The 121,896-nt window shown below is 46.9% G+C and overlaps 1 protein-coding gene and 1 long non-coding RNA gene across 3 annotated transcripts; one reads left to right on the top strand and one right to left on the bottom strand.

Moving 5' to 3' along the window:
• The first annotated feature begins 30,668 nt into the window (after positions 1-30,668).
• On the top strand, positions 30,669-116,175 carry Svp (COUP transcription factor 2). Of its 2 annotated transcripts, XM_076444948.1 has the most exons (4): positions 30,669-31,258; positions 45,061-45,210; positions 65,570-66,121; positions 113,290-116,175. In XM_076444948.1, exons 1-4 carry the CDS (start codon positions 31,027-31,029, stop codon positions 113,562-113,564), a joined length of 1,209 nt encoding a protein of 402 aa, XP_076301063.1. In that variant the 5' UTR covers positions 30,669-31,026; the 3' UTR covers positions 113,565-116,175. The 2 variants fall into 2 exon arrangements, with proteins under 2 accessions (XP_076301063.1, XP_076301055.1); XM_076444940.1 differs by lacking the exon at positions 45,061-45,210 and having other exon boundaries at positions 31,054-31,258.
• LOC143219154 (uncharacterized) lies at positions 113,667-120,893 on the bottom strand. Its single transcript, XR_013011249.1, has 2 exons — positions 120,305-120,893; positions 113,667-118,131 (listed from the first exon to the last, which is right to left on the bottom strand). It is a non-coding gene; the product is annotated as an uncharacterized LOC143219154 (long non-coding RNA).
• Between the last annotated feature and the right edge of the window lie 1,003 nt (positions 120,894-121,896).

Here is a 121,896-nt window from a genome sequence, read left to right on the forward strand (position 1 = left end):
AACTGTAACGACGCGACGATTCGATATCTGTTATTATGTTTATCGATTTCGTTAATCATATTTGTAATATGCGATTTCTTTGTCATTCTGGTTCGACGTACCAAAACGAAAAGACGTGTTAACGGGATAATTTTATTAATTGTATTCGTTACATTTCAAATTACATATAAAATATTTCGTGTTTACGATCGTATTATTCAATTGACGACTTAAATCCTAGAAATATATTGTACCTTTTGGGTCACTGAACAAATGTATATCAGGCAAAATGTCAAAAAATGGACAGTTTCGTTGTTTCAACCCTTCAAACCACTGAGGTCAGACCAGCAAAGATACATATCACTTTCGAATCAATGCGGTTACCATTATAAGGGAACAATATGAATTTTTAGTATTGTTTAAACAATTTGAAAATGTTATTATTTGCAAGAACTGATTGATTTTCATATTGATCCCTTACAATGGTAACCGCATTGATCCGAAATTGATATCTTTGCTGATCTGACCTCAGGCTTTTGAAGGGTTGAAACAACGAAACTGTCCATTTTTTGACATTTTGCCTGACATACATTTGTTCAGTGAACCCAAAAGGTGCAACATATTTCAAATTCAGCCATTTCACGTGGTTTAATGCGGAGTCCTTTATTGAGTACAAACGAAATTTCGAGACAGAGTAATCGGGAAGTACTCGATTATTAATCTTCGATATTGAAAAATCATCGGAGGACGGACGAGGGTTAAAATAAAAGAAGAAGGAAGGCAGGAAGGAAGCAGGGAAGCCATCGAGGTTCAACGAGAACGAGGGAGAGGGAAAATCTGATTTCCATCGGGAAGAAATTTATTAGGTATGTGGTCGGATATGGGAAGATCGGTGGGTTCTTTCCACCCTACCTCGCCAGCCTGTTCTTGCGTCGCCGGATCTTGTTGTCCGGCTGCGCAAACTTAGGGCCGGTGGCTATGTCTGTGTCTGTGCTGGTACACCTCTCGTGGGATCGAGGCGAGCACCCTCGGACACGGATCATAAACGTTTTAAACGAAATTCGGGAAAATTTAAATTCGAAGGAAGAGGGAACCCTGAGAGCGAGCCGAGCAGGGTAGGGGGTTGCGGTTGCGAGCGAACAGAGACAACCTGCGGTTCACCGGGGGTAGTTGTCGATTTTAATTCCGGACGCAGTGACCGAGCCAGCTCGCCGACCCTATTCTTTCCGATGCACTTTATATGGACTACCGGTGCATCGATGCGAGACGAAGCGCAGCCGAAGCTTCCCTATCGAACAGCTTGCCGCTCGTTCGTCCTAATCTCGTTTCCGAATTCGATGATTTTCCCGCGGCGTTTCATCTTTTCGAGGAAACGAAACGCACACTACCCTGTGGATAGATAGATCTACGTTCAACCCTTGGGATGATTGCAATTCCTATCGATACATCGATAGCTTTGAATCTAATTTCATTTTTAGGCACAATGTGGCAAAAGTTTTTTCTCTGTTTTTTCTTGTTTCTGACAATGTTATTAGCGTTCTTGTTATTCACTACAGTCTGTATACAATGTACATTATTAACATTTTCATTCAATCCACACACTTAGATTACTATACAGGGTGTCTCAGCTGAAGGAGGCCACCTAAATACCTCCTTTATTTTTAATGGCACAAAAGATATTTATGGCATAATTTAAATGGTATCGAAGGAGGAATATCATAGAAGAACGTCAAAGTCATTAACAAGATGGAATAAAAACAAGTATTCCCGATAAAAAATAATGACGACTGAAAAATCTGTGAAAAAATAACCGGACAAATAAAAATTGTTCTTCTATGATATTCCTCCTTCGATACCATTTAAATTATACCATAAATATTTTTTTGTGCCATTGAAAATAAAGGAAACATTTAGGTGGCCTCCTTCAGCTGAGACACTCTGTATATTACCCTTGTCCGTCCCCTGTTAGAATATGCTTCAATTATATGGTCTCCGAAAAGCTTTAATTACGAAATCATGCTTGAGAGAGTGCAGCATTAGTTTCTCAGGTTTTGTTCATATAAAATAAATAATCCTATGTCAATCTTTGATCATGATTACTCTAGAATATTTAACACAGTCAATCTCTCTCCTTACGCAAATCAATTTCTATGTACCTGAACGTGTTTTGAGATCTAGAGCAGGATTCCAAACACTTAAATCCAAATCCACCTATGTATTAATAAATCCTATAAATCGCATTATTGCAAACTCTCTAACACACTATATAATAGTATTGATTTTTTTCATGGGTCGTTACACATATTCAAAAGAAAACTACGCAAGATTATCTGATAATATCATACCTGTATTCTTAGTTAAATTACGTTAATTCTTTTTCTTATTTTATTGTAAACATTTGCGTAAAAGGACTTCGGTCCGTTTAAAATAACTATGATAATAATAATTATCAAAAATATCTACAGCGAAAGTACCACGAAGAAAGTCGAATCTTTTGCAATTGATACAAATTTTTCTACACCCGCAAAAAGAGTCGGGTTATAGAGGATCGACCTGAAAAATTGCTATGGATTTAACGCGTGCACGTTCGCCGAACGCCGAAGAGAAGATCCCCGGGAGAACGTTGGCAAGCGATCTCGCGTCCCATAAAATAGTCCAGGCCGTTCGTCCTTCGGATAACATTAATAAAACAATGGCCCGTCATCGAGCGACTCGAACGGAACGAGCGGCGAGAATATCAATTCGTCGAATCGCCGGAAATCTTACGGGGTTCCGTCGCGCGAATAAATTTTATTTCGTTCTCGATGGCAATCACTGGAGTATTCACAAGAACCGAACAATCGAATTACAATCTCTGGCTCTGGAATCGTCGTCTCCGCGGTGCTAGTACGTCCTGCTCTCTTCGTTAACATCTTTGTTCGCGGCTTGTCCGTTCGCTTTTGCATCGGGAACCCGTCGAAAATCGTCTGTCGTCCTGTTTCTCGCACGTTTGTTCTCGCGTAACGACTTTGCGCGTAATCCTGATCCGTGGAAGAATCTTTATGGTGCGCACAAAAATTTAAAATACAAGGAAACGTGGTTAACGGTGCCTTCACAATTGTTCCCAAAAAAAGTTCGTGGTTTCAAAATACGTAGCTATTCGAATGAAATTGAAAGTGAAAAGTTGACATTTCATCGGGAGCGTGTAAAAGACGTGCCCCGAGCTAATCTAAAGCGATAAAGCGTAATTGTTTCGCTTTTACTGATGGATAGTTTGGAAGCCAGCTTCGAGATCTCGCGAGAACGTGGCGTCGGAACGGTCGGCTTCGCGAAGCCGATTCCCGATTCCGGCTGGGGAGGGTTACCCGTTACAAAGTACCCGTTCGACTCTTAATAATGCACTTTGGAGCGCGTTGGGAGATTTCGAGCGAGAGCAGCCCCGATCGCTCGAGAATGGAGTCGAATGGTTTTCGTCGTCGTGTCGCGTCGCTTTTCGTCGTTTCGCGTTGGTTCTCTCATCGCCGTAGCAACCACAACCACCGCAACCGGGCGTGTACTCTCCTCGCGGCGTGGCTCGACATAGCTCGCAGTGGCACGGGGCGGATAGATGGGGGAGGAGAGGGAGACCGGGCATTATGTCGGATCTCGCGGCATCCCGCGAGAGAGCAGAATACGCTACGTTTCGAGTGGCTCGCATCCTTGTCGAGAGGCGACCGACCGAGCCCGCCGCAAACTCGCATCGAACTTGACGCCCCACTGTAAACGAGCCGAAGAGCTTCGTGGCTTCACGAGCACGGGGGGTAGGCAGACAGAGCGCGCTCCATTCCGCTCCATTCCTCTTCAATCCTCTCCATTCCGCTCCGCTCGGCGATCCGCAACCGCGCGAGACTCGGGACGCGAGGGGTCACAGACAGAGTTTCGAAACTGTTATAATATCGATCTCTGGTCTCGAAATCAAGTAACCGTTACGAAGCACCGAAATTTTCAACTATAACGAGAACCTCTAATCCGGTTGATTCTTAACGATACATTAATGTCATTCTTTGATCATAATTACTCAATCATATTAAACACAGTCAACCTTGAAACATTATCCGATCGTAGAACAGTTTCCGACCAGAGCTCTATCTTCAATCTAATTAATAACAATATAGATTGTCCCGCACTCCTTAGGCAAATCAATTTCTGCGTAGCTGAACGTGTTTTGAGAACGAGAGCAGGATTTCAAACAATGAAATCCAAATCCTCATATGGAATAAGAAATCTATTAAATCGCATTATTGCTTGCTCTAACATATTTTATAACAATATCGATCTTTTTAATGGCACGTTACAGGCATTCAAAACAAAATTGCGCAATACTATATGTTAATCGTACCTGTATTTGTTTGGTTTCGCACGGTCCATTTTTATGTAAATTTTAGTTAAGACTTAGGTTAAGATTTTATGTCAAGATTTTTTGTCATATCTTCTTTTTGTTATATCAGTTATACTGTCAAAACTGTACACATTTGTATAAAAGGACCTCGGTCCGTATATAATAATAATGATAAATAATAATAATAATAATTAAACATTTTTACAGAACAGTAAGATAAGCTTATTTTAACTCTTCGCACGACTCTATATTTCAAAATGTTCCGGCCGAGCCGGTGCGCTCGACTTCGTCGTCGTGTTTTAAATGTATACGTGTTTGAATCCGAACACCCTAGCGACCACCGTTAGCGCTAACGAAGATGTCTATCGAAGGTGACAAATAATGCGTGCGTTAGTCCGAAAAGTAGAGCGTCGCGCCGCGCGAACGAGAAGTAGACGAAAAGTGTCTAAAACTGCGTGCGAGAGCCCGTGCTCCAATTAATTAATAAATCTAGTCGAACAAATTCGGTGTTCATTTAATACGGTATTTTTCCGTTTCTCAATTCAACCCGGTGTACTTCCCTCCTCACTTGAACCGGCAATAAATAAATATTTAGAGTGTTCCGACAAAATGGAAGGTGTCGCGAACACAAAATAATATAATTTCACAGCGAGCAAATGACCCGTAAAAATTGTTCCCCGTCATTTGAACGCCTCGTATATTCTTGGCTGGTACACGGTGATTGGAAATAACGGTTTTCCACGACTGTTTTACTCGGAACCTTTACGCAGCAGTTTTAAACAGGTACTTTCGGAGCCGCGTTTCGAGTCCTGGTCAAAGAGCGTCGGAGCAGAAAGAGGCAAAGTATATGCGAGAGGGAGAGAGAGAGAGAGACAGAGAGAGAGAGTGGAAGAGGACATCTCGGACCAAGGAGAACGCAGGATCGTGGAGACGGAGGGTGAAGGGTGAACGCTCGAGGATGGAGGGAGGTTAGAGGGGTTGTGCTCGGGAATCGGGGACCGCGGAGAATCAAGGGCCGAACCTGTACGTGTTTCGCCGGTCTCCCGGCGCTTCATGAACGACGACACATTGATGGAGAGCAACCGACCGAGCCGGATTAATTCTGCCGGATTAGCGGCTTTGCGGCGAATTAGGCACCGTTACCGGCTAATACGATCGCCGAGCCGTGCTCGCTCGCCGCCCACAGCTCGACGCACGGCTCTCCTTGCTTCGCGGAGCCAAGCCGACAACAGCGAATTCGGTTCGACGCTCGCGCATCTCGACACACAAAGAAATCGACGCGACGCATTACGTTCGCGTTCGCATTCTCTACAACCCGCCATCAATGATCCATCGGAAACATTGAGCCAATTCTCCTAGGAGCCGACCGACCGATTACGCGACGGATCGAAGAACCCTCTCTAGCCGTTACCCGAACCACGGTTTTTTTTCCAACGAATCTCCCCGAGCGTGACACTGCGAAACCTAAACGACGTCCACTACGGTTTTTGCCGTGGCCCCGACCAATTTTCCACTGGATGCTTCCACGGGCCGTGTAGACTTCATTACTCGAAGCCCGCACCACGCTCGTCGCGATACCGAAAAACCGTCCTCCGCACAGGACGCTTGGCGAAAACGCGCGCTCGATCGTCCACGCAACGCCTAGCTACTTTTCTCGCAAATTTGGTCGCGATATCCTAAAATATGGCGCACTATTCAAAGTGGAGAGGAGGTCGGAAGCTGCTTGGCACAGCAAAGATTTGGAAAACATTATTTTTGCTAGTAAAAGGACAGTGTGGACAGTGGCGCGTTACCCTATGGGCAGCTTGGGCAAATGCTCGGGGCTCCAAAGCAAAAGGAGACCCCGAACACAAACCAAGATCCAAACTCTACGTTTTTCACCGCGGTCCACGAAATTCTACTTTGCCCAAGGCCACAACTATTGTAGTTATAACGCGCTCCTGACAAGGGAAGGACCCCAAGTGTCAAACTTTGATTTTGATAATTTTTTGTGCGATGATGGTATATGGATCCCTAATTATGTATGCAAAATATTAGGTGTAGTTACTCAATAGTTTTAAAGATATAAACAATTAAAGTCTGTAGTTCTCGAAGTTTCATTAGCCGTGTAAGCAGGTTACGTGAAAGTTCAATTGTTTATATCTTTAAAACTATTGAGTAACTACACGTAATTTTTTGCATACATAATTAGGGATTCATATACCACCATCTCACAAAAAATCATCAAAATCGAAGTCGGACAAAAATGTATTGCAAACCGAACTTGTGTCAGCGAGCAAGCCATTTGCTACTCGGATCTTGCTAGTATGGAATACGTGTATATCATGCCACTCTCAATTCCATTGCAAACAAATCCCATACCGTTTCTTACCATTAAAATCATCAATATACAATTGATCGATATAGAGAGGTAGCAAAAAATCTGCAACGGGAGATTTACCTTCTGGTATAAACCGTGCCCTTTTGGAGTTATTGTCATTGATACTCGTGTCTGCCTCGTGCTGGTCCATTGATACAGCTCTGCTTCTGATTGGTGACAAAACTAGTTTATCCATTTTGCTACCAACGATAGTTGTGAACCGACGAATAAGATGCTCTTGCGGACGGTGCGGTTCGAGAAAGTGTACGTTTTTTTCGGAACGTCAGAAAAATCTTCGATCCGGGCCATCGCACGGTGAATCTGCGGGGACACAGGGGCGAGCGGAGAAAGGACGGAAGATGATGTCGACGAGAAACGCGAGAGGAAAGATGAGGGGTGTGGGACGAGGAGAAGGGCAGGGGGCAAGGGGCAAGGGGGAGAAGAGAGCTTCGTTTTTCATTTCTTTCCGCGAGCGCGACGGACAAAGGCCATTGTAGAGGATCCCATTGTGGAGGATTAACGTATGCGCGCATACTGGGTCGCTAGCGTTTAGCCTGCGAGATCTATTCGAACGCGTGCGAGCCGATATGTCGGTGTCGGATTTTCACGTCGTGTATCGAACGCATATTTATTCTAATGAAAACGACGCGTTTCTATTAGTCTGTATGCCTATCGGCAGCCACGAATTACCAGCTCGATCTCCGCAATTTTGATGAATTTTGATGAATTCGATCTGGAAAAAAATTCTGTGATTCCCGAGAGTTTAATGGAATCGCGATTAGGGATTGCAATCCCGCGTCATTAGTCCAGTCAACGAAAAGTCGTAGAGGGAAATGGAAGGAACACAATTTTTAATTTTTGGACTTTGTTTGGACTTGTTAGGAGGTAAACATACTAAAAGTCCCCACTCCTAGGAGGTGAGCGGGGTGCAGGGGCACGTAGAAGATTCCCTTTTCCGGTTTTCCGCTTATATCTCGGAAACTATGCGTCCTAGCGATAAGACCATTGCATACAAAATTAAAGCTGACAACATGTGCCACAGGATTGATTCGATTCAGTTTTTCGCTATCTCGCATAGTTTCCGAGATATTCGCGCTCAAAGTTCACTAATTGTGAAAAAGAAATTTTTGCCTTATTTGTGAAGTGAACTTTGAGCGCGGATATCTCGGAAACTATGCGAGATAGCGAAAAACTGAATCGAATCAATCCTGTGGCACATTTTGTCAGATTTAATTTTGTATCCGATGGTCTTATCGCTAGGACGCATAGTTTCCGAGATATAAGCGGAAAACCGAAAAAGGGATCTTCTACGTGCCCCCTGCACCCCGCTCACCTCCTAGGAGTGGGGACTTTTAGTATGTTTACCTCCTAACTAGTCCAAACAAAGTCCCAAAGTTGAAAATTGTGTTCCTTCCATTTCCCTCTACGACTTTTCGTTGACTGGACTAATGACGCGGGATCCCGCATCGCGGGATTGCAATCCCTAATCGCGATCCGTTGTTTAGCAGCGTCATCGCGGTTTTCCATAGGAATGCCATGCATCCTATGCGCCAGTGTCGGATTTTCACGTCGTGGATCGAACGCATATTTATTCTAATGAAAACGACGCGTTTCTATTAGTCTGTATGCCTATCGGCAGCCACGAATTACCAGCTCGATCTCCGCAATTTTGATGAATTTTGATGAATTCGATCTGGAAAAAAATCCTGCGATTCCCGAGCGTTTAATGGAATCGCGATCCGTTGTTTAGCAGCGTCATCGCGGTTTTCCATAGGAATGCCATGCATCCTATGCGCCAGTGTCGGATTTTCACGTCGTGGATCGAACGCATATTTATTCTAATGAAAACGACGCGTTTCTATTAGTCTGTATGCCTACCGGCAGCCACGTATCACCAACTCGAACTCCGAAACTTTGATGAATTCGATCGGGAAGGAAATCTAGTGATTCCCGAGCGTTTAATAGAATCGCGATCCGTCGTTTAGCAGCGGTAACGCGGTTTTCCATAGGAATGCCATGCATCGGCCGTAATCGCTGATGTAATACTAGGAAAGATTACGCGCGTGATGCTGCGCGAAAGACGAGATTGCGAGTCTGGTTTTGCGGCAAGCCATGCATTCAACTATTCGGTCGAGTCTCGAAACGCTAGCGAGCCACCGCTATCCGACAACCACCGAGCGAACGAGTAAACGAACGAGCGGATGGATGGACGGACAGGAGTGCAGGACGCGCGGAGAACAGCGTGCCACGGCGTATGCCATATGGCTAATGGCTTCCGCGTTGCTAACCATCATTGATAGCACCAACGCGGCATGAAGCGGCATGAAGCACGGCACACCGGTACAGTGTCAAGGATCGCATTCGTGGTTCTCGTTACCACACCGGTACCGTGTCCGAGGCGAGCGATCGCTCGAGTTGCACAAGGACCGATGTTCCAACGAAATTCTTCGATCGAACGAACCTTGCGCGTCTCGAGGTCGAGTCGAGCAACCATTTTCTCGTTTGCCAGCAGCAATTTCAATCTATCCGTTCGCACCGATAAACGAACGCGAAGAACGGTACTACTATCGCGAGTCGAGAAGATGGCACTTGTCTGTGATTGGCTGTAGTCGAATAGGACAATCTTCCGTTGAGTAGGAAATGCTGTATCGCTTTCAATCTTAGCACCAACTGCGCGCCTGCACACGCGATAGAAATCATGCGAACCATCGGAAAGCGCTGTAATAGTTAGTCTGCGTTGGTATTTTGATAAATACGTTTAGCGTACGTTATAATACGTTATAGGGTAACTGCACCAGTGAATAAATGGGCACCAGTAAATTAACGCTTTTGTATATTTCAACAAATTTTAAGCCGCACGGCATACTAGCGATAATGACTCTTGGGCCAATTGAATATATGTATGACTCTTTTTCGTAGCTGTATTCCTATTGGTACAATAGAAAGAATATAGTAAGAATATATTGGTACTAGAATATACTGTTCATTGACTGGTATTTTTTATACTTTTTATTTAACGTTTAATAAAGAAAAATAATAATAATTTCATTTTATTTGTGTTCATTTATTTTTGACAAACGAAGTATAGGGAGCCGTTTGGCATATATGAGATTCCTTTAATTCACATTTTTTTTTTTAAATAAAACATCTTCCTGAACAATTTCTTAAATGTTCATTCACTGGTGCAGTTACCCTAAATGACGTCTGTTGGCAATTACGATATCGCAGTTTTCTCAGAGCATAGTCGAATTTAATCTATGTATAGATGAGGATGCACAAAAGATTTTGCGAGGAAAATGAACCTGATCGTTCGAGCTGTTTGGACGATAAATACAGTAATCGCACGTCCACTGTCCAACAGCCGTGTTCTGCACCGACAGTGATCGCGCAGTGACATTATTTTTTTATGACTGCGTCTAAAAGCCGAACATAGAGAAGGACAGAATGACGAAGCCGAGAAGGCCGAAGCGTGACGCCGTCGCCGGCACAGTTTAAAAACCCGCGTGTTTTCACAATGTAATGCCAATTAGAAATGCTTTATTTTTCATTATATATTTTTTATGAGACTTTCACTAACTTATTTCTGGCATTTTTCTGATTAAAATAAGACCAAAAATGATATAATTTCAACTGTATTTACTGGTTTAATCAACGATAAAAGTGTCGGGCACGAGGTAGGACAGCGTATGGGAGAGAAAGAGACACGGAGAGTCGCTATTGCCGGCACAGTTCAAAGAAACTTCCCATAAAAAACTAATGAAAATTAAGAAGTTTGAACATTCGATTCATTCAAGTCAATGCTGTGGTGTTCACACCGATATACCAGAGCCGAGATCAATCATCGCCACCCTGCGGCGCGGCGTTGGCCGGTAGTGGAATGGGTAGACACTTGACAGTGATCGCACAGACGACCCAGGACAGTAAACGCGCGACTATTGTAATATCAAGTCGACCCTCCTCTAATACCAAGTCGAACTCTGAATTAGTAGAAACCATATTAATTAATTTCCGCATTTAGAAGGAAATTCTCTGAAATTGATAAAATTAATTTCAACCATAACAGTGGAAATAATATATACCATAAGTAGAAAAATAATACACGTATAACATAAGTATATTTGCTCAGCCGGGATCGCCATGAAGAACCACTGCAGGGCGGAGCGAATGGCGAGATTTGCCGATTGCCAACTTTTCAACTGTTAATAGTAGCTGGACGCAAAATCGCGAGACCGCTAGAGCTAGATTAGCCATCGCCGGGTCAAGGAACGTCGCGTCGAGGTTGATCCGGAACGAAACTAGGATAGCCGGCAAGGGAAAGGAATGCCAGGGTAGGGATGGAACGGGAGAGAAGCGTACGGGCTCGGGGGAGGAGGGGAGACGACGGGACAGCCCGGCGAGGAAGAGGGAGCGGGAGATTAATCCTCTGGCATTAATCCGCGTTTCAATTAATTATCCCGGTATGACGCGGGGGCTTGGCTTCCCCTAATTAGCCGTGTCCGCCAGTCTCGCGCGCTCTAGTGTCGAAACCTTGCACCGTTTTCGTACTCGTCGTGGCTGGTACTCGTTGCCGGATCTCGCAACGATACTAGAAACTCGCCAATTTGCTAACGCGACACCGCCAGCCGCGCCGGGGCTCGCATTTATAATGCTAATGTTTCAGAACCGCTCCGTCCGCGTCCGCGCCCGGCCCGCGAAACATCTTCGAGACGGAGTCTTGTGATCCCCAGTGCGTAGATCTTTTCGTCGCAACGATCCCATCTGTCGATGGATCTCAACTACCGTCGTCGGCCGACACTTATTAGCGTAGACGTACCCTATCGGATGAACATTTTAAAAATTTCAGAGTTATACAAAACCATTTTATTTATAATAATTTCAGGACAACGCGAATATAAAGTTTGTCCATTTTATTTATGGAATGACTTAAGGTAAAATTTGAATTTCATCGCTGTCAGAATCATGACGCGTAAGATGTCATCGGACCAACAAATAGAGGCAATCCTTCGTTATCGTTAAATCGAGTAAAGGATTTTTAACCTCCTCAAAAATCACCGGATGCAGCAGATATACATCCGTATCGGTGGAAGGGCTGGAGAAGAAAGCGTCGGAGAGTTCGAGGAGGTACATAAAGAAGACGCTGAAGATCGGTAGAGTTTCGAGCGACTGCGACGCTGCGGACTATTTATGGTAATCCAGTCGATGCGTTTTATCGGCGATAACGGGACGATACCGCAAGTATTAAAAGCCTCCTCTCTTTCAACCCTTTCTCGGAGCCCTCGGTCTCGGTCTCGGGGGATGCACCCTATCATCGGTATACTCTCGGTCGTTCCCGGGGGAGAGAACGATGCCCTTCGTCTCCCTCGTCTCCCTGTTGTCCCTCGGCGCTCCCATCCTCGTTTCTTCGTTCACCGCCACTCCCTTGGCCGCTCTCTCGGATCTCAATCGCTCGCAAAAAATCTCATTTATCCATTGTGCGTCGCGTTACCCGTCGCGCGAGAACGGTAAGTAGCGGAGAGAGGAGTCGAGGAGAGTAAGTGGAAAGAGCAGGGAGTCCGGAGAGAACGGATCTACCTGTTTTTCTGCCTGCATCCGTGCTCGTACACGTATCCGTATCCGTATCCTCGTCAGCTATTCTTCTACGGGATAGGTCGACCCGGTCGGTGCCGGCTCGTGCGGCTTTGCCAGTTCTTCGGCGTTGTGAAACGTGTTTATTAAGGTGTCGCCTTTCATCCTTTATTTTGGCCGGGGCGCGTCGCATCGCCTCATGTCGGTCCAGAGATCTCGCGAGACAAAACGACTCGCGTGCCCTCGACCTAACAAGGGAGAGGGAGAAAACCCGCCACTGAACCATACCGAACTGGATCTACAGAGGTACAAGCACATCGTTGTCGCGACACGTAAACACAGATGCTATCGGGTTGGATACGACAGTAGCAATTAGATTGTGGACCAAAAGAATTGAAAATTATTATTACCACGCTTATATTAGCTTGCCGAGTTGCCGATGTTGTTAGGGTTGCCAAATCTTCTATGTTTGATATGAGTCTTCTATGTTTGAACTTGATCGCCTATATCATATTTGAATTTTCAAAAATTTTTGTTTGAATAAAAAAGTTTAAAATGTGCTGTGTACCTCTTTTACTTGAATTCGTATACTTTGAGCCTATCTCATATGTACATAATTGCAGGTTTCACTACTTCTTCTATATTTGGATAAAACATTTCTGACAACCCTAGATGTTGTTGTCGTTGTATGCGTCAAATCTTGTAATCGAATTTTAAATCACTTCCCGATGTACTAGAGACTTGAAGCTTTAAATATAGCTCAGAACTGGATGACAATGCAATAGTAAAAAAAAAACAATTTTAAATTAATTTTAATATTAATCGTCACATCTTGCCGCGCAACGCTCCGTAGTACGTCATCGCGTTCAGCGATCCCCACTCCGTGCGCCAGCGCTCCCTACTCCACTACGCGTTCCCACTCCGACTCATCCCCACTCTACTTCGCACCGAAGGAGCTCAGTGTGGTGTTCCGTTCATTCAGTTCCATTTCGTACAATTTCAGACTCCATGAAGAGACTCATTCTATCTCGCGTATTTCCATATCTTGCGTTTCTACATATATCTTACTATATCTTGCGGTCCATTTAAAAAAGACTAAAAAGTAGAAATATATTATATTAAAGTGCACTAAAAAGAAGAAAATAATTTTTTTAGCCATTATAGTGACTATAAATAAAAGCGTGGAGGGCCCACGAAGATTACGTCAATATAGAGTTTAGCGCTCCACGCTTTTATTTATAGTCACTATAATGCCTAAAAAAATGATTTTCTCCTTTTTAGTGCATTTTAATATAAGCGTGGTTTAAAAACATTTTTTTCGTATCATTGCTTCTGTTCTATACTTGATACAAAAATCTTCGCTACATAATAATCTTCTGGAGCGCTAAGTTCCAGTAAGCAGCGACACGTCGTGGCGAAGTTTCCGAAAGGTCACAGAAAATGAACAAGTATATTTAAGTTGCCGAGCAGACGGGAGAAGGTCGTAGCTCGAAACAGCGCACAGATCGTTGATTGGGTAAGCTCCGTGAAGAAGTAGTGCACAGCAACACATTCCTGTTAAGAAATGCGAACGGACTTGTTACCGAGCCTAATATTCCGGGCACGATGGTTTACTCGTTTGCGGTCTCGCGTATCGAGCGCAGACGGGGGCTAGTTGCGAAAGACGGGATACCGCTGTCGCGCGGTTGCGAGACAAAAAGAAACGGCGGAACGGGTTAGCCGTGGGGGCGGGGGTTGCGGATGAGGATGAGAACGAGGATGAGGATGAGGACAGTGTCGGAGAAGAGGGGCGGGGGGCGGGGGGACAGTCGGGACAACGAGAGAGGAAAACGGGGGACGAAGGCTCGAGAGCGCGTCGAGGGTTCCAGTACGGCGCGTTGCGACGAGGCGACCAAAGGGGCAGCGGAAAGGGGAAAGGTGGTAGGGAGTTGCGAGGTGGTTGTAGCAGGTGGGGGAGTTTTGGCACGGGGTGCGAGTTTCGAAATCACTCGGTCGTAGCGCGCCGTCTCTGTTCGCGCGGGTGGGCCGATGCGAGAGAGCCGCAGGGATGCGAATGAACAGATTAAGGGATGATCCTTTGCCGCGGGAGGGCGCCCTGTCGGCGCCGCTAACAGGATTGACGATTAACGTGTGGGTGGTTAGTATGCAACCGTTTTCCATCGTTCCCATTCATCGGGGAGAAAATCCACGCGGGATGGGAACCTGCCGATGGTCCGTGAATATTTAACGACGCTCCAGTCGCCTCCACTCGCGCACAAAGAAGAAACTCTGGCGGGCGTCAACGTTTTGTTACGCCTAGTCCTACATAAGTCCCAAGATTCTCCTGTTCCTCCCTTAACACGTCAGACGGTGCGCGAAACGCGTAACGGATAAACATATTCAAGATTAAGTCAGAATTAAAGATTAAATTCAAGAATAGAAAAGACAAAGTTGTTCGTAAGAATAATTTTTGTAACTTCGTAGATTGTACTGAACATTGATTTTCAAGTTTCGTGTAAAGATCGTGTGGATCATATACGACCGACGGGACGCGCAAAGCATTTAATTTTTTAATCTCGAAGCCCGATTGTGAGAAGGAGATATAGATTTAACGATAGTCTTTTACACGAGGTGAACAGACAACTGATTACTTGAGGGCAGAACCGTTTATTTTGACGGTGAGAATTATTATACTGACTCGACTGAGAACAATACAGAGAGAGAGAACATACAAGAGATAAATCGAAATGTAGATTTAAATAGAGCGAGCTCAGGTGACGAGCAAACATAACACATGAAGAGCATAGCGCGAACGCAGAAGTTATATAGGGTTATCCAAAATAGACTGCAGGAAGTTTTTTTTAAAATAGAAAACATACTATTCTTAATCTTATTGTTTTTTTAATTTAATTATCAGGTATCATCTATGACAATTATGTGTGAAAGACGATATCTGTCAAATGACCACCACGACCACGTTTACAGACATCAAATCGAAGAAATGCTCAATTCTTGAGAACGACTTGATGTTGATGGGTCATTAGCAACACTTTCACGAACAGCATCAATGTTTTCATTCGAACGAGCTGTTTTTGGTCTGCCAGACTTTGGTTTGTCATGAACAGATCCAGTTTCATCAAGTTTTTTAACCAAATTTCTTATTGTTTGCTATGAATGGATGTATGCCGAAAAAATCACGTAATCTACGATGGGTATTTTGTATTGAACACGCTCTTCAATAGTATACGACTCCATTGTTAAAATTGTTTATCATTGTAGGTTAGAAATACAAGAAAGTGACAAGAAACAAGCACGGCGTTTGACAGATATTTTCATTCAACATCCTAAAGGTACATTTGGATAACCCCTTACCACCGTGTACGAGAAGATCATCGAATTGTTCGCGAATGTAGTCAAGATCCAATGACGCGTCATCGAGGAACGTTGTATGGTAGAAACAGTCAGCGATGCCTCTGACTGGGCCGTGCGTCGCGTCGCTCCGTTGATTAATGCTTATGTAATTCATTGGGTAAGACGTTAAAGGCATAATCTCCGTAGACCGAGTAGGCTCCGGTGAGTCCCCTGGCAGGACAGGTATACGAGAAACAGGCCGGTATACGAACCAGCCAACGGGCGGTTTTTGTTTCTCACGCGGAGCAAAGGGTACGCTACCTATTGTCTGCGTCTAGCATCAAGTAATTACCTTTCGGAATGCTCGTCTCGAACGACCATACCGTTGCCGTTTTCCACGTCGTCGCCGTTGTCACCCGTACACTCGGAAGAGAGTCGAGAGGATTCCGTCTCCCTTCCTCGTTCTACCTAAACTGGTTCTGCCCGTGATCTTCCGTCGAATCCGGCCATTTTACTAGATATTAAAATCGTTGTTTCCTTTACAACATCTTCGACAATTTTCTCCACTTTTTTCAATACGTGCTTTTGTTCTTGCATCGGGTCTAACACTTTCTTCGATGTTGTAACTTGTAGGTGGTATATTTTAATGTCGCAAACACGAATTCGTTTATAACTAGTTTAGGCAAAATATGCTTTCATAAACACATAATGCCGGTATGCCAACCTGCAATTAACGCTAAACCTACCGAGGCTTAAAAGTAACTGGATGTTCCCTTATGATAATGACAAGATTGATTTCATGCAGACTTTGTGCGGCTTCTATTACAAAATCATTTTTATTACTTCAATAATTATAAAATAAAAAATCTGGAGGGTGGTAGTGTTAAATCGTTGCTGTGTCGTAACTATGAACCAACATGCCCATTATGTGCGTAAGTTATAATCGTTTGGTGTATCTCTAGTAAAAACTATGAATTAATAATCTAAGATGTTTCTGTAATAATGGCATTGAATATTCAAGCTAAGTCTTATGGTAATGGCGTTTATACGGTGCCGAACGAATCGAACTACGACGGGCATCGACTTACGAGGCGTTCGAGAGAAAATCTCAAGTATTTGCGCGACGGAAGAGAGTCTCAGAGCTTCGATGGAACGACCGCAATCCATTCGACGCGAACGCAGAACCAAGAGGAAGAGGGAGAGTGAGAGATGGTCGGTATAGGGGTGGGGGGAAGAGAGAAAGAGCACGTACACGTACACGTAGAAGCGAGCAGAGGTCACGGTAGCGGATTTTCGGCGTGGAAGGTCATCGTATTGCCGGCTCTTCCTTTGAGAGTGGCGCGCGTTAATCAGTCGAGTCGGAGTGGAGCCTCGGAGGATTAATTAAGCCGTAATTACTGGACAGCCTCTCTAGTCGCTAATGGGCAACCTGATATCCGTGAAAGGCTGCGTAACGCCGCGTGAATAGGCCCTCGAATCGCTGACCGTCCGTCTCTCCGATGATTATCGAGTCTAACTCGATGCACCGGCGCGGCGTACACGTACCTACACGTGTATACGTACGTATACATATTCCTAAAGCTAGCATCCCTCGGCTCGCCCGTAACACGGATCCCTCTCAAACTAAATGGCCCCGCCTCTGCCCTGCCCGATATTTCGTTATGAAAAAGACGTTGGTGCGCGGGCTGCTCTCTCAAAGCCTCGCGAACATCATCTCGGACGCGAACGTGTTCCAATCGGCGCGGCGCGGCGGCGCACAGTGGTCTGAGAGCGGCGAAAACCCCATATTTTCAAGTTTCTTAAAAAACCAAATTTTTTATATTTTTGACTAGTAAGGGAGTAAATTCAAACATTTCTAGAGGATGAATCAGTTCAAAATCCAAATTCACTTTGTTGTAGAACGTCATAAAGTTGGTCATGCTAAGCATACCTAGTTTTCAGCATAAATTCAAGCGCATGTTTGAAGAAACCGTATGCGCCTGTAAAAATAGTGATGTAAATAATGTTTCCTTTTCTGGCTTCCTTCAAGGATGAAGGAAGTTCAGTTTTGCAGATAATGCTATTAAACGGGGAAAAGAGCAACGTTAATGAAGTTTGAAAGACGATATCTCTCTTGCGCCAAACTGCGCCAACGTGCCAATGGCAAAATAACGTTTGTAGATACCTAAGTAAACAATAAATGCAAAGTTCAGCTGCGGTAACCTGCGGCTTTGGGTTTTATCTCACGAAATGTCGGCGAGAACGCGTCGAAGAACGCTCCGCTTTCTGGAACACTTGACGTTCCGATAGTTCCGAACATTGACAAAACTATTGTAACGTTATTTCAAGGTTTAATGTTATATTATTATAGGTCGTTGGATTCGTCTTGAGTTAAAATATTATGAAGTAAAAAATATATGTTAATATTTAAAAAATTGAGATGACCTTCGTTTTTTATACAACAAGAGATTTTTCTTTAATTTTTTGTATTGAAGTTTGTAGAAAAGTGAACACTGATAAACTTTCGTTTGAAAAATTTTTTGTCAGATCATCGGAAATATTTGAAAAATCGTGTTAACAATTCTCACAATGCATACTATTGAAAGAACCTGTGCGAACCCGTTACCCACTGTATGTAAAAACAAGTGTAAAATGTATTATTTATTATGATTTTATTATTTATTTTTTAATTTATTTATTATTTTTCGTGACCAAAATGTAAATAAACCTTACCTGTATACTGTACATAATAAATTATTTCATTTTATTTTAATTGACATGAAATTATTGTTTTTTAAATTAAGTAGTTATTTTATATGGAGAGGAATCATTTTTTATTATCTTTAATTTAAATTGAATTATATTTCATTTTAAATTTATTTTATATTCAATTTAAGTGTAAAATTTATTATTTATTATTAATTTATTACTTATTTTTTAATGTATTCATTATTTTTCGTGATCAAGAACGGTTACAAACAGTTTTTGTCGAGATTTTCCCCGAAATAAAGCTTTCCTAGGGTTTTTGCCGTTTTCTGCCGCTCTCAGACCACTGTGCGGCGCGCCCGTCATTGAAGGAGCAGAGAGTTTCGTCGTTGGCACGCGCGAAGCGTTTGAAGTTAAACACGATTGAAGTTGGATGCAACTGGTTGCGATACGATTGGAGTTGGATGCGATTGGAGTTGGTTGTAATGGAAGTTGTACGCGATTGAACTCGATAGGATTTGAATCGATACGATTAGAGGTGGATGAGTCGTCGGTACGCCGTTGCTTGCCGGTTCCTCTCGACGAAGCTCCCCTTTGTCCCTGTGACACTCGCGTGCTCGAGAAAACGTACAGGTGAACAGGTAGATGACAAACAACTGTATCCGCTTACCGTTTTTCACGCGAGGGGCTTCCCTCGACGAACCAACCGTACCAGGTTAAAAGATTCATGGACCAGAAAAACAGTCGTTCGCCCTCTCGCTCGACGAACAAGGCGAACGAGACGAACGAGATGAACCAGACGAACGAGGAGAGCAGGGCGAACAGGGTGAAAACGAAAGGAGGGTGGTGGCCGCGCTTGTGGCACAGCGTTATCACCGCTGCTGCTAATTACGTCGCCGAGTGGCTTTTAGCGTCTCCGACTAACCACCGAAATCCTCCTTTCCTCTCCCACTCCCCCATCGGTCGCGTGTTTCGTGAATTTCCTGTTCGCTAACTTTTGCTTCTTCTTCTCTCGGCGAACAACGAAGATCCCGGCGTAGTAAAACAAGTTGTAATATCGCGCAGCATCGAAAACACGAGAAAATAGAAAAGAGATTCTCCGTTCCCTCGGCTCGTCCTGGTATGTATTCGTTCCGGATTCGTCCCGACTCGTAAACGGATCGCGGTGTACGCACGATATCGCATAGTACTCTCAAATTTCAGGTTCGAACGACTTTCTAAAGCGCGTAACCAGGGAATGGGTTTTTAATCAGGGTATTCCGGACAATGGAGCCCCCCAGGGGACTCCTGCCACCCTCGTCGTATCTTTCTTTGCCTTCCCTGCGAGTAGGTGCTTTCGATCGCCCTCCCCTCGCGATGCGTTTTCAACTTCGAGTACATCGTACGTCGCTTCTAGTATTCGGTATTTCCTTTCCACGCAATTAATTCGCTCCTTCCGATGCTACACGCGCACGCAAACACATCTCTACGTATATCGATACGTTTCGAAAAATTGCCTGACCCGCGAGAAACCAGCCATTTAAACGTATATTACCAAACTGCAGACTTTTCTGCGAAATAAAACAATTAACTCGAGCTGAAAACAAAATTTCTTTCCTCTTTTAATCATTTTGACAAGCTGGGATTAACCCTTTGCACTCGGTTGTCCCCTCTGATGAAAATATTGTTTCCATTATTAAATATATATATCGGTATTTAATCAATTACTAAACATTTAATAATAAAATTTCAAAAATCATAGGGAATGGAAATATTTTAGATCGAAAGAAATGTTTAATTTTTTCCAGATAAATAGCTCCGAGTGCAAAGGGTTAACACAACGAAGTTCAAATTCTTTTAATTTATCTCCTGCTCTAAATTGAATCGATTCATTTTTACCATAAATGCATAAAAAAAGTGCATTTATTACATTCGTCAGTTGTATAAAAACGAATCTGTCTCTATTGCTTGAACAACGCGTTTTAAACCATATTGTGATCGAATATAAAAGCTGTTAACAATGAAATGTTTATCAAAGCGGTTGTGCACCCTCTCGTTTACGGTACCGAATTAAATCGAAATTCGAAAAGTTCATATAAATCCCCTTCTTCCTTTCAATTTTAAATTCAAATTAAATTAAAAACATTCTATACATATAGAGAAGATCTGTTCAGTGTAATGACTAGACTGCGACTTTTTATGCAAAATAAAAAATGTTTGCATTGTTTGCAAGACACAGGAGCCAAATAGAAATTTCTTTCTTCTTTTAATTGTCTTATTCAGCTGAAATTAATACACTGATGTCCTTAAACCTTCTTAATTCGTCCACTGCTTTAAATTGTACGTGCCCATTTTTGTCATAAATGCATAAAATCCGCTGGTCTAGTAATGACATTGCTAATAAATCCGCAGGTCATCGAAATCGGCAAACACGGCCCCGAATAATTACCAAACGCGGATATCGTTGCGCCATTGTGTACGTAGGTGCGCCGCAAGATTCAAACCTTCGGCAATTGGTATCGGCGGCCATATGTCGAGCGCGCAAAGCTAGGGGAAAGCAATCCTCGACTCCTTTTCTGTCGTTCCATGCAATTGCGCCGCGCCGTATTCGTCCCTCGTGACTACCATCTCCGAAAGACTCGCGTCGCGTCGTGTCGATCGAGCTCCCTCGAGGAATAACGAGAAAAGTAGCGCGCAAATTGATTTGAAGTTCTCCGGATTCGGGCAAGTAACTTGAACGTATAGATCCGGTTGTTTCTCGAGCGGGATCGGATCGAAACATCTGCGCGATAATGGAAAACGGAAATCGGATCAGCGAGACGTTAACGATTGACCCGAGAACGGACGCTCCGCATCTGCGACTGACGCGGCCGTTCCTCGATCGCCGCGCGAAACCGAGCTTTCCGTGAAATTTCGCAATTTCGTGGGTTCGCAGGGTGAGAGAATCGAACGAGCTGTCAATAAAGCTGTTTACACACGAGAAAATTTCACGGGAGATTAATGAAACGACAGAAAAGCTGGACGAGCCTTTAAACGGTTGGCCGATGTTTGACGCGGAACCATTAGCGTCCCACCTGCGCCACGCTGCGTTTCTCGCCGTGTACTGTGCCATAGCTTTTTCCTTCTTTCTCTCTCTCTCTCTCTCTCTTTTCTCTTTCTCTGTTCCCGGTCGACGCGATGGAATTACGAAACTCGGCCCGACTCCGTGTCGTTAATGATCCTACGAGCATTGTTCGTCTCGGGCCGTTCGAACCGTTTCAATGGGACTCGGGACGCAGGCTTTGTCCGCGCTTCCGAGCCACCGTGCATCGTTTTCCCGGTCAGTTTCGGAAATTCACATACTACTCCTTTTTAAGCCGATCCGACGATCCAGCTGGTCAAAGTTTCGCGAGATCGTCCGTTCGACGAAATCCAGACGCACTTTGGACGATGTGTCGACGCGTCGCTACCAGAGTCGGCCAACAATTTTATTGAAGTAAAAATTTCGAATAAAGTGGGTTTTTTCCAAGTGGGCTTTAAGTCCACTTTATTCACAATTTTTATTAGGTGTGCAAATAAGTTCCTTCCCCCTTTTCTCTACGATCATAACTTCTGACTGCTTTCGAATAACTTTCCGATTTTTGTGTCATCTGATAGAGCGTCCTTTTAGTTGTAAGAAGAGTCGTGATGAGCGCTCTAACAAGGGGAGGACCCCAAGTGTCCGACTTCGACTTTGATCATTTTTTGTGAGATGATGGTTTATGGATCCCTAATTACGTGTGCAAAATATTAGGTGTAGTTACTCAATAGTTTTAAAGATATAAACAATTAAAGTTTCACGCAACCTGCTTATACGGCTAATGGAACTTCGAAAACTACAGACTTTAATTGTTTATATCTTTAGACGTATTGAGTAACTACACCTAATATTTTGCATACATAATTAGGGATCCATATACCATCATCTCACAAAAAATTTCAAGTAATATTAATAAATTTGCGTCACTGCTTACTCTTTGCATTCCAGCTTAGGAAATCAGCTGTAGAAGCTACTGAAATGGTTTGCGCGGCACAGAGAGAACGCTGTATCTTACAGAACACGCAAAAAGTGATACCAAAGATTTAAAGCCGGAAATTTTAATGTGGTAGACGACGATCGTTCAGGTGCACCGAGAAAGTTTGACGACGGTCAGTTAGAGGAATTGCTCAACGAAATTTTACGTACACAAAATGTAATAAAATCTTGAATTTGGAAGAAAAGGGAAAGAACTTATTTGCACACCTAATATTTAAATAAAATGTTTGCCCAACTCTGGTCGCAACCCAGTAGTTTACCATGCGGTTCTCGCTGAGCAAAATGATTTTGGTAGCCATTTTCGAAGGGCTACTCCCCACCTGATCTTAATGATCATTTGCCAGTTCGCTAGAGCATAATTTAAATATATCGCAGGATCGATACGAGACAATGACCGTTTCGATTTTTGTCGACAGGCGCCGGTTGCGCGCGCACCTTGTCCGGCCAGTGTCGTTCGCAAAGGAGGCCGACACAATGCCAACGACCATAAATAATTAGAGGACAGTTGGCGATTTGAATTTTCGCGTGAGACCGGCCACGGACTAGGCTGACCCTCGGAAAACCATTAATTTATCGTAAACTCGGACGTCGAGGAGACGTTGCTGCTAGGGGGCCCGTTCCCGAAAGTCCCTCTCGCAATCTTGACCCCGGATAATCGTGGGACAGGTGATCCCGAACCGGCCGACTGACCATCCCGTCCTGTCCTATCCTGTCCTGTCCGACCGGCCGAGTTGCGAGAAGAAACCTCGATCGGTCCCCTATGCAAATCCACCGCTCCCTTCCCGGAGGGGTTACACCCCTCGAACCGCCCGAATAGTTTGATATATCGCTCGATCTCGTAGCCCGGCCCATCGCGTCGGTACGTTCCTTTCCAAATATTAGGTCATCCCGTGAGCAATGTCGCTTTTTTTCTCCACAAATTAATTACGTTCATCTTTGATCGTTGATGCTCGTCCGAGCGAAGTCTGAATGTCGCTAGCTTTGTTAACCACTTAATTAACACTAAACCTACCGAGCTTTAAACGTAGCCAGTGCAAGTTGCCTTATAAAAATAACAAGATTATATTTATTTGAATTTTGTGCGGTTTATATATATTATAATATCTGCGCTATTCTCTGTATAATCTTTATAATTTCAATAATTGTAAAATAAAAATTCTGGAACCGGTCATTCGACCGGTGGTGGTAGGTTTAGTGTTAAAAGAACGTGAGGCCCTTATACAGGATTACTTCAACGCAATCTAGGGTGGCCCTATAACGATTTCATAGGTATTTTCAATAATTTGACAAAAGCGTTTTTAACAGGTTAAAGTTTTGCTCGCTCGCTACTGATTTTCATCTTTCACTTAGTAAACACTCGGCAATATTATCACTATGTAAAAGATATAGACTTCAGAAAATGTCTAAGGTGACCCCGTTCCCCTGATACCCTAACACGTGGTTGCTTTGCTTCCTGGTTAATCCACCACTGGTTATTTTACCCTTTTATACTCTTCATCTACTCTTGACGTATACTCTTTACGCGAAGTAAAATGGGCTCCATTACTTACGGGACGACGCAGTATTTTCAGGAAACCGACTCTCCTCGAGCCCAGGATAGTCTTCCCGTGGACAACGTTTTAATCGGGGGTTGTTCGGAAACGGAAGAGATCGAAGATCGCGCGGAGGGTCGGCCAGTGGTCACCCTTTTCGCAGGGTAGTTTCTTTGCTGGACGATAAAGCGGAGAGGCAATAAAGGAGGAAGCGTTATTAGGGCCGCGTCTTTCGCTCGAGGAAGATCAGCCGACGCGAGGCTGTACGATGGTGTACGACGGTGTACGACGGTGTAAGAACGCCGCGGCGCGCCGGGCGAGGCGAGGAGAAGCGACGACCACCGCGACAAGGGGTTGAACCGTTGAACCTCCAGAGACAAATCTCCTACCGGGACGATTTCATTCTTTCTCCCGTTTCCTTCCCTTTTCTTTTCTTTCCGTTCTTCTCTTTTCCCGACCTCGGCCCACCCCAACCAATTTCATTTCACCCCGCGCGTCCCTCGGCCCCTCCACTGTCTCTCTCTCTCTCTTTCTGTTCAGTGTGCCGTTGTTCCTTGTCCCACGGTTTCTTTCTCTCCCTCCCGTAATACCGGGCCGACGTCGCGCTGCGACGGTTCATAAATAAATTAATTAAGCGGTAGTCGAGTAACAGATAATGTTAAAATAATACACCGACGGCACAATGAAGATCGCCTTCGGGTAGCTCTTTGGACGAGAAACCGGGAGTACGTATATACCTTGTAGCGGTTCTTAAACTCGCTCCTGCCGGAGTTAATTTCGCGGCATTAACAGTCGAAAGAGTGCGAACAAAAGGGCTCCGAGGGTAGAGAAGACAGATAAGGGAAGGAAGGAGGCTACGCAGGAAATATGAACACACTCATAATGTAGCTGCCTCCGCCCCCGCCCTGTGTTCGCCTGTGTCTGTGTCTATGCCTGTGCCCGTGCCACTGCCAGTGTCAGTAACCACCGCTTCGAGCGCACACTGATTCTCCCCTTTGCCGCGCTTTTGCTTTAGTTCCTGTTCGCCTGTTCGCGTTCCCACCCCCGCAACCGCTAACAACGCGTCCCTGTTTCCGGTCTCGGATTCCCCCCAATCTGATTTTTAAGCCCGCCGTATTGGCCACCGCCGATAACGTTCGCGGCGAAACCGCGTCGCTCGGATACACCGTATACATATATCCGCGAGAAATTGGAAATCGCGCGGGCCGGTTCGTACCGCGGATATTTCGCAACGATTCTTTGAACGACGTGCTCGAGCCACTCCCATTCGCCCCCGACTTATTCTTGGTTCGTCGGGATGCTCGCGACCGTGCAACCCGTACTTTTCCAAACGGGACTCGGTGCACAGGGTCGCCGATTTAGCCGGCTCAAATCCGAGAGTCGTGCGATTTTATTACATTTATCGGTTGTCATACGAACCGCTCGCCTGCTCGTCAAATCGGTAGACTCCGCGAAATAAAAAATAGAGGAATCGATGAAATGCAATACAGTCACTTTTAAAAGCTTCAACAGCGGTTTGCAGTATTTGAATAATTCGGGAACTGACAAACAAAAAAATATGGTTTCTTCACAGAGGCGGTATAGCTTTAGTTTTTAATTATAATTTGGTTCTTGTATTTTCAAAAGGATTCACAAGAAAACCCCGTAAAGGGGATTGGGAACGGCAGCAGGCTGGGGAACTGTTCGCGAGGAGAATCGAAAATCGTTCGAGAGTGGAAAGCATGAGGCTTCCTGGGGGACGAAGACGCACGAGTTCGACGCGAACCGTTCGGAGGAGACGTCGCGACGTGTGCCGGGAACAGCCGGTGGAATCGAAGAAGGCGATGCCCGCGTTTCGATAAATCATCTCGGGTGCCGCGGGAACGTTGGTTGGCACTTTAAAAGCATCGCGCGTGTCAGGTTGAAACGCGGAGGAGGCCGTTGGCTCTCGTCGCAGTCGTGACGCGACGCAAGGCGAAACGCGAGTGTTTTAAGGGCGGCCGCGAGACCAGAGCGAGAGAAAGAGACGGCAGAGAGAGAGGGAGAGGGAGAGAGCCGGCAGGGGGCAACAGAAGGAACAACGAGGACGGTAGGCCGCCGCGCCGCGCCGGTGGTTTTAACGGTGGAAAGAATCGGGGGTAAGAGCGGAGGGAGGGGAAACACGATGGGGCTCGGTACGTTTTCGACGTACAAAAAGTAATTATGGGATGGTTTCCGGTAATCATATCTAGAGCGCATTGAACGAGCGCATTGTTCGGCCACCCCTTCACCGATATGCACTTGTACGCGGCGCCAACCCCCTTTGCTCCCCTCCTTCGAGCCCCGTCCTTGTCCCCCCGTTCCCTCTTCTGACCCTCTGCTCTCTCTCTCTCTCTCTCTCTCTCTCTCTCTCTCTCTTGCCCCCGTCCACGCTACCAGGTTTACCACCCTCGACTCCTCCTCGCGTTATGCGCACCACAGACTCGCCGACCATCCTGTAGACCCGACACGACCATTAGGCACTCTCGTTCACTCTGTCTCTCTTCCTCTGCTTGTCTCTCTCTCTCTCACTCGTTGCCAGTGGTACGCGTACTCGGCCGTTCTCGAGCATTCCTGCTTCGACCAACGATCAAACGCGATTACCCGGAGCCTTTCCTCTCGCGTCGTCTTCTCGCGCTGCCTCTGCAATCCACGATCCACAATCGAGGCGAGTATCTTTCCTCAGCCGATCGCTATGGTTTTCGCGGCACGTGCCAACAATCACGCGTTTCCTTTATCTTCCAGCGCGACCACGATTATCTGGGCCCCACGGCACGATCCTACAGTTTCATTTATTTATTTACTCGCTCACCCGAAAACGATCACGCCACGACAATCTCACCGATACGACCGCGACGCGTCTCGCTGAAAAGGCAACAGCCAGCAAGAAGTTTTCTGTCGAGACGCTCTATTGCAAAACTCTCGGCGTCGCGCGTTCCGCTCGTTCAGCTGTTCGGAGTTCGATTCGCAATCGCTTGTTCGAAGCGGCGAAGCTCGTTAACAATGTGGTTACCGAAGCCTATTAGCAGCCGTTTCAACGACTCCGCCGTGTCCAATGCATGCTAGAATAATTTGCCTTGAATTCCTAACTCGTCGTGGATGTTTCAAGCAGAATCTAAATATCAACTTTTTCGAAATTGGTTATTGAATTTTATCACCAAAGTCAACCTGTTTACGAATAAAATTGATAGCGTCATTGCGCAATCTATTAGAAAACTCGCTGTCTGTCTTTGATTTATAAGGAACGATTATGTAAGTAGCAGTTGATGAAGCGTTAGGATCTCGACTGCTGCTCGACCGTACTGATGTTCGTGCTGTTGCGCGAAACGTTTTGACCGTGGTTGGAAGCAACCTAAAGTTGACCCTCGCCGGCTACCACGGTGTTTACCGGTTCGATCAGTCGAAGATCGCGTTACCGTTAACTGCCTCGCTACGGGAACACAAATTCGAAGCCGTTTCCTTGTGCTAGGTACTCTCGCAGGAGAAACGATCTATCGCTCGTTCTCGCCCGTCCTATCGTTGGGAATTAGATGTCTCGCAACTTCATTAGAATACATCGGAAGCGATTTGTCTCGGCGAGACCGGTACCGCGGGGCTTTATGCAAATATCTATGACCAAGAGGCTCGTTTCTTCGGCCAATTACAAGGTTCCTTGCGCCTTTGTGTTTCACGTATTCGCATATGGCATAGATAGATGAACGAAGATTCTAGCATCGCGAAACGAGTAAACATAGCTGTTGCAAAAGTCCATGGAATTGCGAAATTTAATGGTAGTTCTGAACAATCGTAAGAAATCGGCATATAAGTTCGGCTATCGAATTCTTCGTACCGATGCTCAGCCTCCTAGATGCTAGAACAACGTTAACCATTTCTCTAGGGTATCGATAAATCGTCATACGCGTGCAGTAACGTCGAAACGATTTGGAGAATGTAAAATGGATGAAATCGAGCGAGGGTATCGTTAACGGCAAATGTAAGGTAACAAGATCACGACGTTAGACCCGGCGCACTCCTAAATTGAGCGCGATGTCGGCGGAAACCGGTGAAACGGAGAATGCAGGAGAGATAGCGAGGGAGAGATTAGAGGGCAAAAGTGAAAGAGCACGAGAGCACGAAAGCGCAAAGGCGCAGAAACGCAGAGGTTCAGGCCTGCGACCCGACTGACCCTGCGACGACGGCCCGGTCGTCTTCGAGGCTGTCGGCTTACCCTACTCCGGTGCTCTCTCGCGGCCACCCTTACCCTCACCCTTAGCCTCGGGGGTGGATGGAAGCGGCCCGGCCCATTTTTCGCGCCCCACTTGACTCCACGTCCCCATTGGTCGCCGCCCTCTCGCCCTCTCTCGCCCTCTTACCCTCTCACCCTCTCGCCCCGTAACCTGTCTTCCTCCACCGTTTCCCGGATGGCATCGCGCGATCCACCTAGAATACTGCTCCCGTAAAAGTATCCAAGGAAACCTAAGAAAATCCACGAAAGACGAGCAACGATTCCCTTATCGTCCCACTAACGTCGTATTTCACCGAGACGTTCGACGCTATTCTATATACGAGCTCCTGCTCCAACCCCCCCACCAATCTCCTCGACCGGATTTGCTTCGGTCTCGTTTCGATCGAACCAGCTACGTTTTGATCGGTTGCGACAAATTCGAGTCTGTTGGTCGACTGTTTTGTTTCACAAAGATTTCATCGAGTTCGACCTTGTAACGGAAACACCTGACAGAATTTTCAACGGTATGCCAACGTTTCAACTCTTGGTGGAAGTGTGTCGGACCTGTGATAGTTGAAAAATTGTTGTTCTTAAATTCTCCTTGATTCGACTGCGATATCTAAACAGGAAGGTGTAGTAGGAAAAGTTCTCGTTCTCGTCAGGTCAAAGGACAGGATGCTGCAGGTGTCCGCCGCGAAAAGATGACCGACCGATGATAACGATTATTTGATAACCACGACTCAAACAGTCGAGACATTCTGCTCGTCGATGCGTATGCTTCGCTCCTCGGAGAAAAAAAAAACACGCGAATCCTTTGGCCGGGTACGCGATAAAGAGCTTGAACGAGACGAGAAGGCATCGACAAAGGTCCGAGCAATTCGGTGCGTTCGCGAAACTGGTTCGATTTCAGCGGGTGTATCGAAAAATCGGTAAATCGGGTAACCCGGTACACGAGGAAAAAGAAGTCGAAAAAAAGCAAAGGAGTCTCCCGATTGAACGGAATACGAGTGGAATAGTAGAGAATAGAAGGAAAGGAAAGAGAGAAGAGAGAAAAGAAGAGTAGAGGAGATCGGTTGGGTAGAGAGAGGAGAAGGGGGGAGAAGGAGAAGGGAAGGAGGAGAGGAAAGAGCGTATGCTATGCTCTTCGGCGGCAAAGTGGACGCTCGGCTAGATCGGTGCGGCAAGGAGAGCGGCCGGAGGGCGCGAGGGTAGGGCAGGTTCGCAGCCAATGAGAGTCGCATCGGGGCGCGCCCGGGACTCGACCCCACCTTCGGTAGTCATGGCAACCGGCGAAAACCCGCGAGAAACCCGCGAGAGAGTTCGAGCTGGTGGGGGGCAGGTCGGTGTCAGGGGTCGTCTTAGTCGGCAGTCGGTCTCTGGTCGGCCCCAAGAATAGTCGTATCGAGGCGGTAGTCGAGTATCACATCTCTTCTCCTCCTCCTACTTGTGACGGCACGAGCGCGCAAAGGGAACATAGAGGCACACGCGCAGCTTATCGACTGGGTCGCGCGCGCGCGCGCGCTCCTTCTCTCTCTCTTTCTCTCTTGTTCTCTCCTCCTCTCTCTTGGACGTTCGCGGCCTCTCGCTCGCTCTCGTTCCTCCTCGATCCTTCTGGTCCCACCTTCCGTCACCGGCATCCTTTCGGCCACTGTTTCTCCTCTCTCTCTCTCTTTCTCTCTTTTTCACTCTGTTCTCCGGTCCCTCTGTCCCGAGCCACGGTGTCTCTCTCCCTCCCCCATCACCCCCGCCGCCCACACACCGACCCGTCTGTCCCGCGGTGCGCGTACCGCGCGCACACACCCTCTCCGCCTCGTGTCTCGGTGGCTCGCGCCACCGCGCATCCGCCCAGCGTCGATACACCACGATACCTCGGCTACACCGACAAGGGGATACGCGGTTGATCTACCGCGTGCGCGCGATCGCGATATCTCGATCCCGATCCCGGTCCCGGTCCCGAATCCCGATTCCCGTTGAAACGCGAGTTCCCGACCTCCGTTTCGAAACTGTGCGATCGAGTCGACCGTACCGGTACGGGCCAAGTGCAGTTCAGTGGTGAACATCAGCGGCAGGCAGCTGCGGAATATCGTTCGGGAGAGTGAATAAGTGCTGTCGCGCGGGATCTCGAATCGGCCGGTCGTGGGAGCCGGCAGGCGATCGCGTGAGCGGTTGAGCGCTGAGCGCGCGATCGAAACGATACCGGCGCGCCGGTCGCGGGTGCATCGGTGACCGGACAAACCCGGCCGAGCGTTCCTGTTCCCGTTCAAGTTCTTTGACGTTCGGGGACCAGCCGGGTCGAGGGAACGACGATGCCGCTCGTTGCGGCGAACCAACTACGCGAACTTTGCACAGTGCGCGAGTGAGTGCGGATACCAAGTGACCCCGTGTCTGTCGCGTTGGATTGCGTGGACTCGCGATCGAGTTCGGTGGTGCGCGAGAAACGAGCTGAAATTTCTGAGACAGCTTCATTCGGACCGTGAACAGAGATATCTCGAAAGCGAGAGGAAGTGCTGCAAGGACGTATATCGATATAAATCGAAGGGTGCAGAGACAGCGGGTGTAGACTGGTGTTGCGGTCGAAAGAAGAAAGTAGGCAGAGAGAAGAAGAAAAGAAGAAAGAGAGAATAACGTGAAGCCTCGAGGATCCTTCGCTCACGCGAAGAGGAAGCCGGCAGGGTGGTTCGAGGCGGGACAAGAGGAGCTGACGCCCTGGCGACTGCCGGGGTGGTTTACCCGGCCACGACAGCGACGTTGTTCCCTGGCCGGGTGTCGACGGGACACCACCACCCCGAGTTCACCACCACGTTGGAGGTGGGGTTCCCGCCGCGCGGCACCACCGCCTCCGTGGCGTTGGTAGCCGCGCCGCCCTCGTGGCCCTCGCGGGACCCCGGGGCCAGCCTGGCCGCGACCGGTACCGCGGCCGCGGGTGCCTCCTCCGCCGGTCCCGTACCAGGCCCGGGACCCATACAAATCGCCCCGCCGCCCCCGATGCCGCCGACCCACCTGACACCCTCCGCGACGCCCGAGGACATCACCTGCCTGGTGCCCGCCGGAGCCGTTCTCACGCCCAGAGATCCGCTGCCACCCAGCACCACTCCCGGAAGCCAAGCGAACAGCTCCCAATCGGGCAGCTCGCAAACCGACAAATCCCCCAACATTGAATGCGTCGTCTGCGGGGACAAGAGCAGCGGCAAACACTACGGACAGTTCACCTGCGAGGGTAAGTGCCGCTCTCCCTCTTTTTTCACTTCCGATTCTTCATCGCGAAAAAATCCTCCCGAATTCCATCCAATCGGAGACTCCGATTCACCGCGAGCAGACCCGTTGCGGAGGCTCGGGAGGCGAATGCTCCGAACTCCGAGCAGCCAGCAAGAAAGACAAAAATCCACCATTAATAACACAGCGGGGTGCTCCCTGAAACGTTTACGCATCCGTTACGAGCCTAATAACGATGTAATGGACCCGAGAATTGCGGGGAGATAGACGCGGCGGCAGAGCTAGGGGTGCGTATCCGTCCGACGCGACGACGAGAGTAAAACCATCGAGAGTTGCTCTCGAGAGGGAAATTTTTCTCTGTACGTGAACCGTATTCTCGCAAAACCGAGAGTTCCCGATACAAGCCGGTTTTCTGCGACAAGTTGTCGTCGCGATCGCGGTCCGCTCGTTAAGAGGACATTAAAAAGAACGCTTATGGAGCATAAAATCATGGAGATTACGGAAATCGCAATAAAATTGATACTATTTCAAACGAGAGTGTTTCTCGAAATTCCGAACTGTATTCCGCAATTTCTAGTCCGGTCGGACTAGTCGAGAGTCGCGTGTCTTTCGTTCGTCGTAATTGTGTGCTGCTTGCTCAATGGGTAACGCGCGTTTAAGCAATCGTCGCATAAAAAAACCCATAAATATTATTTCACTACATTTATTACGGTAAACGAAGTATCATTTTCTATGTTCTCATAATCGTGGATTATTAGCCAACGTTAAACATACCGTGGCCGAGCATAACTCGTATTACCACCGCAAAGAGATAAATGTGCACGTAGTATTGCGGTCGATTCGTTCTTCGAGCATGTTCTCGAGCGACTGCGAAGAATGCGCCGGTTTTAATACGTCGTCTTATCCGTGGCTCGATCTGGCATTTTCTTCTTCCCTTATCATGCGTATACCGAACACCTGGTGGTGCTCTATGATAGTGAACTCGCGCGCTCCTCTGGGTGATCAGAAAATTTTGGAGTAGGTACTCTCGAATAAAACTCTCTTCTGTCGGGACAGTAAGCGGGGATTCATTAGATAGCTTCTTTGAAATGACGATCGGACATTTGGATTTTATGATTCATCGTAACACGTCGAATCTTGTGACTCATACATTTCAATTAATGAATTCTGTTGAATTGTATCCGCGTTTTGAATCGTTGACGTCGTTTCGGACGTCAATACGCGTCCTAGCGGAAGCGTATTCACACGACTTCTACAAACAATCTCTTCCCGAAAAAATCGGCTAGTGTAGCGGAACCGACTTCCAGATAAACGATTTAAATTCTGATTGTCGTTGAAAAACGTTCTTGACTGTGAGTCGCAGAGTTAAAAAAAAAATACAAAGCAGGGGTACATATCTACCGATAGTTAAGAACGCGCGTAACTTATCGGAAGGTGACGCCGAAACCGCGGTAACGAAGAAAAATCTCGCGGCTAGTTCGAGCATGTGGATCGACACGGTTAATCGAAATCTATAGGGGTTCCTGGGAAATGAAGACTTATGGATCCTCCCACGGGCCTAGCATCGACGGGCGAGAGCCGTTCTCCCCTCCTCGTCGGCGTTCCTTCCTATTATCCCGAATTACGTCTTATCGATATCGGATCGCCGACGGTAATTTATATCTCGCGAGTGATTTAGCGCGGCCGATCGCCTTGATTACCGACGCGTCGTCTCGCGTCGGCCCGTCCGGTCCGCTTCGTTGCGATCCGTCCGAAGGAAGTCGTATCGAACGCGACGATTACAGGAGAGAACGTTTCATCGTGAATGATGCATCGTCCGCGGGACAAGTGCTCGACACCTGATCGCGATAAAATCGGAAGCTGTGCGGGACGCGGTGACACGCACGGGACACGCGACACACTATACTACACGGTACACAGGACATGGAACACGGGACACGCACCAGTGTGCCTGTTCACCCCTTTGAGTTTCGGGACAGCCGACACCGGAGATTCCGTGCCCCGTTCATCTTCCCCTTTTCATCGCGCTATCCCCCTTTAACCCCTCGGGATCCTGCGTCGGGACCAGTTCGTACCAGTCTTATGTCTGAAACTCTTCAATTTTTATGAACGCAGTGCCTATAAATTCATTTCACGGAGCCTAAGAACCGTGGTATCTGTACAATGTTGACCGATCACTCGACGTCGCATGTCGTTTCAGCTGGTCTTGCGTAAAACTCGGCTGGGCATCAAATTTTTCCGTGCTCCTAGTCGGCGTTGCAGTTTCCTCGGATTCCCCTTACTTGCAATGTGTCAAATGTAAACAGAAAAAGAGCAGTGGCCGCGAATAACAACGTTTCTATTTTAGCGCGCAGTGAGACTTTAAGATAGCGCTGGTGAACGGATAGGAATATTAGTGCTCGACTAATATTGATGAAAAATTATGAAAGTGTTAGGTGGACCATCGGGTATTGTACTCGAATGGTCGAGCAAGTGCGAAGAGTGCCATGGGTACTCCGATCCCGATATTTACATAAGGCTGAGAATAACCGCAACCGTTACGCTAATCCTTCTCTTTCGACAAGTAGACGACGACGCTTTCTGCAAACTCTTTGCGCTGCGCTGGTTCGCGTATCGCACGCCAATGGGTCGCCCCGGTGATCCGACTAGCAAACTCCCATTAAAATTCATGAGTGCTGGTCTGTTTCTGTATCTTCCTCTTTCGTTCCCTGCCCTTCGTGTCTTCCTTCCTTCGTGCCACAGTCCCTTCCGAAACCTACGCTACATATGTAGTTCAGGCTTCGGTGTATGTACATATAGCTTCAACTTCCGAACAATTCGTGCAAGAATTTGTCGAAACTAGTGTCGCGGTGCAACGTGTATTAGCGTAAGATTTCCCATAGAATTTATTATCGTGTCCAAGGTTTACGAAGCTGTCTTTGCTTCCACGGGATCCGTTCGCTTCCGCGTTCGAAAGCGATGTGTCTTGTTCAACGAAATTCGCTCGCATCGGACATTCTCGACGCACCCGTGACCACAATCGTGCGCGGTCACCTATTTACCAACGCGTAATTGTACGGTAAAGAATCTTCCAGACACGTTCGTTGCCTGTCATCCGTCCCGATTAAAGCTCGTCCATTCTCAATTTCAAGTTTTATCAGAGACATAAGACTGCTTTTGCGAAAATTGATTAACTTGCAGGTCCATTAAAATCATTTCCGTAACTTCTGCAACAAAATCTAAAGTTCGCTAGACCGGATTGTGACAACTATCTACATAACAAGTAGACTGCGGATTTTACGCACTTCTGGTACAAATGGATAGGTAAAATGTGGAACAGATAAAAGATTAAAAGTATTTAATAGTGTCGTTATATCACCATTAACTTATTAAAATTGTTAACCTTCACTCTGCGTACATATATTCTACTGTTAACCCTATACCGGGGTGTAATAACACCCCCTGCATGTTTCTAGTGGAAAATGTAAATTTTATTGATTTTCATGATGGTATCTGTAGATTAAAAAATTTAGTTCAATAAAAACAATTCTCTGTACATAGAAAGGTTAAAGGAAGAAGTAGATTCTTTATTTTGCAAAGTATCCGCACAGTCTAGTAACAAGCAATAAGTACCTCTAGCGTTAAATCACTAAATTATTGTAGAATCGGTTGCGATTCCTTTCTCACACTATTTTCTACGAGGTACCTATTTCTCGGCGATTCGAAAACCGTGGGATCGCGGTAATCGATCGAAATCTAGACCGAGGAACGAATCGCACGCGAATCGATCACGAAACCTCTCGTTCGAGTGGACGAAGGACCGATGACGTTATCGTTTAGAACGCCGCTAAAAATAATACGCGGCGAACAAGCATAAACGGTGGCATCTGAGAGATCGGCCCCTTTTGCCCCCTTCCTCGTTGTTCGTTGGCCCTTGCCCCCTTCCCCCTCGCGGTTCGTTAATTTCCAACAATTTGTGCCGGCTCGGACTGCACGAAGATTCGACGCGTGGAAACGTACGATTCGAGCGGGTTAAGAGTCTGTCTCTTAATTGAACGCTCGAGTTACAGCGGCGACTCCTCTCCCTGGTGTTCCAATTACAGTCGCGCTAACGATATTTACCATTGTTAAGCCGTGGCACTCTCTCGGTCTACCCGCTGTTAGCGGTACCGCGATAACGCGCTTAATCCGACGATAATTTCTATTCGTGGTAATCTTAATTACTCGCCACCCCTTGATTTTCCCTAGACGATCTCGCGACGGTAGGACCTCGACAAACCTCTCGTCACCTCTTCCCATTCCAGTACATTCCATTCCATTCCGTTCCATTTCCTTCCATTCTGTCACGCGTTCCTCGAGCTTCTTGAAATTCGCGAAAAATTTGCAACCACTGCTCGTCTGCTTCCGTGAAATTGTCGTGACCGATTTCTTGAAGTGCCGTTTCCCAAGATACAATCTACCCGGAAAGAATCGTGTCTCTATATTCCCGACTTTCAATTATTTTGTACACTTGTACTTTTTACAAAGTCTTTCTAGTTCATTCTAAGGGTTGACAGAATATCCCAAGGCAAAACCGGGTTCTCTGAACGGATCAGTGAGAGATTGATCAATCATTTAAACGATTCAAAGTTTCGTAATCTTCTGCATTCCCGGGTTCGTAATTCTCCCTTGTTAACCTATTGGAAAATGTGCGTGCTCCGTTGGAAACATTGTGCGGCTGCTTCTCTCCTGTCAGTCGTCGGGATCATTAGCGATTTTCCACGAGTCGCTTTGGCAAAGCGTGACACGATGCAGTTGTTGTGTACATTTTTCAAGCTGTTCTATCGCTTCTCCTTCAATATGATATTCGAACAGTCAACAAAATGTTAACTGCTTTTCGTAGAAACGTTGAGATCCCTTAGAGTCTGTTTATGATATATTCCGAACTGACATATCCGACCAGACAGATATTTTTCGATGCATTTTAATGGAAGTATGTAGATCTACGGTAGGTCTACATAATCTACTTCAATTATTGGGTTGGCAAATATTAGTTCATTCGGTTTTGCGTCTTATTCCACTCTAAAAAGCCGAACGAACTTATTTGCCAATCCAATATAATCTAGTTAATAGGCTCTACAAGCGAAGCTTTATTAGGCAATATTCGTCCTTCAAAGTTTTACGCATAAAATGCTGTTCGGTATCGTCGGCTAGTTCAATGACAGAGTTGATATTACCCTTCCAGGTAGGCAGCAAAGGACACACGCTGGTACCTAACCCAGTTTCCTTGTCTACGACACAGTCTCGAAAAGGGCTAATTTGTGACATCTAATTTATGACATATTATTATTATTATTATTATTATTATTTATTATGCACGGACCGAGGTCCATTTACATTAGAATAAAGACTTACTATAGAATAAAGACTTAACAAAAATTACTAAGAAAGGACATGCATAAAAGAAAAAAGAAAAAAAACTATGGGTATAAAGGTACTGATATTATGAGTTAATCCTGAGTAATTTTTTTTTGAAAGTTTGTAACGACCCATTAAAATAGTCAATACTATTATATAGAGTTAAAGGAGGTATTTTTCGCGATCGCACTATTTTGAAAGAATGGTAATTATTTTTCTCACAAGTTACTAAACTGACACCAATTAGTATATTAAGAACTTTCCTCATGACATTTGTTGTCTAAGGCAGGGTCCGCTAGATAGCCTTACTGATGAGTCCTCTAGCGGGCCTGGGACGAAACACTCCACCTTTGTTTTCCTCCAATAAAATAGCATTTGGCATCTTGCTGATTCAAACCCGAATCGGAAGCGTTATTTGGTTCGAACTCGGACTATAACGTTTCATGCCCCTCAAGCTATATTCATTTAGTGTAGAAATTGATCGAACCTGTGCGCCGAGAAAAATAATTACCATTCTATTATATAGAGTGTTGGAATTCGCAATAATTCGATTTATAGGATTTGTTAATCCATATGTGGATTTGCATTTACGTGTTTGAAAACCTGAAAACATCTACGTCGCTCTCATTTCCTGGGTCTCAAGCCAAACTGTCGTGGAAACCGTGTGAAAGTGTGCTTTTTGAAAAAAAAGCGTCTCGCGAGGGCGAAGTGGTCGGTCCTCGGAAGCGTCGCGGCGGCGTCGCGACGGATCGCAACGTCCAGCGTGGTTACGTAAGACGCGGTTCGAATCACGTATCCCCGAATCGAAGCAGTCGAGCATGGACAGAGAGCGCCGACGTCAGCGACAGACGCGAACGTCGAAGCGCTTTATTGAGAATCATAGAAACATCGATGGGTCGGTGGTCCGCGCGGCGTGTTACGGCGTGTTACCGCATACCGCATACGCCTTCCACATTGGACGTTCATTGGCGTAATCGGGCCGATTGTCGGCGATCGCTTTATTACGACGAATTGATTTCGATGTCAACCGATGTCAAACGGTCGCGAATTATCGTCAATTTGTCAGGACTGACTTTCGATGGGTTCGATCGACGAGATCGCGAGCCGAAGGAGCTCTCGGCGCTCGTGACCGATCAAAATTCTGTCGTTCGTCACCGAAGCCAATCTTGGCTAAACCCATTCCCTCGAAACTTGTTGATATTCCACGCTGTCACCCTAGCATCCCCCCCCCCCCTCTATCTTTAAGGTTATCGGACCGAGGAGCGAGCTTTATTTCTCGGCTCGTAAATCGGCGAAACCGACGATCGAAGCGCAAGCTAGACGTTGTTCCGGACGAATCCGGAACCGTCCGGTCGACTTGCCCGAGATTAGGTTCGAGAAACGAACATTAATCTGCCGATTACAGCGACTCGGGAACCTCCCATTCGCGGTACCACGTCTGGAACAAGGTTCTTCGTCTTTGGTTATTGCGCAATAGTCGTTCGCGGTTCGACCTCGACTACCCCCGTGATCGTCTTTTTCTCTTTCCGCTCGTTCTTCCGAGACCGATCGATTCGCGTCCCCGAACCGACTCGGACCGACTTGGCTCGCGATCGAATCCTGGAAATCCTTTGATACGCGCGTGGCGAAATGCCATTTCCTTCGGATCCACGATTTCCACGATCGTGGATTGCCGAGAACGAGAAACGTTCAAAGAAATTCGTAGCTCCGTCGCAATATTCGTCGTTTCGATACGTGTATATTTATTTAGAAATACAGCGAGAAAACTTGATCTAAGAAAGCGGAAACCCGTAGGATCTACGCAAAACGAATATCCCTTTGACTGTGGGACATACGTAGCAAGTCACGTAATCCCCGATACGGCGTCGGGTACATCGATGTGAACCATTACTACTCCAGTTACAAAACTAGTTTATTTTTCATATACGACAGATTGTTTTCGATCGCGAAAGCGACGCACAGTGATCGATTCCTCGATTCTAGGTGGACAAAATTCAAATTTTTGTGTTCTCTCGTAGTAATAACGCTTTATTTCTCAGAAATCATGACAAGTGTATAAAAACTACATGAATTTAAACGAATTATATATCATTTATTTAAAATGGACAAATATAACAGTTAATTGTAAAGTTTGTGAAAATAACATAAATTAAATATTTTATAGGTTTTGTTTAAATACGTGAATAAACAATACACAAAATGGAAAGAATTAATCTTAACTCATATTTAAAAATTAGATAAAGTTCTACAAAAATATAATACAAAAGTACAAAATTATAATAAGGAATGTGCATGACACAAAGGTGGATATTCTAAATTATTATAAATTATAATTGTCATATGTAATTTTCGCAGTCTGAAGTGCATATTCTGTAAACTTTCTATCGTCAATTTCAATACCACATGAAACAGTGGCATACTCCATGTCTTTTCTAAAAAATGATATGAATGACTAACGGGTCAAAACGGGTGAACGGTATTTAGTATCATTGTTTTGAAATAAGTATTCTTCAAAACTATGAAAGAGCCAAGTCCGGCCGAGTCCGGCAAAAGAAGTTATACAATTTGACCTCTTCTTAAATAATATTATTAGTTAACCTGTTGTATATGAGATTTATACGGCAAAATAAAATTATACCGATATGTAAAAATGAAATACTTACCTTCGCTTACACGCTCCATTTTTTAGATAATAATTTAAACAACAAACAAACAAGTTATACGATGAAGAAGAATTAGCATATTTATAATATTTCGCACAGGCAAAACTTTAGCACCGTATTATTGTCGTAATAACCACGTGCAATGGAAATATTACGTTATATATCGAATAAATTGATGTTCGTGAACAAAATAGAACATTTTGTCCACCTAGAATCGACGAATCGATCACTGTGCGACGATGCCGTTCTAAATCCTGGATAGAATCATCATAAATTCAATGATACATTGTACGCGTAGCCGGGGATGTGCGCATGTAATTACGCTCACATGCACGGACGCGCGCACTATGTACACGTACGTTCGCTTGTGTATGTTTTTTCCACGCGTCACGATGATAACGAATTCCTCGCGTAGACTTCGAGCTCTTTTCGATCGAGTCACTTCCTTTACGTAACCGAGCGATTTTAACGAACGAGCGCGTCTCGAAGCATTTTATGGCGCGTTTTTTTTTCACGTAGCCACGTACGTAAATCGGCGCCACACACACAACGCTATAGTATAGCAAATCCGTTCTCGTCGTTCCGGTTCTCGAGCGAAACGCGGTCTTTCTAGGAATGCCTTCTGCTCGTTCGCCGTCTGACGCTCTTCGAAGTATGTACCAATATTTGTAATATTTAGCAACAGTGAACTTTGTTTGCTATCTTGGAAAAAATCATACAATTTTTGGACACTTCTAAGGCTTTAGTTATGTTTCCAGTGCGACCCGGACAATTTTTTTTTTTGCAAAACGTTGATCATTTATCTAACTTTAATGTTAAAAAATAGGAAAGTTGCAACTTTTTTTCTGTTCTCGTAATGGCAAAGAATCTTGACCATGACGCCTCAATGTTTAATTTGTAGACTACGGGTTTTTATGCGAAATAAAAATGTGGTGCATCATTTGCGGGAAGCAGGAGCTAAATGAAAGTTAATTTCATCACTTAATCGTTTGGTATGTTGATAGAAATATAACAATATGCTTCAACCCTTTACTGTTTCATGTTGAACCCAGCCAATTTCTTCAGAACTACGTAAAAATCCACAGTCTATTAATTAGGTATCTCGTTGTGTCTTTCTGGGAAGGTGGGAAGAAGCTGCGAAACAGGGGGCTGGGTGATTATATTTCTGATAAAATGGTGATAACAGAAGGTTTAGGTGGATAGGGGTACGACTTTCTGCATTGGGGAAGAGCTAGTTTTGCGAGAAAACGGTGGGGAATCGGTATCGGTGGGATCGAGGCGAAAAAAGTGTTGACCGAGAGAAGAAGGCACGCGTGCTCGCAGTCGTTTCGCGGATAAAAGAAGAAAAGGAAATTTAATTCCGGTCTCGCGGTCTGTGGTACACCCGCGCAGCGCGTAGTACGACGGAAAGGGCTTCCTGTTCGGGGTCTCTGGTTCTCCCTCCGAGTCTTACGGTTACTTACGGACTTACCGACTTATGCCTGGCGTACCCCACCGCGCGCGCGCTCACGAAGAAGCCAGACATTCTGCAGGCTGCTCCTAGCAGCGAGCTAATCGCTCTAACGAGATCATATTATATTATTCCAACTTTGCTAATCTTTATTAATCTCATTTCTCCTCGAGGCGCGTGCGTCGCGATTCACTTCGGTCGTATTGTTTCCCGAAACAACCGGGAACGCTTCTCACCGTCTCCGAAACGATCCGCCTACCGGAGCCTACCGAAGCCTACCGAAGCCTACCGGAGCCTTACCGAAAGGATCAGCATCCTTTCGCGACGTCGACGTACCTTTTATACGACGTACCACTTATTAGAAGGCCGTGTTATTATTAAATTCTTAGATTTAATAGAACGCCAGTCTAACAATATTTGATGATTGATGAAAAATGAACAGACGTATCCCAGTGAATGATAATTATTACACGATGGATTTTGTTAGACGACTACAATATTTACCATGAATACGTAGAATCATGTTCGAACGACTTCTAAATTTTAGATCCGTTTAGAGAGACATCCGCGGCGTTACAATAAAGTTTCATTTAACACGAATTATGTTAATTCAGTGGGAGGTGTTCATTTAGTGAACAGGTCACCGCACGGTCTTTTCTTCGAGCATGTATCCGTGACAAACGCGAATCGGAGCTGTTGGAATACAATGGTGTGCATATCGGTATATACGAGTCAACGCTCTACCTTCCGGAAGTTTGCTAATAGGCGGCCGAATGACGGCATTACGTTAAAAAGTCGTTTCAACCATATTGAAAGAGATCTCTATTAAACAGCGTCACTGCGGCGACTTCCTGGTAGCTACACAGTAGAATTTGTTATCGAACTTGGGAAAATTTATTCATCGGTCGTCGGTTGTGAATAAAGGTTAAAGTATCATGAGACGTTTTCTCGGCGTTCGAACAGCAAAAGTCAATATGTAGCGCTCTATACGGAAGCGTCGTTTCGGTCGAAGGATTCGCCGCGCGACCTTGAAACTTGATCCGGACATAAGCGAGACTCCCATCAGCTCTTCTCTATCCTTAAAATTACCGCGGCATTGTCCACGCGATAGAAGAAAGTGGATTCGAAGAGAAGTTTTTGTGTTCGCGTACAATTTCTCGCTTCGCGGTGTGGCGCGGTGTGGACGCGATGTACCGCGGTGTATAACGCTATAACGAATCGTCGCACGGCGAAGGTTCGCAACCGGTCAAAATTCCTAGTCACGCGACCACTGGGGCAAGGTGGGAATGCATCGCGAGTGCATCGTCCGGCGATGGAAAGAAGGAGGAGAAGGAAGAGGAACGCGGCTTGGTCGGGCTCGCGTCGTTCTCGTTAGTTTCGCTTCCTACGAGTCTGCGAGGGGCAAGACGTCGGCTAACGGCAACAGGATCTTGGAAGCAAAAGCGCGTTACGCGACTGCACACGCCGGCACTCGTGTCCTGTGCGTGTGCGCCCGCATCCGCGTCTGTCGGGATAGGTGCCGACCGCTCGACCAAACTGTTCGACCACCTCGACCGCCCGACCGCTCTCGAGGTGTGTACCTTGACGGTTGCGGCTGTAGCGCAAGCATCGATCATAGAATTACGAAGCGCGACGCATCCCGAACGCATCCTCTGTGACCAATTATCTCGCTAACGAAGCCCCCGCTATCTACCAGCCGCGCCGCTCCGAACGAACAACGCGCGTCTCTCCACCTCTCTTCACCGCTCCGTCTCTCCGCCTCTCCGCGCCGGCCTGCTAATTAATTATAACAATGTCGTTAATTCTACGCGGCCAACTCGAAATGTTACCAACCGAATCGAATCGTCCCGCCGCTTCCTCTATTCCTCTCTTCCGCTCGTCCTGCCCCTTCGATTTCCTTCCCTTCGACCTCCTCCTTTTTCTTCGTTCTCGCGGACATTTTCCCGGACAAATTCAAATTTTCTTCCTCCGCGACTCCTTGTTCCACCACTTTGTTCGCAGATACTTTCATTCACACTTCATTCATCGTTCCCTGCGAGAAACAGGAAACGTATGCTCAGTTTGACTAAACACAAGATTTGTAACTTCGAACAATAACAAGATTAACCCTCATCCACACGGGTAATTTTTTATACGGTTCTGCATGAATTTGAAATAGGTGCCCGGGTACCACGTCGTGTGGATGAGGGTTAAAGGAACTAGAGAATGTCGAGAAATTACTTGCAATTTGTCGGGACTGTTGGAGGGAGTAATTGCTGATTGGTTAATTAGAAAATAAGTCTGATAAATAGAGTGCGGATTTGATGCAATTATGACAAAAATGAGTATATTAAAAAAGCGGTAGGCAGATTAAAAGAAATTAAGCACATCAATGTGTTAGTCTCACCTTATTGAAATCACTGAAGCGAGAAATAAATTATTCTGCGTAAAGATCCGCGGTCTACTAATAATAAGTTCGGCACGAGAGTCTTCCGTTACACTTTACTTAACTCTCGTATCGAAGATGGAGAATCGTAGCGGTTGATAAAAGTTGTATGGGTTTAAGGCTGTGGGAAGATGGTCTCTCGGTGATGGCGAGTTGGACCGAATCACGACAGGCGAACTGCGAACAGCAATGAGCTCGCGCGGCCATCGCACCGTGCGCTTTTCTGCTCGACACTGGTTGCACCCATCCTCGAGTTTGTCTCGATGCTCGTCGTGGTCTTTCTCGTCTTTGCGTCGTCTTCTCCGTCGCAGTGGTCGCCTCAGCCGTTCGCATCCTCTTCGTGGTCGTAATCGTTGTCGTCGTCCATGTTACGAAAGAGTCTCTGGGGTCGCCGTAACTACAAATTGCGTCGTTACACGCAAATTACGCGATTATAGTACGCGAGCCAACCTCCGGGGGACACCGTATACGTGCATCGAGGTGCCGCGAGAGAAATCGGAGAAATGGACCCGGGGAAAAGGGAGAAACGGAGGAAGGTTTTCTGCGAAGGAAGAAACAGAGAGAGAGAGAGAGAGAGAGAGAGAGAGAGAGAGAGAGAGAGAGAGAGGGAGAAAGAAACGTAGGGAGAGCAATGGGGACGCAAAGAGAGTGGAAGAGAGCGAGTGAGAGAAAGGGAACTCAAACAACTACTGTTTATACTTTCAGATTGCAGCTTGCACGGCCCTCGAGAGCTCAAATTGCTCGCGTCATTGAATTTTCATTGCTCCGGCTCGTTCGCAGCCATTCCATTCCGAGAAGTAACTCGAAACAACGTTTCCTCGTTCGCTTTGGAAGCACGGTAGCCGCGTCGACCGCGAGACCTATTCATTCGATAACGATTCGACTCGACGTCTATTGCGGCGACGCGACGCGACCGGACAAGATGATAGTAAGTCGTCGCAGATATCCCCGATGCACCCGATTCAGTTTCACATACGAACAACATCCGCGTTTACTAAATTCTTTCAGGATAGGAATCAGAGAATAGAGTAGCATCAGAGATATGTAATTAAGAATCGATCTAGCTGATACACGAAGTCTTTAGTCGTCTGTCCACACCTTGTCTCAATCGAATTCGTACCAACGATGTTTCGTTTCGTGAATAACGCTCGCTACTACCAGAAGAATGCCAGCGATCGTCATTGACCGCGATCACGATGGTTCTCGATCGTGGTTCTGGCATCGAGGGGATCTTGTTTATCAGGATCCTAAAGGTTCCCATACAGAGAACGCTTTGTTGTCACGGTCACGATATGAATTGGCTCTGAATTCGTTCCGTGAAACTCGTCTTGAATCGCGTTGCGTTGTCCCGTATCGTTTCGTATCGTTTCTCGGTGCTGGATGCGTTAGGGTATCGGTGACCGAACGGTCGGCTTCTCGCGTTCCGCGCGCTCGGAAGTGTAACGCGAGCATCCATCGAGCAGGAAATGCTATCTTTCAAGGTATGACTCGACGAAGCAGTGGGAAGAGACGCTACGCGAGAAGTATCGTTCGATTCCTCCTCGCTGATCATTGAATTTCGAGTCAAAGGTCGAACGACAGTTTAGCAGTTAGGGTCCTTCTCTCCGAATTAGAATGAACGGGTTCGTTGAATAGCTTCGATAAAACTATTCGTATAGATCGGCCTCTGCCGGTTCAAAGTCCTGTCTATAATTATCACTCGCGTTCGTTGTTTATCAACATTTTGTGCTCGTCCTCGCTCGCTTATCTCATTGGCAGTTGGTTTCGTGATTTCTATCGAAAAATAGCTAGTGAGAGAAAGAACGACCGAGAGAGAAAGAGAGAGAGGGAGAAAGGAGTAATTTGGAAAAAAAAGAGAGGAGATATCTAACTGTAACTTTCCCTGTTTCTAGGGTGCAAAAGCTTCTTCAAGAGAAGCGTCAGGAGAAACCTAACGTACTCGTGTCGAGGGAGTAGGAACTGTCCCATCGACCAACACCATAGGAATCAGTGCCAGTTTTGTCGGTTGAAAAAGTGCCTGAAGATGGGCATGCGACGGGAAGGTACGTACTCCGAACTACATACATCGCTCGCAATAGACCGCCATCGCGTTCCATCGAATCGCGAACGGACGCGGGATTCCGTCGCGCCGGGAGGAACGCGCCTCGAAAATAGAAGGACGACTCGGCCGCGAATCGCGCGCCGAAGTTCGTAAGGTTAAAGTTCGTCGAGGCGGAAACGCGTTTCGATTTGCTCTCGGTGGAAGCGTATCTTTGGAACTTGTCGAACCGAAGACAACACACCGCGTGCATCTACAGCGCTGACCATGCAAATCGTACCTCTGCAAAGACTCGCTTAATTAATTAGTTACTAGCCGAAAATTAAGAAAATACTATGATCTTAACGACGATGCTTTCGGCATGTACACAACCTCTTGCACTAAGATTTCTTTTACGATTAGAATGATTAATAGACTGCGGATTTTTATGCATTTGTGCAGAAATTAACTGGGTGAAATATAAAACAGTGAGAAATATAAAAAATCTGTTCCTCACCGTAAACAGACTATGCATAAAGATCCGCAGTCTAATGATTAAAACTTCGTCGATCTTTATAATCTATCACACGATATCATTATATCCAATGGCTAAGTATTCACTACAACGTAATAGAATTAGTAACATACATATGTTAGTCTTCATCATGAATAATACAAGCGGTTAATAAAACGCAGTTTCGAGAAAGTAATTCGGATCGAACGGTGTTCGATCGACCAAGAGCCTCGTTGATAAACGAAGGTCGAACCCTCTTCGAAACAACCTTGGTACAAAACATCTTTGTTCGCTGCAATAATCTGACCGCCAGCGTATGCATACATGCAGTGTATCGACTCGAGTTCTTCGACGTCTCTTCTCGATCAGGAGGTCGGTGCATCGATACTCTGGATCTTGAAAGGATCGATGGATCGTCGACACGGAAACCGAAGGTCGCGGCAGCGTTTCTTCCGGTAATCGCGGTTCGTTCGCCGCGAAAGGCAAAAGGCGAAAGGGGAATGGCGAAAGTCGAGCGAGGCTCGCCGGCCTAGGGTTCTTCGGCGGGACACGCAGCCGCGAAAACTTGCGAGAGGTTCCCACGCCACTCCCCTTCCGAGATTCGTTCCTTTTTCTCCTGGTGAACTTGGCTGCTCGCGGCACGATACCATCTGACCTTGTTGGAGCACGCACGAGCTGGTCACCGACGCTCGGCCCAGGTGTACTCGTTTACTTGTTTCCGTCCGAGGTTTCGCAGCGGTTCCTCGACACCCTGTTTCCTCTCCCCCACCCCTGCTTCTCGTTCTCGGTTCGAGTCGATCGTTTCTGACCGTTGTGCCGATTTTCGAATTTTCTCCGATTTTCCCACGTGGGGTAGAGAGTCCTTGCATATATCGCCATTCGTCCCGAGTTTCGTCTTCCGCGCTCTCTCCCGTTCCCATTCCGCGCTTCTCTCGGTTGCTCTTCCTCTCCCTACCTATCGCGCGGCTAGATAGCATCTGACCTTGTTCGAGGCGAACGCTAGCGAGACGGTCATCGACACGAACGGTCAAGGAGCGCAGGCGAACAGAGAGACTTGGCGCACGTACGACTCAGGACGCGAGAGACGACAAGACGCAGGACATTGCGGACCGAACTTAGAATTCGACCGACCCGCGACCGTCGTCTTCAGAGGAATTCGATATACGCGCACTACGCCGACGATCCCTTTCGTTTCCACGCGTGGCGACCTCGCGTCGCGTTTTTCCCACGAGAAGACCGCCGCGCGCATTTTCTGCCCCGTCGCGGCGGCGACGTCCGCTTATTATATGAGACGATGTCTCGACTTTTGAAAATAATTCGATGCGTTACCGGGGCACGCAACTCAGACTTCCCACTGGCTGCGCGAGCTCAAACCGGCCCGCGGTGTGCGACCCGGGATGAAAACGAGTACCGAGAAACGAGGGGAAAGTTGACTCTCGAGGAAATTTAATATGCTCGAAAAGTAGCATATTGTTTTAATGCAACGGGAAAACAAATTGTTCGAAAATCGATGGGGTACGATTTCGGCGGGCGGCACGCACTACGCAGCTTCCCTCTAACAGGATAGGGAACGAATAGGGAAAGAGAAGGCTTTCGACGCGGGCAGGAACGGATCGAGGTAGGAATCGAGAGAGCGATAAGCGGCGGATAACAGAGCCGATCTGACCAGCCGTGGAAAGCGCGTTCGCGAGGAGGGTTAACCGCCGTGCCGTCGAAGAGCACCGGTATCGACAATGTCAGGAAGGGCGGGGAGCCTCGACGGAAGATGAGAGAACGAGAGACTCGAGCGAAGGCGAGAATCTAAAGTCAAAGCCGAAGTCAGAGCCAAAGCTGTTGTCGATGCCGATGCCTGGTCGAAGATGAGAGGACGAGAAGGATGAGCGAGACTAGAAGGAAACGAAACTAAAAGAGAAGGAGCAACGAGGAGGAGCGTTAAACGTAAGAAGGACGCTCGCCGGAGGATCGCTGGAGGATCGTTGGAGGATCGCTGGAGGATCGCGAACCGCGCGGTGAGGGATGAGGAGCGGGGTGAAGAGGAGCGGAGCGGAGCGAGGTGAACCGTATGTTGGTAGGGGGCTAGAAGAGAGCATCGGGGGAAGGGGTTACGCGGGGAGGGGGAGGAAGGGGGGGGACGAGTCGGTGGTCCGAGGTCAGCGGGGTGCATGACCTTACCTCGGGGGCCCCTTCCTTCCGTGGGGCCCCTCGGGCAGACAGGATGCGCTCAAGATTACCCCGTAGATACTGTCCGCGATGATTACAGAAATCTAGGAAGCCGCTCAATTTAATTAACCCTTAATTACGAGTGCTCGGCTACGATGAAGTCGAAGACGAAGACGACGACGACGTTTCGGCTTTCCTCTATTCCGCTTTTCACATTTCGCTGAATTCTTGGGAAATGACCGCGGGACCCGGAGAGTCGGTCGGCCGGCTTTCTCGCAACGCGCGAGAAGTCGTTGCCGTTGAAACAGAATATCGGACCTTGTCGGGCATTCGTATCGCGGAGATAGATGCGGCTCGAGTTTCCAGCTGGATTCCGCTTTATCATCGGCGGAACGTCGTCGGCGTCCGCGCGTCGGTTGCGGCACGACGCGGTACGACGCGACGAGGCAACCATAATGGCCATTACGGGCGCATTAACTGAAATTAGACATTGTTTCCCTTGCGGGGTTGGAGCGATGCAACAATGGGAGGACGACGAAGGCGGATAGAGGCCGGTCCACTCCGCTCGAACGTAAGTACGTTCGGCCCGGCCGAACCAAACCAAACCAAAACGACCAACAACGGTACGCGACCGGGAGAATATAAAAAGGGACGAGAGAGGGACCGAGAGGCGAGCAAGATGGTAAAAATTACGCGAGGTCAACATACCGGGGGGCAGGGAGGGAGGGAGGTATGGAAGCAGAGAGACCGAACGAGGAGGAAGGAGAGCGTGCATCTACTCTTTTGTCTCTTTCCTGGTTTATCCGGCGTGCCTTCTCTCTATCCCTGGCGCATCTCTCTCCGTTTCTCTTCGTTTCTCTCTGGCGCAAGCGTTTTTCCCGGTCCCCGATGACTGCCTTTCTCCCCAGCGTGCGCCAACAAGAGATTGCCGATATTACGCCGGGGTCGGGATCGTGACTTTAATCAATTAGCGGGGTTTCTCGGACCTGGGAAATGATTAGTAATCCGGCCGGTGGTCGATTCTCGCTTCTCGCTTCCTCCTACCCGACGGAACTATCTCGTGTCCCTATACGCCACCCTGAGCCCTGAGGCTTGAGCTCCTTCTGCGACCCCTACGCGATATCTCGGTCGGATCGCTCCGCTCAAACTTAGCGACGAAAGACGTTCCAAGTTGTCTCGTAACGGCTGAACGAACCCGCGCTCTTCTCCGGTTCAATTCGAGAGACAGGCAAAAGCGGGGAGCGACCTTGTTCCATCGATACGAAAAATGATTCAGAAAGAACGAGATTCTCGCTGAAAGGTAACGCGGCAGAACTGTGTATACGGTGTCTGTCCGTGAATGCGTGGAATCTTCGAGAGCGACCTTGCGACAGGCTCTCTTTCACAGATCGCGGAAAGAACGTAAACGACGAGTAGCGTTCCGTTACGCGAGAGCACCGACACGACAGATCGATTCACGTGATCCCCCGCGGCGACGCAGCGACAAATCCGAGGTGAGACCATTCCGCGGAGAGTCGGACGACTTTGAGGGGATTCCAAGGTGACGCGCGGATTACGATTAAATATGTACTCGTCTAACACCGAAGCGTTGCGAGCTGACACGAGCCACACGATGATCCCAAACGTCGACATCGCATTTATCCTTTTGATTTCGATCGTTTCGACGCGCGGAGCCACTGTTTTTCCCGCGTATTCCAGATCGACGGCTACGAACGAAAAATCAGCCCGCACGGCCGACGAGGAATCGTTAACGCGCAGCACGGCGCGGCGGTCTCCGGACCGTGTTTACTTCGCATAATCTCTTTCCGACCATTAAAATACAAAGTAGACGCATTACCATGACAAAACTGTCGTCGGGTCAAGAGTACCTGACACCGTTCGTGGGGGATTGCGATCGGAACTCAGGCTCGTTATGCATATTCAGAGCGGTGCAAGGTCCACCGTTGCCCGTATTACCCTTTGTTCGTTCCCCCTGCTCGACATCTAGGTAAACTTTCCTTTCGGCTCGCGTTTCGAGCACGCGTTCCCCTATCTGTGCCTGCTTGCCTGCCTTCCTGCCTGGCCAGCCTGCCAGCTTGCCTGCCTACTTGCCTAGTGCCTACCTAACGCTGGGATTTACTATGCGATCGGTCGCATGCACCGCGGATCATAGTTTCGTCGAGCGTGAAAGACGCGCGTTCATTAGACATACGTGTAATCATTTGTCGAACGAGAAGGCCGAGACGAATCGGAACTTTTTACCTTCACCGTTATTGGAACAAGAAAAAGAGGACGAGGAAGTTTTTCTAGGAGTTCTTGCGAGAATGTCACGTTAGTATCTTGGGAATGACGTCGATTCTAACCGAGCTGTTAGAGGAGGAAACTTCTCGATTAAATTTGAAAAATTGATCAACCGAAACTGTGGGACCACCAGGTCTCGAAGCGTTAGACGTTGGGTCGCGGACGATTCGAGGATCTCGAGCGGCTCTCTCTGGTCTCCCAGATGCAAGTGGTCGTCTCCTCGGTGTATTATGAGGTGGAAGAAGCTAGAAACGCGCGCAGACCTATGCGCCCGATCGAATCGTATTCGATTCGGAGCAACCGGAGGCGACCTTCGAGGCTGTCGGAGCTCTCGCGCGATCAGAATGTGAAAGTTCATTCGGAAAAGGCGGTCAGCGCCGCGACTTTGGTCGACAAGCGGCGATCTATCGACGCGTTTATTCTCCGTAGTTCGCGCGCGTCTCTCTTCTCCGTTCTCGTCGACCGCTCTATCGAAACTTTGCTTCTCTTTTTCTCCGGAGCTACTGGCGGAACGTTGCAGCTAGCTTCGTTGCCGCGAAATTAACCTTCTCTCTGTGTACGGGGTGCAGATGCAAATTGACGAACGGAAAATTTCCAAAAATTTTCTACGAATGCTATCTGTGATATGTTCGAAATTTTTTACGTATTGTATACTTATCGTTAGAATGCGGATCTTCGTGCAGAATAAAAATTTTCAACGTCACTTAAGAGATGCATGAACCATATAAAAATGTCTTCCTGTCCTTAACAATAAATTGAAAATAATATGTGGATGTCCTTAAATCGGCTTAGTGTTTTTACTGTTTTAAATTGCATAAAATCCGCAGTTGACTTATCGTTTAAAAATCAATAAAATATCATGAATAGTTACAGACCAATTTTTTCTTTCATTTTGCTCCAAAAATGTATGGACTCGAATTAATAGCTCCTTGTACACGGTTAACATTAGAATAGCAGTACAGTAAAGTCGCGTTTACTGTCCAACAGCCTGTGTTCTGCACGGACAGTGATCGCATACCGACATCATTTTTTTTATGACTCTGTCTACCGCGCCGACAGCGCCGAGAGATCAAAAGAAAGCAGAACGTAGAGAAGGACAGCATATGACAGTGGAGTGGGTAGGCACTAGACAGTGATCGCGGACAGTAAACGCGACTTTACTGCACACAGAGAGAAGATTGAACCGCGGTCGAAATACTACGGTAGCAATGAAAAAAAAAAGAATACTCGTTCGCAAGAAGTAGGGAGCAATTATAATCGAAGAGATGCACGACGCGAATGTCGGCGCGGCGCGGTGACCGCCAACCGAGAGAACTCACCTGCCACGCATCGCGAACCAGTCCCCGATAGACGCGAACGTGGGCAGATAACACGGCCACGCGAGGATCCAGTGCTTTAATATGCGGATCCAGCCGAGCAAAGTTAGTTTCATCTCTACTCATTTATGCTTGTTTTTCTTAGCGCAGGCAAGCAAGAAGAATTAGTTGTATCGAGGAAGACAGTTAATAGGATTGGAATATTTCTGTCGCTCGGAATATTTCAACAATAGAGTTTCATTGTTCTCTTCCGACCTCGAAACAATCCCAGCCACTCGATTTATTCGAAATATATACTGGACTTTCTTTTTACATTCGTTCATTCGTAGATCAAATATCTTCTTTAAATACAGGGTGTCCCAAAATTCGTGAAAATCCCGAAAGGGGGTGGTTCCTGAGACCATTCTAAGAGACATTTTCCTTTGCACCAATGTCAACTGCGGCTTTGTTTAGGAGTTATTAACGAAAAACACGGACCAATCAGAGCGCGCCCTGGCCCGGCGCGCCACGCCGCGCCGGCAAGCGAGTGTCGGTGGTACGCCGCGACATCGCAACGAACAAGAGTTTCTCGATAATGTGAACCCTCTCCGATTTTGATGAGCTTTGGATATGTTGTCAAGACCATGATTCTGAACAACATTTCTCTTTAGACTTTTTGGCGATCGGCTTTAGTTTACGAGATAAGTAACTTGTAATTGTAAATCGATCGATGTACTATCTGAACTATCTCCTCTCCGATTTCGATGCGCTTTGGATACGTTGTCAAGACCATGATTCTGAACAACATTTCTCTTTAGACTTTTTGGCAATCGGCTTTAGTTTACGAGATAATCGTAAAAAAAGAGAAGAAGCAGAAACTGATTGAATTAAAAACTCACGTATTCAGCCGTAAATCCATTTGCTGCTTCGAAATGTGTGTCACTGGGTCACTCGGTGACGAACTGCACAGATGTCTTCAGGTACACGGCAGTACCGAAAGCCAAGGGACGTACGGCCAGGTCGACGAACTGCACAGCCGGTGGTAGAAGGCCTAAGGGATGCGCGGTCAAGTCGACGATCCAGAATTTAACTTTCACTTTCGAATCGATAAATAATTCGTATGTTTATTTTACACAGATGCCTTGAAATTTTTCCACACTCACAATCACTGTTCACATTTGTCAACACATAGTTATGCACTAATAATAATTGCCATATCCCTTGTACTGCTGCACAAATCACAACAATCAGGTAATGCAATCACTAGACTGCGGATTTCATGCATTTGTAGCAAACATGAGTAGGTGCATTTTAATACAGTAGAGAGATTAAAATAATTTCAAAACACCAATGTATTATTTTCAAATTCTTAAAATGATCACAGTAAGAATCAAATATCTGTCTGGCTCCTGTCCCTTGTAATAGCGGCAGCCAACATTCATTTTGCATAAAGATTCGCAGTCTAGTGATTAGTTTAAATATCACAGTCAAAAAAACAGCTAATACATAGCAACCGTTAGCTTTGAATTTACAAGTCTTTGGAGATGTTCTCTCTACCGCGGCTCGAACGACACTGATTTTCCGCAAGATCTTTCTAAAGAATTTAGGAAGGGCATTTAGAGTGTCGAAATTCGAAATGCACGCTGTAGCACGAGAACGACGGGACGGTTGGACGAAAAACAGGATACGAGAAGGACCGCTTTAAGACTTATGGCAATCACATGTTTAGGTTTTCCTGTAGATTGGTACGCAGAGTCGATGGGTAACCGTTCGAAAACGTCGTCTGTCCTTCTTTTAGAAAGTTTCTTAAGGAAGGTATAGGACAATAGGGATGCTACGCTGACCTGACATTTTTACCCCTTGCTGGGTAAAAGGACGGATGACGTTTTCGAACAGTTACCCATCGACTCTACGTACCAACCTGCAGGAAAAACTAAACATGTGTTTGCCACAAAGCTTACAGCGGTCCTTCTCGCATTCTGTTTTTCGTCTAACCGTCCCGTCGTTCTCGTGCTACAGCGTGCATTTCGAATTTCGACACTCTAAATGCCCTTCCTAAATTCTTTAGAAAGATCTTGCGGAAAATCAGTGTCGTTCGAGCCGCGGTAGAGAGAACATCTCCAAAGACTTGTAAATTCAAAGCTAACGGTTGCTATGTATTAGCTGTTTTTTTGACTGTGATATTTAAACTAATCACTAGACTGCGAATCTTTATGCAAAATGAATGTTGGCTGCCGCTATTACAAGGGACAGGAGCCAGACAGATATTTGATTCTTACTGTGATCATTTTAAGAATTTGAAAATAATACATTGGTGTTTTGAAATTATTTTAATCTCTCTACTGTATTAAAATGCACCTACTCATGTTTGCTACAAATGCATGAAATCCGCAGTCTAGTGATTGCATTACCTGATTGTTGTGATTTGTGCAGCAGTACAAGGGATATGGCAATTATTATTAGTGCATAACTATGTGTTGACAAATGTGAACAGTGATTGTGAGTGTGGAAAAATTTCAAGGCATCTGTGTAAAATAAACATACGAATTATTTATCGATTCGAAAGTGAAAGTTAAATTCTGGATCGTCGACTTGACCGCGCATCCCTTAGGCCTTCTACCACCGGCTGTGCAGTTCGTCGACCTGGCCGTACGTCCCTTGGCTTTCGGTACTGCCGTGTACCTGAAGACATCTGTGTAGTTCGTCACCGAGTGACCCAGTGACACACATTTCGAAGCAGCAAATGGATTTACGGCTGAATACGTGAGTTTTTAATTCAATCAGTTTCTGCTTCTTCTCTTTTTTTACGATTATCTCGTAAACTAAAGCCGATCGCCAAAAAGTCTAAAGAGAAATGTTGTTCAGAATCATGGTCTGGACAACGTATCCAAAGCTCATCGAAATCGGAGAGGGTTCACATTATCGAGAAACTCTTGTTCGTTGCGATGTCGCGGCGTACCACCGACACTCGCTTGCCGGCGCGGCGTGGCACGCCGGGCCAGGGCGCGCTCTGATTGGTCCGTGTTTTTCGTTAATAACTCCTAAACAAAGCCGCAGTTGACATTGGTGCAAAGGAAAATGTCTCTTAGAATGGTCTCAGGGACCACCCCCTTTCGGGATTTTCACGAATTTTGGGACACCCTGTATACTGTACCATGACCGATGTAAACATGTTTCTTTTCCCTCGTGAATGTATAAATGGCTAAATCAGACTCAAAGCGTAATTTATATTCGATTAATGGTATTAATCATGCCGGAGGATTTTTCCAAGAATCTAGGAGCAGCCTCTACTATACATAATAAATTGCTCGACAATAATCCAGAAATAAACTACTCCGGCTATCTTCGAAGGAAATATGAACACGATTCCGAATACTGCAATTTTGTACAACTAGAACCACATCGTTTCTTTTCAAGGTTCCCAAAATGAACGCGTTGTACGGAGATATAACGAGGCGACGCACAGTGCGGACAAACGTGACATATCTCACTACATGTGTATATCACGATGTACGATAAATTCCTTTGGCAAAACGTTTTATTAGGTGGCAATTGATATTATTAATCATATAACAATAATTTGTATGCATAAATATTGTTAATTTTTTTTTTTTTTGATTTATCAATTTTATTGTTACATTTTTTTTTGTGAATAATTACTATTGCATTTACATTAGTAACCGAATTTAGATTTTTATAAAAAATTTTACCATGTGTCGCACTCTCTAGAGTCCCAAAAATCAAATAATATTACATTAATTGTAAATCAGTGTTGCAATAACAATTCTGTATAATGGAAAATGCTCACCAAGGTATATGCATTCTTTTTACATTTAATAAAGTAGATTTATTTTTTGTATAAATTTTCAACGGTGGTTTTATTTATTACTTGCATATAAAACTTCCAATTAACATATCTCGAGAAAGGCAAAAAATATCCTGAGATTTTGACATATTCGGATATATTATTTGTTGTAGTTTAAGAATTTCATAGTTTAGCCTGCAACGAACTGCTACTCTTAATTTTATAAACTTTTTAATAAGTGCCCGTACCTTGCCTTTATGTTGTATCGTGGAAAATTCGTTAATTTCTTTTTAAATTTATTAGTTATGTCGTTAAATTTCATTTTCTGCGAATAATTACCAATACATATGCATTCATAACAAATTTGGATTTTTGTACAAAATTTTGCCATTTGTCCGCCACAGAAAAATTCAATATATGTGTATATCACTATACGAAATACATTTCTTTTGCAAAAAATGCGTATTAGGATGGAAATTGTTATTAATAATCATATAATAATCATTTTTATGCATAATACAATTTTGCAATAATTATACAGGGTGGACGATTTATCTGAAGAGATTGAAATATCTCGAGAAACGACAACAAAAAGCAAATCTTGCGATTTTACTGAAATTGTTCAATATTTAATCAGAAATGTGCAAGATCACGGGATTGAATGATTCGTTTTGGATCACATTCAAAGTATACCGAGGATGACTCGGATAGCGAATAGCGTTTTGTTAAGTTTGTTAATTTGGTTTATACTATTATAATTTGTCTAAGTTTATTATTATATTAATATTAAATATGGTACATTTATTATTAATTTCGTTTTAAATTTGTTAGTTTTTAAAAATATATTTTTGTTTAAATAAAAATTGTTAATTTCTTAATAAATTTATTAATTATATTGGTAAATATCATTTTCTGTAAAAAAAAATTACCTATATATACATTAATAACCAAATTTAGAGAAAAGTGCCGAATATTAGGCCATTTGTCCGCACTGTGCGACGTTTTCTACGGGTAACGACTTGGAGTCGTCCTTCCCGCTTGAGATTCGAAGGTTTCGGATCGACTCCTCGAGGGTCTCGAAAGGAGCGAAGGACGGCGAATTGGACGTCCGAGTGAATCACGCTCCGAAAGTATTCTCGTGGAGTGTGTAGCGTGGAGCGTGGGTCGCGGGTCGCAGGGAGAGGGACGGTTTGAAAGACAGTAGGTCAAAAGAGCGTTCTCTCGGCCGCGAACCGGAACGAAGGAAGGACATCGCTGGGAGAAATTCCTTCGCCGGGAGGCTCCCACGCAATCGTCGTGGACGATTCACGCGATTACGCGTAATGGGAGAGCCGTAAGGGACGGCACGTCATCGCGGTGAACTCGACCGGATCGACTCGCATCGAACGCCGAAGCATTCTCGAAAACCTGGAGTCTCTGGATGTTTTTCCGCGAGTGGTATCGAATCTCGGAGATAGTGGCAAAAGGAAGGGTCGCCGGCGAACGCATCTCGGAGAGAGCTGACGACGAACTCCCACGTTCGATGCGTATTTCGCGCACGCGAGCCCCCATGCACGGGCTCGCGTAGCTGACCGTAAAGTACGATGACTATCGGACGCGAACGCGAACGCGCGTTTACGAATCCAGTCGACGAGAGAGCCGAGCCGAACGAAAGAAAGCGGCTATTAACCGCTCGAGTACCTCGATCATTTGCAAAAATCCGTTCGAAAATTGTGAAACGGTGGGATCTCCAACCAAGCCGCACAGTTTAGCAGTCACACGCAGTAACACGGTTTTTAGCAGGTTCTCTTTGCAAGTTAATGTGGAAAATCCCAAGTGGCTTGAACGCAAAGTTTAGAGCGGGGCATGGAGCGCGTTAATAACGTAGCCGGTACGCGATTCTCGTGCAGAGCAATCTTCCCTCGCTCGGACTCGCTCGAGCTAGCTTCGACTCGCTTCTCCTTTCGGTCTCGTCCTCGTTCTGTGTCGGTTTGGTTTGGTAATGTTTGGTATCGTTTGGTATCGTTACGCCTCGTCCTCCAGACTCGTAGCTCGCCCGATCTTAATGTTGTTCGCATATAACGCAAGACCGTACCGTCGAGTAGCATGCGAGCGCAGGTCTCGCCGCGAGCAGACACCGTGGGAATGTTAGGCGGGCCCGCTGGCCGCGCAGACCCGCGCGCGCTGCCCTCGCCTCTCTCGCCTCTTTTCTCTTTTCTCCTCTCCGGCCTTCTCTCCTCCTTTCTACCTTGGCGCTCTTCTGCTCTTCGGCTGTTCGGCTATTCGGCTCTTGTGCTCTTCGGCTCTCTACTCTCTGCTCTCTGCACTCCGCTCTCCGCACTCCGTCTTCTACTCTCTTTCCGCTGTTTCGGCCTGCTCGTTTTTCTTCTGTTCGGAACCCGCGCGTAACCCCTCGTAACCTCGTCGGATCCTTTCGAATCTTCGCGTCTCCCCCTTTCGTTCCTCTCGCCTTGTTCCTCTCGAACGAAGACGAGCTCGTCGTCGTCGAGCGTATCGGACGCGTACCACTTTCCCGCTTGGTTTGTCCGCATGTGGTTGCCGATCGGCGAGTTTCGCGACCTCGAAAGCTTAGAATTTAGAGCAACGCGGGTCACCGTCGTCGTTGGATTCGAGGGAACGAGGAAGCGTAACGCGAATTTCGCGCTCGCGCTCGCTCTCGGAGTCGGTAATCCCCTCGGAACACGAGCGAGAACGCGAGCACGGAGGGTAGTCGACGACGAGACGGTACGAGTCGGTAACCTTCTTTCCGGCGAAATTATCATAATGGCTCGGAACAGAAGCATGGCCCGGAGCGACCTTCGCTCGCTTGGAAACTGCCTGGCACGATGCATATTCTCTCGCCATCTTCCGCGAGTCTACGAGCGTCGACTCGCCTCGCTCTCCGCTCCGGCTCGACTCTACATATACTCGAGGCTCGAGTCGACTCGACCGGCGGGTTTACGTGTGCTCCCTCGAACCCACCTCGGTTACCTTGCCGAAGCAACGTCAACTATACGCACGCACACATCTACGTACGCGCGTACCCCTCGCACGGTAATTACGTGACGTATTAATACCAGTTATTCCGCGTCGACTGGTTCTCTGCCCGTCCCGATCCGCAGGTGTATTTTGGACCTCTTTCTCTTTCCCTCCTCATTTTCCTCGCTCTCGGCTCTGTATCTCTCTCTCTCTCTCTCTCTTTTCCTCTTCCGCTCTTCCTTCCTTCCTTCCTGGCTGGTTGCCTGGTTGCTCGCCTTCCATCCTCTCTCTATCCCGTCATCTTCCTCTATCCATTCTCTCTCTCTCTCTCTCTCTCTTCATCTTGCTCTCGAGATCGCTCTTCTCTTTTCTTTCGGCTGCGTTCCATTCCCTCTCATTTCTGTCGGCTCGCGTCGCGATCGCGTTCGCATTCGCGTCCTCCTACGAAAGGTATGCACTCGTCGCACAATAGGACGCTTTTACAAGCACGTCGGAGAAGCGATCGAGGCGTAGAGTACGAGCGAACGCGCGCCAGTTGAAACCTGCTAGGTACCATCGCTTCGGCTTGGACCGGCGGCGAATCGATCCGCTCGCCGCGAAACACGCACGCATACGTAAATACGCTTTGGATGATTCTGTACTCTTTCTCTCGTGGTGCAATTTTTCAATTTTGCTAGGATTTCGAAATCGAACATTTGTATCGAATCATCGAGACGACGCGTTAAACCCCTACGGTCCTGTGCTCGGCGTGCATCGGCGTTACATTCTCTAAACGATGTCTGGTAACCCTTAACACTCGGGTGGTGACTCACAGTTCAGAATATTGTTTACATTATTCAATATGTTAGTGTTTAATCAATTACTAAGCATTCGAGTATTGTATAAGGTATTATATCAACTTGATATGTACAAAATGATAAAATCGTATAGAATGGAATTATTCTAGATCGGAAGAAATGTTTAAAATTGCTGTACCATTATTCAGAATATTGTTTACATTGTTAAATATGTTGGTGTCTAATCAATTAATAAACATTCGAGTATTGTATAAGGTATTATATCAAGTTGATATGTACATTATGACAAAATCGTATAGAATGGAATTGTTCTAGATCGGAAGAAATGTTTAAAATTGCTGTACCATTATTCAGAATATTGTTTACATTGTTAAATATGTTGGTGTCTAATCAATTAATAAACATTCGAGTATTGTATAAGGTATTATAACAACTTGATACGTCCAAAATGACAAAAATCATATACATAGAATGGAATTATTCTAGCTAGGAAGAAATGTTTAAAATTGCTGTACCATTATTCAGAATATTGTTTACATTGTTAAATATGTTGGTATCTAATCAATTAATAAACATTCGAGTATTGTATAAGGTATTATAACAACTTGATACGTCCAAAATGACAAAAATCATATACATAGAATGGAATTATTCTAGCTAGGAAGAAATGTTTAAAATTGCTGTACCATTATTCAGAATATCGTTTACATTATTAATTCTATTGGTGTCTAACCAATTACTAAGCATTCGAGTATTGTATGCGTTATTATATCCAAGCACATATACATACAAAATAGAGAAGAAATATTTAATTTTCGAGATAAAATAGCCCCGCGCGCAAAGGGTTAAAATCTCAGGGGGGAGTAGCCAAATTTGGCCATCCATGTTGGGGAACAGAAATACTTGCAGCGGCGTTGTCAACCACTTATCCTGTAACACCGAGTTATTATCGTTTTCGTGTAATTGATGGACCATATATTGCAAATTCGGTTGAATTTTGTACGTTGACGTGCGAAGCAAGATTACGAGTATGACGCAGAGAGAACCGTAACCATCGAAAATGGATCGCAAAGAGTTCTCGAGGTGACTGGTCGCGGTAACGGGATGACGATACGGAAATCTTAATAGCATCGACTCGCGGCTCGCGGCACTTCTCACTGGTGCGGAGCGGCTTGACCGCCTACTCTTTACCTTACCACCTTCGAGCCGGAACTGGCGCTCGAGGGGTTCGTGGGGTTCGAGGGGGCCGGCACCCGCTTATTAGCCACGTAAAAATGATTCCGTGCTTCATCGGCCACGCGATACGCGTCTGCCATCTTCCGTTTCCCTCTTGTCGTTCTTCGGACTGTTTTCTCGTTCCCGTTGTTCTCCTCCTCGCTTCTCGATCGTTGCCGTTCCCGACAGTTTCGAGACGCAACGTGTCAAAGCATAAAGAGAACGAGCGAAACGGCACCGGTTCGGCCCGGCGCGGTCCACGAGGAAAGGGTTGAGATCGGCAAGCAGGCGAGGGAGACAGGTAGAAGCCGAGGAGGAGCACTCTTCCCATCATTAGGTTATTTCGTTGCGGGATCGCCGCAGGGACTTACGTAGGTGTTTATTTATCGTCGAAGGCCGCACGCGGAGAATTAGTACCGGCCGATGCACGCCTCTATAATCTCTATTCGAAGCAATTATCTCGCGAATCCCGATGGACCTTCCGAACCGAACCGTGCCGAACTGAACCGAACCGAGACGATGTTTCTGCTCATATGTTTCGACTCGGTCGAAAACATCTTCGCGATCCTCGTTCGAGAACTCGAGTTTCTACGGCGTTGCAGGATGCCTAACACCGTCGACCCAATGACCCCGTACCGATGCTCATGTAGGTCGTTACCGTCGCCATCGCCATCGCAATCGCCATTGCTGGAGAAATTGCAGCCACACGGGCTTGCGGGATATTTCGCCGCTTCTCGCTTTCTTCATCTCTTTCTTCCTTTCGCGACACACCAGAGCTTCTCACTTCTTGCCGACCCTTTGAAAATCAGATCCACGAGAATGCAAACTACTTATTCCGAAGAAAATGTTTCCAGGACTGATCTCATCTAGAATCCGTGACTAACGTTATTGTTTTTCTGGATATTAACTTTACAGGGGGTCTTTCCGTCTAAGAAAACCGAGGTCATTCGGTTTAAGTGTACCCTCGGAAGCCGATAATCAAAGAGTTATTGCTAATAAACGTTATGTTGAGAATATACCGAATGATCGCGGTAGACGATGAACGAATGATCGAGCACTTCGTTCGAAGTACTCCTCGTAGCACGTCTTTAACGCTTCCCGATTACACTTACACTTCAAACCTATGGTTATTACCCTATACGGCGTCAGCAAATTTTTTTTTCATAGAACGCTGGTAGACGCAGCAAACGAGTCCGTCCATACAACATTTATTTTTGTGAAAGCATATTTTTCAAAGTGTTAATTTATAGCTATCCACTCATTTTAACGCCGCGTAGCTAGATTCAAATAAACTTCCACAGATATTGAAATATTGCGACGTTTAATTTTCTCCGAAAATTTGGCTAGAAATTTGGGTAGAAAGTTTGGCCGTAGCTCGCGTTTATATTACACGAGAATCTGGACCACTGCGTTCGGCTTAGGACAGGTAAACGCGACGCGGGTCCGACGTTTACGGTCCCGGGTTTCGCTAAGGGATCGTATTTTTCCGTCGACATGCTCGAAACGACATTTACGGGGTCTCGTTCAAAAGTCGACGGATCGGCACGCTGCGTTGCCTCGGTCGGTCCAGCGAAGTCGTAGGGTTATGCGACGGGAAATGGAACACGCGTTCCTATCTCGCTGTTACGTCGCGAAACGACTTTGACGTGCCACCCCGTTTTCGTCGCGGTCAGAATCGCGTCTCGACGGAGCAGCTCCGAAGCCGTGCGCGACGGGCGCTAACGAAATTCCTTTCCGTGCGCGCGATCGTCTTAATCAACGCGCTGTCGCTGTGAACGAAAAAAATTAGCATTTTAAATGACGCGCTCCGCGGGTGCTCCTATCTCTTGTTCCGAGCTCCCTACCCTGCTTCCCGTTACGTGGTCGTCGGTCATCTCCGCTCGCGTCTACTCGCTTCTACTCCCGTCTACTACCATCTACTCTCGTCTACTCTCATCTACTCTCGTCTACTCGCAGCTCTCCGAGTCCGTCGTCCAGGTTCTTTTATTCCCGAGTCGACGTCGACTCCGCGATTCGTTTATTATCGAAGAGGAACGGAAGATTGATCGTCGTTTCTCGATGTTTATAATTATTTTGAACGATGCCCGGTGCTCATTGTGCGCCTCGCGGAGACGGACACCCCGCGCAACCAACGAAGAAAGCGATAAATTCTCTCCTCCTTTGCCTCGACTCTTCGATGCTCTCCCGTACCTCTCTCTCTCTCTCTCTTTCTCTTTCTCCTTCGCGTTACCGTCTCTTTCTCTACTCCGCTTTCTCGAGGCACTCTCGTTGTCCCTCTCCGTTGCTCGAATCGCGCGTCAGCATCATCAATCCACGTCCGAGAACTTCTCCGTGGCCGTGCGCGACGGGTTCTCTCGTATCCGAGACTCCAAAACTCCGAGTCTCGAGACTTCTCTGTCTCGAGTCGATCGAGACGAATCCTCTGAAATTTCGATCGCGATCTTGGACACCATACCAGGGTAACCCCATCCATCAGTATTTCTTTGTCCTTGATAATTCAAGGAAATTTTTTTTATTGAGAAAATCTCAGAAGAAATTTATTACAACGTTAATTGTAAACATAAATGGAGTATACAGAACAAGAATCTCCCACAAAACTAAACATGAGGGTGCACGACCATTTTGGTTTCCCTTAAACACACAAGTTACAACTTTTTAGCAACGATTGAATATAAAGGCAGACTTTAATATTGGGCCCAGCCAAAAATATAGAAACGTCCAGGGGCAGTTGAAATTTTAACTTAAAAAAAGGTTTTTCAGCAGTGGTAAGCTTTGCACATCATATAGATTACACTGCCAAAGGACGTGATTAAGAGTTTCCCACATGGAGTTACATCTCATCATACACATAGGGCTGTCAATGATGCCAATCCGTACGAGAGAGAGCCAGCAAGATGATAATGATCGGCTCTGCTTCTGTTTATTGAGACAATGAAATGACGGGATAAATTTATACCATTGAACCAAGGAAGACGGTTAATTAACACTGAACCCACCACGGTCAAATTGACCGGTTTTCTATGCCATAGTTATTGAAATTATAATTGTCTTCTTTATTTAAGCACGCATTATAATGAAAACCGTACAAAGTAAATCCAATCTTCTCACTTCTATACGGCGTTTCACTTTTATATGTTTTGGGCTTGGTAGGATTAGTGTTGAAAGCGTTACGAGAAAAAGTCTTTACTTCCCGCTCCATCATCAGATTCCCCTCTAGCGACTCTCTGCGCGAGTAGAATAGGTTGGCCAGCAGGTCCTAGCAGCGGGGTGTACTGGGAATAATGTGACGGATCCCTTCGTGCAAAGGAGAATCAATCCACATTTAGTTGTCTAGACAAGGAAGCATCTAGAGGGGAGTACACATCGTCCGATAACGCGCTCTCAGCTTTTTAACCGGAAAAAACAAATTTCTATGTTGCTCTGGTTTATCTTGGGCTCAGATCCGCGGTCTTGTTAGTGGCGCGACCCGATAGATTCGAAACGGAACGTGCATCCACCGGATGCTCGCTCGCGTTTCTCGGAGGCAATCGCGTTCGACCTTCGACCCGCCGCGTGCCGCCATCGAAGAATTTAGGCGCGTCGAGCTCGCGATAACGGCTAATCTCTCTCTGAACGTCCTCCTCGTTAGAATTCCTCTCCGATACGGAGAGTCCGTGAAAACCGATGATCGACGATCGACTATCCTCGGAGCCTGTCTCGCGAATCGCGAGGTGTTCGCGCTCGTCGCGACCGGAACGAGACGCGATTCGACTCGCCGCGAATTCTTTTCCGCTCGAGCGAGCCTCTCGAACGAGTATCCGCGTTCGGGCCGACCGGCGCGGCTCGGCTCGGCGACCGCTAACGGTACCAAACATAAATACATCGCGCGGCGTTGCCCGAACGTTGCCACGACTCTCGACATGTAAACCTTATTTCTATGTGTTTGCTTGCGCACAATCGCAATCGCATGACGCACTCGTAGAAGCTTAGTCGGGAACGCAGCCCTGCAACGCTTCAAAATCTGACGCCGAGTCCTGGTAGCTTCCAAATATTATTGTCAGTAGCGCGTGTTATAACTAGTTGGGGCCTTGGGCAAAGTAGAATTTGGATCTTGGATTTTGGTTTGTGCTCGGGGCCCCCTTTTGCTTGGGGCCCCGGGCATTTGCCCAAGTTGCCCATAGAGTAACACGCCACTGATTATTGCGAAACAAACATTCCGCCCCTTTTTGCGAACTTTCTAAAGGGATCCAAGTTGCTTGCTAGATTTACGATGTGCCCTCGAAGGGGACAATCCCGATTACGAGTGAGCCGACGAAATGATAGCACAGAATTTTGTTCTGTTCACTGTTTCCCGGTTTACTAGTATGCGGCGAGTATCGTCGACTCCTCGTGTGGAGTACAGTCGACGATTCGAGCGAACGGTACCGGGTTCGCATAAACTCCTGCCGAGGGAAGCGCGAATCCTCTTCGGCGGCTCCGTACATCGCGCGATCGGTGCGCGATCGGTACGCGAACCGTCTCGAGCCCGTCGGTTTTTTCACGGGAACCCACTCGCATGGTAAAGGGACTCGCGACGAGGAGAGGGACGGATGGAAAGATAGAAGAGACGGTGTTCGTTAGCTGTGGGGCGGAGGTTGGAATTCAGGCGGTGCGCAGCAGGGTGCCGTTTCTCCTCGAGACCCTGGAGAAAAAGGAAGACGGATCGACGCGACGCGGAGAGAGCGAGACGAAGCTATGCGCTGCGCTGGGCAGCATCGCGAGCTCGAGGGACGACGGTCTCGTACACGGTAGAGAATCTCTTCCTGTCCCTGGCTCTCTTCGTCTCTTGGCCTCTTCTTCAGCCTTCGGTCGACGATCCACGGTTTTCTCTCACCGCGTCGTGACGGGTCGATCTTTGGAAAAACTCGCAAATTTCCCATTTCCTTGATTAGAAACGGAGGTTCTTTTCTGTGTGGCGTTTCTCGAGACACGTCGGAGTCCGGGACTGATCGGGTTCCGGTTGCGAAATTCCACGTGGAAGGTCAACGTCTCTCGATATTTAAGCATTTATCTTGCCTTGGGATGTATGCGCGAGATCAATAGCTTCTCGCAAGCAAAGGACCCCAACTATCTGACTTTTGCACGACCAGGATACACTTAGAATGTGTGCGAATTCGTTGGAGCTTGTGTGCAATAGTCGTACAGTTGAGATCCTTCTCTTTAAAATTTTATTTAAGTAACATGTTTGCCCAACTCTGGGCATGAGCCGGGGGAAAGAAAACGTCTCAAGGACGCGCCGATCGGCCTCGGAAAGTAGGAAACACGGGCACCGTCGGATCCGTCGGAGAATTTCGGCGAGAAGCGGTAAGAGAGGTCTAACCTTTGGCGTTTGTGTGTTGCAGCGGTGCAGAGGGGTCGAGTGCCACCGTCGCAGCCGTCGTTGCCAGGTCTGCCGGGTCAGTTCGCGTTGACGAACGGCGACGCGGTCGCGTGCGCCAGCCTGAACGGCCACTCTTACCTCTCCTCGTACATAAGCTTGCTGCTGAGGGCGGAGCCGTACCCGACCTCGAGATACGGCCAGTGTATGCAGCCGAACAACATCATGGGAATCGACAACATCTGCGAGCTCGCGGCGAGGCTGCTGTTCTCGGCGGTCGAGTGGGCCCGGAACATCCCGTTCTTCCCGGACCTGCAGGTGACGGACCAGGTCGCGTTGCTCAGGCTAGTCTGGAGCGAGTTGTTCGTGCTGAACGCGAGCCAATGCTCGATGCCGCTCCATGTGGCGCCTTTGCTGGCGGCGGCCGGTCTCCACGCGTCCCCGATGGCGGCGGACCGCGTGGTCGCGTTCATGGACCACATCAGGATCTTTCAGGAGCAAGTCGAGAAGCTGAAGGCGCTGCACGTCGACTCCGCGGAATACAGTTGCCTGAAAGCCATCGTCCTCTTCACCACAGGTAATGTCTCGCCGGTCCAGAAACTTTTCGCAAAACATTTTCCTCCCCTCGGCGAACAAAGAGAAACCGTCAAGTTCGATACCGTCGCGGGTCGCAAGACGAGATAATCTCGACGGTTGCGCGATATCTAGCAGCTAACGGCTAACGGCTCATGGCTCACGGCTCGTAACAGGGAAACCCGCGTTTCTCTCGGCAAGCGGCGCGGGACGATGTTATCTCGAAGACGGTCGTTGTTGTCACGCGGTTCGTCGATTCTCGACGAGCTTAGAGGAGCTTAGAAAGGGACAATGGTTCCCAGAGAACGTGGTTCCGCGATCGGTGGCAGGGCCGCCGGAAGAAGTCGCATCGCGAACGGCCGGAGCCTCTTGACGCGCGGGCGATGCTCGTTCGTTGTCCGTCCGTTGATCGTGGCTGCCTGCCTGCCTGCTTGCCTGATCGCCTGCCTGCCTGGCTGCTTGCCTGCCTGCCTGCCTGCCTGCCTGTCTACCTTCCTTCCTTCGTCCAGCTTCGTCTAATCGACGCGAAGATGTTATCGGGCATCGCCGCGACTGTCATCCGGAACGCGATCCCCGCTCGAGCCAGAGACGAGATTCGCAGACGGAACAATGCGGCGAGCGCAGGCTCGTCGATGTTGCGCCGATCGTCATCGAGCTGCGGAGACAATGCTCGCGGTTCTGCTTCCCTTCGTATCTATCTCGGTCCCTTCCCCTTCCCTTTCCTCTCGTATCTCATCCTCATTCGCGTTCTCGTTCTCGTTCTCGCTCTCCTACACCTCTTCCTACCTCAGGCCCACTCCCATCTCCAACGTCTATCGTCCTTTACGCGTTTTAGGTCGTTCCCGAACCATTCGCAACAGCCAAGGCGGATCGCGCGTGCGCGAGATCGTTTAACGATGATTACGATAACGCCTCGCGAAATCTAAAACGTTGATGGAATATTATTTACTTACGAACGTCTGGCGCGCGATATTTACCAGCGCGTTTCACGTCGTTCGGGGAAATTCTCTGAAACGCTTTAAAAGGACTGTTACGAACGCTAAACGGTATCCGCTATCCGTTTCTCCGTCCCCCGTCTGCTCAATTTTCTTGTTTCGCGCGGGCGCGCTCGCATCCAACGACGAACCGAGCCTCGCGGTAATTATCCGCCACACCGGTCCATCCACTCCCGTTCCTTTGCCGTCCCTCCGAAGAATCGAGTAATCGAGGAATCGAGGAATCTCGTGGAAATTTCCTCGCTGGTGGAATCGTAGAACGCGCGACGCTCGAAGGTTCGTTTTCAGAGGGACCGCGAAGACACGATTCTACGTCGGTCCATGCTAAACCATCTCGGTGTAGATACGAGACAACCGGCTATTTATTTCCGTGCTATATGGGCGCGCTTAGCTTGGCTTAGCTTATGCTAATGTCCCGATTCTCGGGCTTTCTCCCTTCAGCCCTGCTCACGGCAACCCTCTTTTTCTTCTTTTCCTTCGCCGCGAAGGACCCGCTTCTTCTACCAGCTTCTCTTCGTTTTGTTTTTCCTTCGGTTTTTTTCTTCCCTCGTTTTACTCGAAGGCTGCGCGCGGATCCCTTCGGATACGGGCCCTCGCACCCCCCCCCCCCCCTCCCCGACTTTGTCTCTCCCTCGCCTCGCCGCGTCGATCTCCATTTTTTCCAATCCCAACAATTTCGCGATTCATCCGCCGAGGACCGTAAGCCCGATCGGATCTTTCAACGTTTTTACCGCGAACGGTCGTTTACGCGAAACGAACGCGCTTTCGACACAATTTAGATCTTCGCGAACGAGGATCGTTTAAAATGTTGGTAACATCTCCCTCGGATTTCCGGATCGTACGTCGAACTCTTCGGGAACGGCGAATGAAACGTCGCGTTGTTTGCGGCCTCGACTTACTCGAAGTCCTTCTTTTACCAGGCTTTTTCAAGTCTCTCTTAAACATTTTACCAATATTAGGCGATTGCACAGGTTCAATTTTGCTCCTCGCTGAGAACACTTCAACTTGATGAGAATTACATAAAATTGTCTGTTGGATTGTGTTGGAAACGAGAACACCCCCTTAACACTAAACCTACCACCGCCGGTCATAATGACCGGTTCCAGATTTTTTATTTTACAATTATTGAAATAATACAAATGATTTCATAAGGAATGGTTGTAGGGATATCTTTAGTAGAGCACGTAGGGACCGCACAAAGTCTGAATAAAATCGATCTTGTCATTTTTATAAGGGAACACGTACCGGTTACTTTAAGGGCTCGGTAGGTTTAATGTTAAGGTGGGATCTTCTAAGCGCATCTGGACGCATCGTTTTGCGATCCATGCTCCATTCGTCGTCTGGACTTCTGATGAAGTTTACGAATTGAGTATAAAAGGTCCCAGGATCGCAAACCTCTGCGTCCAGACGCGCTTAGGAGGTCCCACCCAGGGGGTGTAAGCTGTAATGGAAATATTTCAACCACTATGTTGCGCCCCCGGAACATAGGCGGCGTTGGTGTCGCTGCAGTTTTTGCGTGCGTATGCCTATCGCCCAGAAGCTATACGCGAGTCATTCTTTGCGATACATATACCAAAATTTTCGATGGTTTTATAAGATCGTTGGTGAGTCAATCGGCTAAAGAGTTGGACTACCAAGCGATAGACCGAGGTTTGAATTGGTTCGAATCCTGTTGGGGTAAACAGTTTTTTTCCAACCGTCTACCGCTTTTTATCTATACATATATACTGTCATTAGTTCGCCCCCGGATCATAGGCGGCGCTAAAATACTGTTCACATTTTTAACACGGCAACTTACCCCCCCGCCCCTGGTCCCACCTCTGCCGGAATAGAGCATTTTCGTTTTCCGGATCCATCGGTCTCGACCGCTTGCGAAAGGGCAGCCGCTTTTCTCGTCTCGGGGATCGCGCGCGCGTCTAATTGTTTGGATAAAACGGTGGAACGAGGGCACGGTGCATAAAGTACGTTTAGCTCGGCGGATCGACCATTCCAGTGGTTCGGCTTTCTCCTGCGCTCGCTCGCGAGATCTATACCGAGTGGCGAGCGAGAATCCACAGAGCACGCGAATCGGTCTCGATCCTCGATTCGGCGAGGAAAAGCAGACTCGATTTTTCGAATGAAACGTATAGTCCAGGCGAATTCGACGGTACGATAAATTCGTTTAGGATTCGCTTCGACGCTACGGTACGTATCTCGCGGACGGTGTTTTCGGCGTTCCCCGGTTCGCCGACCACCCCGTAGAGGCATGCGAAGCCACGGAGCAGATATATTTATGCGAGAAGGTATTACGGCGAGTGCGGTACCTACGTGTATCTTGATGGGAAACACTCCCACGATTACGTGGCATGCGATGCAATTCCTTTTGCCTTGGCCAACCGGCATGGCGCGCGGCACGGCGGGCAACCGGCGAGCAACCGGCGAGCAACCGGCGAGCAACCGGCGAGCAACCGGCGCGGCGGCGGGCTAACCGTCGACCCACGTTCTCGCTACCATGCGCTTTTCGTTTCTCCGCATAGCGTCCTCAGTATTAACGGCGTAATTAAGAATGTAACCTGTAGCCGGGGACCGTTCCGCTCAATTGCAAAGAGAACCTGATCCATCCGTAAAATCGAGCCGATTTCGTTGGAAAAAAGCTTTCTTCGATCGATCGTAGCGCCGATTCTGTTGGAATAATGGTCGGTTTATCTTAGCCAGTCCGGTCCGTCGCACAGTGGGCCAGAAACCGATTTTTCTGGACAAAAATCTGCCGACAATGCAGTTTTTCATCGATTTAATTGGAATTTTTTTTAAAAATGTTCGGGAAGGACTATACTTTGATGACGTGCTGCGCGAAAATCGTTAACTGTCACAATCAAGAATCCTTATCTACAATGCCCAATAACTGCGATACTTCATCACTTCTTAACCCTAAACTCTAAACCGCAAAATTTTAAAGTGTAAATCTGGCCCTGAGAATTATCAATTGAATAGAATTACATTCGGCACTTATGAGACTTATTTATTGATCCAACAGCAGCGTTTTCGCTTCTTGAGAAAGAACTTCCCTGTGCTTGCCATCCTTCAATTTTAGAGAGCTTATAAGTGGATCGGATGATAATAATATATGCCGTATAATATCTATAACACATTCGGGAGTTTTCAGCTCGTGATTTCCTGAAGACTTTATTATTTGCCTCTTGTGGCTCTTCTAAATACAAACCAATTGACAGTTCAAATGTAGCAAGTACTTTACTTCCATGTTGCAGTACCTTATGAAGTGATGGAGGTACTTTATACCATGGGTAAATTTTAATAAACATTTTTTTTACACTTTAAAATTTTGCGGTTTAGAGTTTAGGGTTAAGAAGTGATGAAGTATCGCAGTTATTGGGCATTGTAGATAAGGATTCTTGATTGTGACAGTTAACGATTTTCGCGCAGCACTTCATCAAAGTATAGTCCTTCCCGAACGTTTTTTAAAAAATTCCAATTGAATCGATGAAGAACTGAGTTGTCGGCAGATTTTTGTCCAAAAAGATCGGTTTCTGGCCCACTGTGCGTCGGACAGAACCTTACTACTATGATCTGTATCCAGTATTCTATTTTTTTTTGGAAAATTCTGAATACTATATTATTACCCTGGTTTTGTATCCAGTATTTTATTTTTCTGGAAAATACTGAATACAAAACCAGGGTAGTAAGCTGTTGCCGGACTGGCCCGGACTGGCTAATATAAATCGACCTTAAAGCGTTCCAAAAATCTCTGCGGTCATCATCTTCGATCGGTCGTCGATCCGAAATGCTCGCGGAATTTTCCCGGTCGAGTCGCTTGGAAAGTTGCTGCTGAGTCAAACGGGGAGAAAAAGTGGAAGAAGTGGAGAAAGAGGAGGAAGAGAAGGAAGAAGAAGAAGCGGTAGATTATGGCCGCATCTAAACGTGTATCTATCGGCGTATTCTCGGTCTAGAAGCGGCGAGCTTGGACGACACCGCGCGGCGTATGAGAGGGGATATCTGCTCGGTGATTTTTCCGCGCAATCATCTAACGATGCGATGGTTCCGTGCATCGTGTCCAATCGCGGGCCGGCTATAGCGCATCGAAACGGACGCGCAAACGAGGGCATCGCGGAGACGGGAGGAGAAAGTAACCGCGATCGTTGGTCGCTCTAGCTCGTCGAACCGATAGGTTTGCTGTTCCTTTGCGAATCACGAATGTCGAATCTCGGCAACGAATATCTGCTGCGATTTGCCAGTCGGATTCGACAATGATCCGCAACGTGGTTTCACAGTCGGACTGACAGACAAATAATGTCGCTTTGAACGTTGTCGAAAAATGTTTTCTCCGAAAAACGAGACTCGTATGCTTCTCTCGACTCTTGGACCGAGTCGAATCGACATACGCGATACACAGTGCTCGTCACAGCGGAGACGTCTATTGATAAAGCAGTCTTGCAGTTTAAATTGGCAGCATCGAGTCGATAGTCGCGCAGCTTCACTCTTCTTCCGCCAAGTTCATTAAATTTTTGAACAAGAAACGCAGAAATCGGTGCATTTGTTCGCGTTTCCGAAAACCGAGCGCTTCGAGGGGATGACGTGGATCAACGATATTACCGTAATTAGTCCCCGGTTACCGCAACAGACTTAATGTTTTCATTGCGGATGATCATCGAATCGCCCTCACAGTTCACGAGAATTTACTGAAGCGGTGAGATGAGCTGTGCAGTCATTTTTGTTTCTATGTGCACTGCTATTCTCGCGTCACCGCTCCAGTATATGCAGTCGCATTCAACTACATTGATACATATATCCAGGGGGGGAGCCAGGACGCCAAATCCCCCACCAAGAAAAAAATGTTCAACTTCCAAAACTAAAATCGCGGAATAGCCCTGGGTACCGTTGATAGATATTTTGGCTTAAAAAAAAGGTCATCACGCAAAACCTAGGGCTGGGTTCAACTCGGCCCCCCCCCCCCAAGATTACATCCTGGGTGCGCCACTGCATATATCCGTACCCTAAGTACAACTTTGAACGTTCGACGCGATTCTCGTTCGGTTCGAGACGGCTGGAGGGACCGAGCGAAAAATTCTGGAAGCTCTCGGTGGCTGTGCCGAACGAATGCGATACGATGAGCCTGGTAACCTACATTTAAGCGGGAATATCGTGCGAATGGCCGACCGAATTGCGCCGATCGTTAATATCGTATGCTCGTGCTGGTGTCCCCGATCAGACTGCCGTATTATTGGCGCGTTTATCGTTGTCGTTATTATCGCCGTCTGTCGTTCGCGCTCACCTGTTAACCTCGGATAATTTATCGACGCCGCGGAACACGCTGCCGCTCTCGAAACGTCGCGCGTCGCGCATCGACCGTCGACCGTCGACCGGAGAGATAATCACGGATCACGGTGTGCAATGTGGAAGAGACGCGCGCGATACTATCACGCTTGACGGTGCGTGCGCCAATACCGACTATCGCACAGTACCGTCTGTTTTTCGAATGAAGATGCTCGAAGCGTCGTAGCTGTCGACCCCGATCTCTCGGACTTGCGACGCAGGAATAGAGCGGACAGCTGCGACGACTCCGCGTACCTTTCGGAAACTAAGTAGCGGTAGTTTTCAGTTCTATTGAGTTTGGTGGTAGCTTCGCGAGATCTATCGCCATTGAAATCGCAAGATTCCCCGTAGCAATTTCAGTACCAACACGACCTAATTACGACCTTGTTACAAAACACAGAGGTGCTTCGATCGATGCACCAACGATTAAATGTGATCCGAACAGGGTCGTGTAGGTACTCGTTTTCACCGTGAGATCGTCTACAATCGGATCAGCGCATTCTCTTTCCGATATAACGAATTACGCAAGAGCTACATTATTGTGGTACTGTTGTTCGGTCTCGTGTCTCCTCGCGACGAATCTCGTTTAATTATCACGACTCGCGACGCGCAACGATCTCTCGTTTCCTCTGTACAACGCGATCGAAATCAACGACAAGGACGCCACGCGGCCGGGAAATCCCGATCGAGGGAATTTATGCCGACGAATTACGTAAACACGAGATCGATCTCGCGTCTCCCGAGATTATGGGTGTCCGGCGAGGCAGGCGATCGAACGACGGATCGCGAAAGCACTACGACATTCCAACGACGTCAGCTTCGAAAGGGTACAGACGAGATCGGACACGCGTTTGGAGCTCGTCGTTCGTGGGTCGGCGCGTGCATACGCTCGACGAGACAAAAGGAAAAGAGAGCGAGCCGACCGACCATCCAACCAACGAACGAACGAGCTCGGTCACAGAGGGATGAAGCTCTTCGGAGAAGGGGAGGCCGCGTTATCTGCGAAACCGGGACCACGATCCTCGCGACCGGCTCTCTATCTCTCGCATTGTTGCTTGGCGTTGAGTCGGGGTCGCATCCCCCAACCCTTGACTTTGAGCGTTACCCATTTACGTTTTATTATCTGCCCTCTTCCGTGCGCTTTCGCGTTCCCATTCCCGTCCCCGTTACACGCTCGACGCCTCGCCACGCCACGCTATCGTCGATCGAAACGAGGGTGACCAAAAATTGCACGCGTTTCTCGTCTCCGGAACCACCGACACCGATACACGCGTTTACGACATGTTAACGCTTCCGAATAGATTGCTTATAATTTCGCGGGATGTTAAAATCCGGATCGAAACCGTTTACCGTACAGATATTAGCTTTATCGTACTTCACGAGGACCCGTCCGATTATAAAAAAGAGTGTCTCGTGTTATAGTTTAAAGTTCGCTGTCGCGACTATCGTCCACTTATCGAAAGAAGGAAGCTGAGATTCAGTGGACAGCTATTGCGACAGACGACATCAATTTTTTCATTCACATTTCTCCGTGCGAAACATAGTCTCGAGTAAGATCGTTCTCCTAGAAACGAGTAATCAACGTTTGTCGTGTTTTTCATGGTTTTCGTAAAGATGGTAGTCGCGGTGCTGAAGGAAGGCGTGGAGTGGGGATGGAATCGCAGGAATTGTCGGCGGACTCGCCGGCATTCGCGGATGCGCGAGACCGTAACCCTTATCGGCGTATCGCAGGGCAAAGGGTTGGCCCGGTATTAGAGTAAGCCGCGGTATTAACCTCGGAGTTTAATATAAACGACGGTACTCGGGTCTACGGCGTCGTTTAGAGGAGGACGAGGATGGCGAACGCCGGTCACGTGACCGTCGGACAATGCGAGACGCTTATCGACGTCCTCGGCCGAAACGAACCCTCGGCCCTCGGTCCTCTGTTCTCTGTCCTACGTTCTCTCTCCTCTGCCCTCGGCAGACCACCTCGCGTTGGATCACCGATGCAGCCGCCGCGCCGAGCTCCTTCGCAACAGCGTCGCGACGCGTTTGTTCGTCGACGTGGCCGTCGTCGTCGCGTTTAACCTTCGCGATCGTATTACCCACGAGTTATCCGTTACCCTCTGTCCTTTGTCCTCCGTCCCTTCGCAGCTTTCCACTGGCCGAAAATTCGGTGGACCACGATATCAGCTACCGATTCGCCGCGCGCCAAACGAAAGCCATCCCTTTCGTCGCTTGCACACATTTCTTGCTGCTCGTTTCTTGTCCGGTTGACTGGCAACCGTGTCTTAACCTTTCAATTTTTGATGTTCCATTTCACATTCGAGACGCAATCCGCCGAAACTATGACGTCCAACGGTTATCGAACGAAAAAAAAAAAAAGGTTAACCAGAATGTCCCGATTCGATGAAGTCTTTCAGGTTTCCGGTAGAGGCGTTGAGACACTCGCGGGGAACGAAACAGCTCGGCTCCGCGAAGCGCGGCTCAATTCGTTCCAGGTTATTGAATCGCGGTATCGTGTAACCGTGTATAATCGTGTTTCTCGACGCGCTCTCCGAGCTGTCTCGCGATTCTCCTCGTACCTGTATGTACCGCGGTCGAAATCGAGAGCCGTAACACGCGGCCGCTGTTACTTCGAAAATTGTGGAAACTCGGCGAGAGGGATGGAGCCCGGGAGAAAGGCTGAGAGAGGAGGGAATGGTACTACCATGGGAACAAAGCAAAAAGTTGTCCCCGACGGACAGGGACCGCGCTTTATTTAGACGAGAGCGTGTTTTATGCTTGCGTTCGACACGGGCAAGTTCGCCGTTAAATACGCGTCGTTCCGCTCGCGTGTACGCGTATTTTTCCGTTCGGCCGTTTTGCTAGCCTTCCTTTTGCACTCTGTTTTCGTCGGGACTCGTAGGAATCGTACGATCCTCTATAGTTCCTTAACAATTTTTATCGTTCCGGTCGGTAAATCTTTTTCTCGTATTCTGTTCTCGTCGACGCTCCACACCGCGCCAGGAATCGAGAAATCGTAGACAAAAATGGGGTTTGCTTTCTTCGCGAGCGTTTTGTTTCGGCAGAGCCGCATTTTTTGTATTCACGCGTCGCCCAAATGGAAAGTAAAATAAAATTAGCTCCGCGTTCAACGCGTCAGGAACGCGAATGCGGTCTAAATTTATGGCGCGCTCGCGCCACTTTATCCCTAACCTGATTTATTCGGGCGATCGGAGAACCAACCCTCCGAGGAATTCCTCCGAGCTCCTCCTTCAGCTCCTAGAAGAAATTCCGTTCAAAGGAACCAAAGAACAGACGAAAGAAACGTGCGGTACAGATGGACGATTCTGCAAAAGTACTTCAACTTATTGGTCGAGGGCGTCCTCCATCGAGCGACGAAGACAACGAAGGGGCCAAGGCTTGAGGAACGATTAGGACAATTTGCAGCGCTACATTTCGTATTTTTCTATCGAGAAGAGAAACAGAAACGGGAAACGGAAGCCGGATAAGTGGGTAGGCTCACGATTCCGCGGGCAGAGATTGTAGGGGAAGTTTTGGGCGTTGCACGCGTGCCATTCCTAGTCCCACATGCCTTCCGTACATCGGTATGGGACGTTATGGAACGGGACGGGACGGGACGGAACGCACTGCTCCGCCATTCGCCACCACCAGACAATATCGCGCATTCACAGATTGCGCTGTCAGGCACTCGAATAATATTCGGGGTGACACGCCATGTATCCGCTATGCGGGACGCCGCGCCGCGCGCCTCTCTCCGCTCCGAGTCGACTGGCCTCTGCTCCTGTGCTCTTCGTATGACTCAGCATCCCCTGTAGCAGCGACTGCTGCTCTCTGCTCCATCTCTTTCTCTTTCTTTCTCACTGTGGCTTGGGGTAGACCGCGCGCGCGGCTGTCTAAGGGGCGGCGAAGAAGCCTCGGACAGAAAGAGATCGTGAATCGGAAAAAAGGACGAAACAGGAACGAGGGAGGCTGGTCCGACCAGGCTGAGAGAGAGAGGGAGAGTCATACAGTTGACATACAGGGTGTTTCCTTTATCTCGAGAAATCGGAATATCTCGCAACGGACGAGTTCTGTCCAAGAAACGTTTGAACGAAAACTTGAATCGCTGCTGAACGGGTGTCGAGCTGCACGTTGCGAACCAAGATGAAACTTCAATTCCGCGGAATTGCGAATCAATCTTGATTCCACTTCGATTAAAAAAATGGGTAAATAGAAATAAACTTCTGACCGGTCGTATCAAGATCATAACACGTTTGTTTATAACGCGTATTCAGGATTGTGTTTAGCAATGTTTAAAGTTTTGATCACTAATGTTTCAACATAGGACATCGGTTAAATTGTATTATTTTTTCGAGAGCCTTCGAATTTGTTTCCTTGACCTTTCTTCTGGTAAATACGTCAATCCTAGACAACGAATCTCAATGAATGCATAAACTTAAATTTTTTTGAAATTGTGACATGCGGCGTTTTTCCTTGCAACCACAGATATATCCACGAACCACGAAGTTTCTTTATACTTTTCTAAATTTTTCGACATGGATATAATACAACAATGGCGATAAGGGGATTCTGCACTCGTCCTTACGATATGGAGCAATACTGTACGGGATTAAATCAAGTTTTTGTCGTGTGCCTTAACACGGGGACGCATTCACGCGAGTATAGGAACGAGAGGAGAAAGTTTCGGGGGTCGAGGCGAAGGAAAAAGTAGGGAAAGGCGAGTCGGGGGATGGAGATTCCAGAGGCGAAGCGTATCGGGGTTCTTTTTCGGTTTGAATCGGGAACGAGAACGAGATCGTGCGGTATAGCAGCACGTGTCCGTGACCGATCCAATTTTTTCCTCCACGCTTCGATACGCGAACGCGTCGCATCTCGTCGCGTTTCGTCTCGTCTCGCCTCTCTTCCCTTCTTGTCTCGTGGCGCGCTCGCACACACTAGAACACTCGCGTGTTCAGTTCTTCCTTCTGTGATTCTCCCGTCCTCCTCTATCCTCTGGCCTGCCCGTAACCGTGGCCGTGGCCGTCTAACTTCTCAATCAGGAACATCTCGATCCCGGTATTGGGTTTGCCAACGAGATTCGTCACGCTCGACGCGTCCCGAGTTTTACGTCGAGCCACGGCCCCGAGTCTGCACAGCCGAACCCGTTTATTCCGCTCAAACGTCTTGCCTTTCCGACTCGACAAATTTTCGTAATTGTTCAAGGCCGATCGTATCATGTGATACAAACTCGAACCCCCCTGTTCGACCATCGATCGATGGTTGGAATGCCGTTTACCGGCCGATCCAAATCGAAAATTTTCATCGCAATCAATAGATTCCATGTAAAGTGCGCAAATGAACTAACATGACTTTCTATGTGCTACAATGTTTCGAGAAGTCGCTTATAATTTTGTTCTCTGTTCGGTAACAAAAGTGACTAGGGTAACTGCACCAGTGAATGAACATTTAAGAAATTGTTCAGGAAGATATTTTCTTTGGCTCCGTTATCTTTGATAAATCATTTCCATACCTTTCCTTTTTCACATTCTACCATTGTTGTCACTTCATGAACACTCTGTTCATTTACTGGGCTATGAGTAGTAATATCGTGGACCAGTGAATAGACAATGAATTTTTAACGAAATATTCATTTTATAGCTATTTTTGTGATTTATATTCAATATTTTAACCCTCGTACATCTATATTGTTAGTAACTTTTATCTCATGTGTAAAAGAAAAGCATAAAAACTCATGTGTAAAAGAAAAGATCGTTTACACATACCTTACTAGTTTTAGCTCTGTTGCACCCACTCAACGCACTTGGTGAAAATAGGCCATCTTAGAAACTAATGGTCAATTGACCAATATAAACCAATAGGAATACAGCTACGAAAAAGAGTCATATATTCCATTGGCCCAAGAGTCGTTATCGCTAGTATGCCGTGCGGCTTAAAATTTGTTGAAATATACAAAAGCGTTAATTTACTGATGCCCGTTTATTCACTGGTGCAGTTACCCTACATAAGGAATACGTTCAGACTCTTTCGAATTGAATGTCTAGCGAAAAACGCAAAAGTACAGATTTGTCCAGCTGACCCCCGATTTCCGACTATCGTGGAACGTTCGCAAACGAGAACCGTGTCGCCTTACAAAACAATTTCCGCTTTGGTCGAGCTCGCAGCAAAGTTTCTTGCGGATAATTCGCAGCAGGCGCACCACCGTGGCTCTTTCTTTTCTCCTTACTCCCTCGTTCTTCTTCTTCTCCTTCGTCGTGGTACTCCTCCTCCACCACGGCCTGTTCTGTTCTCGTGGTCGTCCTCGCGTCGTCGAGCCGAATAAAAGCTAGCTTCGCCCCTCCTGCTCGTCCGGGTCGGCCTTTAATTAATCCGATTTACATCGAGCAGGATCGGCTCGCTACACCGGTGACAGAACCCGCGCGCGGCGCATACCTTCCGTTACTACCTAATGGGGCATTCATTAGGAGAGAAATAGCCTACCGAAAACGTCCGCGTTGCCGGCAGCTACACGCGCGACCGTCGCCCGAAAAGAGGACCTTCGAGTCTCCTTTCCGAGTGCTGTTTCTCGAAGCTCCACGGGTACAAGAGGCCAGTCGAAGAATTAGAAAAATCGAGTGTAATTGGTAGGGCGCAGTGGACGATAATTGGAAACGCGACGACAAGAGAAGCGGAACAACGCGAGCGCCGGCAATTAGTCAAGAGCGTTTGCGTTTGCGTTTGCGTGTGCGCTCGTGTATGCGTTTCCAGTCGGTCACCGGTGTTGACCGATCTCGAAATCGGGGATCTCTCTCGACGGGCCAGCGACCCCCCGAGCCCCCAAGTTCCACACCAGTACTCGGTGCAAAAGTGCCGCCGAAGTGTCTGCCTACTGATAAGCCGAAGGCATTAATTTTACGGCAGCACCCCGCTGCTCACCACAGACCCTACCCAACTAATACAATTACGTTATAACCCCTTGTCGACTCGTCCCTCCCTCTGTCTTTCTCCCCCTTTTCCTTTATCTTCTTCAACGGGGGCCGCGCAGCACCGTTTAAACCACAAAACATCGATTTTTTCTGTCATCGATCTCCGGAGCCTCTGCGAACATTCCGAAAAAATGTTCATCGAGTATGTTTCTATAAATTGCACTTTTGAGAACAGGGGACATCATTCTTTTGGAATCGATCTGTATTCGTGCTTCAAATTTTAACCAAATATACGCTATAGGGTAACTGCACCAGTGAATAAACGGGCACCAGTAAATGAACGCTTTTGTATATTTCAACAAATTTTAAGCCGCACGGCATACTAGCGATAATGATTCTTGGGCCAATGGAATATATGACTCTTTTTCGTAGCTGTATTCCTATTGGTTTATATTTGTCAATTGACCATTAGTTTCTAAGATGGCCTATTTTCACCAAGCGCGTTGAGTGTGTGCAACAGAGCTAAAACTAGTAAGGTATGTGTACACGATCTTTTCTTTTACACATGAGTTTTTATACTTTTCTTCTACGCATGAGATAAAAGTTACTAACAATAATAGATGTACGAGGGTTTAAATATTGAATATAAATCACAAAAATAGCTATAAAATGAATATTTCGTTAAAAATTCGTTGTGTCTATTCACTGGTCCACGATATTACTCATAGCCCAGTCAATCATCAGAGTGTTCATGAAGTGACAACAATGGTAGAATGTGAAAAAGGAAAGGTACGGAAATGGCCAGAGATGCCAGATACGGTTTGGTACAAGAGACAGAATGTTTTAACAAAGATAACGGAGCCAAAGACAATTAATTCTAGGGGATTTTTCGTGATTAAAGAGTTAAATAAATAGAAGAATATTGTTTAGTAATTTTGTTCATTCATTGGACTATCATTGTTCAATTACTAGAATGTAGTGTTCATTGACTGGTATTTTTCATATTTTTTATTTAACGTTTAATAAAGAAATATAATAATAATAATTTCATTTTTTTGTTCACTTATTTTTGACAAATGAAGTATAGGGAGCCATTTGGCATATATGAGATTCCTTTAATTCACATATTTTTCTTTTAAATAAAATATCTTCCTGAACAATTTCTTAAATGTTCATTCACTGGTGCAGTTACCCTACTTCCATTAGCTTCAACGTTCTGGAAATCTTTTTCTTCCGAGCTGCTCGCAAATATTTATGTTCACGACTGACTGTACCTAAAAGGTACGAGTATGTTCATCGAACCAAAGCAAACCACATCGACAGTAATTTTAGCTATCCAGTCCTGTACCCTCTTAACTGTCCAAGTCCGCCTCTCTCCCCTTCTGACTCGCGAGTTCCGAGGGATCCCAGTTATCGCATCCCGGTATCGCGAAATCTGTTTTGCGAGGCAGATTCGTAGAAATCGAAACCCGACCCTGGCCACAGCGAGGAGACACCGAGGTCCCTCCTCGCAGCGAACCATAGGTTTTGCGGTCGAACAAGCTAGCCGAATTTTCTGTCTCGCGACCAGTTCGTAGGAAATTCGAGAAACACGTTACTCTTTTTCGTTTCGGAACTGTTAGCTTCGACATTGGTATCGAAGAATGTACGCTCGAATATTGGGAAGAGTAGCCTAATGTCGACCAGCGCTGAATGCATTTCTTTCATCAACTTGTTAACGTTCCCCTACAAATATTACAAAATTTCTCTAATCGTCCACTCTTTGCTCGATAATATATTAATTTACAGTGTTAAACTGAGAATTTCTGCAAATATGTTAAACATAAAAGGTTTTCAATAACATTTTGGTTTGCTTCATAAGGGCTAGTCCAATCCCAGTTTTCTACCAATTTTCTTCCATCTTTCTGAAACCTGAGACGCTGTGAATAGTCCTAGATCTTTCGTAGGATTAAGAACGTCTAAAAACGTGATCGTTGACAACTGCGACACAGGAGGGAGGAGCTTGGTACGCAGAAATCAGAGAGCGGAGAGCGAAACAGCGAACAGCGGTGAGCGAGAGCGGCAGTGTACGGGGCGACGAGAGAGAACGGGCAGGTCGAACGAGGGTTAAATAATCTGATTAGCTGGTCTCACTGACCGTCGAACGAAGTATGGAAATGAAGGGCATTCATTGGACGGTGGACGGTACATTGGCGGTAGCGTGGTCCGTGTCCATGTTCACGTTCGTGTCCGTGTCCATGCGGGAGGGTGCTGAAAAGGGTGACAAAGTTAGCCGGAGGTTCGTTGCGACTGCGTACATCAGCCCAGGACCGGTGAGAGTGTCGCGCACCGACAATTAACTAACGAGCAGTTGACACAACTTATCAAATCGTATCGCGTCACGGAGCCGACGTTACAGCCGCGACCGCAGCCGCAGCCCAGTCGCGCACAGAGAAGGCTTCAATTATCGGGTCGGGGATGTGCTTTTTGCTCCCCCGAAGCTGCTCATCCTGATCCCTCGCGTAACGAGAACAACGAGACGATCGTAAACGGTAAACGGCGCGTTCCTTCGCGGTCCGATCGATTTTTCCGATTCGCGACACCAGCCACGCGCACGCATGCCGAGCTCTGAATTCATGGGTCTGCGACAGTTTTTCTTGAAAATTTCATCTACGCTGATCCACCCCGTCACATTTTGTTTCACCTATATCGTTGGATAAGAATTAGGGGAAATAAATAGACTGAGGGTCTTTATGCAAAATAAAAAATGTTCGCATTGATCGCAGGACACAGGAGCCAAATAAATATTGTATTCTTCTATTAACTATCCGATTAAGCAGAAAGAAATACATTGATGTCCTTAAATATTTTTAACATGTCCACTGCTTTAAATTGTACGTGCCCATTTTTGTCATAAATGCATAAAACCCGCAGTCTAGTAATAAATTACGCTCGCGGTGAAACAATATAAGTATTGTTTCGGTATTAATTATGAATTATGAACAAATCCATTGTATATGATTTATGTAATTCCTCATACAATACTTAAAAGATGCCCACATATTTAATAATGTAAACAATATTGTGAAGAATGGTACAGTAATTTTTAGTGATGATTCCGAGTCACCCCTCGAGTGCTAAGGGTTAAAATAATGGCGCTCGAGATCGAAAAGGTCGGATAAGATTGTTCGGAAATATAAATGTCTAACGACGACAAGGCAGAAATTGAATGTGTCTGCAACGATCGTCGAAAGAAATCTCGGTCGTCCGGCGAACTCGCGGGCCCGTGACCGCGACGAAACGAGACGGAGGGTGAAAGAAAAAGAGAGAAGACAAGAGCGAGAAGAGCGAGCGTGCCTGCACGTAGGTGGATCCGAATGGAAGCGCGAGAGTCAAAGGCGAAGCGCGAATCACTGCTAATCGGACCGCGTACCACGGGTCGCTCTGCTCCTCGTTTGTCGAGTTCCGCAACGTTTCTTCTCGATTCGTTCTTTCCCACGACTCCGTTAGAATTTCGATGTCAGAATGGACGATCACAGCGCAGCATGGAAACAGATTTTCTCACCCTTTTACGAAATACGACGAGACAAAGTCGACAACGATTATCCGACATGATGCGACGGTTAGGTACCATCGTTGTTCGTACCGACGAGACGCGCGTATACCTCCTATCGCTTGTAAGCTTGCTCTGAACCAAAAAATGGGCACCGAGGTGGTGGGCTAATCACGCGAGATCCGGGATCGATCGCGATCTCAGCGAATAGACGACGCGCTGGCCAAAGCGAAAGCTGCCGGAACGAAGATTCATCGCGCGACTCTGCCTCGCCTCAACTCGCTTCGATCCCGTACGACCTATACGGTTCTCGTACAGGTAAACCACCGCACCGGTCCGGCAAGAGATACGAAGGGCGGTCACGAATAAAGGAGGCAGAGAGGGACGGTGGAGAGAGAAAGAGAGGGCGCGGAAGACGGAAAGCGGGTCCAGGCATCGAATATCGTGGCTTCTCTATTTCTTCGTCTTTCCTTCTTCTTCTTCTTCTTCCTCGTCCCGTTCCTCCTTCGTTGGTTCGAATCTGCCGAGAGATCCGAGATGAGAGGGCAGACCGCCTCGGATCCCGCGAGTGGATAATTATTAATCGTTATTTTCGCCAATCACGGCCGTTTATCTCGAAGCACGCAACGCCAATTATCTATCGGCCGTTCGAGCGGACGAGACAGAGCGGAACGAGTCGAGTCGAGCCGAGTCGAGACGAAAAGAACGCGGAGAGCGAACAGGCCGCAACGATAGAGACGCGCGAACGCAGCCGGACGAGCGCAACCACACGTTGGAGCTAGAAGAACGGCCAAGAGAGCTCGATACGCTCGCATACGTCGCTCAAACGTATTCTCCTATTTGCGATATTCTCGGTCGGCGTACAATTTCCACGCAAACTCCGCGTCGAACCAATCGCGTCCTGCTCGAACGAGCGTGCCGGTACGCGCGATTTTTCCACGCGAGGTAGATCCCGCTCTTCAATATCGAAGCGAATACCTGACCGCGAACTCGCCGCGGCTCAGACTATTCGTTTACAAAACGTACATATGTATTAAGCCAGTGGTTCTTAACCTTTTTGAAGTCGGGGAACACGTTTGATTATATGACAAATTTGCGGAACACCAAAATTAATGATCCAAAAAACATCCCGCGTAGAAATAAATATATTTTAGAAAATATGTTTATTATTTTCGCGGAATTTCGTGGAATACCGGTTAAGAACCCGTGTAGTAGACCGACATATAACTTCCTCTCGGACGGGCTGGAATCGGGCGCGGCTTCACCCCGAAGAGCGACGAAAAATTCGAGTGACGTCGAGGAAGGATCGAACGCGACGTCATTATCTTCCTGCGACATCCCTGTTGGGTGTGTCGTTCGATCAAAGCTCCCCGATCTCGTAAGGAACTAAAGGTTAGCGCGCCGGGGCCACGACATTTATGCCTCCGGTGACCTTAGCAATTTTCACGCTTTTCGACCAGGCAAGGACTTCTTTGTCCCCTTGATCATTTCCTGGTAGGCAGAGCAGATTTCTATTTATTGTATAAATATCGTACGGTCGTTTAATTTCACGTTTAAACGTCGATGATAGAATTGAAAATGAAAATGAACGAAAACGAACGAAGGGTTAACGTCTCGATAACTTCAGTACCCACCGAGCGAGAAGAATGAACCTAACGATCGTTCTCTCTTGTTTCAGGTAAGCCGACGAACTTTCGCGTGTCTCCCGGTTACCGTAGAATAACGTAAGTCGCAGTTCGCATTATCAGACTCCGAGGAACAGTAATTTTTCGTCGGCAACCCTTTGCCGCGACGAGAAAGTGGTCGTCGGGGGAGACTGGAACGGAAATAAGGAAACCGCGGTAAAACTTGTCACTTAGCCGGCTGGAGCGGCTGGCACCCCTTTTCTTCGGCAAAGAATCTGAAAGTTACGCGGAGCGCCGCATCGGTGCGCGCTCGCGTCGCGTCGTTTGTTCGCCTCGAAAACGAAGTTTAAAACTCAGCCGCGACGCGAATCCAATTCCGCCGACTCGGGGATGCGGAGAGACTCCGCTCCTCGAAAATCGCGACCGCTCGGATGCGAATTGCTTGGCATCGGGGATCGGCGTACGACTTCGACAAAGGTCTGGGAATTGCGAGATGTTTCTCGGCGGTGGCGCTTGTTGCGCAACCGGAGCGGCGCGCGTTTCACATTGCGTCTCACAGCTCGACCTCAACCGGTTCAAAGTTCATCGGCGACAACGCCAGTAGATACCGGTTATCCTCGACACAATGTTATCGTTCCACCGAGACGAAACGGAACGTCGCGTCGCGGGCACGCTTCTTCGATCTCGAATTTTCGTTTAAAAAGCCGCACCAGAATTCGATTCTAGAAGCGCGACGAAGGATCATGCTGCAGATAGAGAATATTTCCATCCACTATTTTATTTGATTATTATCAATATGTAATTATATGCATATTTTGTCAAGTCATCCCACGTTATTTGATGATTGACATTTTGTTATTTCCAAAATAAAGGCATTACGTTTTTTCAATTATTATTTCAAAGAACATGTAATGACCGAAAATCTAGTTTATTTCTCTTATTACAATTATATTTTCTTTTATAATAATAAAGTTATTAAGTTTTTGTTGTTACAATAAAGTTATGGAGGGGGGAGTGAAAAACTGTACTTGAAAAACCCTACACGCCAAGGTTTTTCTTAAAAGAAATCATTAAAAGCACTTTCTGAATTTTGAACAGCTAGATCGGCGATCGGCCGCACTGTGCGCCGGTTTGCAGAACCTCGCGACGACTTTGCGTTACGCCAATCAATCGCGACAATCTCGAATTTTCGCTTAACAAGCCGCTCTAGAATCCGATTTTAGAAGCGTGACGACGGATCATGCTATAGATAGGGCATGGTTCGGGCATTCATCGGCGACGGAAGACGACACCGGTCGCAGAACCTCGCGACGACTTTGCGTTTCGCCGATCAATCGCGACGATCTATTGTCGCGTTCGGCAATCTCCGTAGTCCGGAGAGAGAAAAGCGTCTTTCGGGCACAATGCGACTCGAACGAGATCTCCGGGCCGCGATACAATGCTGGTCGGACGCTTGAATAAATATCGATCATACCGATGCCAAAAGGAAATATTATTTTCATATTCGGCGCGCATCTTGCGTCGCGGTCGGGACACCGGGAACAGCTGCCCGTTACGGGGACAATACGGACGCGTAATCCAATAACTCGTAACCCTCGTCCACCGACCCCCTCGGACACCCGGGTCCTGCCTGCGTTTTTCTGAATCAGAGATCCCGGAAAACCTCTCGTCTCCCGTTTTTCGCCCCTGATCGAGAACCTACGATACCCAGGATGACTGGCCGATTCCTTTCAATCGGACGCGAGTCGGTCTTCGACTTTTCCGGTAGACCAAATGTCGCACGATGTCGTACACCGTACGGTGTTGGATTCCGCGGAACGCTCGTGTTTGGAAATTTTTGTTTATTGTAGAGAATCTCGTGAGAGATTTATTTCAACCTTATACAGAATTCTATGTGAGAGTAACAAACAAGGGAAATTTTTACAGAACGAGAATGTACAAATATACGAACACTGATATCAATACTAGATCAATACTAGACAATTTAGATGATCCACACCACGCATATTTACGTGTATGAGACAGAGTAGGGCAATAATCCTCTAATATGTATTTAAAAATGACTAATTGTCTTTTTGAATGTTAGTCATAGCAAAATAGTCGTTAGTCAAAACTTTTTGATTAGTTAGTGATAACTACTTAGTAATATTAATGTATGTTAATCGCACAATAGTGACTGATGACTAAAGATTCATGACTGATCATCAATTACTAATTCACTAATAAGCAATAGCTAACGATTATTTGGAGCTGTGACTAATTATTTGCCATTATCACTAACTAATCAAAAAATGTTGACCAATGACTGATTTTGCTATAACTAACATTCAAAAGGTCTATTGGTCATTTTTAAATATTAGGGTCCAGTTCGTTTTACAATTTTGGAGTGACACTGCTACAAATATTTAATCTTTGTTCGAACGTAATCTGATTTCACCCTAAACTTGCACGTCGATTATAAAAGTGTTCAGCTTTACTTGCAGAAAAGAAACTTTTATCTAACCGAGAGAGTTCGTGTCGTTTGAACAAATTCAGGAAAGAGTGTTTATGATTGGTGAATTATCGATTCCGTGTGAGTGTATCGTCAACGGGAAAACCGTGCTCTTTCCGGTATCGAATATCGACGTTTGGGAATAACGAGGCGGATTACGGCGGCGCCCGACGGCAACCGGTTATGGAAAGTTGGACCGGTTCGCGGGGCAGTTTCGTAACAACGAGATATTAAGGATAAACGAAAGGAGAGACGTTACTTGGCATTAGTAATACGTTCGCGCGTGCTCGCGTCGATAAACAGTGCGGATCGTCGGTCGATTTCGAAGGGTGAGTTCGCGTAGCGGAGTGCAGAGGACACGAGACACGCGAGAGGAGACGATAGATGAAGAGCGTCGGTGAAACGAGACGATCTCGCGAGAGTAACCTGTGCAGAGCTCGTAACGGGCATTCCGACGGGCGCGCACGTCGTCGCACGGCTCGGCACAGCGTACGGCAAATCGGATAATCCCTCGCGACAATAGGTCGGGAGGTTAAGCGTGTTTGCTCTTCTCTCGAAGACGCGTTCGTGCGACAATGGAGCCTGCGAGAGCACTTTTCGAGGTTCGGTCGGGTCGCTTTCAGAAGAAAGGGAATATGGAAAGAGAGAGAGAGAGAGAGAGAGAGGGAGAAAGAAGGGTGGTCGGCCGCCTGAGTTGCCAGCCGTTTACCTACCCCATCGCGGCCGAAGGCATCGTTTCGGGACCGGGCCCGGGCCCGTTTCAGGGCCCTCCCGTTCGTCGCCCGAGCGGAAAAGAAGCCGCGCGAGACCTCCGTCCTCGTCCTTGTTGCAGTCGCCACCGGGCCGTGCGTGCACGCCCGAATCGGCCACAATGAGCCCAATTAACCGACGAGTGTACACACAATCGACAACAAACCGTTTATATTCTGCCGGACCCTGCCAAATGGTGGATCTTGCCTCATCGAGACGGACAACGCGACTCGAGAGCGATCTTTATCCAAAGTCCAAGGAGCGGGAAAGCTCGCTGGACCAAGTATTCCGACACAGCCGGTCGACCGAGAAAACGAGAAAAGGTCACCAGCTGTCTCGCTCGAGTCCCGGCGTCAAAGCGTGGCGGGCCGCGTCGAATCGCGCGATTCGATCTACGCGATTCGATGGGTATTCGAGATTCGTTAAAATGCACCACTCGAAACGGTCCCGGAAATATGTAACTGTTTCAAATTGTTGTCTGTGGTATTTAAATGTGCACGCCCGCGATCGTTTTCTTCGGTAATAACAGCGCGAGGAAACGTTTCGGACCAATGTCAAAGAGGACGCATCGCCGGTGATAATTGTTCGACCTTGCGCGGCGCTCTTGAAGATTCCTGAACCTCGCATTCACATGTTCCACTGGAATTCTCTGTATATTTCTTTTTATACCTTGCTTTCACTTGGATTTCGCGTAAACCGTTATTTGAATTGAACGGAAAAGTATGCAGCTGTTTTAACATTAAACTATAGTAATAATGTTATTGAAATTTATAAAAATACTTTCGTATTTTAGAATGAAAACCGTACAATGTTTCGGTAAATTCAATCTTCCCATTTCTATAAGGTATTTCACTTTTATGTGTTTGTTGCTTGGTAGGTTTAGTGTTAATAAACGTTCTGATTCTATAATGTTCTTCTAAAAAGTTACACTCACGGCGATATCAATCACGGAAACGTCGATGCAAGAATCCATTATCTTAAAATACAGTATAATGGTTAGGGAACCAATATGGACACCGAATAAAAATTCTTGATTAGCGTTTCAAGATCCTAAATCGATATCATAGTAGTTTTCTGGTTAAATACCTTCTATTCGCACGATCGCCGCTCGATTCTCGGTTTCCGCGAGTCGAGTCGGATCGCGTCACGGAAAATCGTGGACCCGCACCCCCGCGGACTAATAATCCCGCGTATCGATTCACCGGTAAAGGTTATCGCGATAACGGTCGCCGGATGTTTGCGTTACTCTATCGTTTCTCGGTACCTGCTCTCGATGTCTATTCGATACTCCGTAGGATAAGCCGCGGGATAAGCCGTTCGACGAATCCGTCTGCGAATCTGTCTCCACGGCCAAAATCAGATAACAATTTCCTCTCGATTCATTTGTTTCAACCATTCGTTCGATCGTGTTCAAGTATGTACAAGGTGTGGGCTAAAAGTTTGCGAAATATCTGTTTTTCTCTTACACCGACGATTAATGCGGCAATTTGAACATGGACTATAGTAAACGGTTGTAGTAAAATTACGCTAATCGAAATTTGAAGTATCAAAAATAATTTAACACTGAACCTACCGACCATCAAATTTTAAAAATACATTTTGTGCGATTTTTACTACTCCCTCAAGAAAATAAATATAGAACCCAACATTCATTATCAAAAAACTAGATTACATTAAACAATAAATTAAAAATATTGCTCCTAATTTTTATTTCGAGTGTTCAGATAGTTTCTGGATTTTTCAATAATTTCGTTACTGCATTTTAAACTTGTAGGTAGGATCCCTTGGCTGCGAAGCTTTGCTTTTCCTATATGCGTGAGCTTAAAATAATTGGGGCCATCATTCTTCATTGCTTCCAGCATAACTTGTTATTTTTCATCTTACTTTTACAATGGGTAGTTATTCAACTGAAATAAAACAATTGATTTCGATCAGCGGATGAAATTTAAAAAATAGTTATAATTCGTAATAATTCGTTTAACCTAAAAATTGAAAGATGCGTCAAAACAAATGACAGATGTCATAAAACATTGATTTTGATTGAAAGCTTCGCAATTTTATAAATTCCTGTTTAAATGTTCACTTGCTACTATTATTATGAGAGTATCATACATATGTATACAGAGGGTGAGTCACCTCTAACGTTATCACCTCAAATATCTTTGTTGTTTTCAAACATACATTAAATGTCTTGAGTTGAATGTTGAATAGTAAAATGGGGCTCCACACAACACCAAAAAAATGTTTGTTTTTATGTCATTTTTTTTTAAAAGATATCAAGGTCTTCATTTTTTAAAATGGAACCACCCTTTTTTAAACGTCTACAATGATGGTCATTCAAAATCATTCAAGGTCACATTCAACTTTGTTGACTTTGAACTTTGAACCTTCTCAAGACATTTAATGTATCTTTGAAAACAACAAAGATTTTTGAGGTGATAACGTTAAGTGACTCACGTGTATACTGGAGTCAAAAAATATATTAAATAAAAAATCTAAAACGTGTCATTTGACCCCTCGTGGTAGGTTTAGTGTTAAACGAGCCGGGGTCTCCGGAACTTTCAACACTAAACTTACCGAACACCTTAAAAAATGACATGTGTAGCCTTATAAAAATGGCATCGTAGAATTTATATAGATTTCCTGTGATTTTCATCACGTGTGCCTGGATACAAAAATGTGTGTAATCATTTTCAGTGAAAACATCATTATAATTTGACCGGCGATGGCTGGTTTAATGTTAGGGTTGTAATCTCGTTCAAACTTAAACATTTCTTCCGACCTAGAATAATTACACGGTATATAATTTTTTCATTTTATGAATATGAAATTGATATAATACCTCATACAATAACTTAAATGTGTAGTAATTGATTAGATACCAACATGTTTAACATGTTCGCTACCACCGTCACAAATATGTGACATCCATAATCTGACAGTTCCCTTAAAAACAGTCAAATTAATTTTATGCACTCTCTTCGTTGTTTAAAGTCATAGTAGAATGCATAATTTTCAGAGAATCTGTTATTGTTCTGTCTAATGTAATTCTTCTGCTAAACTGTTTTAATAATTCAAAATTGGGTACGTTGCATTTAATAAAACTTACGAACAAGGAAGGTAAACAGCGAAACAAATGCTGGTAGCGAACGTGTGAATAATGCAAACAATATTGTGAATAATGGTACGGCAATTTTTAGCGATGACTCTGAGTGACCCCTCGACTGCTAAGGGTTAAATTAGATAAGATTTCGTTGTTCGTGGGACGTATCCGCGTCGTACGTGCAGTATAATGGTTCAGTGCGATCGTATAGGCGATTTGGTTGTTAGTCGTTTGGGTGGGAAGAAGGAGCGAGAGAGGATAAAGAGAAAAACTAGCACGGCTCGGTCGAACGATTTCGGTGAACGGGACGTGACGCGCAGCTGGCAGAAATCGACACGCCTACGGGGACTCCGGTTTAAAGAGGAAAACAGCATAGAATGGATATTTGGCCAAGGCACTCGAGAGGTCGTTATCTCTTTCATGGTGCGCGAAAAGTGGACGATTCGGGCAAAACACGAGGCATTCTTCGTGGCGCCCGTTCAAAGGGCCTCCTCCTCGAAACGAAAAATACCGATGCCTCCGATGTTGTGGCATTACGTGCCTGTCAATGTACAAATCACAGCCCATTTACTCCATTCAGGACTGCGCTCGTTTAACGACGCTACGGACGCTACGAGCGCTATGGACACGAGCCCGGCCATAAATTTTCACGCGGACACCTCTCTCTCTTCCTCGCTATTTCGTTCTCTCCAATGTGCTCTCTCGGGAAGGGTCGACGATACTTGGAAAACCGAAAGTTACCGCTGCTCCGCGTGGCTCAATTTTCCAAAGGGTATATAATACAACGTTTATTGTCTCTCTCTCTCTCTCTCTCTCTCTCTCTCTCTCTCTCTCTCTTTTCCGTCCGCTGCCCAATCACGAAATCCTTTATCGTCGCTTCGACCGTATCAATCCGTGCAACAGATAGCGTATCCCGGGACGATAATGAACGCGCGGCAAGTGGCAACAGCGCGAAATTAATTTCGACTCGATGGAAATTGAATCGCGGTTTTTCTCGCCGCGATCAATGAGATTCCGGTGGAAGGTACTCGTTCGGATCGCGATCGCGCGACATTCCGCAAACTAGCATCGAAAATTGGATCGCGGCGAATAATGCGATTTCCCGTGGTACGTTTCCACGGTTGACGCGTCGCGTCGGCGCGATCGAAGGTGAACATTGCGCCATTTGTTTCGTGCCGCGGATTGTGGCACGCGACGCGACGGATCGAGGCAAGCCATCGTTCGAACACGCACCGTGCGAGAAGAAAAAATGCCTTGGGGAGGTTCCTCGAACTTCCCAGCATTGGATATCATATAGGACGCGTGATTTGAAAGCGAACGATCCCGAGCGGACCGGTATCGACGCGAATCGAAGTCGACTCGTGCTCAGGCTGGTTGTATGTACGAAGACCGGTTACTTTGTTCCATTTAAATGCGCCGATATAAATCAGCCGGCGAGCTGCCCTTTCCATCGAGTGATTTACACGGTGAAGCGACTGTCGGATAAATTAGTAAGGAGGGGTGCGGTGCGGCCGCGAAAAACGCAGTTCGCGAGTGTCGCGTTCGTTCGTTGACACGTTTCCCCAGTCGGCGAGCGAGCATTGTTTTCTTCCAGTTTCTAGAAACCAATCCGCCGCGACAGTTATCCCTCGAATCGCTCGATTGGCAAATCGATCGACACCGAAAACGCGCGGACAGGTGCGAACGAACATGAAGACGCTAATGCAAATCAGCTCCGTAAGCTAGTTGCTGAACGTTCGGTTCGCAACCGGAATACAAAGTACAAAGATTCACACAGTCTCGCGCCTCGTTCGAAAGAGTCGCGATCGACTCCAAGATGGAAACCATTGCGTTATCGTTGGCCGTACCTCGAGCGTCGCGTCGGTTCGACGAACCAGGATTTGGCTCGGTATCGGAGAACGCTGAGGAGCGTCGAGCCGGGCGCGAGATAGCAGCCTGGTTCGAAAGCCAGCCGAACGGAGGAACGAATCGAGAATGGCGGCGAGGGAGTGAGAAGGAGAGAGGACAACAGGGTTCTGGACCCCCCAGCGTTCAATGAGAGACATTTCTCATCATTTTCCATTCAGACCGTCTGAGTTATAAGCCCGGTACGTCTTCCATCCCCGTACAATCGTTCGATTTATTATAACCGCGAGAAGCCTAATGAATTTAATTTCATATTTCACGGCCGGTAAGTAGCCAGCCACGGTGCAGGCTCGCCGCAACCCGTTCGCATACTACACGTTGAAGTTAAGGCGTCGCGTCGGGCCGCCGCGTTTACCCGCCGATTTAGGTGTCTCTCTCCCCCGCCCTCCTCCACCATACTTCGCCAACCCATGCCCAAGACGAGGCAAAAAGGGAGGCTGTTCCATTCCCGCGCGATTCACGAGCCATATGGAATCGAGGTCGTATCTCAGCCGGGGAGGAAGAAGTGAAAGAAGCGAAAGAAGAGGAACCGGACCGGCACAGGGGCCAACCGACGACCGTCCGCCAAACGCTTCTCTCTTCAAGAGGGAAGAGAGTCACCTTTACGGTCGTTCGGTCGATCGGTCGGTCGGGCCACCAGAGAGAACGCGACGGTTTAGTGCTCGATATTTCTGCAGAGTTGTTTCTCGATTTTTAGCTTCGCCTCGACCAGTCCCCTCGCGTATACATATTTCGAACGCACGACAATGCATATATCCCGAGCTAATGTTTCTCGTCGAGCCACGCTGTATGCCACGCAGTGCCACGCGAAACCAAGCGAAGCGACCAATAATAATATCGAAATAAAGTACGCGCGAGCGGTTGTTTTTTATTGCCGGTCGATTTATCGCACGCTCCGCACCGAGCCAGATAGAAATCGCGATCGCAACGCGCGCGAGTCGACCACCGTTCCACGCGGCTGAGCGATTGCGAATCGAGTACCTACATGCAATAAGTTTCCGTGGAAGAAACGCCTCGGCTCGTTTTCCACCGTGAAATGCTTCATTACGCCGTCGAGAACGCTCCACGTTCCAAATTATTCGCACGTGAACTTTACAAAATCCGTTCGTATACAGCACGGCCGGATTACTTCTTTTCATTTTCGAATATATTCGGTCGTGACTTTTTTTATCTCTGTGAATAGAAAAGGTCACATCGGCCAAGGTCAAATTTGATTAAAAGGGAATTTCTTTACCGTTGAGTCACCCCATTTTCGAATAGAATTTCTTCTTATAAAAGTTGTCTGCATTGATTGCAAGAAATACAAACAAAGTTCAATGTTATTTCTCCCTTCAATGATTTTAATAGAAGAGATATCATGTATTAACACCTTCGAATTTGCTAAAAATGTATAAATATCCACAGTCTAGTGATTACTAGAACGAAAATTGTCTACATGAGTTGCAACAAATTGGAGTGAAATAGAAATATATTTTCTCTCTTAATGTGTTGAACAGGTTGAAAATAATATAACAGTATATTCAAATTCTTTTAACGATCTTAGTATTTTAAATTACACCTACTCATTTTTGTCATAAATGCATCAAATCCGCTGTTTAGTGATCACCGACCATCATTTCACCGATAATCCCTTCGTCGACCTAGCTGTGCCCTTTCAAAAAAATCTAAGGCCAATATCGATCTCATACGAGAATAAGAAATATATTTTTATGCATTTATGACAAGAACGACTATGAAGATGCAATTTAAAACAGTTAAAAGATTCAAAGACTTTAAGCGTACTAACATATTATTTTTACTACATTAAAATTATTAGTGAAAACCTGTGTCTTGCAATTGCTGCACAAACTTTTTATTGTGCATAAAGATCCGGAATCTAGTGATTACGCACCAATTCAAATTAAATCGCATCGACGAGTCCGAACAGCTTTTCTCGAGAGATTCGTCTGCTGCTGCGTTATTCCTTCGAACGTTACACCTCAACGATAGTGGCTCCGATATTGGATAATTCTGTCGACGTCCGACGTTTCGTCTCTTTTCGCACGCTCACAAAAAGAGACAGATGCGTCAGAATAGTCCGATATCGGAGCCACAGTGATTGCGGCCTTACACACGCACATACGTATTTCTGCATTCTCCTTAACAACGAGCAATCGCGTTCAATTAAAAGTGTCGTCGTGCACGAACGATTTGTTGTGCAACCTTGAAACTTGATCCGAACGCGGCCCCGCCGCAGCGTCGTCGATGCCGCGGAAAAAAAAATAATTCTACGAACTTTGTCCACGTCTGGCAGAGTAAGAAAGAATCGCTACGAATTCGAAGATCGCCGCAAAGTTACCATTGCGACAAGATTTGTCGCGGGAAGAAGGTCGCATGTTTTTCCACGACCCTCGCTTATCCGTAACTCTTCCCCGCGTCCACCCCCGAAATAATAATGGGCCGCGGTCTTTTCGTCGCGGTACACTCTCTCTCTCCAGTGGAACGATTCGCGGCAGTTAAGTTATTAAATTTATCTCCTCGAGCCGAGCTAAAAATCCTGGTGATTTATTATTTTTTGCTGCTTAACGACGCGACCACGGAATATGGCCGGGAGCTGGTCTCCCCCGTTTCTGGCCGCGATCTCTTCCGCTCGAAACGGGAAACGGGTGCATAACGTCGCGACGCATCTAGCAAGCTTTTTTCCGAGCACGCGGCTGCCCGGCCATCGGGCGGACTCGACGCGCGATAAATTTTCGCGCTCGTGATTCTCCGGCTCGCTCGCAGGATCCTTGGACGAGCAAACGATCATTACCAGCCGGCGCTTGCTTGTTCGCTCCGCGAGAAAAAACTTATTTCCGTTATCTTCTCGCTCCCTTCTCCCCTTCGTCTCTATCCGAGGAATCGCGGATCGTGGACGAAAAGTTTCGAGATCGTCGCGATTACGGCGGAAGTGTCGTTTAATCCGCACCTCGCTCGTGCGGACGAGTTAACCCCTTGCAGCACTATCTATTTTGTGGTTACAGCGATTAGAAATTCTTCTTCGTTCAGAATTTCATAGGAAAAAAACATACTGGTTATATTTTTGGCTATGTTCTCTCCAAAGGTTAAAGTAACCACGAAATAGAATTTTATTTCGGGGGGGCGTTACAGAAAATTAATAACATTTATATTTATTAGAATCTGTTAACACTAAACCTACCGAGCTTTCCAAGGAAACGTGTACATGTTCCTCAGCAAGTTTCTGTTATGTTTGACAAGAATATTCATTCAATAATTGTTCTAATTCCTCGTCCTGCTTTTTTTTCACTGCGTTCTCCATCACTGAGATCAAAATTTCCACCACGAAACCTTTGGAACTACTTCTTGCATGTTTTACAGGTTACAGCATTTTCATCTAACGCAGAACAAATCATTTTCGTAGTCTCGGCAGCATTTTTCTTTGGCTCCAATACAAAAAGAATACAGTGTGTTTCTTAAACTCCATGGTGCAAAGTATTGTTCTTTGAGATTATGTACCAATTAGCGGCGGAAGTAAAGTGTAATTTGAAATGCAATCACAATTGAATATATGTGTAAATGTACCGAACTTATTTATTTGTACACCTAATAGATTATATTGTAATAAATCTCATGAGAGATTTCCTAATTAACCCTTGGCAGTTGAGGGGTAACCGAGAGAGAATCTCCACTAAAAATTGCTGTACCATTATTCACAATATTGTTTACATTATTAAATATGTTGGTATCTAATCAATTACTACACATTTAAGTATTCTATGGATTATTCTTGGTCGGAAGAATTAATTTTCACGTTACAATAGCTCCGACTGCAAAGGCTGAAAGAGAAACCGTACTGAAAATTTACAGCGTTACAAGCTGTACGGATTCGTTAACACTAAACGTACCGAGCTATAAAAGCAACAGGCACGTGGTTGTCTTATAAAAATGACAAGTATAAAATTTACACTTTGCGCGGTTCTCATTATAATATGTGCTCTAATAAAGATATTCAATACATCATTTCTTATAAAAGCATCTTTACAATTTGATTATTTGCGAAATAAAAGAATCTAGAACCGGTCATTAAACCGGTCGTGATACGTTTAGTGTTACCGCTGGAATGCAAGAGAAGCTATCGAACTGTGATCTGCTCGCAGAGGATGCAGTCGGGTCCTGACGCTTTCGATTCGTGAGACTCAGCTTCCGCTTTCCCGGGATCCAACTGGAAAGTTTCAGGGTTGGACCTCGCGTTAGACCGACGTTAGGCGAACGTAAGTACGCGATCTTGTGGCCGACCGAGATGCAACAGCGACACGGTTCGCTTCGCGTACACTAGCCTCTCGCGAACGGAAGAAAAGGAGAGTGGCCGGGCGAAGGAGAAGGAGAGAAGAGATCCCGGGCGAGAGAAGCGATCTCTTCGCCTTTCCTCTTCTTCTTTCTTGCTCTTGGTAGCAGAGGTCGTCGAAGCGGAGTCTCGAGGCGGAAGACCGACCGCTCGACCGTCCGACCGATCGACCGAGCGGACGAGCCGAGCCGAGCGGAGCTGGAACGGGACGGACCGTGTCGGGAGTCGGGTCTGGGACCGGGCCGGCTAGGCGAGCAGGCTTCGAGCAGCCGAGTAGGCAGGCCGATGTACGCGCAACTTATACAACCACGGATTCCCTCGAATATATCGAGAGACGAACGAAGACGGAGAAAGACGAAGGAGAAGAAGACAAAGAGAGAGAGAGAGAGATACGGCGACTCCTCGTTCTCGCGCACGAACCTTGACGCTAATGGCATGCATTACCGCTAATAATAGTTAGAGGGGGACAGGGAGAGCCGAGAAAAGGAGAGGGATAGAATCGGAGATAAACGCGAACGAGTCGATGGAACGAGAAAAGAAAGAGAAGAAAGAGAGAAGAGAGAGAAGGAGAAAAAGAGAAAGGAGACACGCCGAGCGCGCGAGCCATCGGAAAAATTGACGCGTAATTACGGCCGGCTCGATAGAAGCGACTGCTCGATCTCGCTTCCTGCTCCCTTCCCGAGATTCGTCCTCGTCGTTCGAGGATCGCGAGCAGAATCTCTCGTGAATCTCTCTACGATCGAGGCCGAATTTCCCGGATTCGTGATTCTTTCGAAACTCTGCGACGGTCTGCGACCCAGACCAAGCGGAGAAAAGATTTTCGCAGAGTTTCGAGTAAACAGCCGCCTGCCGATAATCCGTATCGTTCCCTACCGTGTCGCCTAGCCTCGTCGAGCCTCGCCGTGTCTTCCCGTGTCTCGCGGAGATAACGCCGCTCGCGCTCGCGCGGAACTTGTACGCCGAGCGATAATCGAGATTACTTGCAGAGTTCCTCGAGCGGGTAAAGACGCGAGAGAGAGAAGGAACACGCCGAAACAGAGGGGAGCCGCTACCCATTGCCAATATCCAATCGCCAATACCGTTACCATTACCGTGTGCAGCGCGAATATCGCTGTTGCACCGTCGCGCATCGCGTCGATGACCCTTGCCGCTCCTTTGCGCCGATAGTTGAGTTTATTCGCCCTCTCGTTCATGACGTTCTATCGAGATGCGCAAAAATGCCTGGGAAACGATTCGCAAGTTTTCGAGCCATTCACCGCCTGCTTTTCTACGTTGAAGTTTCTTTTCGCTCGCCATAGCATTCTTCCGCACGGTTCTTCTCCGAGCGATCGGAAAACAACGAGACACAGAATTAGTTGTCTTGGACGATGTTCGCACCTTTTACGAAGAAGATGCCTCGTCGTCGAAGGAAATTTTGCGGAACGAGAGGACGATTATCCTTCTCTCTGTGTACTGCTATTCTGATGTTAACCCTTGTGTAGTCAACCAAAATGTATAGATTATTTAAAACCTTTCTGTATTTAACATGTTATTGCACAAATTCTCATTATAAGACTATAAATTAATATATTAGCGAGTGAAGAATGGACTCGGAGAGATTTTGTAATATTTTGCCCGGTTGACTACACAAGGGTTAACCTGTACAGGGGTGTAATTGGATCCCATACATTTTTCGAACAAATGAAGGAAAAAATTCGTGAAATTTTATTGATTTTTCAAAGATAAGAGTATGCAATATTTCGAAAAATTTGAAACATCGCAGATAGCACGCCTAGAAAACCTTTGGGAAATTTCCATTTGTCAACTTCTTATTTTCGTTGTTATCAGCCAGAGAGACGGTTAAAATTGTTCATGAACGACGAGGGGTGCGTCTCGAACGTTAATTCGAATTATGTATCGCGACGCGATAAACGTATCTCGTTGGAAGGCCAGACCCGGTAGATTCGGAAGGTTATCTAGGACAATGGTCCACGATGGTCCAGAACGATGGTGTCCCTCAGCGGGATTGACTCCATAGGAAGATGCGAACAGCGAGTAGGCGGGTAGGGAACGAGTGCGATTACCGGTGGTGAACCGCGACTTTGCCGGAAAAGATTCGAGGTAGGAGAGAATCTCTTTGCGTTCGGCCCGCGATAAATCGAACCAGGCGTTGCTTCGAGAGACGGGTTTCCTTCCAACCTCTACGGTGTCTCTCGATGTCGGTTCCGCCCATCGGTGATTTATACGCGGCCGAGATATACTGCCGAGCACCCAGCATACGCATCCACCCACTACCCTGCGCACCAAGGATACCCGAAATACGTAAGGAGGAATACCTACCGAGGGTTGGAAGACTAAACCGTGCGCGCGCACCGGAAACCTTCAGAAAAATTCGTCCTGCGTGGTCTCGATGCATCGATGCTGCAGGCACCGATCGGTCCACGTACGTGTACACGTACGAGTTACACGAACGCATTTAACCAGACTACGACAGATTGTTGTCGTAGCGTCGAAAAAATTTTCAGGCCCATGTTCTCGAGATTCCTAAACTAGATTGTTGTGTATTTTAAGGGAGTGTTCTCGTTTCTCCAATGATCCAAAGACCAACTTTATTTCATTCTCTTCGAGCGGAGTTGGGCAACAATTTAATCAACGATTGACGAATTTCTACGTCAATCGTTAATCGCAACTAACAATTAATCTCCTACTTTAGTCGTTAATTGCGGTTAACGATTAAATACCTATTAATCGTTAATTGCGATTATTGATTACATTCCTTGCAACTGTAATCGTCAATCGGATAATTGATTAATGTCAAAACTGTATGAATTTTTGGTGCGATATATTTCTGTCAATTCTCCATCTCCGCTCTCTGTCTCTATCTCCCTCTTTATTACAATTTACGGATAGCCGATCGCCGATTTTTCGACGATTTCTTCTTTCAATTCACGATTGACGATTTCTTCTTTCAATCAACGATTGACGATTAACTTCATCGATCGATTGAATCAATCGCCGATTTTTCAATGATTACTCTTTTAATCGTACACATTAATCAATCAATCTTGATTAAGATTTTAATATCGATTAATGCCCAACTCTGTCTTCAAGTATAAGCGTTCTCAGGGAGGAGCGAAATTGAACCTGCGAAATTAGCTAATATCGGTAAAACGTTGAACGATCACACTGTTTCCGCATTGATTGGAATTTTTGATTGTCTCGTGTCTCGATCGGTTGGTTCGATTCGGAAGTTTCCCAGAAGACAGAGGGCGAGGTGAAGAATGAGAGAGAGAGAGAGAGAGAGAGAGAGAGAGAGAGAGAGCGAGGGAGCAAGTTTCCACGGACGCCTGGTAACGCGATAGATTGGACGTAATTAGGGGCTTAATAAAATTCGCTGGCAATCTAGGAGGAAGCGGCTTGCCGCCCGAGGCGGATTCGTTCCACGACTAGGGCCTGGTTACTCGTAACAAACCGCAGACACCCTGACCGGCCTCGAGCGCATTGTGTGCGTGCGGGCGGTCGCGCGATTGTGCGAGTGCGACCTACGACTGCGAATGCGAATGCGAGCGCTCGCGTCATTCGCGCAGACCGCGATATAACCTAATAGAATTATTTTCCAAGTACGAGGGGTCGCGCGGCTCCCCCAGGAAGCGACAGCAGCCGCAACAGCCGCAACAGCAGGGGTCGCAACCTAGAGGCATAAGGGATGTCGCCCCGTGCTCCGATACACCCTCCGCTCCCTCGCCACTTTGCTCGTTCCGTGGTTTTACGGGCAGAGATAATAACCACCATCGAACAAATAAATAACGTTGAATCCGGGAGCTTTCCGCGGATTTTCGACTACCTTCCTCGCGAGAACAGACAACCAGACATCTTAGCGCGTGCGTTAGGAGAACCGGCGCGATTCTCAGCGTACAATTTCTTCGACCGCGGCTAGTTAGCTAGAATGATCGTGCACCTTCGGACAATTTCGATCCGCGACTGCTACGACGACCTTTCTTCCCGGCTACCATCTGCTTCGCGTCACCTGCGATATCGCGTTTCTTTCGCTGCGCTGAGCTGCCGATGTACACCCCCGTTCAGAAGTTATCGCGAAGAATCGCTATCGGACACTATCTCGTTGAACGCGTTTGCATCGTTAGTATACATGTGCACAGTTGTTCTTGATCGAGGTTACTTTTCGAGTTTAATACTGATTTTCTATTCTGCGAGGTGTAGTGCGCATCGAGGCGCATTCAACGACTTGCAACAACCACCACCTCCGCACGACTACAAACGAACAGAGTCGGATTTTCGAAAATGTCTCGAAGTCGATGAGAATCGGATGAAGGACAATAATATTCTCCTAATCGCTATCGTCGCGAACGACTACACGTATCTGCGACGAAAACTTCTAGAACGACTCGTTGCTTCGCCAGGGATTGTTCCCGATGATGCCGAGTCTGTCGTCGACTATTCGCTCCTTCTAGATCGTCTCGACGAAGAGGAACCAGATCGTCTAGTCGCTCGATTAAGATCGCGAATTGCTACCGTTGGTTTCCGGTGCGCGTGCAACACCGTGCCAAACACAGCAAATGCCACGGAAAACAATAAACATCTTAAAAATAACACGGCATACCGCATCAATTTGTAGAAAATCAAAATGCACGATGACTTTATGAATTTTTACACTTTTTCCGAAAGATAGAAGGATCAAAGAAAAGGCCCAGCGAAGATTGGAGAGCCAAAACGTGATATTTAACCCTTTGCACTCGGAGCTATTATAACTGGAAAATTGAACATCTCTTCCGATCTAGAATTTTTCCATTCCCCATGATTTTTGAAATACTATGGATATGAAATTGGTATGATACCTCATACAATAGCTAAATGTTTAGTAATTGATTGGATGCCGATATATTTAATAACGTAAACAACATTTTGAATAATGGTACGGCAATTTTTAGTGGCGCCTCAGAAGGGACTCGATATATTCTCATAAGATTAATAATCCTATGTCAATCTTTGATCACGATTACTCCACAATATTAACCATAGTCAACCTGGAAACATTGTCTGCTCGCAGAAGAGTATCCGACCAGAGCTTTATTTTTAATTTAATTAATAACCATATAGATTGTACCTCTCTCCTTATGCAAATCAATTTTTACGCACCTGAACGTGCTTTGAGATCTCGAGCAGGTTTTCAAACACGTAAATGCAAATCTACATATGGATTAACAAATCCTATAAATCGAATTATTGCGAATTCCAACACTCTATATAATAGTATTGACTATTTTAATGGGTCGTTGCAAACTTTCAAAAAAAAATTACGCAGGATTAACTCATATAATATCAGTACCTTTATACCAATAGTTTTTTTTTTCTTTCTTTTATGCATGTCCTTTCTTAGTAATTTATGTTAAGTCTTTATTCTATTGTAAGTCTTTATTCTATTGTAAATGGACCTCGATCCGTGCATAATAAATAATAATAATAATAATAATAATATTCGAGTACTCGAATTTCGAGTCGAGTCATTACTCGGTCTGTCAGCCGAGTCGAACATTTGATTTTTCCAAGCTACTTGAAATCGACGAACTGTTTGACAAAAATGCGAGCTACTTGAAAAAATCAAACGCTCGACCCGGCTCGAACAATCGAATCGAGTTTAGCTCAGCCCGTAAATTACGGGTACTCGCACACCCCTAGTTAAAACACTGTATCTCGGAGATATCGTGACCAAGTTCGGCACGGAAAAACCCGCAATATTTCGGAGTCGTTTTAGGCCAGAGGAGTTGGCCCATCGCGCGGTGTAGCGAGGTGTTGCGCGGCCCGTCAAAGAACCGCTCGAAAACGAAACGTTCCCGTTCTCATTCCCGTTTCCGTCCTCGTTCTCCTTTCCGTCGCGTCGCCGTCGAGTCGTGCCGAAAATGGCATTGCTCTCGCGAGCGCCGGAGAAAGCAATTTCTGGATCGCAGCGGCGCGAAGAGAAGATACTTCCTGGCTATAAAGTATGCGCGTTATTTTCTCGGCGAGTTATCTTGCAGGGAGGGTGAGAAAGGCGCGAAGCGAGGGTGGACAACCCTTTGTCGCGCGGGCAAAGTATCTTCGCGACGTTTACGTTCTCGCGCGTCCCGCTTTGACAATCGCCGGAAGAGACGAGGGAGCCTTTAAAATTGGCGTCTGCCGCGCCCGGGCGATAAACTCGATTTCGCCAGACAACCAGAAGATACGAGTTCCGGGCGCGGCTCGATCGGACGCGCGCCTAACTCTCGAAGCGTTCGGACAACCCTCCCCGAGACCTTTCAAAACCTCTCGAAACTCGGAAGAAACGAAAAGAAGATGAAAGGGGCTGCGAGAGACGACGCGTCTCGTTGCGACTCGACTCGACCCGACGCGACGCGGAACGAGCAGAGCCGGAAGAAAACCGGAGAAGATGGATAGGCGAAGAGGGTGGGAGGAAGAGAGGAAGAGAACGGGAGAGGTCGCGCGGGAACGAGAATGGTTGTAGAGCGCGCTGCAGGCGAGGCCTGACATTTGGTTACTGACATTTTCACCCCGGGGTTGACGGCGGGCAACCCTTTGGCGTTACCCGCGCTCAATCACTCCATTGTCTCGAGCGGCGCTCGTTTTATGCTCGCGTCAACGCTTCATTATGGGGCCCCGGGTCCGGTCGACTTGGCTTCTATAGCCCACGTGCTCGGCACATTGTCTATCCCAAGAATATATTACGCGCCCACGCGATCCACCGCGCGCGCACCGTGTCGTCTATCGTCTCTCACCTTCGTCTATCCTTCTCCCTCTCTTTCTTCCCCTTTGTCTCTGTCCGCCCATCGAAACGTTGCTCGCGCACGAAAGACGCAGGATCGACGAAACATCCAGAAGAATTTTTCGAAACATTGTTCCGTGCGTGCCGGCTCGAAAAGCCGTTCCGGTGCAGCACGTTGCAACGATTTCCGCTATTAATTGGTACGTGAAGTCGCGCGCTTCTGTTCAATTAATTGCCGGGGGTGCCGATCGAGCGCCGCCCTCGTAATAGACATTGTTGTCGCATTGTTTACGGTAACCAGCAAATTTATCGAGGGACCGCGACCGAAACGCCGCGTGCCACAGCGGGCCATAACGTGGCATAGTGTAGCGCAATTCCTCTCGAGACCACCCTGCTTTCTCTTGTATGCTCCGCGGTAAATAATTTACACTTTTTTTTACATTACTTTATTTCCAATGACATCGTTCTAGAGATGTGCGAACACCCGAAAAATGTGGCGAACCCGACCTCGGAACGAGTCGGAAACTATTTCGGGTCTCGAAAATGTCGGCATTTCCGGGAGTTTCGGGAAACCGAGCAACATTTCGTAACTTGGTATTCAGGCTTGTTAAATATGACTAGACTGCGGATCTTTATGCATTTATGAATATTTATGTTGGGTAAAACATAAAGCAGTAAAAGATTGGAAAAATTTAAGAGCGTTGTAATATTTTTGTTAATGTAACAAAGTCATTAGGGGATGAAATCAATTTTTGTTTTACTTCTGCTTCCCACAATTAATACAGAACATTTTTATTTTGCATAAAGATCCGCAGTCGAAATATAACTATGGCTCCAAATTTTGTTATTTTTAAAGGATTCTCAACTTCAGTATGTAATAATGAAACTAAAGATGATGTGGCATAAAAAACTCTTTTTCTAGCAAAACAGAGTTTTAATTCGCAGAGCACGAACGTATCAACATAAACAAAAAATTCTCGTTCCACGCGTCCCAACATTTTCGGGTTTCCGCACACCTCTGGTGACAAGCGTTGCAACGGTTTAACGAAAGCGGCGGGAACAACGATCTCGCTTATCCGGCGCAGAGGGAAAACGTATGCGACGCGGAACGCAGCAGAATACCTGATAATCCCGTGTCGAGAATAAATGCCGTAAACGCGCGGATTACCGGGCGTTCGCTGGTCGGTCACGGCTTCGCGAGCCTGCCAAAAGGTCGAAACTTTGGGAGCGGTTCGCAAGGAGCAAAGCACGAAAGGTCGTGGGCATATCGGTAGTTCGCATCCGACTTTCGTTTATGGAAAATGTAGAAAATCCTGGAGGACTATACTCGTTTTTTATCAGGACTGTCGTGCGTTTAGATTTCCCCGATTTGTCATAGTTTTTAGCGGGTTCGGGATCGTCGAAGGTAATTTTCTACAATAATCTGGATATTTTCATGTTTGCTTTTCTTACCATCGAATTGATTGTAAATTAAGTTGTATTGAGAATCGTCTTCATAGCTCATCATAACATATTGGGTTGGCAAGGAAGTGATTTCGGTATTTTAAGGTGAAATGAAACTGAATTTCTTTATTCGAGTGATGAACTTTAATCAATAAAATATTTTCTTTGTTTATTGTTTTTGGCAAAAGATCATCGAACAAATGGGGGAATCTCTTATTCATGAAAGTTCATTGCTTGAATCAAAAAATTGGGCTCGATAGAAGAGTTTCTTTCCTGAGAACGTAGTGTATGATAAATCATAAGTACAATAGTTTTATTTTTTTATTTCGTTACAGCTACATATACCTGTGGTTTTAACACTAAACCTACCGAGGCTTAAAAGTAACTGGTACATGTTCCCTTATAAAAACGACAAGATTGATTTCATTTAGACTTTGTGCAGCTCCTATTGTAGTATGTGCTCCAGTAAAAATATCTATACAATCATTTCTTATGAAATTATTTTTATTATATCAATAATCGTAAAATAAAAAATCTGGAACCGGTCATTTTGATCGGTGATGGTAGCTTTAGTGTTATGGAAGAACGTCGCATGTCACATATACTCTCACTTTCATATTGCCGTTCAAAGTTTTGATGCGTACGAATTGAACACGGGACATCGGTCATCGGAGCCTTTCGAATTTGTTTTCATGGCCTTTTTTTCTGGTAAATGCGTAAATCCTGTACTCTAAAGCTCAATTAATGCACAAACTCAAATTTTTAAAAACTTTTTTTAACATGCGGCGCTTTTCCTTACAACCAGAGATACGTTCTAACCTAGGAGGCGTTTCAAAGCGCTCGGGTTTCTGTCACAAATGCCCAGGGTTGTAACTCTCTCTCTCTCTCTGTCCTAGATCAGTGATTTCACAGACTTCAGTGTTAGTCTTTCCCGATCTGACGTCGGCCCCTATCCGAACTCGCACCTCGCGATCACAGGTAGATCGAGGATTCGCAGGTACAGCGAAGGTCAAGTTCCTGGCCGCAGAAGCTCCCCTTCTTCTCTCACGACTCCTGTTCCTGTTCCTGTTCACGTTTCTGTTCGAGTCGCAGTTCCTGTTGCTCTCTTTCTCTCTCGCATCGACCGTTTAGTCGTCCGTGACCGTTCCCGCGAAACGGAAGAATAGGCGGACTCGTTTCGGCGCGTCTCTTTCCTTCCCTCGCATTGGACCGGGTCGATCCTTCTTCTGGATCGTCGCACCTTCTCTGCGGCGCGGCGCGCGTAACACCGTGGACCGGTTTCAAGAACAGCCTCGGGGGCTAAATGTCAACAACGGCGTAACGGCCCGGTTAGAGGATTACCCCCGGTCTCTGGCCTCGCCGCACAACGCCGCGCAACACCGCATCGGACGCGCCTCGCCTCGTGTCGTCGAGGGTAACGCCAGACAAAAGGTCGTGCACTTTTCGCGCGTCATAATCCGTTCGAGAGGGTTCGCGCGGCCACTCTCTCTGCACGATTCTCCTCGAGCATCGGTATCGAGGCTCCCGTCGACGCGACGCCGCGTCAATCTCGACGGAAAGTCGTCGCGAACGAGAAATTCGGCGTCGTCTTATCACGACGCTAAAGCAAATCGTTATACGTATCCGGCAATCGATTCGGTATCGAACATTTCATACCGCGTGGGTCGCACACGCCCAACGTCGGACCTTCCGTTCGAGTCATTTCAAATAGTCCCTATTAAACGCTGGGATACATACTACGCCGTGCTGCGACGATAGTTTGTCGAGATAAAGGTTTTCTGTTCCTTTATCTCGGCAATTACGATCTTGCGCGAAATGTAAATATTCCGAATATCGATTCCGGGAACGTATGGTGTCATTAGAACGATTCGTGCGACTCGAGAGGGAAGCATCGAACAATGCAAGGACAAAATACGCTACTATTTTCTCGCTTCTCGAACAGGATGGGCAAAAAGGCGAAAGAACAAGGGAAGGGTTCGGTCTCGGGCCCGAGTTTGGGTTAGCCGGTTGTCAGACTCGAAGGCTCGACGTTTAGCCCCGAATACCTTAATGGGATTGGCATTGTCGTCGTTGACGCGACAATATAGGTCCTAAACGGGCGCTTATAGGTGTCGCCGGTGCCATAAGCAGCAGCTGCGAACTGCTGGTGCGAGGCACGCGCGTCGCGTTGTTTCGATGCGTACCAGCGATACGGCCGAGGTGCTTCCGATCCCCAAACACAAGCTTTGTTACGGTAATCAGCGTGTTTCCTCGAATCTCGCGGTGACGTATTTTCTCTAATTTCCGCGCAAATTTCGAAATCTGTGAACATCCGAAGAAGACGGTCGTCGCTGTTCGCGCGACATTTTCCGACGTCGCGGTACCCGTCCGTTTCCTCCGAGCGGAAATCAGAGGCGCCGACGAGTACATCAAACCGTTGATTACCGTCGCGAGGGCGATTCCGTGAACATACGGCCGGGAATCCTCGGTAGATTCCGGTAATTACACGAGCCAGCAGCTGTCTCGTACCATTAAAGAAAGTTTTTCTCTGAAACCCCTTCGTTACCACGGACGAGATGTCTCGCATTTTCCATTATAATGCGAGATTCGATTGCGAGGCATCTCGTCGTTGACTGTAGCATCGCTGTAAGTAAATTTCTTTTGTTTTGATTTTATTGCTACGATATCGGGTGCCTCATACTCGTTATTTCCGACTGTTCTCCGTCGACGACGAAACGCGCGTCGCAAACTTTCTCTCGTCTAATTGTACATAAGTACGAGATTATAGTGGACCAAACATAGTCGATCATCGGATTTGGCATTTAGTTGGTACAGTAAGGAGCGTTGAACAGAATAAATTGTTATACCTATGTTAACACTAAACCTACCGAGCACTAAAAGCGATTAAAATGTTTTACCTTGTAATTTAAATGAAAATTAATTTTTTTGAAATACCACGTTTTTAGAACGGACTAAAAAGTATCAAATAATTTTTCCTAGCCCCATACAGATTTCTAACCCCGTACTTTGTGATTGTGAAGTTTTAATAGCTATGGAAATACTTGTAAGATTTAAAACGGGAAACGTAAGGAGCGTAGAGAGTAGCTGCCGTTGAGAAAACTCGCACAACAATTCATATCATTTGCAGTGGAATAAAATTGTTAGTGATTTAGGTGAACATGCCTCAATTATCTATTGCATGCGCCCCACGTTTTCGCTTTAAATCTTACAAGTATTTTCATAGCTATTCAAAATTCACAATCACAAATTTTCAGGACTATCTATACGAGGTTAGGAATCTGTATGGAGCTAGGAAAAATTATATTACACTTTTTAGTCCGTTTTAAAAATGTGGTATGTTTTAAAAATTTATTTTTATTTAAAAAATGATTTTCTGCTTTTTAGTCTTGTGTGTGTGAAATTTTTCAATCGATTTTAAACATTTTGATGAGATTATAACTATAACAGAGACATTTCAGACGGTATTGCGACCGCGTCATATCGAAAACAAACGTCGTGGTAAAATGTCAAAGGTAAAGATTCACGGAGAATCTCGGTATAACTGTTCTTTCGCTTGGCAAATAAACATTATAGTATAATAATACGCAGTAACTTTGCAAACACCGCACGGAGTTCGAACGCACACTGAGCTCCTTCGGTGCGAAGCGGGTCAGTGGAGTGTGAATGAGGCAAAGTGGGAACGTGTAGTGGAGTAGGGAGCGCTGTCGCGCGGAGTGGGGATCGCTGAACGCGATCACGCACTACCGAGCGTCGCACGGGGAGGTGTATCAGTTAAATTTAATAGTTTATATCTCCTAAACGCATAGGCTTTTTTAAAAATTTTTTAAAAATATTGCATTGTCATCCAGTCCTGAGCTATGTTTAAAATTTCAAGTCTCTGGCTCATCGTGAGTTAGTTTAAAATCAATAGCAAAATTTGTACCGAACAGACAAACAAACAGACCGACAAGAAAGCGAGCTGATAAAAACGTGGTAAAAATGACAAGGCTCTATTTAGATTTGGTGCAACGTTTTATTACATTATATGCTTGGATAAAGAAATCGATCGAATCAATTTGCATGTAAACAACTTCATAATTTAAATAATTGAGAAGTGGAAAATATTAAACCGGTTATTTGACCGGCCACGGTGGGTTTAGTGTTAAAGTCGAGCAATCAGAGTAAGTAGGAGATTATAGTGGAACGGCGAGGTGAGCGTAGAGCTGTGCGGTGATTTTTGTTTCCATGTGCACCGCTATTCTCTCGTCACCGCTCCACTATGTACATACAGTCGCACTTAATTACATTGGTTGATTTTGCCATCACCTCATCGCTATCTTCGATCTTCGCCGCTGCACTATATCCGCACCCTAACCGTGCCATTCGTTTACTTGAAAAGTAGGTTCTCCGATCCCGCATCGCTCGCATTGATCAAAAACCGAATGAACTTTCCGTGGCAATTTACCGGTTGGCTCGTCGACGAACGATACCCAGACTATCGCCTCGAATCCGCGAATCCGCGGATTCGTCTCAGAAGACGCGATCGATTTGTTCCCGGCTTGACGCGACGCGACTCGGCTCGGGGATCGGCTTACCTTGCGTTCTTTCGCGATAATCCGGGGCGGTTTTAGGAATCGACGAGGCGAAGGGGAGAGGAGTCTCGCGAGCGAGCGTTTCGGTGCTCGCGCGTACAAATAAGGCGACCAGAAAGGAAAGGCGAGGTGGGGAGAGTAGTGGAGCGGAGAGAAGAGGAGAGACACGGAGAGGGATCACGACGGTGCTCGACACAAAGCATCCCCCAAACACCCTTTCGGAGTCGGAGGTGACGTCACCGACAATGGAAGGTCGAGCTGTGATTAAAGATCGAGAGACTCCGTAAAAACTCCTTGAAAAGTGTTGGAAGGAAGAGTCTGGGATGGAGCGGCGCGGCGGCGGTGGAGACGGTGAAGACGACGGTGGGGCCGGGTGGGGCAGGAGGGCGGGCAGACCTACCGGCGTGAAATATTGCCTCCGCGGCACCCGACAGCTATATGACGTTTCCGAAGGGCATGAAAGAATCCCCGCCACCGTCTTTCTCTTCGCTCCTCGCCTTCGTTCGTCGCCTCGCTTCGTCTTTCCGCTCGGTTCGCTCGGTTCGCTCCGTTCCATCGCCGTGAGGACACCGAACTACCCTCTTCCCTCGCGAACCGTCTTCGGTTCGTTTCCTTTCCGCGCGGAAACTTTTAACGGAACGCACGCACGAAGCTGCATCGTGTACGATTAATCCCTCGCGGTCCACGGCGAAACAGAACGGAAATACGAAAGGAACGACGCGTCGCGTAAACGAAGAAGCTTCGTCGATACGCGGTCATGAAATTCGCGGATCGTCCGCTCGCGAGAATACGTTCGGATCGGCGTCGATACGACTACGACGAGGACAAACACTGCGCCGCGCCAGAGGGGAGTCGGTGCGGTTTAAAATCGGTCAATTTACGGTGACGATGGTCAACGAGGCGCCAGAGCATTTAGCCGGTTGACGCTTGCGGAACGGAGCGGCCTGTCTGGGCCGGGACAAGACGAGACGAGTCGAGACGAAATGAGACGAAACGAGACGGGACGCGATGGGGTAGGAGAAATCGTGATCGAGTGGCGAAGGGGAAAGGGATCGAGGAGCAGAAACGCCACTCAACGGCATTATTCGAATTGATGCGGTGAATTGGTGCTGACGACATCGGAGAGCCAATCCGACGGTTTGTTTATTGGTCGCGCGTTGGCGGATTCCTTGCGGTTTGCTTTAATTGAACCCTCGTCGATCGTAAACGAAACTAATGTGTATTCTCTTATGCGAGCCATCGAACCGGTCGATGAAAAATCCCCGTGTCGAACGAACAAAGGTCTCTACGCCGTGACCACAGTCTACTCTTTGTGTTGTCGCGTCGCGTCTCGTCGCTTCACTTCGGCGCGCCGCGCCGAGGCGATAGAAGCTATCGTCGAATTCCTTCGGGACCGCCACGTGCGCGTAATAGCCCATTACGCGTACGCATGGGAATAACGCGATTTGCATTCCTAGAAGGGACCTCGTGGTCCGCGGAGGGCTAGCAACCAGAAGGAACGGGGGGACGAACTCCAGAGATAGCTAGGTTGATCGACAACCAAAGCGAGGCGGTCGTAATATGTACTGGAATTTTGTAAAATACATTTGTCATTGATTAACCCTTATCTTATGTAGTCAACCAAAATGTATAGATTATTTAAAACCTTTCTGTATTTACATTACACATTATTTACACTAATTTACACAAATTCTCATTATAAGACTTTAAATTAATATATTAGCGGGTAATGAATGGACATTCAGAGAAATTTTGTAATATTTTTTAGAGAAACATTAGCAAATTGTTGAAAGAAATACGGTAAATGGGTACCCGGTTGACTACGCAAGGGTTTAAGCGGCAAACGCGTGCTACATGTATAATGGACATTCGAAATCGCGTGTACGAAATCTCATTTTAATTGCTGGAGAATATCGTGCACATTCGACGATTGGTGTCGATCGAGTGTCGCGAGAGTAGTCTCGAAAACCGCATAATCTGGGGTTAGATTGCGCGCACAGCGTCCTAGGAGGGTTCGGGGCGCGTCGATGACGAGAGAGCGAGGCGACGGCGTATTATCCGCCGCGTGGGTGACAAAACAATGGTGAGCAGCAAAGCGAAGGAAGGCGGAAGGTTTCACGCGTTGCCGGTGTGCCGGTGCGGTGGGGTGAAATCAAGGGATACCCCGTATGATTAGTCCGACATTTGCACGGGCAGCGTCTCTCCAGTTGGCACGCATTCCAATGGCTCCCCGAGCAGAGCAGAACGGAGAAGAGCAGAGGAGAGAGCAGGAGTCGACTCTAGTCTCATTCGACTGCGTGTCTGGTTGCCCGAGGGCGGTTTTCGCGGCAACCCCGGTCGGTCGTCCCTTAAAATGCTCCTCTTCCGACGGCAGCCGGCCGACAGCCGTTCTCGCGAACCTTGATTACAAACTTTTTAACCGCAACGCGCGCTTTTAACCATTAACGCGAACGTCGCCTCGTGTCGCGTCGCGAGGATATTTCGGCGCGGAAGCGTGTCTTCAAAATTCCAGAATAAGGGCACGGATATAGTGGAGCGGCGAAGATCGAGGATAGCAAGGATTTGATGAGAAAATAGTGGCGCACGTGGAAACAAAAATCACCGCACAGCTCTTCTCTAGGGTAAACTTTACTTTACCGGACTCAAAATTAGTACCTTTCTCCTACGAATTATGATGTATTTGGTATGTAATGCAGTAGATTTGTATCCGGCGCGGATTCAGATCCAAGTTTCGATCCTCTAGGATCGATAGTTGAGGAGCTATGATCGCTTAAAGTTGAGCATTTTTGACAGGTAAGGGCGCCGCCATATTGGTTTGTAGTGACGACCGCGAGCCGCTTACCTTGCTGCCCCACTTCGACCTAATCCTAATCAAATCAGTAAGCGACGTGAGACTGTCACTACAAACCAATATGGCGGCGCCCTTACCTGTCAAGAAACTGGAAATATACTCAACTTTAAGCGACCATAACTCCTCAACTATTGATCCTGGATGATCGAAACTTCGATCTGCATCCAATCTGGGTACAAATCTACTGGATTACATACCAAATACATTATAATTCGTAAGAGAAAGCAGTCCTCCTCTGCGCTACGCATACCTAGCCGCTCCACTATACTCTCGTATTAAACCTAGTACGTTCGCTCTCGCAACCCTCGCGATGGATCAGACCGAGGATCTTTACTTTTGTCGGAATATGAGCTTTTCACACTGCGCCACGACAATGGCCAATGAGGAGGCGCCTTGTTCCTTGTGGTTCCTTTTTTTTCGATGCCAGCGATAGTCAGCTTGACCTCTGACCAGGCAACCAACTTTCGTAAAAAGGAAAATATACTTTCTCTTTCAGTATTAAGATACAGATGCGTTATTCTTAATAACTTTCCACATCGATCACAAGAGACAGCAGCAAATTTCTTTCGATGCTTTTCATAAATGGATCACGATGTCGCCATATCATCGCATGTTGGAACACCGTTCTAAAAGATTTTCCCCGATTCTGTTTCAGACGCGTGCGGATTGTCGGACGTGGCCCACATCGAGTCCCTTCAAGAGAAGTCGCAGTGCGCCCTGGAGGAGTACTGCAGGACACAGTATCCGAACCAGCCGACGAGGTTCGGCAAGCTGTTGCTGCGGTTGCCGTCGCTGAGGACGGTGTCGTCGCAAGTGATCGAGCAGCTGTTCTTCGTCCGGTTGGTCGGGAAGACGCCGATCGAGACGCTGATCAGGGACATGCTGTTGAGCGGCAGCAGTTTCAACTGGCCGTACATGTCCACGATGTGACATTCTGTCTGGCGACAGCTAGCTTCCGCGTAATACTGTCGCTCTCCGTCTCGTTCCGCGGCCCGACCGAGCTGCGACCGTCGAGCATCGTTCCGCAAGCGAGTTCGGAGCCGAGATCGGCCGAAATCTAGGAAACCGTGCGTTGCGGCCGCGAGACAGAACGAACGAGAAAGGAAGGGTTCGTTCGCTGTTCGCGTAGAAATCGACGACGATCGGACGGACGAATCTCGAAGACCAACGAACCGATCGCGACTATTTTTTAGACGAGTTCGGAAGCTGTATTTCGAGCGCGAATCGGCGCGCAGTCGAGCGCGAGGCGAAGGGTCGAAGGGAATCGAGCGGTGTCGTTAACCACACGGGTAAAAGGTGCGCGAGAGGGTCGAGCGAAAAGTGGGCGGAGGATGACGAGACGCGTGACGGAGAAACGGGTTCGAAAGAAAAGAAGGGCGGAGTGAACGGAACGGAAGATGCGCGATAAAGACGTCGCTCGCTCGACCGGCCGAATCGAACCCCGGGCCGAGTCGAGCAGGCGCCAACGACCGGCATCTCGACCTCGGGTCCGAAAATCGACCGTCGCGGCTCGATCTCTTTCTGGCGAACCGATCGCGCGCTCGCCCAGTGGCCCACGAGGCGACAGCTCGCTGCATTTTCTCGTCGATTACGCGAGCAAACGAGCAGACGGGACAGAGCGAGACGAGAACGAGACCGCGAACAAGAAAAAGGAACGAGACCGAAAGAAGGGACAACGGAAGGTCGTCGCGCGAAGAAATCATAAATTAGCATTTGTAATCGACGGCGTTGGATCTGGAAGATCTTTCGTCGGTAATCTCGCATCGATCTCCGCGTCGTGTAATTGCCGCTAGTCGAGTCATGCCGAAACTCTTAGTCATTCGTCTCGACGTCTCGTTCTCCGCGTGCGTGCCCGCGTTCTCAAGAATTTCTGTTTCTCTCTTTCTCTCTCCTCTCTCTCTCCCCCCCCCCTTTCCCACCACTGTCCCCTCTCGTCCATCCTATTCCAAGCGCGAAGCCGTTTCGAATCGGTCGATTCGTCGCCGACTTTAACACGATACGTCGCTTTCGAAGAAACTGTCCCGTATCGCCGTCCGTCTCGTCCTCTCTTCCGTCTCGTTTCGTTATTTCGTATCGATCTGTTCATTTCTCTTTTCCGAAATCTTTCCTTGCGCCGTATCCGCAAGATTACGTCGTCGTCCGCGAACCGACGCTGCTTCGTTGTTACTTCGTTTCGTATTATTATGTAGAATGTTATTGGGCCGAGCCTTCTGTGTTTTTCTTCCCTCCGTTCGTACTACTCGCGTGGACGACGATACGAGCGCTATCGAGAGCCGAGAAGATGGCAGTTCACTCTATCACTCTATCACGGTGGAATAACCTCCGTGAATGGATACACGGAATCGAAGTACAATACCGGGAATGTTCAAGTTGCAAGGGATCGGACGGAACCCGACCCGTCGGCTTCACGACTCTCGATGGCGCGCGAGCGAATGCGTAAAAAGGCAGGATAGAGAGCCGAACGGTCGCGTTATTTATCAGAGAATTATTTTGTTTTACCGCGCTCGGGACGATCGTCGATTTTCGGACGAAGAGCGCGGAACGTGGTCTTCGCCGACGAGACGCTCGACGAGGCTAGATCGTTCGACGGAGGCGCTGGTGTTCCTTCGTTCGCGATACGCTCGCGACGCAAGTTTGAAATATTCTTCGAAACGTTATAAAAAAAAAGATAGGGTCTAGGCGCGCACTCACCGGTGGACGCGGTGTAGCCGGAGACTCTCGGAGACTGCGTGACGACGCGCGGGTAAACATATATTTTTCTTTCGGGAGCGTAGGTTTGTATCTACTTGTAGGAAGCGACTGGTCGCCCGTCGCTCGTCGCTCGGTCTCCGGGGGGGAGTTCTCTGTTCGGCGGAACAGCGTAATCGCGGAATCGCGCGGAGTCGGCGAACGCAATGTGATATAGAAATATACGCGCGTACAAGCGCGTGCCGAGAAAACTAGAATCCGGTTTTCCGAGACGGTGCTTTTTTTTACTCTATAAATACTGTACAATATACCTCCGAAGACGGTGCGTTGTATAGCGTTGTACGAGAAAAGGACGACGGATCGTGTAAGAGAAGCGGAAAAACACTACGTTTGAATACTACGTTACGATAAATGTGGCAATGTCGAGCTAGTTACTTAGAGAACCACTTAGGGGTATATGGGATATTTCTAATATTTTTAAGCAGCGATCGTTTGCGAGGAGACTGCGTCCGCGTATCACTGCGAGGGGCGCGACGTCGACCCGATTCGATCCGATCCGATCCGATCGAAGCGAATCGTTAGTCGCAATCGAACGCGTTCGATTATACATATAGGACAGGACCGGAAACGAGCGCGCCGCGTACCAGTCGAACGAACTTCGCGATCGAGACGACGATCGCTCCTCGTACCGAACAATTGTATTATATCGAGCGCGAATCGTGTTATCGTTGGATGTACGTAGGCCGAAAAGATATCTATACAAAGTTATGTATAAAGGTGCGAAACCATTTTTGTATAAAACGTGTACATAATTAATATATACATATATTATATATATAAATACAAATATAAATACGACTATGATAACTCTACAAGTACGAATACGAATTTGAATACACGGAGCTGCGAACGCAGAAATTGAGCTGGAGTTGGATGACGAGAATGAAGAGGAATTACAGAGAACGCAGAATCGCGAGGAACAAATAGTTTCCGGTAAGTACGCGTAGAAAGGATCTGGCAGGACTCTCGTTCCGGTGTCCCGGAAAGGGTACCAGTTACACTGTTCCCGCGATTCATGTGACTTTCGGCTATGCCAGGGGTCGGCAACCTGCGGCTCTTTGGATGTAAAGCTGCGGCTCTTTAGTTCCATACGCAAATATTATTTATTTTATAAAAAAGAAACATTTAAAAATCGTTCTGAATCGATTAACGAGGATTAGGCACCGATTCTATCTCTCAGCCACTTGTACTCTCTTTTCACCGCACCCCTGCCCCGTGACACGCGTCGTCACTGTCGTCAGTCCGTCGGAAGCTCTCGAATGACGCTGTCGTCGGATTTTTCTATGTAGGTTTTAATTCGCTTTCGACGCAAGACAATTTGGCGTCTTCACCAGTGCTTTGGCTGTGACGTATAGTTTGTTGTTTCAAGTAAAAGAGTTACAAGCGAATTATCTTCTCAAAGTTATGTATGTATCATACATATATACAATATACATATATATTATCTAATTTGTTGTGAAAAACACTACTTATATATGAATAAATAGATATTTTTTCTTATGAATAAATAGATTAGTTTTTTCATTCAAAAAACTTTATTTATGCGAGTACTATTTATTGTCAGCAAGAAAAAATTTTCTGGCTCTTTAAAAACTTTGAAATTTTGTAAATTGTAATTTTTGACTCTCTTCCGACTCAAAAGGTTGCCGACCCCTGGGCTATGCGGATGATGTGACTTATTTATCCCCACTACTAGGGGGTTCCCCCTTGGGCGGTCGATCGCGCTACAGAGAAATTACGGTAGTGGGGTGTTTAAATTGGGTTTTATGATACTCGATGTATCATTCTCAGGTATGGAATAGCATTAGTACAATACAACAATTTCCCGCTTAGCACCGTTGTTTACCCAGGATCGTCGTTTACGCTTGGAGAAGTTATCCAAGAAATCTATGTTCGGCACACACACACACGTAAAAAAAACGTAGTACCATTTCGTTTCCTGAACACTGTATATTTTCTCGTAAGCAAACGATCGCAAACCAACAGTTCATGTTGCCAAATTCAGTGTGATAAACATAAATATATACTTTTGTTCGGGTAGCTCCCATCTCTACAGAGGGAGACACCGAGAGAAGACAAACGGGACCAATTTTTTTTCTCGTACCCTGCTCGCTTGGAAGTCGGGGGATTCCTGCACGAGCGTGTTTCAACATAAACAATCGCCGAGCGAATTTTCCCGACACGCGACAGTGATTTCTGGCCGAAGCGGCTCGGCTCGACGCGACAACGACGGGCGACGGCTGCGTCTGGGAGCGCGACCCCGCGTGCCCTCGCTCCCTCGTTTCATCCATCCTCCACCCTCCGCGAGGAACGCGACTCGTTTCTCCTTTCGATTCTCTCCTCCTCTTCGAGACTGGCCGCGCCCCTCTACCGATCTGTTCGCCTAATCTTCCGCTTCTCGCGAGTTCGTCGTGCAGCGATAACAACCGTTACCTATCAAGCCGAAGCTGGTTGATACAGCGATAACCAAAACTGCCGATCAAGCATACTCGATCATCGAATCTGGCAATCTGTTGGTATAGCAAGGACCATTGAGCAGAGCGGACTTCGAAGAGGCTGTTGTAACTGGACCGCGGATGTTTATGGAATTTTCAATTTTCGTAGGCAAATTTTAAAGAAAGTGGGATTAAATAAAAAATTATTTTCAATGGTAGTAGCCTTCGTAGATCTTTTTCTTTTGTTCGATTGTTTTACGTCGCTTCTTCAACTGCTATGGTTATTAAGCGACTTATTAAGCCTTTGTATAGATCTGGAATAAATAAAAATCGTACGTAATTCCATCGAATTTTACGTTCTAGATTTCTTTGCAAGTTTTCAGATGCCATAAATGCAAAAATGAGTAAGTATGAGAAATACGAAACTGTGAAGACATCAAACGAATTTAAGTATGCTATTACATTATCATCGACTTGTTCAGATTATTGAAAGAAGGAATACATTTTCATTTAATTTCACTTCCCAACGATTGAATTGGAAAGTCTTAGTCTAGTTATAACTATGTATACTTATATGTTAAAGTGGAGCCAGCAGCGTAAAGCAGGTGAATAGTAGATGCAGTAGCGCGTTGTAACTAGTTGGGGTCTTGGGCAAAGTAGAATTTCGGGGCCCCTAACCCCAACTAAATAACTTTATGAGGAAAACGTAGAATTTGGATCTTGGTTCGGGGTCCCCTTTTGCTTGGATCCATTTGCCCAAGTTGCCATAAATTAAGAGCGTAACGTCGACAACATGTTCGTTTGAACATAATGGTCGTCGACAACCCGCGGTGGACAGCGGGTAACGGCTCTAACGGCCACGGATCGAGATATTTGTCGAAGTTTCCGCACCGTCGGATCGGTTTGTCGCGGTCGTTGGTTCGCGTTGGTTGTCTGCGGTAAACAGCGTTGCGAGTCGCCGCGAAATGCGCATAAATCGCGGATAAATCACGGCGTAGAGAAAGACGGACAGAGATAGAAATAGAGAGAGAGAGAAAAGGAGAGCGATACCGAGCTGGCGCGTACGGAAAGACAAAAACCGTAGGAGACGGGGGGCCGAGCGGGTCGCGCAAGATCGCGAGCGATGCCACCGGGCATGGGCGGCGAGAGCGGAGCGTCTCGCGCAGTCGGGCCAGAGCCGGATGCTTAGAATTTCGATAAATCTAGCTTGGCAGGCGAAACGAGGCAAGGGAGAAAGCGCGAGAGAGACCCGGAGAAGAGAAGAAGAGTTTTTTTCGGGCTCTCGATGCGTGATTTGGCCGGCGTTCAAACATTCCGCTTCTTTTCTCGACACGGTAAACGACGCTGGTTCGACCGGACGCGGACGAGAACGGTTCGCGTTTCACCGATCGAGCACGAATCGGGCTCGGGACGCGACACCTCGAAAAGAGAGCTCGCTAGAGTTCGGCGATCCGTCGCGCGGAAACGTTATCGGTGGGCTCACGTGTCACCGACCAGTGGGCCGAGGGCCATTTCCGGCGTGGAAAGTTTGCGGTCGCGGCCCCTCGAGTCGCGCGCCTCGCTAACGCTGGAAAACGGCGAAGGCCACAATCGGAAAGGAGATTTTGGAGCGGGTCCAGTTGCGCCCTCCCTTCGCCGAAACTTGCTGCTCTCAAATCGCCGTGTTTCTCCGCTTTATCGTTCCCGTAGAAGAGATATGGTCGCGGATCTTGGGTCCCGGCTTCGGCCTCTGTTTTCGGCCACCGCTTTGGATTCCCGTATCCCGTTCTGAACATCCGCCGTACATCGAATTCTATCGTATCTCGTCGACGTTACACGTCGCTCCGTTTCATGTTCGAGGTCGGTCAATCTACGCTTACAAAGACTCGTACGCGTTCGCCATTTATGGCTGGACGCAACGTCTGCGCTGAAATCGCTTGAAGGTCATTGTTTGGCATATTGTCGATCGAACAAAAAGATCGTACGTAGAAGAACGAAAATAAGTTTTTGAAACGAGCCGCGACACTCTTTCGAAAATTGTTTCTCGAAAAACGATAAGCATCGACCGCGTAATCTATCAACGTTTGTACGCTTATAAGGACTCCCATGATCGATGCGTTCGAACAGCTTCGATGATACGGTCATGCCCCGCGCCCGTGCCCGTTTCCGACGATCAAAGGGAACGCGCCCCGGTAAACCTCCCGAGCCTTCCGTTCCTTGATGAAGTAATGCGCGTTCGTTGTTGTTCAATTGGTATTTGCGACCCACGCATACATCGCAACGACTTTGTTCTTCCGCTCCGGCTTCCGTCGACGCGACGGACAGAAGAGTCTTCTTCGCGAACGATCTTCCGAACACGATTTCGAACACGGCGTATCGGGATTGAAAAGTTGTCGGTCGAGTCGTCGAAGGGCAGGAGAATCCATTCAACCCTCTCGATTTTTCTCGTCTCGTAATTTTATTATTTTTCTTCTTTTGTATTGCTCTTCGCGGCTGGATAGAACGTACCTGGAAGCACCTGCTATCCTTCGAAATGACAATGTCGACGGGTCGCTTCCAGCTTCGCGTGTCTTCTTGATAGCAGCAAAAAACCAGCGTATGTTCGCGACGTAACTAGCCTGCATGAAGTAGCGTCTCATTCGCGATTAGAGTGTCCGCGTGAACGGAACCACATTGGCGAAAAGCACAGCCACATCGAAACGGTTAAACGGATGCGATCGTTTGCTCGATAAGAGAAACGCACGTGTTAGAATTTCGGTTAAACTGTAGGTTTCGTTTACGCTTTCCAACTTTTATTTTCAGACACGACAGGACTTGCAGGGGCTAAGCGGCTCGCTCGCCGATAGTCTTGGTCCCTCTTTTTAAGTCAATCCGCCATAAACTGTTATAACTCTATCCAGCCGTCGTCTCGTTGGCTCCTAGTAATGGATACGTCGCGGATCGCTGATCGCGCGTCGCAGCGATGCTCGTGATAGTCGCGATGCTCGCGAGAAACAGCAGAGAAGGAACGGAAGTGGTCCCCCTTTCGTGTCGGGGTGACACGAAAGCTCGCGGCTAGTCGACCAGAAGACCAGCAGACCACCCGCGTCGCACCGCGAGAAACCCGAAAGAAAAGGAAAGAGAAGAATGGGGAAAGATTTTTGAACGCGCGCAGTACGTAGGTCGCGGCGCGTAAGCGAGAGGCGGAGCTATGGCTTCGAAGGGGTCAGAGGGCAGTACCAATCGCTGCCTCGTGATAACCACTCTCGCCGGCTACTCCCGATACATGGAACGACGGAACCATGGAGTCGCTACATGCTCGCTCGCACTTGCACTCGCACTCGCACTCGTGTTCGCATTCGTGCTCGTACTCGCGCGCGCGTGCACACATTTCCGACCTTTCGATCGCCTTCTTGCGAACTTTCAGCGCATCAAATTTTAGCTACTCCGTCTAGACTCCCTAAATCCAGCGAGGCCGTTCATTGGGAAAGAAGATTTCGTCCGTGGATTCTCCGAATTCAACAATTTCGTCATATTTCGAAAGATAGTAGTGAAGGAAAATAAGTTTTCAAAAATAAAAAATTTATTTTGGAATATAATGTACAATTTAATTATGTCTTGTCTTGTCTGTTACTAAATTTTTCTTGTTGAGCGGTTTTGAACCTTACGACTCCTCGATAAAATTTCCGCGTCTCCCTACCTTTTATTTTTTTAATAGATATGATAATATAGACACGTTTTGAAAGCTGTCTATGAAAATTAAGTTTTCATTCACAAATTTTGGTACCTCCTAGATTGGAAACCGCTGTTGTAGAGGAAACCATATGATTAGTCTGCAAATTAAATGAAAATCGTACTAGCTCGTAGCGTAACATTCCGTCGCTGATTTATACATATTGTATAAAGGTACGTGTCCATCTGAGAGTATAACTATCGCGAGTTACTCTCGAGAGTCAAATTCGTGAGTGTACACACGGTGTATTGAGAGTGCTAGCGGAAAGCTGCACGAAACATTCTCGGAGAGCAAACAGTCAGTTGAAACTCGTAAATGGACGCGTTCAATTTTTCCCTCGGCGAGCAACTACCAGCTATATCAGTGATTGGCAAACTCATTAGTCAAA

This window comes from Lasioglossum baleicum, chromosome 2 (genome assembly GCF_051020765.1).
Source record: "Lasioglossum baleicum chromosome 2, iyLasBale1, whole genome shotgun sequence".
In the NCBI taxonomy this organism is placed as follows: domain Eukaryota; kingdom Metazoa; phylum Arthropoda; class Insecta; order Hymenoptera; family Halictidae; genus Lasioglossum; species Lasioglossum baleicum.

Excerpts from the sequence above, each read along its gene's own strand:
- Svp (XM_076444948.1), top strand. The coding sequence starts at position 31,027 with ATGCCGCCGACCCACCTGACACCCTCCGCGACGCCCGAGGACATCACC. Across the intron at positions 31,259-45,060 it reads CGGACAGTTCACCTGCGAGG|GGTGCAAAAGCTTCTTCAAG; the intron begins GTAAGTGCCGCT and ends CCCTGTTTCTAG. Across the intron at positions 45,211-65,569 it reads GATGGGCATGCGACGGGAAG|CGGTGCAGAGGGGTCGAGTG; the intron begins GTACGTACTCCG and ends TGTGTGTTGCAG.